General features: G+C 31.3%; 18 protein-coding genes across 24 annotated transcripts; 13 read left to right on the top strand and 5 right to left on the bottom strand.

Moving 5' to 3' along the window:
* Positions 1-16764: 16764 nt before the first annotated feature.
* LOC109808138 (pro-cathepsin H) lies at positions 16765-20059 on the top strand. Its single transcript, XM_020371000.3, has 7 exons — positions 16765-17096; positions 17189-17304; positions 18002-18075; positions 18162-18426; positions 18578-18709; positions 19010-19145; positions 19699-20059. The coding sequence occupies exons 1-7, from the start codon at positions 16802-16804 to the stop codon at positions 19734-19736; spliced, it is 1056 nt and encodes a 351-aa protein (XP_020226589.2). The 5' UTR covers positions 16765-16801; the 3' UTR covers positions 19737-20059.
* Positions 20060-22277: 2218 nt separating this feature from the next.
* On the bottom strand, positions 22278-24989 carry LOC109808650 (Pentatricopeptide repeat (PPR) superfamily protein). Of its 2 annotated transcripts, none has more exons than XM_083075786.1 (2): positions 22915-24989; positions 22278-22817 (listed from the first exon to the last, which is right to left on the bottom strand). In XM_083075786.1, the coding sequence occupies exon 1, from the start codon at positions 24689-24691 to the stop codon at positions 23084-23086; it is 1608 nt and encodes a 535-aa protein (XP_082931912.1). In that variant the 5' UTR covers positions 24692-24989; the 3' UTR covers positions 22278-22817; positions 22915-23083. The 2 variants fall into 2 exon arrangements, with proteins under 2 accessions (XP_082931912.1, XP_029128896.1); XM_029273063.2 differs by having other exon boundaries at positions 22278-22814.
* Positions 24990-30173: 5184 nt separating this feature from the next.
* On the top strand, positions 30174-32649 carry LOC109809925 (uncharacterized). The gene is made up of 2 exons (XM_020373353.2): positions 30174-30568; positions 32012-32649. The coding sequence occupies exons 1-2, from the start codon at positions 30321-30323 to the stop codon at positions 32454-32456; spliced, it is 693 nt and encodes a 230-aa protein (XP_020228942.1). The 5' UTR covers positions 30174-30320; the 3' UTR covers positions 32457-32649.
* A 3365-nt stretch (positions 32650-36014) lies between these two features.
* LOC109809782 (uncharacterized) lies at positions 36015-37639 on the top strand. The gene has a single exon (XM_083074186.1). It carries the CDS (start codon positions 36602-36604, stop codon positions 37469-37471), a length of 870 nt encoding a protein of 289 aa, XP_082930312.1. The 5' UTR covers positions 36015-36601; the 3' UTR covers positions 37472-37639.
* Positions 37640-39876: 2237 nt separating this feature from the next.
* ORG4 (OBP3-responsive protein 4 (ORG4)) lies at positions 39877-42970 on the top strand. Of its 2 annotated transcripts, none has more exons than XM_020373057.3 (6): positions 39877-40032; positions 40132-40275; positions 41138-41290; positions 41502-41677; positions 41893-42009; positions 42657-42970. In XM_020373057.3, the coding sequence occupies exons 2-5, from the start codon at positions 40144-40146 to the stop codon at positions 41993-41995; spliced, it is 564 nt and encodes a 187-aa protein (XP_020228646.1). In that variant the 5' UTR covers positions 39877-40032; positions 40132-40143; the 3' UTR covers positions 41996-42009; positions 42657-42970. The 2 variants fall into 2 exon arrangements, with proteins under 2 accessions (XP_020228646.1, XP_020228645.1); XM_020373056.3 differs by having other exon boundaries at positions 41893-42023.
* A 506-nt stretch (positions 42971-43476) lies between these two features.
* Positions 43477-44557, top strand: LOC109809681 (Putative membrane lipoprotein). Its single transcript, XM_020373055.3, has one exon. It carries the CDS (start codon positions 43692-43694, stop codon positions 44316-44318), a length of 627 nt encoding a protein of 208 aa, XP_020228644.1. The 5' UTR covers positions 43477-43691; the 3' UTR covers positions 44319-44557.
* A 1734-nt stretch (positions 44558-46291) lies between these two features.
* Positions 46292-48021, top strand: LOC109807506 (GCN5-related N-acetyltransferase 6, chloroplastic). 2 transcript variants are annotated; one of them, XM_029273171.2, is made up of 8 exons: positions 46292-46457; positions 46552-46750; positions 46840-46904; positions 46976-47012; positions 47082-47147; positions 47224-47313; positions 47392-47622; positions 47738-48021. In XM_029273171.2, exons 1-8 carry the CDS (start codon positions 46381-46383, stop codon positions 47801-47803), a joined length of 831 nt encoding a protein of 276 aa, XP_029129004.2. In that variant the 5' UTR covers positions 46292-46380; the 3' UTR covers positions 47804-48021. The 2 variants fall into 2 exon arrangements, with proteins under 2 accessions (XP_029129004.2, XP_082931911.1); XM_083075785.1 differs by having other exon boundaries at positions 47224-47328.
* A 1191-nt stretch (positions 48022-49212) lies between these two features.
* On the bottom strand, positions 49213-53740 carry LOC109808768 (DNA repair protein RAD7). Its single transcript, XM_020371902.3, has 6 exons — positions 52572-53740; positions 51677-52110; positions 51149-51310; positions 50475-50550; positions 49750-49905; positions 49213-49642 (listed from the first exon to the last, which is right to left on the bottom strand). Exons 1-6 carry the CDS (start codon positions 53538-53540, stop codon positions 49499-49501), a joined length of 1941 nt encoding a protein of 646 aa, XP_020227491.1. The 5' UTR covers positions 53541-53740; the 3' UTR covers positions 49213-49498.
* A 9298-nt stretch (positions 53741-63038) lies between these two features.
* LOC109808538 (O-fucosyltransferase family protein) lies at positions 63039-67839 on the top strand. The gene is made up of 9 exons (XM_020371575.3): positions 63039-63697; positions 64522-64665; positions 64780-64852; positions 64936-65006; positions 65092-65180; positions 65426-65558; positions 65860-66092; positions 66566-67042; positions 67169-67839. The coding sequence occupies exons 1-9, from the start codon at positions 63296-63298 to the stop codon at positions 67359-67361; spliced, it is 1815 nt and encodes a 604-aa protein (XP_020227164.1). The 5' UTR covers positions 63039-63295; the 3' UTR covers positions 67362-67839.
* Positions 67840-71796: 3957 nt separating this feature from the next.
* On the bottom strand, positions 71797-72649 carry LOC109808135 (auxin-binding protein ABP19a). Its single transcript, XM_020370996.3, has one exon. The coding sequence runs from the start codon at positions 72599-72601 to the stop codon at positions 71975-71977; it is 627 nt and encodes a 208-aa protein (XP_020226585.1). The 5' UTR covers positions 72602-72649; the 3' UTR covers positions 71797-71974.
* Positions 72650-74941: 2292 nt separating this feature from the next.
* Positions 74942-77554, bottom strand: LOC109808134 (12-oxophytodienoate reductase 3). Its single transcript, XM_020370995.3, has 5 exons — positions 77399-77554; positions 77106-77246; positions 76355-76485; positions 75929-76111; positions 74942-75715 (listed from the first exon to the last, which is right to left on the bottom strand). Exons 1-5 carry the CDS (start codon positions 77479-77481, stop codon positions 75078-75080), a joined length of 1176 nt encoding a protein of 391 aa, XP_020226584.1. The 5' UTR covers positions 77482-77554; the 3' UTR covers positions 74942-75077.
* A 1831-nt stretch (positions 77555-79385) lies between these two features.
* On the top strand, positions 79386-82676 carry LOC145958155 (uncharacterized). The gene has a single exon (XM_083074640.1). It carries the CDS (start codon positions 79386-79388, stop codon positions 82674-82676), a length of 3291 nt encoding a protein of 1096 aa, XP_082930766.1.
* Positions 82677-85046: 2370 nt separating this feature from the next.
* LOC109807922 (12-oxophytodienoate reductase 3) lies at positions 85047-91376 on the bottom strand. The gene is made up of 5 exons (XM_020370652.3): positions 91179-91376; positions 90967-91107; positions 89292-89422; positions 88565-88747; positions 85047-85959 (listed from the first exon to the last, which is right to left on the bottom strand). Exons 1-5 carry the CDS (start codon positions 91253-91255, stop codon positions 85298-85300), a joined length of 1194 nt encoding a protein of 397 aa, XP_020226241.1. The 5' UTR covers positions 91256-91376; the 3' UTR covers positions 85047-85297.
* Positions 91377-99243: 7867 nt separating this feature from the next.
* LOC109809941 (uncharacterized) lies at positions 99244-113084 on the top strand. 3 transcript variants are annotated; one of them, XM_020373373.3, is made up of 20 exons: positions 99244-99411; positions 99762-99924; positions 100191-100484; positions 100816-101004; positions 101213-101296; positions 102186-102245; positions 103215-103259; positions 104151-104350; positions 105097-105579; positions 106754-106880; positions 106969-107166; positions 107310-107396; positions 107873-107935; positions 108635-108709; positions 108813-108863; positions 109188-109265; positions 110483-110617; positions 110941-111048; positions 111686-111751; positions 112650-113084. In XM_020373373.3, exons 2-20 carry the CDS (start codon positions 99922-99924, stop codon positions 112716-112718), a joined length of 2415 nt encoding a protein of 804 aa, XP_020228962.1. In that variant the 5' UTR covers positions 99244-99411; positions 99762-99921; the 3' UTR covers positions 112719-113084. The 3 variants fall into 3 exon arrangements, with proteins under 3 accessions (XP_020228962.1, XP_020228961.1, XP_020228963.1); XM_020373372.3 differs by having other exon boundaries at positions 99750-99924; XM_020373374.3 differs by lacking the exon at positions 99762-99924.
* A 3841-nt stretch (positions 113085-116925) lies between these two features.
* On the top strand, positions 116926-119232 carry LOC109809035 (growth-regulating factor 1). 2 transcript variants are annotated; one of them, XM_020372254.3, is made up of 4 exons: positions 116926-117522; positions 117709-118126; positions 118323-118810; positions 118897-119232. In XM_020372254.3, the coding sequence occupies exons 1-4, from the start codon at positions 117333-117335 to the stop codon at positions 118902-118904; spliced, it is 1104 nt and encodes a 367-aa protein (XP_020227843.1). In that variant the 5' UTR covers positions 116926-117332; the 3' UTR covers positions 118905-119232. The 2 variants fall into 2 exon arrangements, with proteins under 2 accessions (XP_020227843.1, XP_020227844.1); XM_020372255.3 differs by having other exon boundaries at positions 116935-117522; positions 118329-118810.
* Positions 119233-127281: 8049 nt separating this feature from the next.
* LOC109809863 (mediator of RNA polymerase II transcription subunit 20a) lies at positions 127282-130067 on the top strand. The gene is made up of 4 exons (XM_020373278.3): positions 127282-127430; positions 127498-127640; positions 127711-127979; positions 129669-130067. The coding sequence occupies exons 1-4, from the start codon at positions 127417-127419 to the stop codon at positions 129897-129899; spliced, it is 657 nt and encodes a 218-aa protein (XP_020228867.1). The 5' UTR covers positions 127282-127416; the 3' UTR covers positions 129900-130067.
* A 3383-nt stretch (positions 130068-133450) lies between these two features.
* Positions 133451-135238, top strand: LOC109809829 (mediator of RNA polymerase II transcription subunit 20a). Its single transcript, XM_020373230.3, has 4 exons — positions 133451-133612; positions 133682-133824; positions 133891-134159; positions 134869-135238. Exons 1-4 carry the CDS (start codon positions 133599-133601, stop codon positions 135100-135102), a joined length of 660 nt encoding a protein of 219 aa, XP_020228819.1. The 5' UTR covers positions 133451-133598; the 3' UTR covers positions 135103-135238.
* A 3025-nt stretch (positions 135239-138263) lies between these two features.
* LOC109809688 (RNA polymerase III RPC4) lies at positions 138264-141442 on the top strand. The gene is made up of 10 exons (XM_020373063.3): positions 138264-138439; positions 138517-138572; positions 138661-138727; positions 138810-138849; positions 139703-139807; positions 139919-139950; positions 140071-140131; positions 140439-140530; positions 140619-140855; positions 141168-141442. The coding sequence occupies exons 1-10, from the start codon at positions 138395-138397 to the stop codon at positions 141315-141317; spliced, it is 885 nt and encodes a 294-aa protein (XP_020228652.1). The 5' UTR covers positions 138264-138394; the 3' UTR covers positions 141318-141442.
* The last annotated feature ends 1450 nt before the right edge of the window (positions 141443-142892 follow it).

The following is a 142892-nucleotide window of genomic DNA, read 5'->3' as shown; positions in this document are numbered from 1 at the left end:
ATTTTCTGATCTCAATTGATTTGGTTCGAGCATCCTAGAGAATGATTTAAGAGCATTGTGAGGGTTGTTCCTTATAAAAGCAAACTCCTGAATTACATCATTATTATATTAATTTTGATTTATTTTATGAGTTATTTAAATTTTAGTAAAATTATTTTTACGAGTAATTTTGTTAAAATTTAAATAATTCATAAAGTAGGTCAGAACTGATATAGCAGTAACGTGGTACAGAGATTTTTTATAAACAACTCTATTGTAGATATTTTTAGAAGGTGTAAATTTGATTTTTTTTCTTATAATTGAAGATATTTCAATAAAGAATAAATTAATATCTCAAGTATCAATTAGTTATCTCTATATTATATTCATTTTCAAATACATAAATAATTCGTAGAATAACTTAAAAAAAAGATATGTTAATGGGTTTTAAAATTAACACCTAATCACAATCTCATTAGGATAAGTTTATTAATTTTTACAATAATTAATTTAAAATTATACTAAATGTAATTTTTAATTAACTGATATTGTTTGTTTCTTTTTACGTTCACAGTACATTAATTTTATGTAAGGTCTCCAAATTTCTGAGCACAACCTTAAACCACATCAAGATGAACATATGCATTTTATGAATTATTTTTTTCCTTCTCATGAAGCTTCAAAATCAGCAAATTAAAAAAATTGGCACTAGTATTTGAACCGGAAAGACAAAAATCAATAGTTATACTCATATATTCATTTTTTATACTTTTTTTTCGCTGTTTTTTTTTATTACATCATTCTTCATTCATATATTTATCACTTTTTTTTTTCTCGTTCACTATATTTTCTATACCTACAAACACGTACACCCCAAAAACGACAGTACGTTAAGTCATTAACCACTAAGAAAAATTCGTAGCAAATTCAAACTCAGCTAATTAAAAGGTTACGATATCACCATGGTCAAGAATCATGATTGAACGTATGTCTCTCCACCTAAATCATTATTGTTAATTACTTTATCTTATCCAGAAAAATCAATTAATCAATTTTAATTGCAAAGTCGAAAGCACGTTATATAGGACATGATGATGATATAGCCAAAGCAAGTCATCATGAAAAAAGCTTAACATCTGACTTTTCGAACTTTCGAGTAACACTATACTTTTATAATGACGGAACTCCGCTACAGTGAAGATGAATAAAAGCTTTTTTTTTTATTTTAATTAAATTATTAATATATATTTAAAATATTATATTTTACATTCTCTGATTTTATATATTGAATTTATTAATAATTGTTTTTGATATTTATGTTTTATTCTTTCTTTATCTTTTTTAAAATAATTGTCGCCACTAACCTCAGATGTTGAATTCGCCACTGCTTTCTTATCTAACTGAATTAGGGTTTTAAGGTTGCCGGATGGGATCGGTTTCTGGGCAAAGATATTAGAACTGTGGGATAGGCATTTATGCTGCGTTGCATGCAAGATTCATGCATGGTTGGCCATGACTAGTGTTGTGCGCAAGGATGAGCTAGCAATGATAATAGTGCTCTCCATTATGCTCTTAATAGAGTTTCTTTACTACTGATGATCCAAGAACATTGGTTTCTGTCAACAATTTCGTCTGACCTTTTTCTTGGTTAATGACTTGAGCAGCAAAAATGGAAAACTTTAGAAAACCCATAAATGCGCAAATATAGATTTTATATATAAATCATTAAAATTTTACCCTTTAATTTTTTTTTTCAATTTAATTTTAAATTAGGACTATCTATACATGATTACATGACCTAAAATTACTTTTCTCTCATACAAAAATAAGTTTCTCAATGTCCATTTTAATATATATATAGAGAGAGATGATAAAATTTCTGTTGTGACAAATTAATTTTTTAGCACAACTACAAATTAGTTACATACATATTCTATCAAGTATTGATGAAAGACAAAATTTCACTCGGTTTCAATGTGTAAATGTTAGATGTAACTAATGAGTGTGTGAATTAATTGATATATAATTATTTCAGTTTAATCAATAATCTTAAATTCAAGTCTTTATTATTATATAAAAGACTATTTAATTGCTAAGGTTTTTTTAATTTTATTATTATTATTACATTAACATTATTTAATATAGATCATGAGTGTTTAATTTTTTATTAGAGATGATTTTTTTTATAGTTAGATAAGATTATTATAAATGATAAAGAGAAAACTTTTCTTTCAAATATTTAACACAATTATATACATCAAATTTGAAGAAAAAAAATAATAATCTACCACGTGCATGTCATTAAGATATTATATTTAAATTATCAAAATTTGGTTGTTACCACTATCATTTAATATATATCTATATATATATATATATATATATATATATATATATATATATATATATATATATATATATATTTTTTATTTATTTATTTATTTATTTATTTATTTATTTATTCAAGAAAATAATATATTTTAAAAAATAAAAATTATATTCTAAAAAAATAAATATATATATTTAAATTATCATATGTATAAAATATAAATTTGAAGGAGATGTTCATTTATTTGATATCTATATCAAACTTTCAAAGAAAATTAATTCTCATATGTGATAAATATTTCTTAATAACAAATTAATTTTTTTTAAAGTTTAATATATATATATAATATATATATATATATATATATATATGTATGTATGTATATATTAATGTTCATATATACAATGTAATATATTTTTTTTTAAAAATGATAAAATAAAATTTACAACATGCATGTTTACCTTTTATGTTTTCTATTTATTGTATACATTGATTAAAAAAATCAAAATAGGAAATAGTGAAAGATTTATGTTTTATTTAGATTTTTATTATAAAATATATTTTAGAATAAATTAGCATTTAAAATTTATATTAGATATTAAAAACATGTTTATATCATAAACAAATTAAATTTGATTTTTATAAAATTTAACATATTTATTTTTATATTTTTATTAGTGTTAAATTATTATAAAGTAAGTATTTAGAATTATATTTCTAATCAAACATTTAAAAAATATCTATAACAGATAAATAAATCATACTTAGAATATGTATTTTTAAAGAAAATTATGTTTAAACCTAATAAATTATAATATAATCTAGTTTGACTTAATTTATTTTTATTTTTAATTGTAATCGTAGATATAAAAGCTTGTAAAAAATAATTATGATATATATTTATACTTTTAAAAGTTATATGTAAAATTTTTAATACTTCAAATATATGAATAAGTATTGTCCACATTATCTATAAAAAAATTAATCCATCACTATATATATATATATGTACATATATATATATATATATATATATATATATATATATATATATATATATATATATAAAGTAGTTAAATTTTAGTACACAAGTGATCGAATCCACATGCATTTTATTTACTTTGCATAAAAATGTTAATTTGCTAAAATGTTAGCATAAAAAATTCGTTTAATTTGCTAATTAACCAATAATCATGAATCGATGTTTTCCATTCACAAAATTAGGAAATCAAACTTATGTTAACATATTTAACGAATTCATCTATCTACTAATTTTGCCAGATATAATTTGATCATATAATATGAGATTAAGTTTTCCATACACAAATACAATCTTTCTTCAAAATATTGAAGATTATATGTCTGGTCAAATTTCTTGCATTTTTGGTTGGTATGTGTAAGCTCTTATATAATTTTTAATATTTTATGAAAAATATTAAATGACAGGTATATATTTAATGTGTTGAAAAAAGAAATAATTATCTAGTAATATTAATAAAATAAATTATAAAGAAAAATTAAAATCATTCTTTATTAACTATTAAGCGATCACCTTATGCAACCATTAAAATTTTACTTTAGTGTGAATATATATCTATTCAAGAAGATTATTTAGAACAAAAGTAAAATTTTTCTAATAAGCCTTTGTGGATCTTCAATTCAGCAAATAAAGTTATAAATTAAATTATACACTACTTAATTTCCATTTTAACGACTAAGTGGACAAATGATAATATTTGTTCCGAAGATTTCAAACATATTATTGACTATTTGTCAAATAATTTTAGAATATCATTTCTTATTTATTATTTTTACTTATCAAAGAAAATTCATTATAATTTCCATGATGCGTCATTGTTCGTGACAACAGATGACGAATTGCACTAAGCAGTCTCTCCTGGTATACATCTTTAATGAGTTAAATTATGAACTAATAATTTAACATGGTTGTTAGAAAACAAATACAAATGCTTCTAATTCATATAAGCTAATTCAAGAGTATACATCTCGGGATTGTCGAGAAAAAGGAATGTGAGTAATTAAAGTCAAAAATTGCACTAGCTTTTAGCTAAATGGTTTGACAAAGGGTAAAGGATGCCATGCGTTAAGGCTGAATCTTATTCTGTTTTGTCATAATTACGCACAAGTCGGACTGATCATCAGTTACAAAGTTTGAAATTCAGAAAGAAATTATCTGAATAGTTAAATGATAAATATTTTAAAAAATATATTGTCGAGACTCTGTTCGTTAAGGATCCACGAATGCCACAGAGGTTTAAGTCGATTCAGTGCAATTTATGTTGAATACTCATCTAAGGTTTAATATCCTCGTCTATGCGTTCAAACTAGACATAATCTCTAATATCTTGTCTAACTTTTTATGTTAGAGATTTCAAATTATTAATTAGTTTAGGTAATCCAAGTTCAACAAAATTTACTTCATAATTGTATTTATATGTATACATGAATCCTATAAAATATAGCATGTGAAAAATAGTCAAGTAAATATATATATATATATATATATATATATATATATATATATATATATATATATATATATATATATTAGGGTAACTTCAATAGGTTGTTTATTTTTTAGTGAGTAATCCCTAAAAAAAAAAAAAAAGACTTTACATGATATTTTTAATGAAATCTCTTTTCTAATTACTTTTTTTATCCATTAAAATTCAAGTATATGAAATTTCTTAAAGAATTTAAACTCAATATCACTTGAACTAAAGATTTGTTAGTCCAATGAGTTACTTATAACTTATAAGTAACTTAAGAATAATATCTTAGCAAATTAATTTTTTTAAGTTTTATAGAATAGTTGCTTATGCAACTTCAAATAAGGTTGCTTATCTATTGAAATAGTTGTCTAAAAGAATTATTGAAAAAATATTTTTCATTTAAATTGATTTTTTTTATGAGTAATGAAATAAAATGAAATTTATTAAAAAAATATTTAGAAATTCAAATTATGTTCTATCATTAAATTAACTTGCATGGTGGTAGGACTTAGGGAAAAAAAATGGTGGAACTTGAAGTCCAATTGATTTACGAATCATCTTTTGAAAATTAGTGCTAGTTAGAGGGGTCTTCTTTATCTATAGGTAGGAGATGTATGTTTTAGTTGTGTTTATTAAATCGAATCAATCAAATGAATTTGACAATTCAAATAAATTAATTAGATTATTTTGGATTATTTTTTGTTTGGGTCCAACTTAAATCAAATCAATTAAATTTGATGTTAATTGCTTCAAATATCAGATTTACTCATTTAAAACTCAAATTAATTCGAATCAAACTAATTAATTTATATATTATTATTTTTATTTTTTATTTGGTTGACAATTAATATGTATATATCATTTTAATTATTTTAAGACATTTGCACCTTATAATATGTAGATTTTTTTAATTTATTTTTCAAATACTTAAAAAATTCAAGAATAACTATATTGCAATATATTAAATTTCATTTTCACACACTGTAATGCATTTAAAATCTTTATTTGATAATATATCAATTTGGTTCATGTTAAAAAAAATTATTTACTTTAAAAAAAATTAATTTAATTTTAAAAAAATTATTGGATATATTCAATAACTCAAATCGAACCAATATCAGATTGGTTCAATTTGGATTAAATAAAAATTATATTTAATTAGTTCAATTTAGATTTTCACTTAAATCCAAACTAATTTGACTTCTAAACACTTCTAATTCGTTTGATATTATCTCTTTTTCCCCTTTTTTATTTTGTTTTTGATCAAGTAACATAAGGAAAAGAAAAACTTACACATATTCTACACAGATAATTTTTTATCTGGTTAACTGTTATAAAACTAACCATCAAAATAATAAATTTTCAACTTTTTGCAACATCTTAGTTTATTAATATTAATAAGTATGGTATATGATACGCTTATACGAGGAGATATTCGTTTATTATAAAAGTAAGTTTATCTAGATTTATCTCATTTAATAAAATTCATGTTTTGCATCAAATTTTAACGATCAAACTGTTAAATTTAAAATTCTTAATGTATAGATTAAATATGTAATTTTTTTTTATAATTTCAAATATTATTTAATACTTTGTTTTATTAATTTAAATTAACGTATAACATATTTTTATAATTATTTGTCAATTTGAATAAATAAAATAAAATATTAAATAATTTTAAATTTTTTTTAAAAATTTATAATTTAGGTATTAAGAATTTTAAATTTAATAATTAAATAATTAAAATTTGATATAAAAATGAATTATCGAAAGAAATAAAAAAATAAATGAATCACTCTCTTTATATATATATTTGAATTCATTTAAATATATTATTATCCTAACAATTATGACTACAATTTTTAACTTTAACTTACATTATAAGAAAATGGATAACATTCAATGACGTTACTTTTTCATTATCAAACAGCAAATCATTAGTTTTGAAAGCAATGAATGATTGTAATTTCTTTATACGTTTATTTCTTTTTTACAGGCAGAAAAAATAATTTAGTTATCGTTTATAATTAATTTTGTTAGTACTGTATTTTAATGAAGGGTAGGGCAGCGACAATGAATAGTGTGACGTTAATGATTGGCGACGTAGTTAAAGATATCATCGAAGATGCCTATTTGTGCGAGTTAAGATCCAAATACGAAAAAAAAAAAAAAATAACATGGCATCACCGAAAGTGATAATGTTAGCAAAAAGAAAATATTTTAAATAGAATAAAAAACTTTTTTTTTTTTAAAGAAGAAGACATTTTAAGTAAATATAAAAAGAGAAAAAATCTATAAGCTAGTCGAATTAACTAATGAAAATAAGTTTTAAAAAATAATAAAATAAACCTATATAAACAAACTTATTTTGATGCCAAGCAAACACTAAAAATACTTCAATGTAAAATGAATCAAAGTTGAAGGAGAATATGTTTATTTCATCCAAATTATAGCCTTGGCAATTTTTTCTTCTTCTCAAAATTGAATGCATGAAATGAGATTGTTTTGATTAAAAATATTAAACAATTGAATGATATTTTTATCTTATTCTATTTCACTTTGTTATAAATATTACAGTAAGATAATACTTAAATCTAATAACACTATTCAAAAGTTAAGGAAATATTTTTAAACCAATAAATATGACTTATAATTTTAATTATCTAATAAATAAATTTATTTTCATGAAAAATAAGTAGATTGACTCATTAATAAATTCATAATAAATGAAGGTGATATATTTTTCAATTTATATTTTCAAAATGGATTATGTTTCGTATAATTAAGAATAAAATAAGACTTTTCTTTATTTCTTATATATATATATATATATATATATATATATATATATATATATATAGAAAATAAAGATAGTATTAAACAAGAGTTTTTTAGTTCAAAATTATATTTATTGAATATTTATTAATTTATGTACATTAAGTCATTAATCTTTAATGACTAAAGATCTGAGTATGACTATGAGTTTGATCGCTTAAGAACTAGGATTTATTTTTTGTCATATTTCTTATTATACTATTTTTTTTTCTCCTTTTTTTTAGTATGTTACTTAATTATATATCTCACTCTAGTTTTCCCTCTCTCTTCTACACCTATGTCACACTCAGTATTTTAAGTTATGTAATAGAAAACGAGGAGAATAAAGAGTATGATATAAAAAAAATAAGAAATTAAATATATCTATTTTAAAATAGAGAGACTAAGACTATAAACTAATTAAATGAATAAATTAAAAGTACAATTTATCGTAAAAATGTAATTATTCTTTCTTAATTACCTCCATTAGATCAGATGATTTGAGAGAAAAAACATTAAATATACATATTTGTTTTAAACTTTTTTTTATTAAAAAAACTGCTTTTTTAATGAGTAAAAGAATATTACAATTAGAATCGATAAGAAAAATATTATTTGTCTCACTATCTTGGGTGTATATTTGATAAACATTTGTTTGTGTTAATGGTAAACCCTTTATAGCTAATACTTGACTCTGATTGCTTCTGATCCACAGCAAAATCAATGTTGGATATTTGCGGAACTTTGAATTTGTTGTAATATCAATTATTGGTCAATCATTTCCAGAACGGTGTGGTTTGAAATCAAATTCTAATGCATTCCAACACTTTGAAAATAAGAGGTAAAGGACAAATTTTATTAATTATGATAAGAACGTATATATATAGAGATATTCAGGTTCGCTTTCTCTATTTCGTTTGTTTCTTCTCTCAAGTCTCATAGCTGCCATATTGACAACATTTTTTTTTTAATTGAAATCAAATATATTAGGTCTTTTAATTTGTCAAGAAGTATGGATATCTTGTGGTTTTTATAAAGAAAATGACTGGTGAATATATGTGCATTAATATTCCAGCTTCTAGATCATTGACTATTAAAAATACAATTTACTTTAATATATAATACTTACGTTGTGATACAAATGACAAGTATCCTCTACGAGAGATAATTAAAAGGTAAAGTTATCTTTTATATATATATATATATATATATATATATATATATATATATATATATATATATATATATATATATATAAAATGACAATCTGATTAAATCTTGGTCATTAATGCATTTGGATAATTGTTTAGTGAATTAACGAGGACGACATAACATGTTGACACTAGATTTAGTAGAATATGAGAAACATCAAGTAGAATTTCTTGTATTTTCTATTGAGAATTACGTGCATATTTTCTTTTTTTGTTATAGTCTATTTTATTTTTTAAATTATTTTTCAATTGTGTTATTTTAATTGATTATGCATAAATATGTGTTGCTTGCGTATCTATACGAGAATTACTCTTCCTGACTTATTTTTCAGTGTTCTTTTAATAAACTTTTTTAATGTTTTCTTTGGGACAATTGATCCCATTCCATCTTCACTTCTTTATATTAGAAGTGAAATAAAGTGAAAAAAAAAATGGAAAGCGAGAAAATAGAAGAGATAAAAATGGCATGAAAACTGAAATAAGTGCATTCAACTTGTGAAAGAGGGGAAAAAAAGTGAAAGACAGCACCACAATTTGTGTTTTTGTTTCGGAGGGGTTGATAAAATAAGGATAAGGTGTGGGTTGATGACATATATACTTCTATTTTTTTTATACATACACCCTTTTTTTTTAAAAAAATATTAAATTTCTAAATTATCTTTAATATTATTTGAAATATAAAAAAATTATTCTGGAAAGTGTTTTTTAAAGGTTAATGGTATATACACCTCTTTTTTCCTATAAGTACACCTCCTTTTCAAAAAAAATAATTAAAATTTTAAAATATTCTTAATTTTTTGCTTTTTTTTTTTTAATTTTACATTCATAACATTTAATTTAGTACTTTTTTTTTTTACAAATCTTTCTTTTTTCTTTTTTTTTTACAAATCTTTCTTTTTTTTTTTTTTCTTTTTTCAAATTTTATATGCACTCCGTTATCTTTCCTTTATCCCACCTATTTTGGTAGCATGTAAAAATTGAAAGAGAAAAAAAAAGTGTGTGAAAAAAAAGAAAAAAGTAGAAAATTGAAAGTTAAAGGTATAAAATTAAAAAATATATATAATATTTTATAATTTTTTAAAAAAAATAAAGAAGGTGTACTTATAAAAAAAAAACAGGAGGTGTATATATCATGAGCCTTCCGAAAAGAACTTTCCGTCAGAATAATTACGGAAAGTACTTTCCAGAATACTAAACTTACTATTCCGGAAATAACTTTCCGTCAAAATAATTATGGGAAATACTTTTCGTAACACTAGAATTACTATTGCGAAAAATTCTTTTCAGAATATTAACAGTGTGTGTATTTGTTACCATAATTCCGGAAAGAACTTTCCGCAATAGTAATTTTAGTGTTACGGAAAGTACTTTCTAGAATTATTCCGACGGAAAGTTATTTCCGGAATAGTAATTTTAGTATTCCGGAAAGAACTTTTCATAATTATGTACAAATACACCTCCAAAAAAAAATTTTCAGGATAATTTTTTTTATTTTAAATAATATTAAGGATAATTTAGAAATTTAATATTTTTTTTAAAAAAAGGAGTATATGTATAAAAAAATGGAAGTGTAGCCTAAGGTGTGATAATTGTAAGTTCTTATTTGGGCCCAAAGACACAAAGGTAAAAATAAATTTGGATCATACCAATCAGCTCATTAGACATAGGCCCACTAACCTTATTGAGTTACTCTCAAGGGAATTCCTCGGACGATGCCAACCATTACAGATGCAACAAGATGATTTTTATTACGCATATGGATTAACAATAAAAAAAAAAGATTGTACTTTTCAATATAAACATATTTAAACCTACTATTGAACATTAATTATTACAAATAAACGTTAAAATTTATAGGCCAACTATATATTAAAGTTGGATTAAAATCCACCCTATATATAACAAAAAATGGTGCATATAATTTTTTAACCTCCTTTGTTACCCTGCTCACCTGCTGCCATTTGATGTAGACCAATATATAACTGATGTATTTCCAGGAAAGTTATAGTTAAATTGAATTTATTTTGTAATATAAGTATTTCGTAAGTGTTTGAGAGAACTTACGAAAATAATTTATTATTTGTTTGTAAAAAAAATTATTCACTTCAATAGTGTATAAAAACAACTAACAAGTTATATGAAAATATTTTTAAAAAAATATATATATTTGAGCTTTTGTGATAAGTATTTATTCACTAAACACTTAATTAAGCTACTTGTTCAAATATGTTAGGTCCTATTTAAATGAATTTTTCAATAACATTTATAAGAAAATAAAAAAATTAATTATACATTTTTAATATTTATAAAAAGTATTCTCATGTATCAGCTAAAAGTCAAGAGAGTTAGTTAAACTTAACAAACTATGTTAATTTCTATTATAAAAGTAGCTATTTATGAAAGAATGATCCATCTAGTCATTTAAAAAAGTTATTATAATAACTTTTTTTAAGTAGGACCAAACTCATTTGAATAAATAACATATCCATGCACCTTAAAATTAGAGATTAAACATTTCACATGTAATCACTAGGGTTAGTCTAGTAGTTGAGTGGAGAAGGGTTGAGGTAGTTAGAAACATGAAGACTTAGGTTTAATCTTCATTGCGACCATCTTTGTAATTTTTTTTATTTTTATATAAAAAAAAACATTTCATATTGTTTATGCAGAGTATTTTACTTAGAATAGTATCATATTATGTCACTTATGATTTGATTTCGGTGTGTTTTCAATTTTTTTTCTTTCCATTTTTGTGAATCTTATCAATCTTTTATTTAGTATGTTCGTGTTTCAAGAATTTATTTGTTCATGTTTCAAGAGCTTGAGATGACTAATAAATGCAAGGAAAAATTAAAAGTGCATGTTGCATGAATTTACATTTTTGGATCATAAACACTATATCATGCACGGGATTGAACTGTTCTACTCTATTGAAGTCTACCAGCATTGATCAGAATTGTAAGAGATTGGTCACAACTATGATCATGAGCGCGAGCGGGTAACTACTGCAATTTTCTGGTTTGTTTTTGTGATTTTAATTGTATTTTGGGTTTTTGGGCCTTTTTAATCTATTGTTTTGAATGGTTTTTGAACTTGAGATGTACATCTTGAACCCAATAAAGGCTGACAACTCTAGGCAGATGATTGGATTTGGAGATGGTTTTTCCTTTTTTTTTTTTTTTTTTTTACCTTCTATGCTGATTTTGGATGTTTATTATTTCCTCTTTTGTTTTCTCCATGACTATGTTTGAGTATTTGCTATTGTTTTTAGGACCGGGTATAGTTCTTAACATTTTAAGGAAATTATTAGTTTTATTATGGCAAAATTGATTATCTTCTTATTATGCTTTTATTATTTATTTGCATAATTTTAAATGATTAGGAAAAAAATCTGAAAAGATAAATCTAAATATTTTTTGAGAATCAAATTAATTAACAAAAAGTATTAATAGTTTAATTAAATATAGTTGGGATACAAACAAGTCTCATATCGATAAAATAAGACAATAAATAACAATTTATATAACACAAACATACTTCAATGATTGAGAGGCCTTTTGGGTGATGACCAAAAGCAAAATTGTGAGGGTTTAGTCCTAAAGCGGATAATATCTCTTCATTGTGGAGTATGCTTGTGTAATAACCTTATAAAAATAACTCTCATAAAATATCCCCTCAAACAAACACCATATAATAACTCCATCAATCACAAAAATAAGGGTCATTCTACTTGAATACACTTTTGAGTCAATTTTAAATCAATTCAAAAATATAAATATAATAATGATAATAATAAATCTATTGGTTATTATTGTGCGAAAAACAACTGTCAAAGTAGTAGTTGTTTTCTTTTGATCTCTCTTATTCTTGATGTAATATTAGGCTTCATGAGAGAGGTACAGGTATGCTGGTGGAGAAAACAAAAGTCACTGGTTAAACTCTCCTCTTTTCTTCCTTCAAGTTTCTAAGTCAAGATAGAGAGGTCCTTGAGTGTGTGGAAGAACTATGTTTCGTGTGACCAAGAACCAAAGTGGGTTTAGTGCGAAGGTTCTTCAAAGCTCAAAGTTCTTCTCTTCCTTTTTCTCTCTTCTCTTTCTTTCTCTCCTCACTTTGAAAGTTAGGAATTATAACACCCCGGAATTTCTACTAGTACAATATCAATTATTATTTGTTTTTATATTTATGAAGAATATTTTTCTTAGTTATTTTAGTTAATTAAAAGGGGTTTTTATTGAATTTTTTATAAGTTTGTAATAATTTAATTATTTACGAAAATTTTTATATAAAATTCTGTTTCTTTACACTGGAACGGGCTGTTCCGAAAGTGGAACGGGCCGTTCCAGACAATGAAAATAAACTGTTTTTGAGGAAGTAGAACGACCCGTTCCAAAAGTGGAACAGGCCGTTCCAAATGTGTAAAATGGCCTATTTGGGTTTTTCCGGAACGGGCTGTTCCCAAAGTGAAACGGGCCGTTCCGAATTTCTAAAAATGCTTAAAAAGTTGAGTTAGAAACTGGGCGTTCCGATTAAGGTCAATCTGTGTAAAAATGTACTTTAGAACGGGTCGTTCTGCTTTTTGAAAACGGGCCGTTTTGATTTTGGAACGGGCCGTTCCAGTTGAAAAATTTGCCCATGTTTGAAGAATTCGGAACGGGCCGTTCCGAAATCAGTACGGGCCGTTCTGGGTGCGCCAGGATGCCTATAAATAGGGGCAGGGGGGTGAAAATTTTATAACTGAGTGAGAAGTGAAAATCTTAGAGAGAGAGAGAGAGAGAGAGAGAGAGAGAGAAAGAGAGAGAGAGAGAGAGAGAGAAAGAGAGAGAAAGAGAGGGAAAGAAAGAGGAAATCCAGAGGAGGAGGTCCTGCCCAAGTTTCAGCTCCGCTGATCCAAGTAAGGGGGAGTGAGAAACCTCGCTCGGGAGTATGGGGATAATTGTTGGATAGTTTGATTATCGGATTGGCCCCCAATCCCTTGTCGTTGTTCTATTTTATTTCTGTTTTCTCTGCTCTGTTCCTTGTTGAAAATAATAAATGATTATGTAACCCCAATCCCTTGCCGTTGTTTTGTCTTATTTTCTGGTTGCTCTACTTTATTCTTTGTTGGAAATAATAAATGATTACGTCATTAACAATGAATAAGTTTTAATATGAATAAGAATGTCCTTTGTGAATTCCTATGCGGACCTTATGAGGAGTATTTATGACATGACTATGTGAAATACGGACAAAAGACATGAGACCTAAAAAATGGACTATTGAGACAAGCTGTGATTATAAAAATATAAAAAATGATGACATGATGTACTAAATGAAATTCTGTAATAAGTCAAATGTTGAGTTAATGAAATAATGAATGTATGACATGCATCATATGCATATATTATTCCAAGTGTGCCGCTGAGGCCGCATACCAGTGATGTAACTTGCTAACAAGGTGTACCTTAGGGTCACCAGTGATGTAACTTGCTAACAAGGTGTACCTTAGGGTCACCAGTGATGTAACCAGGTGTACCTTAGGGTCACTATTGATGATACGTGAAACTTCCATATGGCGCCACATGCATGCATTTGTGAGTCGAGTCCATGATATCATTGCATGATAAATGAGTGTATATGTGATATTAATGATGTATGTGTATTGTTTACATGTGACTTATATTTGTTGTGTGTGTGTGGGTGCTATCTAACCTTTATTTCTACACCTGAAACTGAGTGAGATGTTTCTCACTCCCTTGTTGTTCTTGTATATGTTTAAATTATGTTGCAGGTGATCATCATCATGAGGATGTTGGTGATGAGGCTAAAGGGTTCAGTTGGGCATGCTCTGATAGGATGTGACATCGGGCATAGCTAGGCTTAGTTTGAGATATTATTGTTTTAAAATCCTTTTCTCTTCTTTTGTAATTTTGAACGTTCTTGAGAAAAGACCAAAATGTATATCTTTGTCATACTATTTTATTACATGATTTAAAAGTTATAAATTAATTCCTAACTAGGAGGCACTACCACCTTTGCTGGAATTAATCTATATTTTCTTTTATATGATTTCTTGAGTTTTGATACTTATGTGTTGACCTTTTTATGATTTATGAGTTACGAATGTGAATCTTCTACTTGATGATAATTGAGACAATTATTTTATCCATGAAAGAGGTTGTCAACTATGAAAGACTTTATTTACTAAAGAGAAAAAAAAATTATTGTTTACATTTATTGTGCATTAATGTTGGGGTAGAGGGTGTCACAGGAATCGAGGGAAGGAGAGCTGAATTTAGTTATCATATGAGTTGTTTGATTGTTTATAATTTTGGAAAGCTTAATCTTGTTTAAGAATCTTTGACATTTGTGGTTGAGTTTAATTTTTTGGCACGTTTAAATAAGGAGGATTGAATGTTGATGCATGTTCCTTTTTCCTTTAATTCTGAATTGCATGCTGTAACAAAATGGAAAGTTTTGTGGTTGCATGTTTAGGTTATTGTCTAAGTTAAAAAAATTTGGAGATTTGGGGTGTTCTTCATTAATGCTTAAAAATCTATTTTTTAAGGATGACACTGGATTTTCACGCTCAACATGAGAATTGGGAAGTGTATTTAAAAGGTTGAGCCTGAATGTGAGTTTCACATTTAGTGTCAAAACTAAGTGGGTCTCTAGGGGGCTAGCATTAAGCATGAAATTCCATCCTGAACGTGGAAACTTAAAATTTTTCTTATATAACTCTCTAGAAACTTGAAGTTGAGCATGAGATTTTACACTTAGCGTGAGGACTTGGTCAATTTTTTTTAGTTTATTAAATTTAAGGTAAATTTATTTTTAGTCTTTCAAATTTAAAAATTGATCATTTTAATCCTTGTAATTTAAAAAAAAAAATTTGTTGTAGTCCTTATATTCAAATTTTGTTAAAAAAATATGTCACATAAAATTTAACTAGTGGTATCCCTGTTAGTGAGAATAACACATTAAATCTAATTGATAATGCATAATTGTTTCAATTTATTACTTTCAGATATATTATTACTAATATAAGAGATTAAAATAAAATTTTTAAAAATTATAGGAATTAAAAATAATAATTTTAAATTTGAAGGACCAAAAATAAATTTATCCTAAATTTAAAAGATTAAAAATATATCTAAATCATAAAAATAAACAAATAAATAAATAATATTATCATTTCATTTTTGAATCACAATAATTTAATAACTACAAATACAATTACTTTAAATTTGATATTTATTAAATACTTGTTGTTTTCCTCGTTATAAATTCAACCTCGTTATATAATATCACAAAAGCATTTAATTATAGTGAACTTTAAAAGAAATTATCTTTCAGCTAATAAAATATTTTATTAGAATTATAATAATAATTCTATTTTAAATTTGTCTTTTGAATATTTTGGGATGCAAAAATAACTCATACATTGAGTTATTATATATATATTTTATTCTAATTTATACGGATAGAATTATTAAATACAAATAAATAATATTTTATTAGACAAAAATTATTATACTACATTTACTATTAAAGATTAGAAAATCCGTTAATTATATGCAATTTTGAATAAAAAAGTTGCATATTTTTTTATCAAAATTCTTTTACTAATCCATAAAGAAGTTTTTAAATAAAAAAATAAATTTAATATTTCCCATATAAAACTTGCAAGGAAGATAGTGTTATAAAAAAATTAAAATAAATACATTTGGACACATGACATATTAAGTTAATATTCTTTATCCTTTTTAATGATAACACATTTAACTCGAGGGCAATAAATTAATATTATTCCATTTTTCCACAATATCAAATAATGTGAGAGAAAGAACGATGGAAGGAAGAGCAAAAATAAGTGGAGGACAATTTGGTCATTTTGCATAGCAGCAGTGACCAATTCCCATCTTCATAAAACCAACCAATAGCAAACAGCAAAAGAAATATCTCACTGAAGAAGAAAGATGGCACGGTTGTCGCTGCTGATATTTCTGTTCTGCGCCGCCGCCTTCGCCGCCGCAGGCTCCACCTTCGACGAATCCAACCCTATCCGTCTTGTATCGGACTTGGAATCGCAGGTCCTCGACGCCATAGGACAGAGCCGCCACGCTCTCTCCTTCGCGCGTTTCGCTCGCCGGCACGGCAAGCGCTACCACTCCGTCGATGAGATTAGGCACCGCTTCCGGATCTTCTCCGATAACCTCAGACTCATCAGATCCACCAACAAGAGGCCTCTCTCGTACACGCTCGGCATTAATCGTTTGTGCTCAGTGCTCACTCTCTCACTCTTTCTCTCTGTTTCGCACTTTGATTTTGATTCGATATGAAAATTGTGAACTCTGGTCTCGCAGATTTTGCTGACTGGACTTGGGAGGAGTTCGCGAGACACAGACTCGGCGCCGCTCAGAATTGCTCCGCCACGCACAGAGGCAACCACAGGCTCACCGATGCCGCTCTTCCAGACGAGGTACTTTCATTCAATGTAACTCTTACTGTTACTGCTTCATTTCGTGTAATAAATGAACGAGGCGATCGTGTGAACTTTCGTTTTAAACCAAGTAATGCGCATTTTGGCTTGTAGTACGCTACCGTCTGGTGTTAATGTTTGATAATGTAAGTTATGTAACTGAATAGACGGAGTCTATCTCTGCATAGAAGGAGAATGTCGCGTAGTTGTTGTGACTGTTTGATAATTTTACTTAAATTTCACTCTACACCTGACTTTGGATAAAGTTATTCATGTCAGTCACGGTGAATGGTTGTAAAGAAGAAAGAAAAGAAAAAGAGAGAAACTAAAATGTGTGATAACTGATAAGTGACGTGATGAGAAGTGGAAAAGGAAACGGAAAGAAAAATGAGATGGAAAAGAAATGGAGGAGAAAGTAGATGTAAACCCTATTGTAAAAGAACTAACGTGAATAATGTTTTTTAAAGCTAGGAAGATGAATTTTTTAGTTAAGTTAGGGATTGAAATAAACGACTGATTCAATATCAGATATTAAAGTGAGACTTTACTCTTCCATATCCATATCCATTTCCCTAATACCTATTGGCTATTAGACTGCAACTGGGCCCTTATGCTTGCTTTTTTTTTTTTTTTTTTTTTTTAAATTCTTGCATTTGAGGAGCCTTGTTTGTGTATGAATTTGTTTTCTTGTGTGCAGAAAGACTGGAGAAAAGAAGGTATAGTCAGCGAAGTTAAAGATCAAGGCCACTGCGGATCGTGCTGGACATTCAGGTTTCTTATAAAGCCAAAGAAAATGATTAGAATGGGAAAATATTCGAATTTATCACGCTTCTAACCGTAACACTTGTCATCTGCAGCACAACTGGAGCCTTGGAGGCAGCTTACGCGCAGGCTTTTAAGAAAAATATCTCTCTTTCTGAACAGCAGCTAGTGGATTGTGCCGGTGCTTTCAATAACTTCGGCTGCAACGGTGGTTTGCCGTCCCAAGCCTTTGAATACATTAAATTCAACGGTGGCATTGACACAGAGGAAGCATATCCCTACACCGGACAAGATGGTGTCTGCAAATTTACAGCTGAAAACGTTGCTGTTCGAGTCGTTGACTCTGTTAATATCACCTTGGTAATTAAACGGATAGATAGTTTTCTGCTTGATGTGTCATTTATTGTAACATTGCTGTCGACTCTGAAATACATGACAGAATCAGATAATTCATATCTCGACTTCTTCTATATGTGATTTTCAAATGTTTTTAGTTTTGTCTCGGGTGTAGGGTGCTGAGGATGAATTGAAACACGCAGTTGCTTTTGTTCGGCCAGTTAGTGTGGCATTTGAGGTGGTGAACGGCTTCCGATTCTACAAGAAAGGAGTTTACACTAGTGATACTTGTGGCAGCAAGCCCACGGTGAGTATTCTACAGAGAATACCCGATCCTTCTCAATCTAGTGTTTAATGCAATTTTCAGAACCAAATGTTTAGCAACAAGGCCAATGCATCTATTGTTTATGTCCTATTTATGGCATCTCGAAACACAGTTGCTGTTCTCGATGCGTGTTTATAACTGTTAGCATCATGAATCTTAATTATATGCCCATTGACGAGATCTATGGTACATGTATTTTGCGTGTCTATAATTCTAAACTAAGATGTAGAGGCTTTAGAAGTCATTCGTTGGACGCTAATAAAATATGAACTTGCGTGGCAGGATGTAAATCATGCTGTTCTTGCTGTTGGGTATGGTGTTGAAGATGGTGTTCCATATTGGATCATTAAAAACTCATGGGGAGGTGACTGGGGTGACAACGGCTACTTCAAGATGGAATTTGGGAAGAATATGTGCGGTAAGCATCCACACGACCTAAATTCTTAAAGAATAGTTAAAGTTTTAAAGGGAACTAGTCTCGCACTAATTAAAAAAGGAGTAATAAAGCAATTCTTTTTTTCAACTTAGAAAATTTATCTGGAACATTATCTGGAGCATTTTTTCCCCTTTTCTAACAAACATAATTTTTCTTAATTAGTCTTCTGTATACCTGGGATTGTTATTCGTAGAAGAACGTATTAAATCCCGAGAGTCATTAAATTCATTGGCGTAGCAAAAAAAGAACACTGTCCTTGACACATCCCAGACTAACTACCAATTTTTTCCGAAGTTTTTCACCCAACGTGACCTCACCCAATTGTACTGCTCTGTCTGAATGATTGGCATAGTGTAGCGAAGTTAGATTGTGAAACCGAGGAGCAATTATAAAAAATCTAAGTTCCCTTTATTTTCTGGTTAAAATTAGGCCTCTCTAGAGTTGTTGATATTAATGTTATAATTCTACATTTATAAAGACGAGATTAGTTATTTTGCACTGCTGGCTTTTGCTAACCCCGTTGATTTAATTTCAGGTGTTGCAACTTGTGCATCGTATCCTGTGGTGGCTTAAATTGTATGAGATAACTGCACCTTGCACGTCATGCTTTGTATTGTCCATCTTAAAAGGCGAAATGTCATTGTGTACTGCGATGATAATTTCTAGTATATGTTGATGTTTATGTTTAAAATAAGTTTGGGGTTAGGTATGCCCATTCTCGTTGATGCCGAACTCGCTGCAAAATCACACTGTAAATTATGCGTCAGAGAGTATCATAGAAATTATAAACTCGTGTTCCACAATCTATAGCAATTTAACGATAGCATGCTGTTTGAAACCTGGGCACAAGAAGTTATCATTTGTCCCGATGCAATAAACTTTGCTTGGTTACTCCATCTCGTTATTACTATTTGTGCTATATAATCCTTCAGTGATACTCTTCGCTTGTTTCAATCCAAAACATAGTATTTACGATCCTGGCTACATCGATTAAAGTTCAGTACTACCATTTTGCATAAAAATCGAATTATCGGAAAATTAAAGAATGGTCATGCCCTAAAACGTTAAACCTCTTGCAAAGGGATTTGGTGCCATTTTAAACGCCACTGCTGAGAATGGCCGTGTACTGAGCGCCATGATCGATTATGACAAGCCATTCCACGTTTCTTATTTTTTTTTCAAAAAACTTTTATCTAAGGCTAACTGTAGCGTGGGTTGTTTTACATCACCTCTTTTCATTATTTAGATGTTAAAATGGGTTGTTTAAATTTTAGTAAAATTATTTATAAAAACTCCGTTGCTTAAGAAAAAGAGAGAAAAAATGTTGATGTGATAAGTGAATTGCTTATACGCTATAAATGTCATAAGTGCAAGTTCTTCGGCTTTGCTAACACTACAGATGCTTTTTTTAAGACACGAAATTCTAGGCCTTCTCGACTTCTTGAAGAAAATATTCACTACAAATCCGCTTAAAATCCAATAACTTTATTTTTCTTATATAAAGTGCATATTTGATTTATTTCATTTTTAAAATAGCTTATTTATGTAACATTTTTTTTCTTATACATCAGTGTTATAAGATTTTGTTTTAGAGATTTTTTTTTTTTTTTTTACTTTCACATCAGTATTCTAAGATTTTGTTTAAGACTAATTTAATTCAATCGGAAAATAAGTAAAGTTTGACTACTAATTTTTATAATGTCTTATAAGAAATAGAAACAATTATTTTAAATAAAAAAAACTATAGCCAAACATATAATAATACTTGTGATTTTCTGTTAGGAATCACATACATTTTATTTGTATACCAAATACATACAGCTAAAAGAACCAAAATGCGTTTATAAACATTTTGTGGTAATAAAACACACGACCCTATTTTTAATTAAATTTACCACTAGATGTATAGGGCTCGTATCACTAAATCTAATTTATTCACCAAAAAGTAATCACTGAATCTAATTTTAAATCATTGGACATTTGTTAGGAACTAGATTTAATAGAAACACACAATATTATTGATTTCAAATAAGGAAAACTATCACAAAAGATAACCCATGTAATCCCAAAGCTAATGCTCCTCATAGAAGAGATGACTTTCTCCATGTCAACCTCTCAAGGTTCTAACAGAAAAGATTCCTCATGCCTTCATCATTGCAGTCCCCATTCCCTATAACTAGGGTGCCTCTCCTAACCAACTAGCCGCGTCAACAATTGTAACTAACTTTGTGTTGAGCTCAGCTTATTGGGCTTTAGGCCCAAACCAGTATCCTAACAACATTAATTGTGAATTTCTTTTAGCATAGTTTATCGATGGATCATGAATATTTAGCATTTTAGCTATTGGAGGTCATATTTGCAACTAACAGCCCAATATAAAACTCTTTTCCATGAAAACGTGCCTGGTGAACTAATATGCTAGTGCTTTATAGTTTACTGGTGTAGGAGTCATTTATCGTCCTTTAAAAGTTCCGATCTGAATTAGTTTCAAACATAGAAGAGCATTTCAATTGAGATAAGTATTTGATTCCTAACTTTCCAAAATGCTTTATAAATTTATAGATGTTTATAGAAAAGTTAGATACGAGAAATTAAAACAAAAGTGTATCATGCAAAAAAGAAAAAAAAAAAAACATTATACGTTAATTCATTTTATAAATCATTTCAATGAACCTTAAAATAAAAGGCCATCGAATCAATTCATCAGTGATTTACAGCTTTTCCCCCCGTGAAGTTGACAGTTCACAGTTGCAACTCAAGCTAGCAATGCCAGGCTTACCAGCGGAAAAAGAAACAGCTAATTCTTACAAATACTTAAACCATCAAATTTTGATTCCCTTCTAATACAGGTCAATCCAGATTGTATTATAAAGTCCTGAACGTGATTAACTTTCAATCAGAGGATTTAAAACCATTTTCCTAGTGCAACAGAACTAACCAATATCAGGAGTGCTATGATACAATGTAATACAGGGTAAAAAAATTGGTGAATTTCTTCCAAATGTTGATAATTTTTTTCCCATTTCACTCACACCACGTGTAATTTAAGGACAAAAAAAACATGCACACTCGATATCATATGCACGAAACATGAGAAATTGTTAATACTGGACCTAGAAAAATAATCTGAATTACATTTCTTTATTAACAAAAAATTTATTGAGAAAGGAGGGATACAAATGCAAGAGGATATAAAATCCTCAAAATCTACACGAAGAAATAAAGGTAAAATAGACAAATAAAGAACATGAAACATGTAATACAGCACGCCAATGGCCAACCTCTACCCCCAAAAAAATCCATTAGCAGAACAACACAAAGAAGCTTCCATTTATAGATGCATGATAAAGAAATTCAAGACAATAGAACCAACAAATTTATCTTCTTGGGTAAAGTCAGCTACATAAATTACATGAAGCTATTGGGCTAGGTTAACAACCAAATTCTAGGGATATTATTTATCATGAGATCCCCTTAAATAATTTCTTCTAATGTCCTTCTTGATTTCCTTTCTAGCCCTCTTTCACAAGGCTAAAAGCCATGTGATCTACTCTCCTTACTGGTGCCTCTATTGGCATTTTTCGTATGAGTTCAAATCACCTTAACCAATTTTCTGTCATCTTCTCCTTGAAAAAGGTGTCACACCAATAGCTTCTTGTATAAGTGTATAACCAAGTTAGCATAAACAAAAATTCAATTTTAGTTGAAAAACTAACTTAGAAAAAAGATAACAAGAGGAAACCATACCTACCTGCAAGTTCCAAAATTATCTGCAAAATCTTGGAGGGACTGGCAAATTCAAATTCCCTTGATTTGATAATCTCCACTAAAGAGACACACTGCCTGGTGAATGTATTATGCCCCAAAGCAAAACAGTGGAAGGCAGTTTCTAAGTCTAACCACTGATTTGAAGTAGTACTTTAATGAACAGGAATTGACTTATCAGCATTTATACTATCATGATAAGATTTTTTCAGTAAGGTGCCCTGGTTCTCAAATAAAGTTTCCTTAACCCGGGCAGCCTCACCAGGCATCCCAGCCTTCAAAAGACATGAACTTAAGGTTCTAAGTGTGATGTCATCTGGGGAACAACCAGCTGCCAACATCTTGTAAAAGATACCAATTGCTTCATCCATTCTTCCTTTCATACAATGCCCAATAATAAGAATGGTAAATGTCAACTTATCAGGCTTGCACTTCTCTTCCATTTCTGCTACAATTGCATTAGCTTCATCAATGTTACCAGATTTGCAATATCCGTCAATGACAGGGTTGTAGACAAAAGACTGTGGAACAATTTCACTCTGTTTCAACAGTCTCAAAAGGTCACGAGCTTCATGCAGTCTATTGCTCTTGCACAGAGCACTGATAAGAACAGAGAAAGTATACAAATTTGAAGGAATGTTTCTTGCATTCATTTCATGCCACAGGTGCAAGCCATGGTTCACCCATCCCACTCGGCAATAGCCATCAATTAGAGAAGTTAATGTAACAACATTGGCAGTACAACCGTGAAATATCATCTTCTTGTGCATGCCTAGTGCAGAAGCCATGTCACCTGCCTTAACAAAGCCATCAACAAGGGCACTATACGTAAATGCATTAGGCTTGATTCCAGATCTAACCATCTCATCAAGAAGAGAGGAGGCCTCCTTCATCTTACTCAATCTGCAATAACCTGATATCACCGTTGTATAGCTCACAACATTAGGAGCAAACTCACATTTCAAACAAACTTCTCTTAGTAAACCCCTTGCTCTATCAACCTGGTCAATTCTACATAAACCATGTAACAAAGTGTTATACGTAACTATGTCAGGGGAACAACCAAAACTTCTCATGTCACTGAGAAGCTCAAAAGCTTCATCAACTTCTCCGGCTGTGCACAAACCTTGGATTAAAATGTTGAAGGTGACGGTTTCTAGATGAGAATGTGATCTCGTAAGCTCCCTAAACAGACAAATGGCATCATCTAATTTACTGTGTTTTATCAATATGTTTAAGAAGTTATTATAAACAATGAAATTTACTTGAACCCCATTGCACTGAGCTTCAGCAAGTAATTCCTTTGAAACGTCAAACCTATCAGCCAATGCAAAAGAAGAAACCAAAAATCCCAAAAGCCTGGAATCAGGCAATTGGCCAACAGACCTCATAGAATCATACAACATTTTTGCTGTATTGTGGAGACCTGATTGACAAAGGGACCTCAAAAGCATGTTATAAGTCCAGAATGAGTGAGACATATTCAACCTCTCCATAGTGAACTGAAAGAACTTGAAACCTAAGTTGGGATTGTTAAGCCTTCTAACAACCTCCAACACATGAGAAGGAGTTAAGTGTTGACGAAAATAAGCCACAAAGCTATCATCCAAAGAGTCAGAGCGAAGAAAGAGAGTAGAAACAATCTTTACAAACCAAGAATCAGAATTAGGTGTTGTTGTGACTAACCCTTTGTCAGAAGCTCTTACCTGAGTAAGAGTGCGGTAATGCGAAGCTCGAAAAGCGGTGAAGGATGAGAAAGTCATCAGCTCGTATACGCCATAGGGAAAATCCACGCAGTGACACTCTTCGGAAATTAATGGAAATGTTGTTTGAAGAAGAAATTCATGGTATGAAGGAAATTTGGAGGGTTGATCAAAATCAGGAATACTATAAATTCCTCAAAATCAAAGCACCCCTTCACCCAAAATTGAAGAAAGATTATATCTTGAATGATGTCGAACGAAGTTCCCTTCGCAAGTTGTGTCTATAGTTGCTACGTTTCATGGCGATACTCTGAGGAGGGTTTAGGGGTTTGATTCGGTATCCCAGCTATCGACACAAATATTTATTTTTTTAATCTCTAAAAAAATTATAAAAACGATCGAAAAGTATTTTCATATATTAAGCACAAATATATATTTTGTAAGAGAATATTTTTAAAGTTTTTTTGAATCTTTTAATTATTTATTTGTTTTTATCTTATTTAATTTTTATTTATTATAATTATTTATGAACTAAATTTTAATATTTTTAAAATAAATTATTAATAAATAAAAATATTATTATATAATATAAATTATTACAATAATTTAAAATATAATTTATATATAAAATTTTAAATATAATTTATATATTTAAATATAATATTTATTTATATAATTTATTAAAAATATTAATTATATATAATAAATATTTAGTCAGTGTAATATATGAACTAAAATATTAATGAATTTATTTTATTTTAAATCAAAACAAATATTTCTAAAAATATTTAAAATATTTTAATGGAGTACGGATGTATTTGATTGTAAGAAAATGTAAAAATTTAGTCATATTTAATTAGATTTTTTTTCTTCAAAATACTAGTATTTAAAACATACAAGTTTTGATAATTTATATCGTAAGATTTTGTATGATTTTTCAATTTATCAGTAAAACGAAATGGGTAAACCAATGAGAGTTTTTTCTTAACTTTTCTATTTTTTTTCTTCCATCACACCTAGTTTTTTTTATTTATTTATTGAAGTGACACACATTATTAATTTTCTTTTATTTTCAATCTTATACACAATTTTTTTTTGCGTAACTTTTATTTTAATTTATTATAAAAAGTATGCCTCGTCAAATACAAAGACATTCTTTACATAATTTAAGTAAATATTATAATATTTATTTTATACTTGCACTCAATAAAAATAATATATATATATATATATAATAAAACACCATAAAACACATATTACTCCAATAAACATTATAGAAAATATTTTTTTGCAAATTTTTATTATTTAATTAAAACAATCATAATTATTAAAAGTTTCTAAAATATTTTACAAAAACTCCTTTAACTAATCAAAATATCATTTTAATAATTTTATAAAACTTGAGATGTTACACAAGTTGTATGACTTGAGGTGTAGACGAGATAGAGGACTCCTTGTCCCAATGTCACCAAGCACAATGTGGATAATGTCGAGTATGAGTTTTCTTGTTTTAACTTGTTGTTTATGATAAATATGGTGAATGTGATGTATGTTGTTGAATCTTTATACATTGATCTAGGATCGTGTATGATTGATTTTGTTGAGCTGAGTTACATGTTATTTAGTTAAATGGTTAAAAGTTAAGTTGTATTGTATGATGTTGTTGAGTAATTGTATTGCGTTAATTGACTTAGGATTAGAGGAAAAGTTGTTTTGAAGTTGCATATTCCATTATGAGTATATTGTTTTGTGATGCTCTAAGGTTCTAATTTGTTGAAAAATCCTTCTTAGGAAGTTAACCCTTGAAAATGATAGTTGAGTCTTCTCTAAAATATTAGTTGATGCGATATGTGGGTTAGATCGAAACATATTGACTATAAACGATCAATTGTTGATTCGTATGTGGATAAAATTGAGACATACATATATAAAATGAACATTTTAGAGTACGGTACAAGGTCAGAGACAAAAATTCCTAACTAAGTACTAGAAGGGCATAGTATTTGGAGGGTAATTGGTGGACTAATCTCATAGGTGGTTGGTTATGTTAGCTAATGTCGTGGTAAGCTCATACCCAAACTGTTTTACTATGACAAGAATGTTAGACTTCATAATTTAAGTAGGAGAAATCATGTTATTAAAGATTAATATTCCATGTGGTTGTTGATCTAGTTGGATTGAAAATATCGGATTGTTTGTTCAGATAAAGTCACTTAAACTATTCACTTGTGTTATAGGAGATCTCTTAATTGAAATGTGTGATGATACATATAATTGTTGTGTTGTGCATATGATGTGTTGATTGAGTTGTGTTATTCATATGTGATTTTGACTTATTACAAGATGTGTTGTTATGTTACAAATTGAGGAGTGATATTGTGTTGTTCAAGTTGAAAACATGTTATGTTATGTTGTGTTAAAAGTTGTAAGTTGGTATTGTGTGCTAGTAAGTTGGGTTGTTATGTTGATAGTATAGTTGTTTTTACTTTTATACTATTTATGTTGATTCTTTAAGCTCTAATTTGTCCTTGCATATTTTCATGCAGTTAAACTATGATGATTATACTTGGCATGTGAGTAGAATGGTGATAAGTTATTGATAAAGCTTATTTTGAGGTCATGTTGATAGATGGCAACATAATTGGAGGGCTACTTTTATATTACCTTTTATTGTAGTTGTTTGACCGACAACTTATATTACATTAAAGTCATTTCTTTTGGATTATTGTATATGCACACACACATATATATACACACGTGTGTGTTTAGTGTTTCAAATGTTGGTGTAAATTTTTTGTATATGTATATATTATGATTAGTACATCTAGGATATGATAGTACGATAACCTTAGATAATACCTGTTTTCGCTACTAGTTATAAATTTCATAAGGTATAAAGAGTATGACATGTTAGTACAAAATAATATGATTTAAAAAAAAAATTTAACTTTTTACTTACTTTTATGTTATTTTTACCTTTTTACAATACTTTTTTAATTGAACTTCAATTACATTTGATAGTTTCATATAATTGATTTTGATGTGACAACTTTTAAGTCTTCGATAAGTCAAAAATGGATTCAAAAGGGTTCTTATCTAAATCTGCAAGTTTACCGATGGCTGAAATAATGTCTTTGTTGCTCTGTATCAACAAAGACGAAGACACTTATAAAGACACTTCGAAACTTAAATTAAAGGAAAGTTTAAGTTAAAAATGATATTAGGTGCCCCATATATAGGTGATACATCATATCTCTAAGTTTAAGAATAATGCTATATGATGTCTTCAAGATATATCTTTCAATGATTCCGTAAAGATATTTTTCTTGACGAGTTAGATGAATATAATCTACTTAATTACGACATCCTGGAAGATACTTATACCAAGATATCATGTTAATTATTAGGAGCTAACCATATATAATTTTGCTTTATGGTGATTGACTTGAGAACTAGTGTGGGTGAGTAAGAGAAGGTCGATCTCATCGAGTTAGATGGTATAAAAATGACATCTCAAAATTATATTTCTACAATACATTAATTTTATTTTTCTTTTGTTCTCATTAAAAATTGTTGATATGTATTTCTTATTGTTGGATGATGAGATTTTTTTTTAAAAAAAATAAATGTTCTCTGTCACTTTTTAAATTTTTTTATTGTTATTTATTACACTTATTGATATTTTTGCACAAACTTTAACATAGAGTAATATGTTTACTTCTTCTATAAAAGTTTAATAATAAATAAAAAGATAAATAGACATATCATAATTTTATTTTATAAATTTAATAAAATCAACTAACATAACTATTTATATTAATATTATAATTTGATTAAAAAGACTTAATAATAAGGGTAAATTTTTTTAAAAAGAAAAATTGCATAATTTATTTATAAAATTAATTTGTAATTCTTATAAAATGATTAAATTTTATAGGATTAAAAATAATTATATTTCAGTTAATTTGAATGATTTAAAATTAGTTTTGCGAAATTAGTTGTATTTATTTAAAATTGATTAAGAGCTAAGAACCCTAAAATCATAGGGTTGAAATGTGAGATTCCGCAAATGATGCCGCCATAGGAAGAGAACAATAGTGTTTGTCAAACCATCATCATCATAGCGTTGAGTCCACAGAAGAAGTTGTTGCAGGCCTTATCTACATTCAGTTTGCCAGACACGTGGCACAATCCTTGTTTATGGGAGACACGTGGCATCATCCTTATGTTTCTAGATCAGGGACAACTTCCCGCCGGCCACTCCTCTGCAGCAACGTGCCACCCTCCTCGTTCTTCATCTTTTCACATTAGAATTAAAATTATTATTATTATTATTGTTATTATTATTATACAATGAAAATCAACCACAATAAATAAATTAGTCCATGTCTCTGATTTATCTATTCAGAATTTACCAACCCAAAAGATGCAACCATGCACACATAATACAGTTTAATAAATGGAATTTTATAAATCAACTACTAATATTCTATATCGTTAAAATTACCTATAAATATTACTATTAATGACTCTAAAATTTAATATGCCTTTTGAATCTGAAAGACAAAAATTAAAACCTTTTCTTATAAGCTCTTTTGTAGAAGGATGTGTTTCATCTAAATATACAAAATAAAGTCTTACGTTAAGAGAAACAGTAATAAAGTGCATTGCTGATAAAAAAAAAAAAAACAGTTTATATTGTTAATATCTGCATAAAAAATATGAAATTATTAAATTTCATTCTCATTTTCGCTAACGATTAGATTTTCAATGAGTAATTTAATTCGTCGGATAAATATTAGTTAAAGGATCCTTAGGTGTCAAAAGAAATACAGCTTTGATTTGAATATAAGTGGCATAAAGTTTTTTCAATATTTAATGGTTGAATAGTTTACGGAGATTCTCAATCTCTCAACCTTTAAATAAGGTGGAATACGTTGATTATTTTATTTTATTTTTAATTTCTGGGAAGCCAATTATAAATTATAATGAGTGGAAAAGGCGCAATTGGCTTAAGAGAATATATTCTATAATTAAATATTATTATTTATTAAATATCAGACCTTATACTTTTAAGACTCGGCGTAAATGATGTTTATGAAAAAAAAAGCAAAAAGAAAGGAACAAACAGGAAATGGTGGGATCCACTTGATCCATTCGGAAGATTATATCCAATCCCTGATCAAACGGTCCACAGTCAACCATTTCTCGGTCCTCACCAGAAACATCCAATGTAAAAAGAATAACAATACTTATTATTTTTCCAAAGGATAATCTTGATAGAAGAATTAAAATACGTTAGTTTAGGAATATTTTATTATATTTAAAACAAAATATCAAAAACAATTTTTTTTTTATTTTTTATTTTATATATATTGCAGCACATGGTCTGAAGAGACTTGTTATGTTGGGTGGGTTGTTATTATTGAATTGAATGAGGATAAGATGTCACCGTCCTTGACGCTTTATTCTTTATTTATTTTCTACGACAATTGTTATAAGTTTAATTGAACCAACACTTAAGATTAAAAAATTGATTTATCTATCCCTGTGTGGGAAAAAAATCTGATACCCATGTGCATGTGCTATCCACCCCATATTTATACCCTCACAAACTCATCCCATTCCTCTTTGCTGTTGTCTGTTGCGTTGCCTCTTTCATTTCATTCCTCTCTTCTCTGCCAAAACGATGCCGTTTGCTCTGGAAAATAACGGAGTTACCATCGGACGCTCCTCCTTCGTCCACTGCGTCTCCATCTGCGATCGCGGTTTTCCGCCCGAAGATTCCGACTCCAGCTCCGACTCCTCCATCGGAAGGAACACCACCTCGTCGGAAGATTCCTCTGACCGGGAAGACGCCGCCGAAGTGGAGGTTCAGAGCTCCTTCAAAGGCCCTTTGGATACCATCAACGATCTAGAGGACGATTTGCCTGTCAAGTTAGTTTTTTTCTCTCTTTTTCTTCACTGGGTCTTCCTCAAGCTTCAAACTTTTCCTTTACCATCGTTGATTTGTTACTCAGTTTGTATTTGGAGTAAAGAGCACAAAATATGTTTTTTAGCGCGTAATTTACCGTTTTACCCCTGAGGGTTTCTCAGTCTATTATTACCAGTGTTGTCAACGAGGATGATTCTGTTCCCTTATTTATCTTGAGTGACTACTGCGGGAAGAAGCATCTAGGTGGTGGGTTTGTGGCTTTATGGCTATTATTTATCTTGAGAAAATTAAATTCCATACAGCAGTTGTATAGCATTTTCTTTTTTACTTAAGATAATCTATTAATTAATTTAGTGATCTGCTTTTGTGGTTGGGGTAAGGGGTAAGTGGTTTACAGAATATATCTAGTTCCAGAAGTTTCCTTAAAGAAGTGCTGAAATTGATAGGCACAATGGATCTCCACCACCAAAAGATTGGTGAGTTGAGATTGAGCAGCTTTCTATGATATTCGTGGGGGCGTGTTTAAATATTGTAGGGCCTTGTTATCTTTAATATAGCTGTAGGGTGAGCTTCTTCATTTAAGAAGCAAATTAAACAACTTAATGATGCATTTGTGGATAGAATTCATTTTAAAACTTATTAAACCATTTAACCCATCTGTGACCCATTGCAACAAATAGGATGGATGGATGATACCCAGCGTATCTATTAAAAATCATGTTTTGGTCTCTAGTAAATAACCTTATCCAAAGTAATTCATTCTTCTGACATACATTTCTTCAAATACCGTCCATTCTGAACCTTAGTATCTCTCTAATAAATGCAACAAGGCTCCTGCGTCCAAAGATATTTCACTTTTTGTACCTTGGGGATGTCCAATATATATTTTGGTTGGTTCATTAACTACGTATTGACCAAGTCTAAAACTAATCCAATCCATTAATCTATTAATATAACTGGATTTATGTATGATGTATTGGGAATAGATAATGGATGACAAATCCAACAAAAATGTTAATAATAATACACTTTTTGAACACATTTTTTTTATTATTGACTAAAATATATTAGAAATCATATAATTATGTAGTTTCTAGTAATTTTTAACCAATAATACGTGTTAAAAAGGAGTATGTTAGAAAATATGTTAAAAACAAACTCTTATCTTACCATTACTACTGAGATGACAAAAAGTTGTACGTAATAGGTTAAAAAGAAAGTGTCATGTTCCGGGTATTAGCTACTATGATTGAATGACACTATATAAGCTCCTGTTTTGCGTGCCACTGTATATCCCGAAACTTTAGCCATTGCCTTCTGTTCAAAGAGAGAAATTACTGATTCAGTGATTGATGACCAAATTACTGATGTGAAATTTTTAACTTTTGATTTTAGACTTGAATACATTTTTATGAACTCATGTCATTTTGTTTTGTGCAATTCAGGAAAGGCATATCCAAGTTTTACAGTGGCAAATCCAAGTCCTTCACAAGCCTAGCAGATGCTGCAGGTGCAACCTCCATGCAAGAGATAGTGAAGCCAGAGGATCCTTATGCCAAGAAACGCAAGAACTTAATAGCGCGCCACGTGTCGATTGAGAGGAGCCGCAGTTGTGCAGATAACATTGGTGGAATATCAAAGCGACCCGCCAACATAGGTCGAGGAGCATCTTGTCTGAATTTGAGCAGCAGTGAAGAGGGCAATAGTAGCTCCACATCAATATCTCCTCCCTGCCCTCTTCCTCCTCTTCATCCACGAGCCAATAGGTCATCACTGCCTCAACCTTCTGCCGCACGAAATTCTCCTTGGAGGTCATATTCTTGGACTGATCTGCACTCTGTTGCTGAGGCGCATGATATATCTGGTTTGGCCATTTGTAGTGGAAACTAAGTGCATTCAATTTTTGACACAAATATAACCCTTTTAGTTGGTAGCTGCCTGCCAGTGAGTTTAGTTCACGTTCGAGTTTGTTTGTGATTGTAATGGCACGGTACTTTGTGAACTCCTCAATGTCCTGTCCTATGTGTACCCAACTGACTAGTCTCTTCTGTTCAGTTGTATATTATATCTCAGCTTTTGCTTATCTTTCCCTCCTGCTGCAATGCAAGCCTACTTATTAAGTTGAGAATAGTCACTATTGTGGAGATAATCACAATTTGAATGCAACTGTTAGCACTCAACAATTAAAAGAAAGAAAAAAGGATCCGAAAGATGATAAAAGCCCTGTTGAAATCGATTTGTACAGTTAATGGCAGAGGCTTACTCAATTCTTCAATCCTCTGTGCGGTTGGATTTGTTTCTTTCGTTGCACGTTGTGTTCTATGAAATTTTCTAGGGGTGAGTGGGTCATGATCAACTCACAAACTCGAGAAGACAAGTTTTCTTTTTAAAAAATCATACATGTCAACTAATAAAAAATTAAGAAATACTAAATAGTGACTTTTAATACATGATCAAGTAAAAAATTTACGCTGATAATGTATCATAATTAAATTTTAACAATATTAGTATTAAATTTTAACAATATTATCTTAACAATTTTAAGATGATTATTGTATATGATTGGCTTAACATATTATCTTTACAATTTTAAGTTAAAAAAGTTACCAATCAATTATATACAATTATTGTAAAAGCTAAAAAAGTTATCGTCAGCCAGTTGTATATGAGATGCAAGTATAAACTTTACGCTGAGTGAGTTCTAGCCTTCCTTTTCATCTAATATTTAACATAAGTCGATTCCGTCCCATAAAAAATATGTATTCTTATAATTTATTGGTATTTTTTTAATTAATAAAAATTATAATGAAAATAAAAAGATTCGAATTTCATGTTATATATACTATTCTTTTATTTTTATTTTTTATTATTAGGTGGATCTCATTGTTCATGATTAATAGGTATAATTATCTTGGTTAAAACTTGCTTTTTTCTCCCTTTGCATACCTATTTTTAAAATTTGTCTCCTAGTATCAATTAAAACTCACATAATTTGATCACGAAACTGAACAATCAATTTTTACAATGTGCCTAAGCCTATGACGAGCCTTTCACACTTTTACCATATAATCAAGTTTTGGGCATAATTGATCCACCACTAATGGATTTTTTTTTTTTTTTTATCAATGAGAATTGAAATTGGTATTAAACAGTTTATAATACTTGCATATACCTTTCAATCAGCTAAGTTAAATCCCATTGGTCAAAGTGCTAATGAATTAAAACCAAAATCAATACAGCCAATTATCTTTAACTTTATTTTACCAATAATAATATAAGATTGATAATTCAACCCTATGTGTTACATTAATTGGCATTGAATGAGAAGAGAAGTTAATGATGTTTTTAATTGGGCGGTTTTAAGGGAGGAAGGGAAATTGAGAGGAGAAAGATAAAACAAAGTAAAACTCAAGTTTTCATGGTTTCATTTGATACCGTAGGTTTCATGTATATTTATTTTAAAAAATAACATTAAAAATAAAATAATATTATGATAATACAATAATAATATAGTAAAAAAAATTAAACTTTTTTGAGTTACATTTAAATTTTTACTTAGTATAAAAAAAAATTTATTAATTTTTTTCGTTCACTGTTTCACTCATTTAAATAAGCAAAGAAGAACTTTCATTCTTTTTCCTTTTCTATATTTATATCTAAACAATACATTTTATCTGCCTATAATTATCTTTATTCTTTATATTTTTTTTCTTTCGCATTTCTTTGCAATGAATTTCATCTCTAATGCAATTCATCTCTCTCTTTTTCTTTTTTTTTTCTTTTTCTATTTCTATGCAAAAGCTCAACAATCAAATATTCCTTTATCTTTTCACGTTAAAAACGAAAGTGTGAAAATTTTTTTTAAGTGAAATACCCTTATTTTACCTTATTTTCCTTCATTTGTCACTTATCATGATTAATTTTTTTTATCGAAAATTAGTTAACTAATTATAGTAAACAAAATTAATAATTTTTTCAAATTTATAAAACTTTAGCTGAAATTGTATTTAATAAATTTGAATTTTGATGCACTTCGACTAATGTATGTAGGTTTCTCCACTATAATTCCTCTCATCTTATATATATTTTTATCAAAACAAAGAAAGTGCACTTTATAGCTTTATAAAATTTAGAAAGAAGAAAATACTTTTTTATTTATTTATTGATAAATATTTATTTAAATTTTATTATAAATTAATATATATTTGGTTTTTTACTTTTTAAAATATGTTTTATAAACTATTTCCCTGAAATCTTAATTAAAGAACAAATTGTGTCATACTATATATGAAAAATTATTCATTTATATATTACATTGATAGTATTGAATTTTATATTATAATTTGTTTTTCAAGTATATTTACTTACATATATATTATGTTAATATACATTCGATTTTTTTCATCAAATGTTTTATATATTTTTTAAAAAGCTTCAATTAAATAACAAAATTGTGTCATACTTTAGGAAAATATTTATTTACATATTTATATAAATATTACAATAATAGCATTGAAACCATATTTATAATTTTTTCAAGTAGTTTACTAAATAATAAAAAATATTTATTTGTATATTTGTAAAAGTATTACCTCAATAGCATTAAATAATGCACTAATATGTTTTTTTAAGTCTAATTACTTAAATGTAGATATACTCATATACATATACTCCAAATCAATATGTATAAATTACAAAATTTAAAATTTAAATTGTGGTCGTGCGCAATTATTATAACAAGAAAAAAACCTTTTACATTATTCATATCATTAAACCCTTCACCACTAGACTTACTAAATACTTAGTAGGTTGTGAGGTTATATATATATATATATTATTAAGGTTGTGAGTTATTTGAAATTAAGCGAGAAAAAAAAGATATAAATAAAATAAAAACAGGTACATGAATGATATAATGTGATAAAAAATTGAAAAACCATAGATATTAAAAATTGTACATGCATATATCATTATTGTATGTAAATACTATCACTAGTATTAAAAAAGTCTGGTTGATATAGTTGATATAAAGTTTATTTAGATAAGTTTCTTCAAAAGTATTTCTAAAAGAGAAAAATATGAAGAACAATTGAAATAAAAATTTTCATAAATTAAAACTAAATTATATATGAATCAAAAATAAAATTTTGGAGAAATTAATATTAAAATTTTTCTATAAATTAACTTATGCATAAACTAATTTTAATTTATGAAAAAAATTATTTCATTTTTTCTTCTTATTTTTTCTCTTAAAAGTGCTTCTAAATAAATTTACCACCGATTAATCTTTGTATCCGTTAAAACATGTGATTTTTTTTTTTAAATCTAAAACTCCCTATATTTTCCTCTTAACTATTTTTGTATTTATTATTTAATATTTCTTTATAAACTTAAGGAAATTAATTGAAAGATATCTCAGGATTTGGTAGGAGTGACTAAAGAAGTTTTTTGCTTTGCTGGATAACGAAGGGAGGATACCGTGACTGAACCTGCGACATGCATGATTACTATCAGATAAAATTAACAGGTTCCTTTGACCAATCCATTGATCTAATCAACTGGTTTTGTGTTTCTTAAGAAACGGTCGAAGACGGTTAATTTGTAACTCATTAATCTGAGCTTGCACATCTCGATTTCTGACAATAATAACCATTTCAATTTGTTGTTTATCACTAAAAGACACATTGCCACCCTGTATAGCCTCTTAACACTATCAGTTTCTTTTCTTCTGCCATGCCTCACACTCTTCCGGATATCCATTGCAGAGCATCTGAGTTGGCCAACCCTCACACGCTCTTCTTGAAACTGTTGAGTGTAAATAGCCACAAGTTCAAGGGTCGTACGTAAGTCGTAACGCACACCAAACATGCATGGTTCACCATCATGACACGCCTCATGTCCAATGGTCGTAGCTTTTCACAAGGGACCTAAGACTCTTAATTTCACTATTTATAAGTGCCATGAAGTATAAGCCTAGGATCATTCATCAAATATTCACATTATAATTATTATTATATGATAGTGTGTTGCATGTGATGGATTTCGGGTCTTCTTTCTACGTGAGCCAAGAGGAGTTCAACCTGTTCCACAGAACAGACAGGGAACTGTACAAGATCCTTGTGATGAGCCTTTCCCGAGAACCAACCGAGTCGATGCAGGTATACGCAATGTGGCTGTGGCTGGAGAGGGTGGGGTTTCGCAACGTGGTGAAGAGGGTGTTGTCCTTGCCCAACATATTGATTAACGAAGTGGCGGAGGAAACAGTTATGTGTCTGAACTGCATTAGAAGCAACAACTTAATAATAGCTTCGGAAAGCACAGAGATTCCACTTCTCCAAAGCATGGTGGACAAGGAGATATCGGTTCAGTTCATGCAGGAAAACCGAGTGAACGCGGTTGAGGGGGTGGCGAAGGTGGTGCAAGAGGTGTGCGTGAGGGCCTTCACGGACATCATGCAGCAAGCGATGGTGAGGAACTCGAACGAGGGCCAAAACCAAGGGAGCAGCCATGGGAATGGGGCCAATGGGCCGTTCTGGTTCGGGTCGATTGGGCCGGCGAATGTGGCGGCGGATGAGAGGACGCTGTTTGTGACGTTCTCGAAGGGGTACCGCGTTGAAGAGTGGGAAGTGAGAGAGTTCTTTGTGATGGCGTATGGGGATTGCATTGAGGCGCTGTACATGCAGGAAGTGCAACCGAATGAACAAGCGCTCTTCGCTCGCATTGTTTTCCGCATGGTTTCAACCATTGACATGATACTCAGAGGGGCTTCCAAAGCCAAGTTCAGCATCAATGGGAAGCATGTTTGGGCCAGAAAGTTTGTGCCTAAACGAACCGCTACAAGGACTAATTTGCTTCCAAACTTCCCCGGGGAATCCTCTGCTTCTGGATCCCCATCCGGATCCTAGTACTCCTACTCGATCATTTGCATTCCTGCCTTTTTTGTTTTTCCCTGTATATCGTGTTGTTTCTGAAGTCTAGATTTCTATATATGTCATTCTCATATGTTTTCATCAGACAAGCCTTAGTCCATCTTCTTCAAATCTATGTATCATCTCCTCCAAAGATTTTTCGATGGTGACAAATGTATGTTTTGCATTCAAATGTTGTTCAGTTTTTTTTTTTTTTTTCTTTCATATCCCATTGATTGGATCTTATTCGTTTCAAAAAATAATTTTTGGAAAGCCATCACAAAACTATTAAAAACTTATCTGCAAGATGTATAAAATTGTGGGTGAACCAAATATCAAAATTCTTTTTGGTATATAATAATATTATTTTTATTTCTTTATCACATAAATTATTTTATAACTCATTTTTTCCCTCTTTGTATCTTTTATTTTAATCGTCACAAATGATACGAAATTGTTGTACAACTACATTCCTCATTCCTTCTAAAGATCTCTTCGAAAGTGAGAAAGTTATAATTCAAAGAATAAAATACGCTATCGTTAAGGTGGTAGCTATAAGAACCATGGTCATGGACCTTTTTGATTCGGGTTTATTGGGCTGGCGATTTTTGGTGGTTGGAAAGTTGAAGTGGCAACAGACGTGAGGACGTTGTTTGTGATTTTAGTTTAATTTTTTTTTTTTAGTTTTAAAATAAACTTTATTAAGAAATTTTTTTATCCTATTAAAATTGGTTTAAGAATATTATTATGTGATGATAACAATGTCATCAGTGATAAATAGTAATAATAGTGATATTGGTGATAACAATGCAAGTAACAATGTTAACAATGATAATAAAAAAAATACACATTATACAAGTTAAAATACTAGATAAATTAAAAGTTAGTATATTAATAGAGTAAAAATACATATAAGATTTAATTTAAGACAAGTTGATGATAAATGATCAGCATAGAAGTAAACTAAATAAAAAAAAAAGTGAGATGTGCTTTTGAGATTTGTTAAAATTATGTTATTGATTTATGTAATAAAAAAATAATTTTGATTAAATTATGGCTGTATTTTCTTAATATCATATTTTTACTATTTTACTTGGGATCCACTAAATGGCAAGACTAAGAATGGTAGAGGTGGGTACCAAATAAATATTGCTCTCGTGTTTGACCCGTACATGTTCATATGTGCAAGTATTCACTAACTAGATACTTACAAAACAATTATACTAATTAATATCCTTCAATTTAGAAACATTTAAATGTTTAAATACTTCAATTTATAAGTGAAAATAAAAGTTAATAAACTAAAATAATTCATTTTTATAAGTCTAAACAAAAATATAGAAGTTACAAAAGTCGATGAATTAAAATATTTAAATTTTCATTTATGTTCAAATAAAAATACAAAATACAAAATAATATATATATATATATATATATATATATATATATATATATATATATATATATATAAACAAGAACATTTAATAATTTTTATTATAACTTTTCTTATATTACCCCTTGTTAATTAGGATCGTCTTAGATTCGATAATAATTTATTATACATGATAATTTTATTAGTTTTTATAATAATTTATTTAAAAAGTTATATTTATCGTGATTCTTTATTGATTAATTATATAAAAAATTATTCTAACAATACATAGAATTTAAATTCAAATCTTTATACTTACGATATATAAAATTAATTAAACTCATATTAAATATTATTAAAGTGTATTAAATATTATCATCATCAAACGTGTGTAGATGAACTGGGACAAAGTTAATATTCCAACTTAACCTATGATTTATTAAAAAAAATTATTAAATATTATTTTTGCCGTAACAATTTAGGCGGTTTAGAGAAAAAGAATGAAATGAATAAACAAAAAGGAGAGAAAATGAATGTGATTAACACACACACAAAAAAAAAAACGTTTTATGATTCTTAAAAACAATAGAAATTCTATTTTTTTTTGGAGAAAAATGTAAAGCCTTTACTAATTACAGTACTATGTAGCATTTGGAAAGTTATGTCTTCATTTTTTTTTCACAAACAACTTTCGTAAAAGGCATTCTATTTAATATAAGATTAAAAATAAATACATATTTTTTTAATTGGACCTGACACCATTCCCTCGTATAAGTTTTAAGTATAAAAAAATTAACATAAAAATGAACAACAATTTATTATTTTGTGAAAAATAACTTTTGTATACTGAACCGTTTACCTAAATATAAAAAAACAAATAATTCTGTATAAATTATTTAAAGAGTATAGATCTAAAAATAAAAAATCTATTTTAATGTCATTGAACATGTAAATCAGTAATTATGAAATGTTAGTTTAACCAAGTAATTTTGACTTCATTTCTACTATTAAATGAAACTAATTAGAAAGGGCACAAATTGAGTATTGGTTAACAAAGTTTAAGGATGGAGATGAGCGACAGAAGGGGTTTTAGGAGCAATTAGGGTGACTGTAACTCGTATAAGCAAATCCAATTACGAAGAAAGAGGTGCTTGATTCTTGAAGAACATAGCATAGCAATTTTGGGGTAAACCGCTTTTGGATAATCAAATCAAAGTTACAACATTATTGGTGATATTGTTTATTGTTTATTGTTTATACGTATACATGCAAGCGATTTTTGCAGGTTTGTCCAAAAATGGATTCGGTTCCGAACGGGGAGGAACCCACTTCGTGGGATGAGCTCTACAACATCAATTTGATGCCATCCGAGTTATTTCTCAAGTTCCGGAAAGAAGTTCAGGGTATTCGAGTTGGTCTCAATATGGAGGTTCTTTTCTCTTCCATTTCATCGCTTCTCACTCTTTTCATATCCATTCACGTATAACCTTTGCATTTAAGTTAAGGCTTCCCTATTTATATAACATGCTTGAAATTGGTAAGCAATTAGAGAGACACATGCCGTGATGTTATTTTATTAGTCATAAAGGATAATTTGGACTGAAAAACCTACCGGTGGTTGGTTATATGCAAAGGGCTAATAAAGCAAAGATTAGGGAGATATGTCTCTCTCACTTTTAAACCACTGGGAGGCAGACTGAATTTTATCCTTAAATTTTGTGGGAGTCCATCATTCTGATTTGTTGGAGTAGCAGTTAGTTCAAGATATCTGGTAGGAGATCCAAATTTGTTACTCATGTTTGTTTCCACTTAATTAATGTTCTAAGAATCACCTTTAGCCTATTTGAATACAAATTATAAGTACTTTCAAGAAAACTTCTCAAAAACGTTTTTAAACATATATTCAAATAGGATCCTTGTTAGATTAGATTTGGGAATGGGGGCTATAAGAGTACCACACCAATTTATGCTCTTAAGATTTTTTAAATTTGTAAAATGGTTTGAGAGCAAGCTAATTTTTAAGTTCTCGGTGCTGGAATTAGATTATTTTCTGTTCCTTAACTCCTTGGCTGTTGGATATTTGTTTTTCATCCTGACCAGGTGGTTAAACCCATCCGTTACTTGCATTGCATGCAAGAAGTGTAAAAAAGAACACTAAATTTTGTAGAAGCGATGCTCTTTGAATTTAACTTTTTATATACTTGATTAAAAGGTTACTGCTTTGAAGATTTTGTTTACTAGTCAATTATTTACTTATGATGACTACTTAGAGATCTTTTTTTTTTATGCAGTTCTATAATGCCCCAATCAACGAGTATCAAGCAAAGCTTGTATTGAAGCCTTTAACACCTGAATGGAAGTGGAAGATAATCTATGAGCCCCTTCATCATGATGTTCGCGTTCTCTCAAAAAAGATCCCCATCACAAAATTTCTTAATCTTCAGGTTTGGTGGTTTCTATTTTTCTTTTTCATGATTTTGTTACATTTATTTTGGTCATTGCTGAAAATGTAGGAAATAGTGCTAAATGTGGAGTTTTTATGTGCTTGTATGCATTGATTTTCCACATTGTTATTATTGATGCCATGGTAAGTTGATTTCCCACTTTCTGTAAAGTTTCATTTGAAATGGTTCACACTGACATAAAACAGTGCAGGTAGGTGTAGGACACAATTTTCAAATGCATGCTACTGGTTGGAAATGGAAGCTCACCACATGTTTGGGCGGAGACGGTGTATCCCGGATCCGAAATAAGACATCAGTTGGCTTGTTTCCCGGTTTTGATTTACGGTTTGGATGGAGGGCAGACTATGTACTTCCTGAAATTACTGGGCAAGTTTTATAGTTTTGTCATTTGGTGAATATGTAATCAGAATAATAGCTTTAAAACTAAAATACATTTATCAACATTTAGAAAGTTTACTCTGAATCTGATCAATTATTTTTGGATGAGCTATTCTATTACATTTCTGATTCCTTTTTCATTATTTGTTATTTTTGTCCTATTTCATTAATGACTGATTAATTTAAATTTTAAACCTTAATAGGGCTCTGGGTACTGATGAGCCGATGTTCAACATGCACTCAGGACGACTACAAGCGTCTCTGGATAGAGTTGAGGCCATCTTAACCCACAGTGATGCTGCTTGATTTGGGTAAAGAAGGTATTGTTAACTAGGTATGACCCCATATCAGCATACAGGACACTGGAATAAATGTATGCTGAAAGATGAAAATAGCACTCCTTATTTTAATTCAATTACTCTTTTAATTTATTGAGAAAATATATCTATAATATTAATAAAGGCAACACGATTTCTTGGTGTACACATTTGTTTACGATTTTTTTACCCTTGATTTATTATGGTAATTGTACCCAAAACTGTTCCGATGTTTCAATAATATACACTGAGACATGAATCGTCTCTTTTACACTAGTTAAGATATATATATATATATATATATACTCCATGATGATTTTTGTGCACTGGTTTTTATGTGCATTATTTTATGCTGTGACTCTGAATCTATAACTATAATTGAGGGGGAAAAAAGGCATACATATTGTTATTAAGAATTAAATCTCTTTTCCAAGTTTATGCAGATTATGCCGTCGCTGTACTCTTTTTTCTTTTTCTTTTTTTAACAAAACAATGTTTTTGCAATTAAAAATTGCTCAAAACACTATTTTTGCAATGAAAAAGTGCACTGGTTGTTTTGATGACAACCAAATTAAATAGCTTCATGATAAGATCACTTCCAGTTATACTTGAAATTGACGACTTTCCTAATCCAAATATAATTTCTGCAGGTTGTAATTCAAATTTTGAAGTATGTCACTACTTGTTCGAAACGCATACAAACCTTAAAGTGGAGTCAAGATGGTACTGCAAAGTTTTTCGAAATTTGTGACATGGCCCCCAATTTAAAACTACGGAGCGTCTGATAGCGAGTAAAACTATCCATGTAGTCAAATGGATATTTGCTTTGTGCATACACTCATTCAACAGAATCAAGTTTTTTACTCGCTTTGCCAGTGCGATAATTTGTACATGTGACTGTAATTAGTATTTGTTTCAGATCCAGATTTTAAGATGTTGCCAATTGCATGATTACTCCACAAAATATCCGGGCTTTGCCGAGAGAAGGGAGGGTTAAGTGTGTGTGTGGGCATTTGAGTGCATAATATACAAATCGTAGTTTGCTTTCTAATCTAATTTGCAAAAGAACCACGCCAAACCTAACATTGAAGACTGCCACGTGACGAGTGTCGTATAGTATAAACCAATTGTACGTATTCGATCTCAATTTTTCACATCAAATCAAAGAAAAACGAGTTATTCTATGTAGGGTGTGTTTGAAAAAGTTATGTTGAACGTTACTGTCATTTACTCTAATGAGGAAATACTTCAACGTTTCTTGTATTGAAAAGGGTAGATATCCGTTTAGATACTTTCAAACACAAACCAAACAGTTGTTTTGTAAATACCAAATTCCTGTTGTGACTAGCTATGCGTAATATATACGCTGTTATCACATTCTTATCGTACTAGACTATCAGTTACCACTGTTATAATTATAACATGGCTCCTAGTATGATTCCTAATGATCAGATGGCAGTCGTAGACGTTTGTGCAGTGTACAGTTCTCCTTATTCGAGACACTTTGAATGCTTTCAGAGGGAATATTGCAGCATTTAAGAATGAGTAAAGAAAGTGGGGCCTGCCTTATGCTAGCCGTTGTATCCATCTTTAACGGCACCATTCACCTCCTTATAAATTCAAATCCTCCACCACCCTCTTCCAAAATCAAAGCAGAGAATCAAACACGAGACTGAAAAAAACAAATGGCCTCTTCAAAGTTTAGAAGGACATGTTCCTTCACTAACCTCCTCCTTTCCTGTTTGAATTTGGCCCTATTCATCCTTTCTGCTTCCTCATTTGCACCCACCATTCTCCTCAAGATGCCACCAACTTCATTTGGCATGGCTCTCCTCATGGTCTCTGGCATCTCACTTCTCTCATCTTTTGTGGGCTTCTACTCCCAACTGACACACTTGTGCTTCCTCACCCACACTTCACTTGTAGTGGCCTCGTTGATTGGACAAGTGCTGAGCATATTAGCCTTGTTTACAAAAGAGAAAGCAAGCATGTCCCTGCTGAAGTCACCAAGGGACATCAAAGAAGCCAAACTTTTGGTGAGGCTGGAGTGTGGGGCTCTGATGGCAATGTGCATGCTGCAGATGGTGGTGCTGATGCTGAGTTGTGCAGTGCATAGTTGTTGGGTGAAGGATTATGAGAATCTGGAGGCAGAGAAAGAGGCCTCAGCAAGGAAGAGGAGTAGAAGGGTTGCGGAAGTGCAAGAGGAGTCCATGGCTAATGCCACCAAGATGGCAGAAATCAAAGCTAAGGAGTTGGATGAGAAAATGAAAAGCAAGTACGGGAAGTGGGTCAAGACTGATTTTGAACCATGAGATTCAACACATTTTGCTTTATCTTCCGTTTACCTCGTGCAATTGCAGATGTTTGCATCGTTGTTTTTTAACTTGTTACTTCTTCAGTTTCCTGTTGTTGCTTGTTTGGGGTCACTATGAGTGTGGCCGGTGAATTTGAATGTTGTGAGCATTCAAGGTAGAATTTTTCTGTTGCTTAATTAGGGAGGATTCATTATGTATATGTTATTGAATAACAATATGCACCTCCATTTCTCCTCCATGCAATTTGCAATCACTATCCCATTAATTATCAATCTTTAACTTGAGAATAATGCTCTTGTTAAGGAAGGATTACACCTTCTTTCAAGCCTATGGTCAATGAAGAACGAATGAAATTAAGGATTTGAGTTTTCTATAATAAGCAGATTTTACTTTAAAGAATAAAGGGCAATCAATCATAAATATTATAGTTAATTAATTTTAAATTTAATTATATATCTAATTAATTTTATCATTATTTTTTTTTATCATTTTTAATAAATGATTTATTATTTTATTCTTTAAAATACATCCTTTAACAATATTTAGTAAATCTTACCAAAGTTCCTGTTCTAGTATGTGGGACTACCATCGAATGATCCTTAGCGATACAAGTACTAAGAGAACTCAATAACTATTCAGCAAAAACATTTAATCAAAACGTGCTCTACTAGATCTAGTTATCCTTATATATAATGGTGTGTCATTACAAACCTAAACTTCCTATCATGATTTTGCAAATTATGCCCTATTTTCATTTAAAGTCATTATCTTGCTTGTTTCAAGGATTGCAAAATTTACTATCAACTATTCATTATGGGGTCCCACCATCTAACATTCAAGTATCCTCATGAACTTGAGAATTCTCTTGGCTTAAAGGAGATCACCTCCACACGTCTCTCCTCCACATTTGATTAGGTAGTTTCTTAGTTGGCGGGAGATTACAACAGTATAGAGTTGGTGCAAAGATTCTTTTATCTCCCTTGAGTTGATCTTTTGATGATGAAATGACTCAATAGGTATAAAATCACCATAAATTCAAGCACTAAGGTGTAAAGAGTCTTTATTCTCATTGGATCACGAAGTAATCTAATTGATAAAAGATCATCGGTGTACAAATATATATTTAACTAATACAAATTTAATTGTAAATAAATAATTATTTTAAGAGATATATGTTTAGTTTAAGAACACTGCTACAGCCTCCGAAAATGGAAGCCGAATCATCATCCGAATAATATTTTATTAATATTTTTTTATAAATTTATTATAAAATAATTATTTATTTTTATATTTTATAATTTAAATTAATATTTTAATTTTCAGAATACTTTTCAGAGGGTACTTTCGGAGGATGTATCATTTTTGTTAGTTTAATCTCTCTTGAATAAAATTTTGAATCTGAGTGGCATTCACAAATATATTTGAATTTAATCTTTGTGTAAAAGAAATTATATAATTATCAAAATTTATAGTATATAACTCTCAAGTAGTTATTTTAAAAATTAATAAATTTATAATTTATATATATATAACATAAATAGATAAATATGTATAAAAAATAACATTTAAAATCGTCATATAAGCATTTCAGTCCAACTCCACTGTGTCGTTCCAATCCAACCATGAAATAAAAACAATAGGCACGCTATAAATTATTCCGTTAAATAATAAAAAAAGGAAATATTTTAAGATAAATATTTACACAATTATTTTAATAAAAACTTTTAAATATTACACGTAAGATTATTTAAATTTATTCAATTTTCATTTAATTATTGACTTTACAAAAGCAAAACATGTAGTAGTTAACAGCTTGCCACATTAAAATATAAATGCAAAATTTAATATTTAAAAAAAAAAAGTTTAAAACATAATATTGAATAAATAAATATATTTATCTCTAATTCCAACAGTAATGATTAAGCAGTCTCAATTATCATATCAAAATACTATAAATAAAACAAGAATACGTTCACTGTTCTTCTATTAACGCGTGCACTCTATTTCTTCTGTCAAATTCTCCATTTTTGTTCTGCACAAGAAACAAAAAGAATTAAGCATGTCTTCCATTTCCACGCCACAATGCCAGAGTTTGTTCTTTCGTTACAAATGTCCAAGAATCGCCGCTTCTTGGATGTAACCTTCTATTCTTTTTCTTGATTGCTTCTCCAAACTGTTTGAATGTATTATCTTACTTGGTTGTTTGTGTGATTGTGTACGTACGTAAAAGGACCATGGATTCTGGTTTCTTAAACAAGAAGAAGAAACTAGTTTCGTTGCAACTTCCAAGTACAAGAGTAGAAACTATGAGGTTCTGCAATCTCCGTTTTGACCGCATGCAACCTTCGGATCAAGAACTCGAACCACACCTCAGATTTGAGTTTGATGATTTTGTTGCACGAGAAGCCCTTCTTGACGAAGAGTATTGGGCAAGTTTCTTTTCTTTTAATGTTTTGTATTATGTATACTAACATGTATTTCTACGTTCATGTATTTGTTTTTGTTGTTATTGTGACAGACCGCAGCGTCGCTAAGGGCAGAAAGTGAGTGGGAAAATGGAACTTTTAAAGAGTGTGGCCTTAGGTTAGTGCCTTTTTCCTTAATATTCATCAAGTGCATTCATTCGAGACTAATTATCATTATGTTTTTTTCAGATATAACGAAAATTACAGGAAGAAATTTGTTGATAAGGTAGGAGTTGATGCTAATTAATTACTTTGTGAACTGTAATGCTTGATGAAAATCTTGAAATTTGCATAGGAATTTAATGACATAAAAACGCGGTGCAAGGAACAAGACGGCGAGAGTAGCACATGCATTATCACGGTAAAACCATGAATTCTTCTTATTTGGTTCCTTAATTTCCCCTTATGGTGTCTGATATCAAGTTCATCATTATTAGGTGTGGAAGGAGGAGAAGAATGTAAAACGCACAGTAATACAAAGTGTCGTAGGAACCCTTGATTTGAATATCCGAAATTTGATGCTAGAAGTGAGTTATCCTGGGGTATGTATATCACATTTATGTAATAAAAAGTTTTGATGCTTTTTAAACTAATAATTTCTGCAGGAAGTGGTGGAGGCTCATGATTGTTCCATCATCAACCGAACACCATTAAGCAAATATGGTTATATTGCAAACTTGTGTGTGGCCAAATCAGCTCGTCGCATGGGTATTGCAACCAAGATGCTGTATTTTGCTGTCCAACGTGCAAAATCTAATGGTGTGGCACGTGTGTATGCGCATGTGGACAGAAACAATACACCTGCACAGATACTTTTCCATAACTTGGGCTTCGAGGTGAAACAACTATTTGTTTATTCATCTTTATTTTCCGTGCTCTATAATGGATTATAGTTTATCATGAAATGCTATTATAATTCAGACAATTTTCTCCTCCTTTTCACATTTTCAGGTAGTTGGCTTGGTAAACCCCCTGTTGGTAAAGAATCGAATGTGCTTGCTTCGCTTTGAAATGTAAAGCACCAAGGATATTGTTGTGCTCCGATTGAATAGTTTCCGAAAAGTCTTGAATTACAAATTCTTTTTACAATCAATAATTGATATTTTTACAATTTTATATTTTGTTACAGTTGCATGCATATCCAATCATAATTGCAGCAATTGATTTTTCAATCCAGGATCATAATCTGTACGTACTTTACCATGTGCAATAAATCTCTTTAGAAGATTCCATAATAGTTGATGTAAATGTTCCTTATTTCTGTTTTCTACCCATTTCCTTTAATTTTTCAAAAAGATAGTACTTCTTTTCTGCAATCTGTCCCTCCTCTTTGCTTGATATTTGACGTTTAAGTAGTCAAAAACATCGTTTTAAAAAGTGTTGGAAATGTAGTATTATCTCAACTCTTCCTTAGCCATAAACCACAAACATTAGAGAAAAAGAGACTGCTACTTCTACAAAGCAGGCATTAAAAATAGATTTATAGTACAGTTTGTCCCTTATTAAAGGCGATGATAAGAAATGCGAGACTCAGAATCATTGTGTTTAGTTCATTACGATCCCTCGTTAGTTTTTGGCTTTGGGTTCCAGCCAAGGGCTCTCGTAAATTGACCAATGTGGCAAACCAATCGGAACTCTTACCGGCTTTCATGTTCAATTGCAGACTATACGATGTTTTGCCCTTTATTTTACAAAATCAATTTGAATTAAAACAAATTTATGTATATTTAAAATTTTGAATCTTAAAAGAAATATACAATGAAATTCAATACAAAAAATTTAAATCTAGAAAAGAAAACATGTTTATTTTAACTTAATTCAAAATTTATTTATGTAAAACATAATGAAATTCAATATACAAGTTATAAATCCACACAAAAAGTTCTTTATTGTAACTTAATTAATTACATGTTTTCAAGAACAAAAACAAGTTTTTTACTATACGATAATTACATTGAAGTTAAAACTTAATAACTCATATATATTGCCCAACTCACCACTAAATCAACCCTATAAATTTAGAGCAAAAACAAGTTTGATTTCAAATTCAATGTACAATACATCCCAATTTTCGTATTCTTTTCGATATTTGATTAAAAAGCTCCAAACACTAACTTCTTCGTAAACAAAATTTACTAAAAAATTTGGAAATTCGTCAAATGACGGTGCAATTTGGAACTCGTCCAGAAAGCTATAATTTTCATTTTAATATCTATTTCATAAAAAGTTTTATAGTAGGCAAAGGCAAACCTCGGTTGAAGTTTTCCTTTTGGTTAAATTGTATTTTTATCTCTTGAAGTATTTGATTTATAATTTTAATTTCCTAGTTCTAAAATCTGCTATTTTAGTTCTCAATTTTGTAAAATTCGTGATTTTGGTCCAACTGTCCTAACGAAGCAGAGAACTAACTTATTGAAACAGAGCACTAACAAATTCAGACTATAATATTCAGTCAGGTTAAGAATTTGCTATACATATCCACTGTACATAATGAATATGAATAGTCTGATAAAATGTAATAGTATGTATGTTTGACTTTGAATGCTTGCAACAATGGTATCACTAAAACAAAAGGGTAAAATGGGCAACACGGTGGTTTCTTTGTCTAAACAGTTAGCACCATGTTAGCAGAATGTTTTGTCTAGTTTTACCAGAATAACCATCAGTAATGCCATCCATATGTTTCATTTCTAATTCTAATTTCTATCATATCTAGTTATCTACCGAAACTGATGAATAACGCAAAGGCCCTTGATGGGGATCAGGCACTTTGACATTTTGCAATAAAGGAGACATCTTCAATCCAAGGATCTGAATCTCTGGGTTTGAGTGCCCATTCAGAAAAGCATCTGTTACCTACAAAATCATATCATATAATCAGAATATATATTTTTCCATGACCACAAGAAATTCATCACAGAAATGCCTTTTGAGGTCAGTTTAATATGATGATGGATATTTACCAGTGAGCAACCAAAAAGCTTAAGCAACCTCAGTGACAAGCAGCTATCTACGATAAAACCCAACTCATTGTCCGTCAAATTCCGGCACCAAGATAGATCTAGAATCTGCAAATTTTTTGCATGCCTCGCAAGTGATAAGGTTGTTTGGTGGTCAACCTGGATTAAACCAAATGTGTCATACAGTCAGAAAAATAAACAAGATTTCGTTAGTCATCACAGCCACAAGGCTAATTGAAAAGCAAATAGAATAAAAATTAACAACGACCTCAATTATATAAGTAAAATTAAAGGGTCAGCTGAATGGTCGACGTTCCTCGGATTGGAGGCAGAGTTTTGTTTCATATTATTCTATCAAGGAATCAGACAAATACTATACAAGCATCATTTCACGTAAAGAACCTTCCATATTTTGTTTATAATTATCATATAAATGTTGCTCTGTTGGTTATGAATTTAATTTCCGAATAAAACAAATTGCAGCATACAGTGCATGTTGAAGTGTTTGCTTGAGTAAAATTATGATCGAAGAATAGATAATAGAGGAGCAGTTGCACTTTGAACACATAATCTACTATTTTTTAGGCTAAATTGATAATAATTTAATTAATCCTTTTATGAGCACAGAGAAGCCTTTCCAGCACATACATGTTACGGTGTGTAGCACATACATCCACAAACCCATGGGCCAATGGAGACAAAGTCAGCAAGGAAGTATAGCAATGTACCTTCTTAATATTATTCAGTGAAAGTTCTTTCAAGGACTCTCCAGTAATCTCCAAAAATGCAGCAATTGCTTCATCACTGTAGTGAAGAAATAGTGTTAAATTTATTCATCAATGAAAACGTACAAGAGATCAAGATACATGCACAGCAAGTACTCTTAAACACCATCCTAGGACACACGAATTGTATCATGCATAAATGGTAATAATAAGAGATAGATGGAAGGATGTTATAGAATACAAATGACAAGACTACGAGAAATTAATTTTAAATCAGACCCATATCAAGAAATACTCCTGATGGTCCAAATACTAGAAAATCAATACCAATTCATGGAAGAAATAACAAAACCCTACAAATAGGTTATGGCGAGGTGTTATCCCCTATACCTAGGGCCACAGAATCTGATGCATCCTAAGGAAGATGGACAACAGAAATTAAACTCCAGCCTTGGAAGCCATCAGATTCAGAGCAATGTTCAAAAGGATTGGAAATTAATCATTAACCACTCCAACAGAGAATTCATATTATCACAGAAACAAAGATACATCTTATTAAAAAGCTATAAGCTTCTATAAGCGAGTCATTTCTTGCAAAAGATCAGACAGATTTTGGACAAGTGTCTCGCAAAAGCGATATGCAAATGTATGAGATAGAGGAAATAGCAGAAAAACACCTGAATGGATTGCGGCAGAGCTTCAATGTATGAAGTGTTCGACAACTATTTGCAAGATATCCTATGGATAAATCTGTTAATTTGTCCAAGTACATAAGATCAAGTGCACACAACCCAGGACAGTGTTCAGCAATGACTTTTATTGATGCATCGGTTAATTTTCTGCACGATAAGAATCATAAATCAACAAGCTAAAGAGAAAAATAATATTTAGCAATAAAAAATAATAAGCAAAATCAGAGTTTCAGATTTCCTAGCAAAGATAATTCCAAGTTAGGAAGAATTAACAAAGTTAGAAATAATGGTTATGCTATGCTCAAAGAGTGGTTACCAGTTAACAAAAGTCAGAAATAATGATTAATTCATTCTCCAAGAGTGGTCAATGGTTAACCAAACTTTAATTGGATCAACCATAAATCTGAGATTTGGTAAAAATGTTCCCTTCATAAGAAGGAATTCTCCCAAGAAAATACTTTGATAAAAGCATCAGTTCTTTGGAAAATTTCAGGCAGTTCATACAGTACTTACTCACAGTCCTTTAAAACAAGCTCCTTCATGTTGTGACCACGTGCAACAATGTATTCCTTGATAAACTCATCAGAGACAGTTTGAATGCCGGCCAATGACAACACTTCTAAATGTTCAAGTTTCTTGAGTGCTGGCAAAATTTGTGCAGCATCAATGATTAAGCAATCATCGAGATACAACTCTTTCAAAAGTGATCCCAATGAATTGGCCAAAATATGAATACTGGCAGATGAGAGAAGGGAGCACTGGCTTAGATTAATCGATCTCAGTTGTGGGGCAGAAGAAACAAGCACCTGCAACCCCTTATCTGAAAGACGGCAAGCACCACTGAGGGACAGACTAGTTAATCTCGGCAACCAATTTGGTGATTGTCTCAAAGTACCGAGCAATGCATAATCAGGTATACACCGTCCACACTGGTCAAGTTGCAGCACCTACTCCACAAGTAAATATATAACCTGAATTCAGATACTCAAGCTTTTTAAAACTAAAGCCTCAAAGAATTCCCTAGTCAAATCTTCAAAAAAAAAAAAAAAAAAAAAAAACAAGTAGAGCATACAAAAGAATATTAAACAACAGAGAAACCTTAAAAGAAAAACTAATTGCACACACATAAAAACTAAGACAAATAAAACATTTAACAAAAACTATCATGCATAACCATGCTTAGCCCAGTAATTGTAATGTCAACCCTATGTCACAGGGAATCATACTCAGAATTGATTCCGCTAGTATTAAAATAATATTTGCTCAACGAAACTTACGCTCTTGCTGGTGTAGATTGATCCTTAGTTATTAGTGTTATCAAGGTTGGGACACTAAGTAGACCATGTACATGGACCCCAAAGATAAAAAAACTATCATGCATGAAATGCTGAAGAACACACACACGCACCTCCAATCTTCCAGTGTCACACATTTGAAAAGACTTGGCAAACTGTTCCTCCGTCAACCACGAGCAATCTTTGAGGCGAATCTCCGAGGGAGACCCACTGAGAAGAAGCTCGAGAAAACGAGAATTCATCTTTCTGGAGTCACAGAGCAGCTTGCAAAGCTTGTGTCTGAGCTCATCCGGAACCCCCTCGAGCGAAACCATGGCGTCAGCATTATCCGCGAGAATTCCAAGGCACAGTTCTTGCAAAGAGGGAACCAAAACCCTCTTCTTCTCCCCTGGTCGATTCTCACTATTGAAAACCCACGCATCCCACCCCTTCTTCGTCGCTCGCTCTCTGATCGCCTTCAGAGCGATCGAAAACGGAGTGACGGAATCGTCAATTTCCCGCGGCGCAACCGCGAGAGACGATTCGCCTTCGGTCGCAGCGTTAAATCGAGCATAGTGAGTGGCGTTTTCCTTGGCTATCCTTCGGAAGCGTTCCATGGTCCGATTCCTCCTGTAACCATACAACGGAAGGTAAGGTTCATCATCAGCTTCCGACTCCGCGTTATCGTCTGAACTGTGCATCAAGACCAATTCAGGTTCGCGGAGAGCGTTGGAGAGAAAATCGATTTCAAACAAGGGGGGCTCCTGTTCCCCTTCTCCGTGAGCGTGAGCGTGATCGTGATGGTGAAGTTGAGGGACAGGGATAGGGATAGGGTTTTGAATCTGAAAGTTGGCGTCGGAGTCGGAGGCATTGTCATTAATCCTACCGCGCTTGAATGAAAGGGCGTCGTAGGAATGATCATCGTTTGGTCTCTTGTTAGTGGTGGTGGCGTCGGGAGCGGGCAATTGGGGGCTGGAGTGGTCGAAGAAGTCACCGATGAGGGCCTGAATGTCGGAGTCGAAGGATCCGAAGGCGATTTCGATGTTAGGATTGGGAAGTGGAGGCGGTGGTGTTAGGGCGGCTTTATCGTGGTGCGGAAGCATTGCGCAGTTTGGTTTAGTTTGGTGAATGGGAAGAAGAGGAAGAGGAAGAGGAAGAGGAAGAGAGAGTGGGAATATATAGGGTTGGTTGGTGGGGCTTGCCTTTGCGATTGCATTTGCATCCCAACAGAAAAGAAAATGATAGCGGAAAAGAATGAACGAGGGAACTGACTCGTGACTCGTGACTCGTGACTCGTGAACGTGTGTGTGTGTGTTAATATTTTATTATGACGGACGGAGAAGGGATCATGGAAACTTCTCCCTTACACTTTCCCCTTCCTCTCTCCTTCTTTTCTTTTTTCTTTATTCATAAATGTTTGGTTTAACTATCTATTCACTATTGGTGCTATAATTTAATAAAAAAATATAATTTTTCTTATCTATTATTATATGGATTAAATGATATATGTAGAGGCTAAAATAATATGTACAAGTTTTAGGTTTGAATTATGTTGTCATTAATATAAATTTTACATATAAAAAAATATGACTTAGGTATGTTTTTACTTTTTAGTTCTTTAAATTTAAGATAATTTTATTTTTAGTCTTTTAATTTAAAAATTATTATTTTTATTAGTATTACACCGCTTAATAATTTTATATTAATTGTGAATTTTGTAAATTCAATCGTTAGATTGAAAGTTCATATCACTTTATATGTGTATATCAAATTTTGTTAAAATTAAACAACTTGAAGGTAATCAAAGTGTTCATATTTTAGTATATTTTGAAATGAATATATTACGTCAATTTTGTTTTATAAGAATGAAGTATCAAATCATCTTGGATTAATATAAAATTTTGTATATATGATCTAAGAGATATAAACTTTCAATCTAACGGTTGTATTTTCAAAATTCACATTTAATATAAAGTTATTGAGCGGTGTAATACTTAGTAAAAGTTACATCCGTGTTATTATATCCCTCCTCGTATATATATATATATATATATATATATATATATATATATATATATATAGAGAGAGAGAGAGAGAGAGAGAGAGAGAGAGGAGAGATCTTTTTACTTCATGAGTAAGTCTAGACTTACTCTATTCAATAACTCATATTCTACATCAAATTTTAACGATCCAACCGTTCAATTTAAGGTTATTAATGTATAGATCAAATTTGCAAATTTTTAGAAAATTTAAAAATCATTTGATACTTCATTTCATTAATTCGAATCAATGTATAAAATAATTTTATAATTATCCGTCAATTTGAACAATGAACCAAATTGGTTGCAAAAACCCAAATGCAATGCACATCTAAAAACAAAAACTTATACCATAATCCAAAGAAGCATCTACCAAATCAAAGGGTGTTCTTAGCTAAAAGATGCTGTCAAAATGTGTGTTATACAATTAAACTAAAAATTGTTTTGAATCAATGAAGTAAGCAACTGAAAGGCTACTAGAGTGGAGTAGTAAACAAATGATACTTTATTATATTGACTTGATTTCACATGAACTTCAATAATATCCTTGAATGATATTTCAAGTCACACTTTATTTCTCTACATATGTTTTTGACAATCCTTTTGATCAAATTTGTCATCCATGTACATATGAATCTGCTTTGTTTCATCATTGTCTTTAATAGAAATGACAATTATTGCCCTTTCAGAATGCTCTAAACTATGATCCTTCGCACCATCCATAGAACACTGTAATGAAATATTAATTTCAACTTTTGAAGACTTTTCAACATCTTTTAACATTTTTTTTTGCTGATTCAGCAAATAAAGCAAGTTATTGCTTCTTTACTCTTAATTTTTTCAAAGTTGAATCATCATTAATGTTCCTCTCTGCATTACATGAGATCTTTGGTGGAGGAGGTAATCAAGCAACCGTTTTAATTCTTCGGTTTCATCCCTCATCATCGACCTCTCGACATCTGTTGCTCTTATATATATACACACACCACACACACACACACACACACACACACACATATATATATATATATATATATATATATAATATTCTCAATGTCAACATCTCAACAACATATAACATAATGCATCAAGTATATTCAACACAACAATTCAACTAATCAACATATAACTCAACTCAACTTTCAATCAAATATTATTTATAAACATTATCTAGATCAATATATATAGAATAAACATTTATCAACCTACAACATGCAACAAGTTAATTTACTATATTCGTGATTACCAGCTCCATCATAAAACAACAATTAAAATTAAGGTAACCCACACCCAACACTATCCAATCAACGCTCAACGTCATTGAGACAAGGAGACCTTTGCCTTGTTTATGCCCAACGTCATACAACCCATGCTTGACATGGATGGGGTAGAGGCCTTAAGGCTGTCATGCTTTACACGACAAAGTCTTACACCTTGCATCATTTTTGGTAGAAAGTCTCTATTTGACTCACGATTGATGTCACCATACTAATGCTCAACATTGTATAGGCAAAGAGTTCTAACTTGGCCACGTTGGACACTACTCAACTAGGGGTCTATTATCACCAAGTCATAGACATTTCTCTCTTCTCACGTTTGATGTCATTCAAATCATGTCTGACGTGATTAAGTTAGAAACTTCTCCTTAACCCTCGCGTAGTGCCACCAATCTTGGGCCCAACGTGAGTGAGATAGAGAGCTTCCAACATGAGTCACACTCAATGCCATGAAGGTGCATTTAACACGATAGTGAAATCTATACTTGACAAAATCACAATTTTGCTCATTCCAACTAAAACTCAAAAGATTTCCAACATGCATTGCAACAATTTATACACAAACATTCTCAACAACTCATTTTGTAACGTTGTTCAAAAAAAAATGACAGATTTAGTAGCCCAGAACGGGCCGTTCCCAATCTGGAACGGGCCGTTCCAAGCTATTAAATTGAACTAAAAATCGTAGTTGAGAACGGGCCATTCTGGTTGGAGAACGGGCCGTTCTGGATGAAGAACGGGCCGTTCTGGAGGGGAGAACGGGTCGTTCCGGATGAGTCCCGGAACGGGCCGTTTTGATTTCAGAACAGGTCGTTTTGGGCGTGGATTTTGTGCGTGATTTGGGAGTTCGGAACGGGCCGTTCCGAACTCGGTACGGGCCGTTCCGAACTCGGTACGGGCCGTTCTGGCTAATCCGAAAGTCTATAAATAGGGGTTGGGGGCCTTCAGGAAAATGTGAGTTTTTTTTAGAGAAGTTTTAGAGAGAAGGTCTTTGGGTCAGTGAGCTCCTTTCTCTCCCAAATTTCTCTGTTTGACTCCTTTTCTCCTCTAGATCACTAACTCCTTCTGACTTTTCTTGAAATTCAGATTAGAAAGCTTGCTTTGGGAGGATTGAAGTTCCGGGTTGAGCTTTGGAAGGGAATTATATTTCGTCACAGTTGTTGGCTATTCTAAGCCAACCTTCAGGTAAGGAAAGCTAGAATGTTTGTTATTTAAGTTGCATGTGAGTTTAGAAACTCAATTGATGCATGAAAGTTGAGGATCCATGGCTGGATCGGAGAATTCACTCATTTTTCGGGGTTTTGGGAAAAATGGGGTTTTTGGGTGGAATTGATGCATCAGATGGGTGCATGTAGATTTTGAGTTTGTTTTTGTGTTGTATGGAGCCTATGCATTATTTTGTTGTGTTTGCATGTGGCTGGATTTGTCAGTTTGGATGAGAGTTTTGAACTCTCTGACTGGGATTTAGGTCGGGCGCAGGTTGAGCGCACCGGGCATGGAAGAGCTTAGGGCTCTCGGGTTGGATGTTGGGCCAGGCGTGTTTTGGATGCGTCAGGCGTGGAGACTCTTAGGAGTCTCTATCTCAAGGACACCGAGCGTGAATTGAACGCGCCGGGTGTGGATGAGTTTTAGGACTCTTAGGTTGGGATTAGGCTGGGCGAGCTCAGGATGCGCCGAGCGTGAATATGTTTATAAATAATTGATGCTTATACATGTTTAAAGTTGAAGATTTGGATTATGTATGTATGATATATGATGTATGGTGAGGTGTGATTCATATGTATGCATAGTGATGATATATATGAATGTTTGAATATGATATGACATGTATATATGTTCATATGGTATGTTTATTGATCATAATGGTGGTAGACCATGTATGATGTGTGATGCATTATTGTATGTGATGCTTTATGGCATGAGTATGTTTATTGATCATGATGGTTGGTAGACCATGTATGATGTATGATGCATTATTGCATGTGATGTCTTATGACATGTGTATGATTTTTGATCATTATGGTGGGTAGACCATATATGATGTATGATGCATGATTGCATGTGATTCCTTATGGCATGAGTCTAGCCTAGGACTTGAGGAGGGGAAAAATATTTTCGAACTGGAAGAGCTCACATAGAGTCTCTTGAGAGTGGTGCTTGGATAGGCCACTGATATATGAGGGTGGTGCTCTGGGAGGCCACTGGATTTGGGAGAGTGGTGGTCAGATAGGCCACTGGGTTGGGTGAGTCTCCTCTAAGTCCTTAGCTAGTGTTGGAGCGGGGTATGAGGTCGAGGGTTATTCCCTTAACCAAGTACTCGGGAAGGTGCGTGGATCCTTGCGGATAGTCGGTGGGCGAACTCCATAATTGACTTGGTTAATGCATGCCAAGGTCGTGGTAAGCCCGTACCCAACTGTGCTATACCTGACGGTGGATCTGGACTTCCAATTGTGTAAGTGACATCATCCGAGTAAACCCGAGTGAGAATTATATCCTGTTTAGCTATGACCGAGCGGGCGCATTGGGCGTGAAAACGGTTGGGGTGGTTTCGGTAGGATGGAATGTCACTTATACAGCTCTATTGTTACGGAGATCTCCTAGGTGTATGCGTGACGACGAATTAGATGATTGATATGCATTGATATCTGTCATGAGATGCATTTATTGCATGATTATTAATATGATGAAGTATGGTGTTTGACTTCATGATTGGTGCATTGTATTTTATGCATGAGTAGTATTGGATAGAGTGTATGGTGTGACTCTATGAATATGATTGATGGTTGGATGATTGTGTAGTATAGATTACTGTTCTATACTTGTATGATTGATTTGTGAATTCTAGCTTACCCTTCTGTTTCCATGTGGTGGAACTGCGATGATCATACTTGGTATGGGAGCAGGTCAGGGCTAGCTTGGAGTTGAGGTGACCGCTGCGAGACGGGGAGTTTGATCCTTGTGTTAGGGTTACCATTTTAGGTAACGGTTTTGTCCGTGCTTGACCGGCACTAGGGAATAATATTTTTGGGATGACTGTACATATATATATGGCATTTTATTTTGTATTTAAGAAATTTAGTTATTTTTATTCTTATCTATATTTGTATGTATGAGTTATCCAACTTAATATTTTCTTAGTTCACTAGTAGTAATGCGATTCCACTAAATGTAGAGACCATGGCGGGTCGTTACACATTTTGCACTAGAATAACATGCAACAAAGGAGATCAAATCACCCAAAATTCCATACTCACATCACATGCTTAAACACCCAAAAACTCTCAACACCCACATTTCATCATTCCATCATCAACTTAGCCATGTTTGAATGAAATTCAACAATCATACAACAACAAAATCAACCAAAAGTTAAGTTCTAACTTCCCTTATTTCGAAATCGAAGTGAACTAGGGAAGGGAAGAGGAAAACTCTAAACAATTAAAAGTGACAAAATGGGTCATGGCCCACGACTCTAAACAAAACCAACCAAGAATTAAGTTCTAACTTTCCTTATCTTGATTAAAGGTTTTATTGACTTAAATCAACAAACAACAAACCTAAGATGAGATTTTAGGGAAAAAATCACCTTTGCAAGAAAAGATTTAGAGAAGAAGAAGACTCCCAAACTATTTCTCTTTATATTATCTCTTTAAGTTTCTAAGAAATTAAACTAATGAAACTCAATTCTAAACAAAAACCTTATATACTCATTTCCTAAGGGTCAAACTTGATTTTCAACTACCTAAAAATTCATAAAAAATTCCTTAATTTTAGAATTTCTCAAAATAAAATCACAACTAAACCTATCAACATATATTAAAATAAGATCAACAATAAATTCTAAAACTTGGAATGTTACACTTCTAGGAAAAAAAACCATATATTTTCACTTAAATAACTCTATTTAATGTATGCACAATTCCTTTTCGAATCTGGATCATCACATTTTTTGTGGTGCATTCATCTTCAAAGGAAAGAAAAAAAACTAACAGAATCTAATAAATAAAAAAGTAAAAGAAACACAAAATAAGTATAAAATTCAAAATCCCTTTGAACTCGATGGCTTAAGTCAACATATGTGTTTTGTTTTGTAGTAAAAGAAACATGTCCTAACCTAATCCTGTTTGTGTGCGTGAAAGCTTTATCCAGCTAACAGCGCGATTAACAATGGTTGTCAATTACAGGCTGCAATTATAGGTTAGTAGCATTCCGGTTCCAAAATCTCATTTTCTTATGATTTTTTTATATTATTCAGCATTCATTCATTCACCGACAATATCAACACTTGTTTTACTTCTAACAAAAAGTAGTATGTGATTAATCTTGGATTAAATAGTGTATGCATTTACACTATCATTCACTTTCACCTTTGTATTCTTTATTCTCATTTTATTTAATGTTCAAGGTTTTTAACATAGAAATTAAAATGCGCACTTAATATTTTAAATTTTATAAAAATTATTAATTTTCTAATACGTCTCTTTTTTCATTTCAATTAGATTCTTTCTCTTTTACAATTATGTTTTAATTTTATCACTCCATAATAACTGATTATTGATATTTCTTTTGATTGTTACATATTTGACCAACGAAAATCATATTTTACAAACACAAAATAATTTTAATTATTAGTTTTAGGATATTAGATAGATCATGTCTAAAAAAATATGAAAATAAATAAGTGTAAAGAAATCATACTTTTAAAATTATATTAATAATAATTCTTAATTAACTTTTAGACCATTTTTTATATTGAAAATGATAAATTAATCTTTAATGTTACCATTGTATAATGAATTTATATATCATCAGAGTAAAAATATACTATTAACTAATTAAAACTACAGGTATGATTTTTAATATAAAAATTAACAAATTTGTCTTATATAATAAATTAAATTTATAATAAATGAGAAAGTAGTGAAAAAAGAGGCAGTCCTCCCGTTTCTGAACATAAGTATAAAAAAAAACACGTTAGCTAAAAATATTAGTTTCTATCATTTAATTTTATTAATTTCATTAAAAATATAATTCTTCTTCTAAATTGTCCTGTTTTGAAACTTGATATAAAAAAATAAAAAGGAATATTAAAACTACAATCTCAATTAAAAGAATGAGTATTTTAGAAATAGTAATATTAAATATAATAAAATTAATTAAAATTTGCTTATATTTCAAATCAATAATCATGATTTTTTTTTTTACTTATATTCGGAAATGGAATGAGTATTTTGAATCTCTATATATATTTTGTTTAAAAATAAAGTAATAAAACGGAGAAATATTGATCCAATTCAGAAAAGAGATACACCGGTAGTAACTTTTTTATTTTATTTTAATTACAAGTCAGAGTGTGTGAGAGATAATATGGAGTTAGTAAAAGGTATAAATGGAGATCAAATATAGTTAAATTTTTTTATATATATAATAGTATAGATCAGTGGTATGTATAAATTAAAAATAAAATAAATAAAATATAACTGAGTAGGTGGTAATGGAAAATTATTTAGAATGTTAGAGAGGTTGTAGTATGAAGAATTAAAAAATCTTGAGTTTTCATTTTTTTTCCCTTCTTAGCATGTTTAAGTGTAATGATCCAATAAAAGGTGAAAACTGAAATGGTTATTAATTCTTGGTTTGGAATAGAAGAAGGATTTGAAGGGAAAGAAAAGAAATATATGATAAATGATTTGATAAAAATAGGTAAGAATTGGAGCCAAAACTATAATTATTTAATTGGATGGAATTATGTAAGAAATATAGAGAAATTAAAAATTTTAAATTATATTTTATATAGTTAAAATTTTATCTAAAAATAAATTATTTAAACAATTATCATTCTATCCTTTGCTTTTTCTTTTATGTATAAATTAGTAGTGTAATTAATTATGTCACTCAGCATAATTAATTATGATACCTTGTTTCTTATATTGCAATGTAATATTTTTATAATTACCTCATAATTATGTCATTACATAATCGAATATATAACTTTGGTATACATTTCAACATGTTACCATAATTGACTATGATCTTACCATAATCGATTATGGTGATCTTTAATACATTTGTTAAAATGAGAAGAAAAGAAAAGTAAGTCTAGACAATTTTGGCATCATAACTTTAGGCAAGGAATTTCTCCCTAATTCCTACACTTATAGAGGTATAAATTCCAATATGAACCACACATAAATCTTGCATAATTCCTTCTATTCTTCTCCCCCCAAAATGTCATTTTTTCCCCAAATTGTTTTGTTTTCCTCCCCTTCTCTATTGTACGTTATTTTGTGTTATCCAAATATATTATTATAAGAGAAATATTTCTTTTATATAATAATATAAAATAAATTATATATTTACACCATCTTTTAATTATAAATTACTATATAAATGTGTTTGTTAACTTTTATAATAATTAATTTAAAATTTTTAATAATAACAATAACAATTTTTTATTAGTTTTCATCGGTGTATTATAGTGGCTGAAATTAAAATCTATAATATCATGCATACTTACAACCCTCACTGTAACAATCTCATGCATACTTTCAACTTAATTTATAATTAGTTGATAATATTTTTTTTAAGAATATATAATCATTAAACTCATAAATTATAATGAAACTCAAATTATCATTTATTTTTTTCATATATTTAATTTATATATAATAATATTTAAAGGTGATATAATATTTAATAATATTTAATCTTTTATTTATAATGATAATTACACGTCTTTATTTTTTATTGTAAGATAATTCAGTAACTCTATTTTATTTATTCAAACAAAAAATATTATTTACCATAACCGGTTTTTCCCCTTAATCAACTGCACAATCTAACCTTTTTTATAGCTTTCATACATTTCTCACAATATTAAAAATTTAAAAGACACAAAGTGTTTTTTTTATTTTTTACATATTAATAATAATATCAATTGATTAAAAAATATTTAAAAAACATAAATTTTAACTAAAATTATCTTATTAAATATCCAATTATTTAAACTCGGTTATCTTGTTTTTAATATAATTAATAAAAGCATCTATTAAATAAGAATATAATTAAAAATAATAATTGTGGATTTTAAAATTGTAAAAGGGGAGCTGTTTTAGAAAAAGGGAATCTAAAATGACTAAAGATTCTTAAACACCAATTAATTACATATAAAATGAGATACACTGAGAGCTATTGCGTAAAAAAAGAAAAAAGAAGTTACAGTCACTCACAGGCACAGCTACCTTTCCTTAATCATCCTTAATTACAATTTACAAGCAGCAGCCATAATTATGACGAACATCAATCATTACGCCATCCTCAAATTTGAGACACATGTTATTCCAATTTTTATTTTCCGAGGAATAAAAAAGAAAACAGAAAGAAAGGACGAGGAACAATCTTTCTAGCAGTGCAGTGCACATACATCGAATTCGCGACGCGTAATAAAGAAGAGAGAGAGAAAAAAAAAAAAAAAAGAAGAATGCAATACAATACAAGTAGAAATACATACATACAAGTGCAGAAAGCTCGCGCATAGCTTCAATGGCGATATTCTCCGAACCGAATCACACTTCCGATGGGGTCTCGCAGCGAGTCAACAGTCCTCGTTTTTCGGGTCCCATGACTCGCCGCGCCCACTCCTTCAAACGCGGCGGCGGCGGCGAGGTGGAGCTCCAAATCAGCTCGCCCAGATCGGAGGAGGCGTCGGAGGGTGTTCCGGCGAAGCACAGTCACCATCACGTGACCCAGAGAGTGCACGTGAAGGGGTTGTTGCTGAAGAAGCCCCTTGCTTCCATCGTTGAGGATTTGGGGCTGAGGGAAAGGAAGAAAATTGGGCATTGGATGTTCTTGGTTTTCTGTGGGGTGTGCTTCTTCATGGGTGTTCTCAAAATATGTGCCACTGGATGGCTTCGATCTGCTGTTGAAAGAACTCAATCCAATAAGGTTTGCGTCATTTCTTAGTATTTTATTCCCGATGTTATGATTCTTCATCAAGTTATAGGAAGACTGGTGTTAAAAATTTAACTTTGGGAGGAGCTGAGGTTTTTAGCATGTATAGGCTTTATCAATTCCCTTATGCTTATTGTGGATCTACTTTTGTTGTTGCAGAAAGTTTAGTTTTCTCCTTAAATTGGATTTTCTTTCATCTGATCTTGACATCTCCTGGCTTTTTTCTTGTCGTGGTTTTGGTGTTATTTATATGAAGCCTTCATTTTTCAGGCGTAAGAAAATGTAATTTCGCAAAATGTGAGATTTCTTATTCAGCTTTTAGTTTGTGAGTGAACATGCTAGTATTAATGCTTTGTTCTAGAACTGGGCAATTGGGCCTTTTATTTGTGTCCTTTTGTGAGTATCGATAATTTATTTGTGTTTGGAATTATCTGGTTTTATATAAACTACTGGGTTGTTTGGAATAACAGTGGGAATGCCCCACTTTCTAAGTTGTTGCAGAATATTATATCATTTATGTCACGCATTTTAACACAACTTAAGTGAAGCGGAGAAATCAGTTGAGTTTTTAATTTTTGTTTTTTATGTACTGATGTTTGTTCACTTGGGGGGAGCCTCGAGGGTCGTGTGTTTATTGCTGTTTACTGAAGACAGTTAGTCTGTTTGTCATGTTGCACCGAATTGTGAAATAACCTATGTAGGGATCTAGGGTGGATTAAGTAGATTTATCATTGTCTAATTTGAAAACCACGTGCATGTATCCTCTGGATTAAGTAGATATAATCTTATCTTAGTAAATTATCTTGCCATTTTATCAGGAACTATCCGACTCCATTGCTAGTCTAAATCTAATGGACCAACGCTCCCTTGGTTATGCATATAGGGAGGGAGCAAGTGATGTTGAACGAACATTAAAAACAGTAGCAACAGGAGTAGATGGCAGCCATGCTGCCAAGACTGAAGTAAGTGTCAAATCTGTATCTCAAGTTTACATGGAATGAAAAGAAAATGGTTGTTTATGGGCCTATAAAGATATCTTTTCCTTTTTGTTTACAAAGGTTTTCTTTTTTATTCAGGATTCAGTGGTCTGGTCAAAACCCAACAGTGACAATTTCACCCAGTGTATAGATCTGCCAAGTAATCATAAAAGTATGAAGTATACTCATATCTCTTGTCATGTAATGGGTTACTCCAAGATCTCTCTTCTCACTTTCAACATTGTTTTTTGGCAGAGCTAGATGCAAAGACTAATGGCTACATTCTTGTAAATGCAAATGGTGGCCTGAATCAGATGAGATTTGGGGTCTGGCTTTGTAATTTCTGATGCTATATCGTAGAAAGTTAGGAAGCAAGCATAACCTAATGTCTCAATATACATTGGATTGCAGATATGTGATATGGTTGCTGTTGCTAAGATTATGAAGGCAACGCTAGTTCTTCCTTCTCTTGATCATTCCTCCTACTGGGCTGATGACAGGTTTTTCCCCCTTTCCTACTATGTAATTAGATAATTGGATCTCTTAACAAATGTTTAGTGTTCTTGTTTCTTGCAAAGAGTACTGTTGGCAGAAAGATCTAAGTGGTTTCCCTAATCTCTCATTTATATGTTCTCCCTTTTGCTATCATTTTCTCAAATTTCACTGTTATCAAGTGATGTGTTTCCATTCTCTCGTTTAATACTTATTGTGGTCTAAAACTTAATTTGTTTTAATATATTTGCAGTGGCTTCAAGGATTTGTTTGATTGGAAGCATTTTATTGATATGCTGAAGGATGATGTCCACATAGTTGAGAAATTACCTCCTGCCTATGCTGGAATTGAGCCTTTCTCAAAAACTCCAATTTCTTGGTCCAAGGTCAACATAACTTGTCTACTCAGATTACTTTTTTCAAATCTAGAAAGATGTCTGATTAATTGATTTTTGCATTCATATTGAAGTCAGCCATCTATCCATCTATTTGGCCTTTTATGTAGCCAGTTGATTTTAAGAACATGAAAGTATCACTATCAAATGATAGCCTTGTATGTGCCATCATATTCATTTTGAATTTCTGTGTCATAATGCCTGAATTATTTTATGCACACATATCATTGTGTCCCTTTTCATAATGTTTCTAATAACCATAGCTGAATATGTACATAATGCATATTTACAGGTTACTTATTATAAGACTGAGGTTCTTCCCCTCCTAAATCAGCACAAAGTGATCTATTTCACTCATACCGATTCCAGGCTTGCTAACAACGGCATTCCAAGTTCCATACAGAAACTAAGATGCCGTGTAAATTACAGGGCATTGAAATATTCTGCTCCAATTGAAGAATTTGGAAATACATTGGTATCTAGAATGCAACAGAATGGAAATCCTTATCTTGCCCTTCATCTGAGGCAAGTTACAATTTAATATTTTAATACAAATATTAAGGCTGGATCTTCTTTCTTCCTCTCTTTTACTTTCTGTTGTTTTGCATACATATGAATTTGTCGGAGATAATCTGAAATGGAAAAGAAAGGGTTTGAGTGGGTGAGTGTTAGAATCTGATTGCATGGCATGGGATTTGAGTTCTACACTGAAGATTTGGACCCTTCAGTTCTTTTGCTGCTTTTTGGCTGTTTGATTAAATCATCATCAACTTCGTTTTCAGATAACATTTTCTGCATATCATCTGCACTTATAGTTTAGGTAACTGTCAGATTGAATCAGATTCCATAAGATGTCTCACGGAATAAGAGTCCCAAGTATTACCCTAGTTTTGGACTCAGTTGATGATCTCAACTCATAAAAAGATATTTGTATTCCAGTCAAGAAGTTTAAATAAATATTATGCGTCTAACCTTACGCTATCTCCTCTTTGTCATAGATATGAGAAGGATATGCTTGCATTTACAGGCTGCAGTCACAATTTGACTGCAGAAGAAGATGAAGAACTGAGACAGATGCGATATGAAGTCAGTCACTGGAAGGAGAAGGAGATTAACGGGACTGAGAGGAGATTGCTTGGAGGTTGTCCCTTAACTCCCAGGGAAACTTCCTTATTACTTAGAGCATTGGGTTTTCCCTCACACACAAGAATTTATCTAGTAGCTGGAGAAGCATACGGAAAAGGAAGTATGAAATATCTTGAGGACGATTTCCCAAATATTTTCTCTCATTCATCTCTGTCCTCTGAAGAAGAATTGAGTCCTTTCAAGAATCATCAGAACATGTTGGCTGGAATAGACTATGTTGTTGCCCTTAAGAGTGATGTATTTCTTTACACTTATGATGGAAATATGGCAAAAGCCGTACAAGGTCATAGGCGCTTTGAAAACTTTCAGAAAACCATCAATCCAGACAAGTAATAATTCGTAACATATTTCTTCTTTATTACTTCTAGCATGATGATTTGGTGATATGCACTCTATATCTGTGTTAACTGATTCTTGTTCATTCTCACTATAGCTGATTTCAATGGTTGATGCAGGATGAATTTTGTTAAACTTGTTGATCAGTTGGATGAAGGAAAAATTTCATGGAAAAAGTTCAGCTCCAAGGTAAAAAAGCTGCATGGAGACCGAATTGGTGCTCCATATCCAAGGGAGCCTGGAGAATTTCCAAAGCTGGAGGAAAGTTTTTATGCAAATCCTCTTCCAGGATGTATTTGTGAAACAAGATAGCAGTAGAGACTTCCCTGAAGGTTGTCTGTCTTATGATGGCATGGCAGAGCTGCAATCAAGAGACATTGTGGCTGTGCTGTTATATTTTTTAATACTTCTGTCTTGTGGAGATAGCATTGTACTGGGATATCTGGAAAGGTGCTATTGATTCCCTGGCTATTGGAATAAGATTACAATTGGCCAAGGTGGAGGTATGAAACTGAGATTCTTTGCTGCACTATTAAATTATGGATCAAGCACGGACAGGTCAGAGTATACCACTGTCAATACACGCAATAGATATTAAACACCATACCTTTTTATGCAAACCTCATTTCTAACCACACTTTTGTATGATTTTTTTCCCTCTCGATTATATTTTATTCAATGTTTGTATTAATAGCAAGGAAAGGAGATGGACTGAATAAGTTGTATTCTTATTGTACAATAAGATTGAAAAAAATAAATTTAGCTATTATTGATCTGAAGTTATTTTAAATTGGTGTCTGTAGAAGCATAATGTCAACAATGTATTTATTTTTATTCTTTATCATTGTGTGAAATTCATGTAACGACTCGCGTGGTCACAACATTTACTACCATCCAACAACAACTAAGCGAAAGCACAAACGTCAAATATCTACCTAGGATATCATGTAACAAGTAGGTAAATCTTATGCAAGTAGTCATATATGTAGGAAATAAAAACCACAACTCTTCCTGTTCCTGAACATATATACATACTTCATGCAAAAGTCATGCAAAAGAAATAACTATTGTATGCAAAATAAATATAGTTGTCGGTCAAACGTCTGAACAAGACTTAACTATCTTAAGATAACAACATCTAAAAGAAAGCTACCTCCAGTGTGACTCACCATCGAACAACATAACTTAGTCCACTAATCTTGTCCTACTCTCATATCAAATATGATCATAATAGTCCCAAATCACAAGGAAAGGAAAAACACAGAGCTTGCAATAAAAAGTAATGTCATGCAACAACATGCAACATAAACAATTTAAAAAGGAACATTATTCATTACAACATATCTTGTCTTGTCATATAACTTAAAGTACCCAAACACCTGTACAACTTAAATAATTTTATCATAGTTATCAAATAATATATCGTCTTTATATAATATTATGTTCACATCATTCATCGTATAGCAACTCATACATCTTTACACCTTTAACATACACAACTTAAACATCATTTAATACACCTTATAATAATTTTACAACACGACTTAACACACTCAAACAACTTGTACAACTTAAGCAACTTCATTATGGATGCTATATAACACATAGTCATCAAATAACATCAGACTCACAACTTTCACCATATAGTAGCCTATACATTTTTACACCTTCAACTTAACCACTTTCAATATATACATATACATGTCACTAGACAGAATGAATGTCTATGTCATCAACATATCACCAACAATATAGAACAACACAAACACTCATTCGACTATCATCCACTCCAACACCTTCAACAGAACAACATAGATTAAACACACCCATACATATATACACACACACAACTGATGTGTCGTCATGTATATCAACTTATAGAGATCTCCCATAGCGGCTAGAATGGAACTAGAAACAACAGCTAGCATAAAGTTAAAAATAGCAACTAACACTAAGGCTAAGAACAACAACTAACACAAGACTAGAAACATTAGCTAGCATAAAGCTAGAAACAATGACTAACATTAAGGCTAACGAACACAAGGCTAGAAACAGTGGCTACCATAAAGTTAGAGACAGTGGCCGACACTAAGATTAGAAACAATGGCTAGCACAAGACTAGAAATAACGGTTAGCATAAAGCTAGAAACAATGTACAGTTTCACATCTTAATTATCTTTCAACTTACAACTTAACAACTTTACATCTTTACAACTTAAACATCTTTCATCTTACAACTTAACATCACAACTCATCTTAAAATAAATCAACTTACATCACACAACTTAATACACCTTTCAGAATTTATCAACTTAAAACTATAACATTCTATCAACATACTAATTTACATCATATACTTCATCACATACAACATCAACTTACAAACTTCATGGGTGTCAACATATCATCTTATTGTACAACTTAAACTTAACAACATGTTCAACTTCAGCATCTTACAAGTCATACAACTCAAACATCAATTGACTTGCACCTTTCAACTTGTTCAACTTTAGCATCTTACAATTCATACAACTCAAACATCAATTGACTTACACCTTTCAACATGGACACCATCATATATAGCATCAACTTACAAACATGGTAATTATCAACATATCATTTTTATCGCATATCTCCAACAACTTAGTATCATACAATTCTTATAACTTACACCATTTAGTTTATAACACCTCATAGCATATGCAACATATCCATAAACCATCTTTCATCTTAACAACATAATTATTATCATACACATCATCCATCATATAGTTCATATATCCTTATTCAACTATAAGACAACTTAAAACATCATACAACATATATCAATATACAATTTATATCTTAACATCATCAATTCATCTATCAACTTTCAACATAGGCATTCATCATCATATATCAGCATACATATACATCAAGATTTTCCAATCAAAGCAACATGCAACCATATATTAAGAATTCACCGTGAGCCAAAGATTTACAATTTTAAAAAACCCCTTTAGTTGTCAATTTCATTAAGAGGAATAGGGGGGAGCAACAGAGAATTTGTCGCTCAGCACTAGGAACAATGCTCAACTCTTAATGTTTTTTGAGCCTAATGCTCAGCATTGGGAGCGATGCTCAACACCTAAATATTTGTGAGCCCAATGCTCAGCATTGAGAGCAATGCTTAGCTCCTAAATTTTTGTGAGCCTGATGCTCAATATCGAGAGTAATGCTCAGCTCGAACAAGAAAAATCACTATTATTCAACTGCAAAACTTCAAATTCACTCATGGAACTTAGAAATCAACCACATGCAACTTCAAATTTCATATATATGCAACATTCTCAACTCATTGTCAACCAAAAACAACACATGCAACCATCAAGGCATCAAGATTATCCACTTTTGCTCAACTCACTCAAGAGAACATTCAAAACCCTAAATCTCCTTTGTGACCCACAACTCAGCCACCAATAAATCCAATAATACAACACAAAATTAGGGATTTAGATAGGTATCAATCAATATGCATACCGCACGAAAACAATGCAATTGCCCTTACCTCGTTGACAATTTGGAACCGACAAGAGGAACGAAGAACACAACGAGTTTCATACAACTACTGGAAGAGATCCTCAGCTTCACCAACTCAGAATCCTCACTACCACACCTTTGATCAGCTATATGTAAGGAAGAAAAGGGTTTCTCAACCAAAAAGGAAGAAGCATAAGGGGAAGGTCCACTCAGAGAAACCTCTCTCTAGTTCCTCTTTCTAGAGTTCAAAAACTTGAGTTATAAACTCAAAACTTAAGAAGAACCCTTTTATACTTTCCTTTAGTTGATCCAACCTAACACACAATACAACTCTTATAAAACAGACACATCAAAACATGAGTGTTACAATTCACGTGGTGTTCATTAAATAAAGTTTCAAGTAAATTTTATCAAATAAGCAAATTTTAGAGACATTTAGTAGGTCCTATATACTCCTATAGGAGTATGGAGTCGTGAGAGGAGCTATTACTTTACTTCTATAGAGATTGACCTAATAGGAAGGAGTTATACTTCCTTATCAAACTAAAAAAATAATTTGTATATAGAAATTTACTAAATAATAAAAGGTGTGAAATTTTTTTTAGAAATTGTCTTGCTAGCAATGTTGTGGTTAATTGTGATTAATCCATATGTTTTATTGTGAGTTGAAGATTGAGCATAAGTTTAATCTAAAATAGTATTAAGATCTTGGTCAAATTCAAACATTTGCTCCATTTCGTTACAAATTTATAAAAAATAAAAAAATGTTAACAAAACATTCTTTATTATTGCATAACGTTCTTTATTAATATTGTAAGGCCTATGTAATTAGAAACGAGTTTTCTAAAAGTATAAGATTAATAAATTGTTGGATTACAACTGCAAGTGAGTATTAGAAAAGATGTTTTACAATCATTTCTCATAAATTGCGCATAATTATCCCACTTTTTTAATATTTACAGCAGCATCCCTTATAGGGGATATGTTGCAATGTTTTTTAAACATTTAAAGTGATAAATATAATGTGTAAAGTGTCGTGTATTTCAAACAATTATGGAGAGTTAGTACAGAGAATTTATTTATAATTTCGCGAAACCTTAATGATATCAGTGTTATTTCCTCAAATATATATACTCGAGAAAAGGCCATATATTAAATTCATCTTATAGCGCAATTTTCTCAAGTACAGAATCATCTGCCATAAAATGAAACTCGATAACAATAAACATTACTCCAAAAGCCAGATCGGACAAGGTTTTATTACTGAACTACTAATCCTGCTAAAAGAAGAGTCCTACCTACACATGCATGGTAAATCCAAAATGTAGACCAAGGCAATAAATAAACTTAAACATAAGATACAACATGCTTGAGTTCAGTCTGTTTCACGGATAACTTCCTATGGTTTAGCCTGTGCCTCCAAGAACAGCCTTAAGCTTCTTCACCTGAGCAGCATCAAGGAAAGTGGTTTCTACTATCAATGGTGTGGGGAAATTACTTTTGAACAAAGCAAAGTCCAGAATTTGTAAACCAGGATTGGAGCTACTGAAGTTTACAATTGCCAGGGCTGGAGAACCACCTGCGTTGATTTGGAAGTGCAGTAAGCCTTGAGGGAACACCATAACATCCCCCTTCTTAAGAGTTTTGAGGTAGACAGTGTTGTCAGAAGAAATGAATCCAGCCAAGATGCTCCCTTGTACTACAACAAGTAATTCTGAAGCACCAGGATGAGTGTGGAGTGGAATAACTCCACCTGGTGCCAAGTCCAAACGTGCCGCAGAAATGCCAAGGCCATTGAGACCAGCAAACTGAGCATCAAATGCAGGGGTCACTGCAGCTTTGATGATGTTTGAGGTATTGCCAGCAACGCCAAGGCCACTGAAGGCAAAATCATCAGCTGTGACCTTTGCAGGCTTCTTGCAGGAGTATCCTGCAGGGCCAATAGGAGCTGCATAATCTGCAACACAGAAATCTAGGACAGAAGCATGGGAGAAGGAGAGAAGAGAGAAAATGAGGGAGATAATGAGAATCATCGCTTATTGTAGATTGGTTTCTTACTCAACTTGAAGCAGTATTGATAAGGGGTTTGGTTATATTATATATTATTAGAGGGGAGGGTATGGACCTCTTTTTTACCATGGCCATTGAGTTGTTTCAATATGGTTTAACGTGGATAGATTTTTCTCACCTATGGCTGTAAACGACAGAAGTTGAGCTAGGATTGATGCATGTGAATGTCAACTTTTTCCCTGAATAACAACAAGAACCTACTTTTTGTTTGAATGTAAAAGAACACAGGCATCTTCCAAGTATCTGCTTATACTGTAGAAGATATTATTTCTTCAAGCAATATAGTGCTCTAATTTGTATGCGTGATTATTTGTACTGACCCAAATCTCTTTTTGGTTAATGTAGTTCTTTTCAATCCTGGTTCAATCTGTCTTTAAGTAGACATTGAACAACCATCCGCGTGGCAATATTCATATTGATATTTGTGCAGAACTTAGTAATGAACAGAGATAACAGTAAAAGCATCGGGGGTTTAAGGGTTTAAGTGAAAATGTAATATTTAGACACAATAAAATTTAAATGCATTGTCAAATTTTCATCTAGTTACTGTATTTTGTATCCAAGTATATTTTCGTTTTCGTTTTCCTAAACCTTTACATTATCAACTACTCAACCAATAGATTGCTTTTATGCATTATCTACAATCAATTTTCATCAACTACAGTTCCATTGAGGACATACAGTGTTATGTTTCCTCATCTCAAGTTGTGTCTAGATGAAGTAACCAAACAGATGAAATCACAAAATCAATGTGAGTGATAATTTGTGTTACTATTTATGTTATTCAAATGAGCTAGCTCGAGAAGATAAATGGACTCACACTTATTCTACTTTTCTACTCTATACTTATTAAACCGAACAAAGTCATAATTACTATGACTCACGTATACTGTTCAACTAATACATTAAAAGGTTGTGTCGTATATTCCAAAAACTTTAAGGAAATCTGAAAATGAAGAACATGTGGTCCACAACCAGATTCCAAAAGGAGAAAATTGAGGGCATAAAAAGACATTTTGACAGCTAGAAGGACCCATAACCCGTCTGCAAGTCTTGGTGTTTGCGTGTATATAAGCTAGGACATATATATGCGGTTACCTTAAACTCCCTATCTTCTACGGAACCTGTTAAAAAGTCTACTTGTGTCCCCTGTCATGCAACTCAAGAATGAAAATCTGAATATAATTTTAATCATATTATTAGCAATCCTTAGAATTTAATTTTCTGGTTTACTCTTGGTCCTTTCCACCGTTACTCATAATACTAAGGATAAGGTTCTCATTGACGAATCAACAGTGGCCATTCACTCCCTTCCATATTCAAGAAAAGGGTGGCATTCACATCACTTGCATTGCCATAACGTGAATGTTCTTGTCGATTGTGTCTCTGCCAAGAGAACCGTTGCATGACTGGTAAATTTTCAGAGATATTTGGACCCAAAATAGACGTCTGAAGAAAAAGTTGTACGTCTCTCATATGTGTACAAATTACTGATGAGCTGCCATGCACGTTCCTTACCTACGTCTTCCATTTTTCCAAATGAATTACCAAAAACTATGAATGAATTCTACAGTCTAGCAGAAAGAAAATGAATTACCATGTGGTAACTGACGTTAGGAATTGATTGAATTGACAATTGAAATATCAGGACGTGTAGGATGATTAAATTTTGTCTGATATGTACTAGAAGAGCATATGCACCGTAGAACTGTGTAAGTAAATTTATTGGAAAACACTTCTAAAAGAGAAAAATAAAAATAAAATAAAATAAATTTTTTTATAAGTTAAAATTAGTTTATACATAAATTAATTTATAAAAATTTTATTCTATAGGTTTATCCAAAATTTTGTTTGTAATTTTTGTATAAACTAATTTTAGTTTATAGAGAAATTTATTTCAATTTTTCTTTTAAAGTGTTAATGTAAAAGTCATCTGTGTAAATTTTCACATTAAGACCCTATAACTCTAATGTCTTAAGACAAGTCATCTGTGTAAATTTTCACATTGAGTTAAGAGAGGTACAGTCACCATTGGCAGACAAGAGTGTGGGTCACATGATATTCTATCTCTAGGTGGTTGCAATGGAATCACGAAATTTTCTATCTTCCAAGTTTAGGGAAACACAAAGCACTCATATACTAACAATATTAAAATGCTAATTTGTTAAACTTTGTCTAAGAAGCAATATTTGTACAATGTGTATTTGTGTAAATATTAATGTGAATTCATAATAAAGTTGAATTCAATTAATCATTAAACTTTAACGTAACATAATATTTAGAGAGAGAAAATACAAATGAAGTTTAATAATAAAATAAATATAAATTATTCATTAAAAATATACAAATAAAAATCTTTCATATGCCTTTATTATAGATTACAACATCCATATTAAAAAAGCCAACAAACATTAAAATTAAAGACATGCCCTTAGCTACTTAATCTGTCTCATTTGCTTTGGCAAGGAAAGGATAATCTGTGTAGCCAACAACTGGATCGTTGGTGTAAAATGTGTCCCTGTTATACTTGGCTAGAGGTGCATTAAGCTTGAGCCTTAAAACCAAGTCTGGATTGGAGATAAAAAGACGACCATAGGATACCAAATCAGCATTGCCTTGAGCCACAGCTTCCATACCCAAGTCCCTAGTAAAACCACCACTGCACATGAATGTTCCCTCATAAGCCTTTCTCCACTTCTGCATCAAATAATCTCTCTCCTCTTCACTCACTGTTGACACGGCTTTGTCGAGAAGTGTGAACCGAGGTTGAGTAACATGAAGATAAGTGAGTTTTGTCCCCACTTCTCGTTGGAAACTGTTGAGTCTCTCAATCACTGCTAAGCCTAGCCCAAGTGGGTCAGAGTCAAAGGCGTCCAGGAAATCAATTGCTGGTGAAATTCTGAGAGCAACTCTTTCTGCTCCAATGGAAGAAACAACAGCCTTTAGCACCTCCATTAAGAACCTGCATCGGTTTTCTAGTGATCCACCATATTCATCGGTTCGATCGTTGATTCCATCCTTTAGGAATTGATCAATGAGATACCCATGTGCCCCATGAATCTCAATTCCATCAAAACCTGTGTATATGTCACATTAATTTCTTCATATATGCTTTGATAATTTATCAAATACTCCATGCAGTACCTTTTATTAGCCTATTTAACTACTAGTATACATTTTACATTAGTTCTAATAAAAAGGTTTGATTTGTGTCACATAAAAATTAAAAAGGAGAGGAGAGATCGACAAGAATTGAATAAAGTTGATGTTAGTGAAAGAAAGTAATGAACCTGCTCGAATTGCATTAATTGCTGCTTGGCGATAATGTTCCACTACTTGAGATATCTCAGAAGTGTTCAGTGCACGAGGCTCAGAGAACGCACCAAAAGACCCATGAGGCATCAGAACCTTCCACTTCTCTGATATAGCTTTGCTCGTCGACGAAATTGGAAGATCCCCATTAGGCTGATACACTGCATAACAAGTAAAGCAATCAATCAAAGTACCAAAATGAATGTCATATAATCAAAACTTAACTGCAAAACTGACCAACACGTTTGGATTATATTAAGAATCAATTTTTCATACACAAACATGTATGCTTCAATGCAAAATCTATGAAATTATCATTGTATTTTATAACCGATTAAAATCAATTACGCTAAAATGTAAAAAATATAAAATGAAGACTAATAGTAATATATATATATGTATACCTTGATGGGATGCACGACCAACATGCCAAAGTTGACAAAAGATAATGCTGCCTTTGGCATGCACGGCATCAACTACATTTCTCCATGCCTCCACTTGTTCCTCTGTGTATATTCCAGGCACATGAGGAAACCTGTATTTGTATATCACCAAAACCACCACTTACATATTAGTAACATATTTTAAGGATTAGAACAAATTTTATTTTTATTAGAATATTTTTATTTATCAAAATAAATATATTTTTTCCTCTAATAATGTTTGAACTTTATTCTTCAAAGAAAAAAAAATCTAATTATTATACCAATTCAACTGATAATGAAAATCATTTAAATATTAGTGATGCTATTTTTTTTTTTCTAGAAGCTTAAAATAAGGGTTTGATTAATCGATTTTATACTTTTATTGATCACTATTTGGTGAATAACCATTAAAATAATAAATAAAAAATATTTAATTATCAAATAACAAAAGGGAAAATGGTGGTCGGTACGAATTGTTAATTTGTAGGAAAATGTTTCGTTGCATGTACACGAACGGTTTATTCCGTCCAAACACATTTTATAATTAAAAAATGAGCTTTGACTTTTGGTCGTGTTTCGTGCGTGTCATTTTCAAATTGTATTAGAAAATGGATCTAATACAATCTTTGAATACTCTAAATATGATTACAAAGACAAATGGAGTAGCCCATAAAAGAAAAATGTATTAATTAGTGAAAATAAAAATTGTGGGAAGAGATTAGAAGAGTACCCAGAAGAAGTAGGAGAGATCAAGGTGCCTTCAGTGATGAGAAGTCCAGCTGGTGTTGATCTTTGAGCATAGTACTCGACATGTGCTGCCTGTGGAATCCCGTTCAACCCTCTGCATCTCGTCATCGGAGCCAATACAACCCTACACAAAATCCATCTAACATAATTAATACACACGTTATGCAGTGATTAACTTCTATTAGGAACTAATAAAAATTCATATGGAATCACAAACCATATGCATATTACAAGAAAATTGTATTCAGGAAGTAATGAATTAAAAGAGTGTGTGACCTGTGAGAGAGGTTGAATTTTCCCATCTTGTAAGGAGAAAATAAGGGTGAGCTCGAGGGTGCTTGAGTTGAGAAATCTGCCATTGTTGAGAAAATAAGGTGGCGATGGCAATGATCTTATTATCTTAAGAAGAGAAAGGATGAAGTTTCTTATATAGTATAGTGGCTGCATGCGAATGGGAATGGGGAGGGGACTCACACGGTTTCACCTCCACGTAATTAATGACGTAGTCATACGTTGATTTGTGGTTGACTTGGCTTCTTTTCTGTTTTTGACTTTAAAATAAGAAGTTGAGTGAAACACGTTCAGAGAAAATCTCTTAAAATACCAATTATCAATTTATTAAATTTTAAAAACATACTTATATATGTTTATGCTTTCAAATAAATATACATTACCGTTCAAACAAAATAACTCTTTTAACATCAATTTTTTTTATCAAATTTTGAATTTGTATTTTACTTAGTTTTCTTCTTTAAAAAAAAAAAAAAAAGTTGAGTCAAACATATTTTTAAAAAATTAATGGTCTTATTAATTATATACAATAAAAATTAATAACCTTATGATATTATATTATGTCATATTTTTATATCATATCATACAGACATCTATATTTATGTTTTAAAATTATTATACAATACCATTCAAGCAAAATAATTCTTTTATGGTCAATATTTTTTCAAGATTCTGAAAGGAATATATATATATATATATATATATATATATATATATATATATATATATATATATATATATATATATATATATATATATATATAAACTAGTTTCAGACTTAGTTTTTTTTTTTTTTTTCCTTTTTCAAAAGGTTTTTGATCAAACACATTTAGAGAAAAGAGTTTAATGAATATGAGCTCACAATGTAAAATTATTAGCAATAATCCATGCGGATGCACATGTGTTGATTTTATTTTTTTTAATTTTATTTTACTTACTATATTACATGCAGCAAGAAATTGTGTTAGAGAAGCAAACATGTGACAACAATGGAAGTATTGATGCATTTTTGTTGTAACTAGAAAATGTTTAGTTTATATCTATAAAACATACAAACTACTAATCTAAACACGAAACCTTTAAAATGAACATGTTTTATTTTATGTATCATTAACTTTTAAGAATTAATTTAGAAGAAAAATTGCAGTAACTTTTCAAGACATATAGTTATGTATCGTTAACCAGTTACACATTATGGTAAGCATGAATTTTAAGTAATATTTTTTAAACAATAAATTTATTATATATGAATTTTTTTGACAATGATTGTGTAAAATGGTGCATCGAGTATTTTTTTCTAAAGGAGTTTTCTTAAAAATAATGAATGTATTAATTATATATATTAATACGTTTATTAATTTTGTTTTGAAAGACATTCACTCTCTGTCATTATATGTGTAAGTTTGATACGCATGCCATTGTGGAGGATGAAAGAAGGCCTAAAAGGGTGTCAAAGAAGCCAGCTGGATGGGATGATTTCATTCACCATTATGGCTCTAGTTCAGTGGCATGGACTATCTCCGGATGATACTTCTTGGGAGAAGTGGAACGAACTCAAGTTGATTTATGACCTTGAGGACAAGGTCTTTGTCGATGGGGAAAGTATTGATACGCATGCCATTGTGGAGGATGAAAGAAGGCCTAAAAGGGTGTCAAAGAAGCCAGCTGGATGGGATGATTTCATTCACCATTAGTGTTTTGACCGTTTGGTCCCTTTTATTTAATATTGTTGCTTTTGAATCATTCTAGAAGGAGTTGGTTAGGATTTTATTATTATGCTATTTGGGCCTGTGTGCCACCTGTCCTAGTGAATCTTTAGGATCAGCACTTTATATTCATGTACGGAGCTATTGGTGAAGGTAGAAAGAAAGTATTTCATTCCTCATCTTTCCCTTTCTGAGGAGGCAGCCTGACCTCAAATTCAGTGCACTTGTTTTTTTTAGTATCATTTGGTGCTTTCATTGCATTTTCCATGGCTGAGGGTACACGTTCCAAAAGTCTCTCAGATAAAGTTGATGAAATGCTTTCTCAAATGGCCATTTTCTCTACTCAAATGGCTGATTTCCACACTAGGCTTTCCACTATGGAATCTCACCACACCTCTACTCCTTCTTCCCCTCGTCTCATCCACTCCTCAGATAACACTTCCTCCCAGCGCCACTTTCTGAAGTTGGATGTTCCCCGTTTTGATGGTACTGATCCAGTGGGGTGGATCTTCAAGATCTCTCAGTTCTTCGACTACCACAACACACCGGAAGAAGAACGTATTACTGTGGCTTCCTTTTATCTTGATGGTGCTGCTTTGGCTTGGTTTCAATGGATGTACCGGAATGGCCAGATCCTTTCTTGGACTCACCTTCTTCAAGCTTTGGAAGCTCGGTTTGCCCCCACTGCATTCGAAGATCCTAGAGGTAAACTTTTTAAGCTAACCCAAACTTCCTCTGTTTCTTCTTACCTCACAGATTTTGAGGCTACGGCTAACCGGGTCACGGGGTTGTCACCGCCATTCCTCCTGAGTTGCTTCCTTTCCGGTTTGAAGCCGGAGATTCGCCGGGAAGTGATAGCACAGCAACCTCAATCTCTGGCCACGGCGGTGGGTTTGGCTCGTTTGCAAGAGGAAAGGCTTTCTGATCTCTCTCGCTTCCAGCGCCCTAGACCAGCCTCATCTTGGCCAGCTCCACTTCTAACCCGCACCATCACATCCGCACCACCACCGCAACAACCAACAGCCGCACCGCCACGAGCTCCCCCTTTGTTGCCCACTCCTGCTCCAAAAACTCGTTTCCGCCAGTTGACCGAGGCTGAGATGGCAGATCGTCGTGAGAAGGGGTTGTGCTTTAATTGTGATCAGAAGCATTCACGCTCTCACCGTTGCCCCGCTCGTTTCTTTCTTCTCATCTCTGAGGATGATGACACACCCACTGGCACTACCTCAGATCCATTACTTCCGGATCCGGATCCGGGTTTGGACACCCCGATTGAGGAATTATTGGGTTCCCTGGCCCAAATCAGCTTGCATGCTCTTTCCGGTACTGGCGCCCCGGAAACACTTCGTCTATTGGGTAGCATTGCAAACCACCCAGTCCGTGTATTGGTGGATGGAGGCAGTACACACAATTTCATTCAAAGAGGAGTAGCACTTCGTTTGGGCCTGGCCCAATCCCCTACACCACCACTTAAAGTCCTAGTAGGGAGTGGAGAGGAACTGTCTTGCGCATGGGTTTGTTCATCAGTGGACCTTCATATTCAGGGCCACTCCTTCAACCTTGCTCTCTATGTGTTGGATATGGGCGGATCTGATGTGGTCCTTAGGGCTCAGTGGTTGAAGCAGTTAGGGCCAATCCTAATGGACTACCAAGCACTCACTATGAAATTTGAATTCAATAATTCCATTGTGGAGTTGAAGGGGGATTCTGGATTGCAGCCCACCTCTCTTTCCTTGCACCAATTAAAACGGGTTGTGCGTGCTGAACCTACGGCTCAGTTCTTTTCGTTGGTAGTAAGGCCAGCATCATCACCAAGTTCATTCCCTGTTCACCCTCATCCACAGGTACAAGAGTTACTCTCCAATTTCTCACGTCTTTTCTCTGAACCCACCTCCTTGCCTCCATCAAGGCGCACTGATCATGCGATTCCTCTGGTCCCGAATTCGCATCCAGTCAATGTTCGCCCTTACAAATATCCACAGATTGTGTTCTTGAATGAGTTAAAGAAAGCTCAATTGTTCGATCCTGATTTTATTCTTATGTGGGATAAGGTAATTTCGGATCCTTCCACTTACCCTCAATTTCGTTGGCGTGATGGCTTGCTTCTGTTTAAGGGGAAAATTTGGATTAGCAGTAAGTCCAAATTCATCCCATTGTTGCTGCGTGAGTTTCATGAAACTCCAGTAGGGGGGCATGCTGGGGTTAGCAAAACTCTAGGAAGGATCAGTGCAAATTTTTTCTGGGGATCTATGGCCAAGGACACCAAGGAATTTGTTTCTCAGTGTGTTGTGTGTCAACAGACCAAGTACAGTACTGCTAGACCGGGAGGACTCCTACATCCATTGCCCATTCCTTCTGCTGTTTGGGAGGATATTTCACTGGATTTCATAACAGGACTTCCTCCATCACACGGTTACACAGTGTTATTTGTAGTGGTGGACCGATTTTCAAAGGCAGTACATTTGGGGGCTTTGCATTCGGGTTTCACGGCTTATAAAGTAGCAGAGCTGTTTGTCTCAATGGTGTGTAAACATCATGGAATACCCAAGAGCATAGTCTCCGATAGAGACCCAATTTTCATTAGCAAGTTTTGGTCCGATCTGTTCAAGTTCAGTGGCACGCTCCTTCGCATGAGTTCTTCCTATCATCCTCAAACGGATGGGCAAACCGAAGTAATGAATCGAACCATTGAGCAATACTTGCGCGCATTTGTTCACCACAAGCCTAATCATTGGTTCAAGTACCTTCCTTGGGCAGAATACCATTATAATACTTCTCTGCATTCAGGTTCCGGATTGACTCCCTTTGAAGTAGTTTATGGGAGACCCCCGCCAACATTACCCACATATATCGAAGGTACTTCAGTGAATGCTGGTTGTGATGCTGTCCTTTCCTCCAGGGAGGAAATATTGGCTATTCTACGCCGTAATTTGCTTAAGGCGCAGAGTCGCATGAAGAAGGTTGCTGATTCAAGGCGAAGGGACTTGAGTTTTGACGTAGGGACATGGGTTTATCTGAAATTACAGCCTTACAAACAGGTTTCCGTGTCTGGCCACAAGTATCACAAACTTGCCAAGCGTTTTTATGGTCCTTACAAAGTTCTAGAGCGCATCGGCCCCGTGGCTTACAGACTAGAGCTGCCTTCATCATCCAAAATCCATGACGTCTTCCATTGTTCCATGCTGAAACAACATGAAGGCCCAGTTCCCTCTCACATTGACCTTCTGCCGCCTGCTTCTTGGGAAAACAGCCCCCTAGTCTCACCTTTAGCTGTACTGGATTTGAAGACAGTGACCTTGGATGGCACTCCTACCCGCATGGCTCTAGTTCAGTGGCATGGACTATCTCCGGATGATACTTCTTGGGAGAAGTGGGACGAACTCAAGTTGATTTATGACCTTGAGGACAAGGTCTTTGTCGATGGGGAAAGTATTGATACGCATGCCATTGTGGAGGATGAAAGAAGGCCTAAAAGGGTGTCAAAGAAGCCAGCTGGATGGGATGATTTCATTCACCATTATGGCTCTAGTTCAGTGGCATGGACTATCTCCGGATGATACTTCTTGGGAGAAGTGGGACGAACTCAAGTTGATTTATGACCTTGAGGACAAGGTCTTTGTCGATGGGGAAAGTATTGATACGCATGCCATTGTGGAGGATGAAAGAAGGCCTAAAAGGGTGTCAAAGAAGCCAGCTGGATGGGATGATTTCATTCACCATTAGTGTTTTGACCGTTTGGTCCCTTTTATTTAATATTGTTGCTTTTGAATCATTCTAGAAGGAGTTGGTTAGGATTTTATTATTATGCTATTTGGGCCTGTGTGCCACCTGTCCTAGTGAATCTTTAGGATCAGCACTTTATATTCATGTACGGAGCTATTGGTGAAGGTAGAAAGAAAGTATTTCATTCCTCATCTTTCCCTTTCTGAGGAGGCAGCCTGACCTCAAATTCAGTGCACTTGTTTTTTTTAGTATCAAAGTTTGACTTTCTTTGAAGTAATGTTCCAAACTTAATTGAAAGAAAAATTCGAATTGGTTTAGATTTCATATTTTGAATCTCAAACTTTTGCTGAAGTAATGATCCAGACTTAATTAATTGAAAGAAAGATTCGAATTGGTTTAGATTTCATATTTTGAATCTCAAACTTTTGTTGACGTAATGATCCAGACTTAATTGAAAGAAATTATAATTGGTTTAGATTTCATATTTTGAATCTCTAACACCGAATTAAGTCGATTTATTTGACTAAATTAATATCTTATTATTTTTTTACTTTTATTATTAGGTTTTGACTATGAGATTTCAATTTTCAACTATTAAGTTTGAGCTTTAATGACAAGTAAATTCAATTTCGTATCATAGTCTTCATTGTCTCCGCTTATATCGAATAATGTCAAATATTTTAAATATGATATTTTATTCAGTAAAAAATATATGATATTTTATAATGTTGAAGCCATATTTATAATATATAGTGTTTTTACGAGTTGTCTAATATAATTTTTAAATTTACTACTATTTAAATAATAAATTCAATATTCGATCAAAATTCATTTAAATATAATGTTAAAATCTTTATTTGGTCTCTTATAATATTTTTTTTTTAATTTATTCCCACTTTAATTTTTTATTTCAATTTGGTTCCCAATAATTTAAATTATTGCAATTTGGTACTTCCGTCCAAATGATTTAAATGGGGTTAACTGTTGGTCATGGATGCTAGGTGGATGCCACGTAGATGGATGCTAAATTTCTTGAATACACCTGGAACCAGAACGGTCTGTTCTGAAACCAGAACGGCCCTTTCTGGTTGCACTCTTGGTGTGTAAATTTTGTACATGGAACGGGTCGTTCTAGATGCCAAATTTACACACCAGTAGTGTAACCAGAACGAGCCGTTCTAGTTCCAGAATGGTCAATGCCTACCGTTCACGTTGTGAATCGTGCAAGAAAAAAGACCCAAGGTACAAAGCATTTCAAACACTAGATTTGGTAATATTGTCAATGGGGATTGATAACTTCAATTGCTAAACATTTGGGCTATACAGTGTATTATTAAGGACGATGCAGTGTATCACTAAGGATAATGGTAGCAGGTTTTATTTAATTGTTAATCAAACTGGAGTGAACCACTTACTACCAAATTGACACTATACAGTCAAGGATGAAACGAAACGATATTTCCCCTTAAAGTCATTGACGATGTACCCCAACAATAACAATCTATTCTTGAGGAGGTACAACCTGAATTTTTGTGGTTTAGGATTTCCTTCCAGCGTTACCCAGATGATTTCCTTTCAGCGTTACCCAGATGATTTCCTTTCAGCGTTACCCTGATGATTTCCTTTCTCAGTAATTTCTTTGAACTTTTTTAGTATATGTTATGTTTTGAATTTTTGTTTTCAGTTTCTGAACCATGTTTCTGTCTTTGAATTTATGATATGTTATGAATTTTTATTTTCAATTTTTGAATAACAGTGCGACATTTTGGTCAATGCATGCATGAAGTTGACGTTCTGGAAAGGGCTGTTCTGAATCCAGAACAACCTGTTCTAAAACCAGAACGGTCCGTTCTGAACCAGAACGGGCCGTTTTGATGCACTCATGGTGTGTTAAATTTACATTTGGAACGGCCCGTTCCAATTGCAAAATTAACACATAACATGTGCATGCAGAACGGATCATTCTGGTTCCAGGTGTATTCATGAGATTTGGCGTCCACCTATGCATCTACGTGGCATCCACCTAGCCAACAGTTAACTCCATTTAAATCATTTGGATAGAAGTCCCAAATTACAATAATTTAAATTATTAAGGACCAAATTGAAACAAAAAATTAAAGTGAAACAAAATTGAAACAAAAAAATATTATAAAAGACCAAATAAGAATTTTAATCCAAAAAAAAAATAAATATAATTCACTATATTAAGAAGGGACAGGCAGATATTGTATTAAAATTAAAATTATTATACAAAGTAATTCAACCATAAGTACATAGATGCCGTGTGCAGGCAATATAGATAACTATGCAGGCCAAAGAAATTATGTCAGACGATATTGGGGGTATAAAGTATACAAGGCAATTTTTCATAACAAAGACATTCACTTTAGATTGGGAAGCTCCAATTATACATATGACTATCAAAATTCAGAAAACCAAAAGACATTACAGTTACTTAAAGGCGTGCCCTTGGGTCCTTTGTCTCACTTTCTTTGCTAAGGAAAGGATAATCTGTGTATCCTATAACAGGATCCTGGGTGTAGAATGTCTTCCTGTTATACTTGGTTAGAGGTTCATTATGCTTGAGCCTTAAAACCAAGTCTGGATTGGAGATGAAAAGACGACCATAGGATACCAAGTCAGCATGTCCTTCAGCCACAGCTTCCATTCCTAATTTCCTAGTAAAACCACCACTGCACATGAATGTTCCCTCATAAGTCCTTCTCAAGTTCTGCATCAAATGAGCTTCCTCCTCTTCACTGCCAGGTCTACCTGACTCGGTTTGGCCATAAGCTGTGTATCGAGGCTGAGTAACATGAAGATAAGTGAGTTTTCTGCCAAGCTCTTTCTGGAAATTGTTGAGTCTCTCAACCACTGCTAGGCCTAGCCCAAGTGGGTCAGAGTCAATGGCATCAAGGTGATCAATAGCTGGTGAAATTCTTATAGCAACTCTTTCAGCTCCAATTGCAGAAACAACAGCTTGAACCACCTGCATTAGGAACCTGCACCGGTTTGCTAGTGATCCTCCATATTCATCTGTTCGATCATTGATTCCATCCTTTAAGAATTGATCAATGAGATACCCATGTGCACCATGTATCTCGATTCCATCAAAACCTGGATGTCACATTTCATCTTATGCCTTAATACTAATAATAGCCAAATAATAACAAATAATGGTAAAGTTTTTCTGTCTTCATCATATGAAAACAAAACGTTAAACACCGGTTTAAATTGTATTCCATTTATAAATAAAAAAAAACAAAAAAACACAAGCACAAGCTGGTAAGCTAAATAAATCCACAGAAATAGATCTGGACTAACTAATCTCCATCCAGCTGCTCCGAAACTGGCTAGAAATTTAAAAGAAAGCATTAGCTTATTAGAAATAGTAGGTCACTATTTCACAGCTTCGAAACAAAACTTTTACTTGAGAGACAAACTCTGCAAAGCATCACAAAACTAACCCACACCATAAGTCTGTAATGTTGTAGTTATTTCTCTTGTATTGTGAAGTTCACTGAAGCATTGTGCGACATTTTGTGCCTAGAACATAACACTAAGATGCATCGATAGCTCAAATTCACTTATCTTTCACTTGGAATTGAAATGGGAATCTATTATGAATTCATTAAAAAATGAAAGGAGAAGAGAATTAAAAATTATTAGAAAAATAATTTAAATTTTCAAATTCAAATCTCTAAAATATTATTTAAATTTTAAAAAAATTTGATTTTTTTAAGATATTGTATAGAATTGAAATATATTTTATTTATTTTAGAGATTTGTTTTTTTTTTTAAGATTAGAATGTTATGTCAATTAATAAAAACTCTTGTGATGAGAAAAAATATTCGGCTTATAAAGGGGTCACCGCCTTAAATGTGAAAGAAGATTATACGAAGAAGGGTTTTTAAGTTTTGTCAAAAAAAATTTGATAGAGGATTTTCAAATTTCACCAGAAAACTTGTGAATAAAAGTTTTCAAGTTTCGCCAAAAAACTTGTTAGGAAGGATTTCCAAGTTTTACTCATAAGACTTGTGAAGAAGGAATTTTCAAGTTTCACCCACAAAATTTAAAAGTAAGATTTTCAAATATATTTGTAATACATTTTGATAGATAATGAACATCTTTGTAGACATATAAGCACGAGAAACCAAACCACCTTAAATAAGTTTGTGTGATCTTTTTTATTTATTTATTTTGTTGTTTTAATGTGTTTCTTGTCATTATTATGTATAAAATAAAAGAAGATTTGTTATTTCCACAATGGTATCAGAACTCGTGGTTCATAGAACCTGGTGACCTATTAATTGAATGTTGAAAATTGACGTGTGACGATTCCAATACCCATGACAACAAGAAGATCAAATTAAAAAAATTTAATTAAAAAAAATTATTGAGAAAACGATTTAAATTTTCAAATTCAAATCTCTAATATATTATTTATATTTTAAAAGATACTAATTTTTAAAAAATATTATTTAGAATAGAAATATACCGTAAAATTCAGAATTTCATCACATCATTGTCTCTTCCATTTATTTTCTTAGACATCATAAGAAAAATAGATCAGGTAAGGGAAGCAGATCATGTATATATATCAGTAAAAATCCAAGTCTCATATCGACTAAAGATTAGATAATTAAATAATATATAAGTGAAAAGCAACAATTCAAGTCTCACATCAACTAGAGATTAGACAATTAAATAATATATAAATAAAAAACAACTCTCACCTTACAGACCGATTTTTGTAGAATTAAGTTAGGCTTAAATCCACTATTCTTAGATGGTATTAGAACTATCATAGATTTTTAGTCTCACATTGATTAGAGATTAGACAATTAAATAATATATAAGTAAAAAATAATCCTCACCTTACAAGCTAATTTTGTTAGATTACTTTTTACTTATATATTATTTAATTATTTAATTTCTAATCTTATATATTATTTAATTATCTAATCGATATAAAAGTTTAATTTTCTCAATAATACATTTACATAATCTCGTAACGACGAACTAAAAAAAGACAGCACTTGCATTTCAACTAGAGCTGTCAAAACGGGCCAACCTGGCCCATGTGGGCCGGCCCACCTTGACCCACTTTAAAAACGAGTCAACCCAACCCAGCTCACTTTTGATTATTTAAAAAAATTTGGCCCGGCCCGGCCTACCACGGGTTGGTGGGTTATACGGGTCAGCTCACCAGCCCACCAAAAATTTAAAAAAAAATTATCAACAAATTTTAAAATTTTAAATTAATTATAAATTAACATAATAGTCATAAAATTAACATCATTAATAGTCACAAGTCATAATTCATCATACAAAATTAAATACAAATCATGATGAAAGTCTAAAATAAAAAATTTTCAATATCCATCATACAAAATTAACTACAAATCATGCTTAAATTTTTGTTGCAAAAAAAATGGTGGGTTGGTGGGCTACCCGGCCCACCACGGGTTTAGCTCGGATGGACCGGGTCAAAGTGGGCCTGGTTGAGATATACTCACCTACTATAAAACTTCAATTTTTTTGGCCCGGCCCGGCCCGTTTTCAAGGTGGGCCGGGTTGGCCCACGGGTCCCTGCCCACGGCTCTAATTTCAACCCATACATTAACATAATCTTAATTGAGACTACTTAGTATTAAAGTCATTGGTCATTGTGATTTTAAAAACCTAATAGTAAGAATTTAAGAAGTGAAACAAACTAACCAGCTCGAATTGCATTAATTGCTGCTTGGCGATAATGTTGCACTATTTCAGGTATCTCAGAAGTGGCAAGTGCACGAGGCTCAGGATACACGCCGTAGGACCCATCGGGCAGGAGAATCCTCCACCTCGCTGATATGGGTTTACTAGTGGACGAAATGGGTGGAGCCCCACCAGGCTGATACACTGTTTCACAAGTAATTGAATGTGCAAAATTACTGAACAAACAGAAAGAACTGATAAGTAAATGTAAATTCAACATATCATAATTTCCGGTGCAGTTCATTAAAATCAGCTATGCCAAAATGTAAAAACATTAACAATTTGCTCATGTGAATTTTTTTATCTATCAAAATTAAACTGATACTAAAAAGCTTATAACAATTAGCACACACTAAACCAACCGAGCTAAATCTTATTGATCATCTAAAGTGAATCAGTGTAATAAAAGTTTACATATAGTTAATAAACCAACTGAACTAAATCTTTTTGGTCATCTAAAGTGAATCAGTGTAATAAAAAGTTTGCATGTAGTTAAAAAAGATTATCGAAACAAAATTTCAGAATTATTTCAATTTAAATTATTAAAAAATCTAAGAAACTACACTTAAGTTTTTTTTTTTTTTTTGGGTAAGTTTTTGATAGTCAACACATACTAAAGGAGTAGGACCCAAAATGAACACTGAAATTGGTGGCACATGAGGAAAAAAGGGGAATGCACTTTATATACCTGGATGAGATGCACGGCCAACATGCCAAAGTTGACAGAAGATAATGCTGCCTTTATCATGCACGGCATCCACTACACTTCTCCACGCCTCCACTTGTTCATCTGAATATATTCCAGGCACATGGGGAAATCTGCATATCATCAAAACCACCACTTCCATATTACTACTTGCTAATCACCAAACAAATCACACCTTAAAAAAAAAACTAAATGAAGAAATTTAATTACAAAGAAATAAGTATTAGGTAAGTACAAAATTCATTCCTTCTTTACGGTTTTATTAATCATTATTCAATGCATGACGATTACAAATTTTAAAAAAAAATCTTTTTAAAAATATAATATTTAATATTTTCAATATTTTTATAATAAATCTTAATAAAAATATTTATTATTTTGAATTATTACCTTTCTAATCACTACTTAAATTACTCTACAAACTACATGCACTTTTTGATTAACTACCCACTAATATATAATTTTTATAATTTATTTCTTTTATATTTTTTTCCAAATAAAGACATAGAGTGTCTCTTTCTTCTATTATTATTATTATTATTATTATTATTATTATTATTATTATTATATTACTTATTATTATCTCTAATTGTATTTATAAAATTCAACTTAAAACACTAGTAAATCACTAGGGTTGGCCTTATGGTGGAATGTAAAGTAAAATATATAGGGTCTTTGGTTCAAATCTTGGTACAAACATTATAACTCTGATAGATAAAAAAGAATTAAAACACTTGCTTGTTTATAAAGACTCAATTCAAGTTACTTCATATATTAGTTATCTTTAAACTAAAATATCCCTATTTTAATTATAATTTTTTTATATAAAATTCATATTAATTAAAAGAGAAAAACTATTATTGAACATGCCCTATAAATATTAATTACGAAAAAGAAAAAAGTATAAAGATAATTTTTATATATATACAATAAATTTATTGTATATATATATATATATATATTATTAGGTAACTACCGGTGTAAAAAAAGTAATTATTTTTCTTAATTTCGATAAATTAGTCTCGATAAAATAATTAATTGGATTTTATGTATAAGAACAGCATAATATTTCTCAGTTTTTGCCTATTCGTTTCATACACGTAACACGTGATCCACCCTACTCTTTTTTTTTCGGGGAGGGGGAAGAGACTGTTATTATCACCCCAATTAAACCCCATTGAACGAAATAGAAATAAGTTTGTGGCGTGTATTTAGGATATTTATACGCTTCCTTCTTAAATAAAATCATATAAATATACAAGAGAAATTCATGCTTGTGGAGTGTTTGGCAATATATACATATTTATTAGAATATTTTTGTAAAATAAAAAAAAAAGAGTAAATGGGGGTTGTAGCCGTGTAGGTTAGGTTACGGAATACGCAAAAAACACGAGCAGCACGTGGAAGACCGTAGGACGCGTTGTTTGACCGTTCAATTTCAGTACAAAAAAGAAAGAGTGTCGCGTTGAGCGTTCATACACGGGGAATGAATGTTTTATCGATTGACTAGTGTCTAGTGTTACAGACTTGCAATGAATAATTAATCTCTTAATTTAATAATTACAAATCGTGAAAACAAAAAAATCGTATCAATTATCACGTGCGTAGCAGTTAAATTAAAAAAGAAAAAGGAATAGAGATTAGGAAGAGTACCGACCCAGGAGCAGAGGGAGAGATCAAGGTGCCTTCGCTGATGAGAAATCCACCTGGTGTTGATCTTTGAGCGTAGTATTCGCCCAGCGCTGCGCGTGGAATTCCGTTCAAGGCTCTGCATCGGGTCATGGGAGCCAATACCACTCTACACAAAACCATAATTAATTCAGATCGCTCATGTTTTGTGAGTAAAATCGAATAGATTTATCAAGTGACCTGTGAGAGAGGTTGAATTTTGCCATCTTGTAAGGAGAAAAGAGGGTGGTGCTTCCTTGCGTCGAATTATCTGCCATTGTTGGAACTCGGAAGCGAAGGAGGGAGTAGTAGTGCGTGTTACTGTTAGTGTTGAATTATTGAAGCCAAGGATCCACTTTCTTATATCATATGGTGCTTCGGGACTCACCCCCATTTCACTCTTCCACGTGATTCATATTATATGTGCTGGGATTAGCACGTGCTTTAATCTCTCATTTCCGCATATATGGACGGTCATACCCTAAATGCCAAATGCCTTCACACGGTGGAGAGTCGCATTCTTTTACCAAAATAATATTATTTTAAAAAAATTATCCAAATAATAATTGTGCGAATTTATTTATCAAACTAGCAATATTTACTGTTCACGTTTAGAACGGACCGTTCTGATATCAGAATGGGTCGTTTCAGATGTAAAAATAACACATGACAAATGGATCGGCCCGTTCCAGATTCAATATTAACACATGATCAGTGAAATTAAAACGGGACGTTTTGAATCCGAAACGAGCCGTTTTGGCCACTTCTGATGGGTCGATATATGGAACAGTAGACGTAAGCACACATTGATGGGTCATCCAATGCAAGGCCCATTGTTTTACACAAGAGAATACATGGAATGGTACATGACCAATTCCATCTATTTCCTATGTGTCATGACTACTACAATGCAAGCTTCGACATGAAGATTATTGACTAATAATGACAAACCTAAATAACTTGCACATCACACTAGGAAGATATGTCCAAATAATGTAATTATAATAGTTTATAAGCGACATAGTGCATTAAAAGTAAAAATGCATAACATTAAAATTCAAATTACATTGATAAAGAGACATAGTTTATTAAAAGTAAAAAAACGATAACATTAAGATATAGTGAATCATATAAGTTTTTTAATCTCCGTAATGGTGTTCAGTTCCACAACGAGGGCGACGTCTGTTACGGCCTAGATTACGCTGTGGAGGTTGTTGCTCAGAAGGATTTGGTTCATCATCAAGTACTCGTTGTTGAAGAACTACTAGGTTCATTAGCGAATTCCAGTTGGTAAAGAGATTGCATGTATGATTGTGCTGAAGATGGAGTTCTAAAATCTACTCCAAATAAATTTGTAAAAAATTCCTCTGAAGTTGTTGCAAACAAATGCCTTCTGTCAATTATTTTTCTTGTGGGATGATGTTGTGTAGAGGATTTGATACATACTGATGAGTCTCTTCATATGATCGCATGGAAGTTGCACCAGTTTCAAATGTTGTGGAAATCTTTCGTTGTTGATGGGTGGCATAGATAGGGGATAGATGGAATTGGTCATGTACCATTCCATGTATTCTCATGTTTGAAACAATGTGTCTTGGATTAGATGACCCATCAATGTGTGTTCACATCTATTGTTCCATATGTTGGTCCATCTGAAGTGGCCAGAACGGCCCGTTCCGGATTCAGAACGGTCTGTTCTGATTTCACTAATCATGTGTTAATTTTGAATCTGGAACGGCTCGTTCTAATATCAGAATGACCTATTCTAAATGTAAACAGTACTAGTTTGGTAAATAAATTCGCACAGTTACTATTTAAGTAAAAAATATATTAAATAATATTATTTCGAGAAAAAAAAAATCGTGGAGAGTCACATTTTATCACCTACCTCGTTTTCGTACAAATCATCCTATTACCTTATAAAGAGACTATTAAATAAAAAATAAATTATTTAATACTTTGAAAATCTAAAATACATTTAATACTTATTGTGAAATAAGTAACAAATTTGGAGGTCTGCTCGGAGATTAATCAATAATTGGCTGGATTTTTCTAGGTTTTGGCATCCTTCATACGAAATCATTTGTTATGGACAAGTTATTTGTGAATCAAATTGCATGTCAGTTCTGTATTTGATTATTAAATAAGTTTTATCATTTTATCTTTATGTTTTATATTTAACAAAATTCACCATTAATAACATAAAAACATACACACTTCAGATTAATATAATTATATCACTTAGATCTATGTACCAAATTAAATACGTATATATATATAAGCATAAACAACGAGGAAAATAAAATAATTATACAATATATATAAGTATAGTAATCTATAATTGTAAAATAAAAATTATAACTAGCAATTAAATAATATTTATACACGATTATATTAAAGTAATTCAATAAAATCAATTCCAAATCATTCATTTGCATGGCTTCAAAAAAGCTACAACCTACCTTCAACTATCCTTATATTACTCTCATATAAACATGACCATTGCAATCCAACCACTATGAATCATGTAAGGATAAGTTAGATTTCAAAATAATAAACATATAATAAATATAAAGTGAAAGCACCTATGCTACTCACCAACACTAACATGTAAGGTCATACCCATAACACCTCATAGTTTACAACATAACAACATACTAAACATCTCAACATGGCATTCCACACATAAGTAAGCAACTTATAACATGAGGTACATCATATTTCATCACATCAATATCATTCAACCATATAAAGAACAAGCATATGAACAATATCAAATCTCACCACATCATATGCATACATCTCAATTAATGCATCGTCACACATTCACCTACATAGATATTCTACAACAAGGTGAATAGTTTAAGTGGATTAATCCTACCCAACAAATGCGACCTTTTTACACTTGTTAGGTTCATAACCAAAATGAAATACCAATCCCTAACAACATGATTTCTCATATGTTGTCACTTAAATTAGGAAGTCTAGTATTTCTGGCAAGGTAGAACAATTTGGATATGAGTTTTCTTTAACATTAACTTGCAACACTAACCCTTATAAATTTAGCTCACTGACTACCTTCTAAATATTACGTCCCTTTGGTACTCAGTTAGGGACTAAGTTTTTAACCTTGTACTTCATTTAGCTGGTCACTTTATACACTTGTCTCGACCTTACCCATGTATAGATTAACATTAGTCACATTATAATCAGTCTAAGTTGACCTGACTCCTATATTGTAGTCACTTGTAGTCGATATGTCTTAACCTAACTCACGTATCACATTAATTAAGGTCATAAAGGAGACTCAATAATTCACTCTAAGAGATAACAACTACTAAAGGAAGGTTTTTCAACATTTGGCTCATAAAGTACCACACCAACATCCTCACAATGGAATATCCAACTTTCAAAAACACCATTCCTCTAGTCTTAAATCAATTAACATGTCTAAATGTATTTAGCATTCTTAGCATCAACACCTCAATCGGTCAACAATATTCAACAAATCATGCCTAATACACTCTTAGCATCACACCTTAGCAATATACATCTATATACATTATCTCATGTCAATGAATATAGATCTTAACTATATTTATCAATTTACAACCCAAATACACCTCAATAGTTCAACTATAGAACCATTTACATATATTATCCCATACAAATATACATAGACCCCACCCTTGATTAGTAACATACAATATGCAATCGATTCATCTAACTATCCATATTCACCAATTAATCATGTAAACAACAAGTTATTATAAGGCATCCCACACCCGACGCTATTCACCTTGCACCTAACGTCATTGAGGTAGCGAGTCCATTGCCTCACTTATGCTTGATATCATTCAACTCGTGCCTAGCATGAATGAGGTAGTGACCCCCGAATCCTTATGCCTATTGTAATAAAGTCCCATGCTTGACCCCATTCCAAACAGAGACGAGTCTTTCTCCTCACGCTCGATGTTATTCCTTTGGCACCCAACACAAATCCAAGTAGAGTAAATTATCTCACCATTCGACCCATTGTCGACAAGGATGAGGTAGTGACCCCTAGGACCTCACATTTGGCATGACAAAATCCCATGCTTGACCTCATTCCAAGCAGAGATGAGTCTTTCTCTTCACACCTAGTGTAAATCTTGGCAAAGTCAATTCTCTCACCTCACGTTTGACGCCATTCAAACCATGTTCAATGCCATTTAAACTCGAGATAATTCTTTTTCTTCACACTCGATGCCACCAATCTTATACTCATCATGAGTAAGATAGAGAACCTTTAATTGAAAGCATGTCGACACGACGGTGAGTTTTGCACTTCGTAGGCTACAAATTTGGCTTAAACCATTTGAAAACCAAAAAATCTCAAGCATGCAAAGCACCAAACAACATATATACACCACCAACAACTTATATTCAACAAGAAACACAACATGCAACTAAAGATCACCACAAACCATCCAAATTTTCTTTTTGAAAATGACTATACCAAGTTCAACAACTCAACTTCAAAATCATGCATTTCAACAACATAATTGCACTAATTCAATAATCAATTCATGCATAACAATCCAACGATCATCAAAAAATTAGGTTATAACTTCCCTTACCTTGAGTTTGTAGAGAATTGAGGAAGAAGAAGAAGAAGAAATGAAAGTCAAACTCTGAGCAACAAGAAGCTTTACACCACACCTCTACAATGATGATCTTTAGTTAAGGGTCTCCAATCACTATTCAAGCACCAAAAGAAAAACCTCTGCACCTTGAGTTTAGAAAGAAGAAAGGAAAACTCAGGATTCTAGAATCCTTTCTCTAGTTTATCTCTCTAAGTTGTCTCATAAATGAGTTTACGATACTCAATTATCAAAATAAATCTTATATACTTTTTCCCTTATAATCAAATTAGATTTTTATCCAAAGAAACCCCCTAAAAACTCTTAAAAAGATCCTTATCTCATAAAATCTCTCAATATCACATCTTAAAATGTCTCAACATATAATTATTATTAAAAAAAATAAGTGGCTTCTACATCAATTGTATTCTAACCAACATTGAAGTATATAAAGAATTAATGGCACAAACAACCTTTCCACACCGGCCATTTCAACACATATTTAAGCTAAAATTGTTTTATTAACTGTAGAGCAAAAGTATTGGTGGCACCGGAAGCTAACCTTCCTCAATAATTGTCTTAACTTAATATATTTAATCATGCTTCTACGGTATGTAATTGTAAGGATGCAAGGGACTACAATTATACAAAAATCAGAAGATAAACATGCCTTCTATTTTATACAGAACCGTTCAACTCCCAGGGCTTGATAGCTGATTTAAAGGTTATTTACAGTGGATGATCAAAGTAGTACGTAAATTTGATTTAACAGGTTTTTGTAATATTAAATTTTATATATGCCTGAATTTTTAGTTGATAAACATAGATTAATTGATAATATTTAATGTTTCAACTGCGTAATAATTAAGCTATATTAAATGTTGGATATGTTAAATCGTTATATCAACATTTAACAAAAGATATTTAATTCTAAAAATTAATTATGAGACAAAAAATTTAATAAAAAACAATTAAAAAACATTTTAAAAAATTAAAAATTAAAATCTTAAAAAATTGAGGGACTAAAATCTTATTTAATTTAAATATATTCGATCTCAAGTTTAAAATCTTCAATTTGACCACTAATTGATTGTTTTGTTTTAATTAAAAGCCACTATTATAATATTTGCATACATCTAACTTTTGTTTTTTTTTATATCATCTTTTAATTTTGAAATATATATGAATAAATTTCGGTAAAAAAAAAAAAAAAAAAACTTAAAAGTATACAATAAAGAGCATTAAAGTGAGAACAGTTAATCTTTTTTACTATTTCTAATGAGGTACATTAAATTTGAATACATTTGAGGATTAATATAATATTTAAGTTTTGATCAAACTGTAGACGTTTCTTTAAGTCTAGTTAATTATATAAATAAAAAATAAAAAATAAAATCCTTCTTTAATTCTTTTTTATGCAAACATTGGGACTTAATACATTGCTATATTACTTATTCATAGACTTGTTAATTTCATTAAATATATATTTATATTTTTTATGGTTAAAATTTAAGGTAGACTTTAACATCATTATATTAAAGTAAATAAAATTTTCTTCATATATAAATATAAATGTATATTTATTTATTTAATTTTCCCCTTTTATTGAGGCAAAGAGAGATGCACAGTACAAAGTACAAAGGAAAGCGATTGTGAGACGATGCAATTATGTTTGGCATGAGCCAAGCAAGAAGATAATCTCCATTGGATGGGGCCCACCACTGCAAAGAAAAGTCCTCATGGTTTTGTCACTTTCATAACATTCAAGCCATTCAATCAAATATTCATCGCTAATCCTAACTATATTGGACTTTGCTTTTCACCAATTACGATTATAATAACAGGGTATTGCTCCGGTACCCTCTTATTTGAAGGGGTTTTGGTGTCCCTCAGTACAAAAGTTGGGTTTTTAGGGGCAATAAGGTAAATTGTTTACCTTATTGCCCCTAAAAACCCAACTTTTGTACTGAGGGACACCAAAACCCCTTCAAATAAGAGGGCACCGGAGCAATAGCCATAATAACAACCATCTAAGCTTATAAGAAAGAAACACAAAAGAAATTAATAGCCCTTGTTAATTCATAGTCACATATTATGGAGACATTTATTTGCCAAATCCTCCACGTTTGACCACAACAATATTTGGTAGCATGGTGGGAGAGAACAAAGTCTTCACATTTAGCATTACCCATTGAATTGCAACTACCTTTAATTTCCTACTTTTTTTTTATATATATTTTACGGTGTCGCAATTATGATTAAACAAATACAATGAAGTTTTTTCAATTCTATGAAAACAGCATTATCATCACCATCCACCTTCCATGCTGTGCGTGCATTTTCACGCAATCGAAAAGACCATCCTCTTTGCCCTTTTCGTCACCATAATTTTACAATGACAAAATTATACCCAACTTTCTTCAGATTTAGGAGCCTACTAGTTATAAAAATTAAACAAATTGGCTTTAAATAATCTAATTCTAAAATATTAATTAAATGTGACGCATAAATTGCCTCCCATTTCTATATTTTTGTATTCAAGTTTTAACTTTCATTTTTCTATTTTCTCTCAGTCTCACATGAAACACCAAGTATGTAATTGCTTTATTTGTTTACTCTGCCACACAACTCTAGTGGTGGTACTTTTTATATGGAAAGATTGCTCAAGTTGTAAAGTGTTTTACGCAATTCTTAGATTCTTTTCTTACACGAATTACTATATTTTCTCTTAATTTTCACCATCATTGCTCCCAATAATTTGAGAATTCTTTCTTTCATAAAATTATTTGGATCATTTAGTTACAATTATTATTATTATTTTATGTTTAAATGAGTATTGAGTCTCACGTTAGTGTTTTGCATATTATTCATACGCGTATATGATTTAAGAACTAAAATAACAATTTTTTAATAAAACTTTTAAAACAAAATATAAATTATATTGACTAAAATAATTTTGTGGATTAAAATATTAAAATACCAAATTATAAAGATTAAAAAGATATTTAAGTTAAATTAAAATTAAAATTAAAAATATCTCTTATTTACCACTATTATTATAAGCTTTTTTTTTTCTATGGACAATGTGTTTTTTAATGTTATTATCATTACTTTTTGTTGTTGTTGTATAGTCAAACAATTGACTAGTCTTTATTAAAATCTTATTAAGATCAACATATATTTTATTTTGGATAGTCTTCACATTTAAATTTGTATTGAATTCCAAATTCATATGATATGTGTCTATAATAACATGTTATCGTGTCATATTGATTAGTAAAAATTACAATTTTTGTAAATGAATTCATGATTTTTTATTATAATTTGTCTCAAACAAGTTTAGGACATGAGGTAACTTAATTAGTAGTAACTCATATGAATGGGAAGATAGAAGAAGAAAATAAAATGTTTGTAATATTAATAATAAACAAGAACTTTTAATTTTTGTTTTGCTTCTAATTTGCCTTAAACAAAATTTTCCCTATAATTTGATATTTTATTTTCCTAGTCACCATAAAATTATTTTTTGACTATTATAGTCATTATAATTTGATATTTTACTTTTTGACTAGCAACCAATGAGAATATCTGAAGTGTAGAGAGAGTGGAGGCAGTAAATTGTAAATATAGAGTGGAAGCAGCAGAAAGAAAGGCGTGCAAAATAAGAAACTGACCCTTCTCCTCTTCCTCTTCTCAACCTGTGTGTCCTTTGGTTCCACCCTTCCACCACTTCCCGCATATTTTATTTTCTTTTTCCCCTTTCTGTTCCATCCATCACCGCCCCAACTCTTCTCTTCTTTTGCTATTTCCAGGTTAATTCTCTTTCTCCTTTTCCTTCTTCTATCTCAATTTTTCATTTCCAATCCTATTTCTTCTTTTTCTGTTTTCCTCTGCCTCATCAATTGCTTACTTTCTCTATGTTTATCAGACCCAGCATCACATGAAATTCGAAATACAAAACGCTTACTATCTCCATGTTCTGGCCCTTTTTCCTTGTTTTTAATTACTCAAGCTTTTGCTTCCATGGGATATGACATGATTAGTTGACGACCCAGTTTTTGCTTTCATTGTTTATTTGCTCTCGTATGTTCATTTTGTGTAATTACCAGCGAGAGAACACCTTGCTAACGTTGCTTTTGATTGGTTTAAGTAATTTTTCTAGGAGCTGTTGGCTTTATTTGGTCGGTGTCACCCCCCTTGTGTTTGATGGACTTAACATCCCAACCGATGATGCCTATAACGGGGGCAGCACTTTAAACTCGATGCAACTTTGAAAATTCTTTAGAAAATAAAGTTGCACTCTTGGCATAGCTTTTGCCCTAATGGTAAGCACTTGATCTAACAAGATTAATTGATCCGAATAGCTAATAAATTTGATGTTTTTACCATACAATGCCTTGTGAGTTAGCATACTACTAGGTGGCGTATTCGAATAATTGTTCATAGCCGTAATTACTCTCTTCCATTTTCAACATTCGGAATGAATTTGAGATTTAATGTAGCTCTAGTTCTGAAAGATACTTTGTTTGAATTCATGTTGTTTACATGACATTCATGTTTATTTGTGTCATTGAATGTCATTTTTATGAAGGCACAAATGGCTGGAATGGCAAAGGAAGAAGAGTCAGCTAGTCCTAGTTGGGGTGCTTCATTTTTTATGCAGACAAAAGAGGATGTCGCTAGAGCTGTTGCTGCTGCTGTTAACTCTCCAATGTCGTCAAAAGATGATAATAGTGGTAGCCAACTTCAAAGGCTGCAGTATCAAGTTGCAAAAATGTTAAAAGGCTTTTCACACACTCCTGATGTTGAAAACACAAATTACAATCCTGAAATCCTGACTAGTCTGAAGCGTCAATGGGCTGCAAACTTTCAGTTGCATTACATGGTAGGGTACAGTGTTGTGCTTCAATGTACCAGAATTACATGTTCCTTCTGGTCCTTTGAGTATGAACTATAAAGAAAGTTTAAGTTGCTAGTTATTGTAGTATCTCAAAAACACTTGGTTTTGAATGCTCCGCTTCCTGTCTGTTACTTATTTGAACTTTCAGCTCCTTCTCTTTCAGTGCAAATCATTGTATATGTGTTAGCGTTTCTCCACTCTGCATGCCATTATCAGCTTTTAGGATCTATATGTTTTCTTCTTGCTTAGGGCACATCACATGAACTATACTGTCTCTTGATTGTTCTCATACACTCCATCTTATTTGAGTTCACAGGACCATAGGTCTTGGAAGGAGCCCTCACGACTGTTTGAGAGCATGGTGGTTGTTGGACTTCATCCTAATTGTAATGTTCAGGCACTACAAAGACAATATGTTGATAGAAAGTTTGAAGGCTCTGGTAAATTGAGAAGTGCACTTGGTTATCAGAATCAATCTCGTGTAGAACCCAATATTGAACCTCAGGTTGTGATCTTTGGTAGCAGATGCTGAACTTTTATTATTATTATTATTGCCAAATCCCAAATGGTACAAGTACTAATGCTAATTGGATTACCATTCATGTTTTACTGCATCGACTACTAAAACTTCATTGATTACTAGTCTTTAGTATTAGTTTTGTCTTCAAATATATATATATGGATCAAGAACATTGTGTATTCAATTTTTTCAGGTCTTGTTTGTTTACCCTCCAGAAAAACAGCTGCCTCTTAAAAGCAAGGATCTTCTTTCTTTCTGCTTCCCTGGAGGCTTAGAGGTTAGGTGTATGCTCAATGAACTTCAATTTTTTCTGCCATAATTTTTTATATAAAAATTCAAAATATTATCACCATTATTAATATTATAAATGGCATAGTAGATGAAAACAGAAATGACCTCAAGCATCGAGTGTTTTTCTTTTTTATTCCTGAAATTGATTAAAAAAAAGATGTCAACAAGCTTGTAGATTCATTGGCACTGGGGTGTAGCATAAGACATTAAGTGGCAATGGGTAGAGAGGGGGTAGGGTAGGAGAACACCATTTGTGTTTGTGTAATATATTGGATGATGTCCATTTACCTAGAGTGGGTTCCACTGTTGATAAAGCATAGTAACTGAAAAATCTGTATGATGAATAGTGACAATATTGCTTGTGTTGGATATTCCATATCGTTTAGTAGTAGATCAAAATAGAGTATATAATTGAGGATAATCCTTATCTTAAAAGTCAGTTTTATAGGAATTAGTTAGGCTTAAATCAACTTTCTTAAGATGGTGCCATAGCCTATTCCAACGGTTGATTTTGGGCCTATTTAACCACCTGCTATTGGATTATTATTGGATCACTTGCAAATGTCTAATTCTTAATGTGAGGAGTGTTTGTCAGAGATCCCACACATACTAAGACCAAAAAAAGAGTATATTGTGAGGACAATCCTCACTTTAAAATCCAGTTTTATAGGGATGAGTTAGGTCCAAACCCACTTCCTTAAAAGCTTGTATTTAAATTATTTGCATTAATAGTAGTTTATGTATTTATACAGTGAGTAATCTATGGAGTCAGGCATCTATTTTTCTGTTGTATCATTCATTTATTTATTTTCATATGTGAATAAGTTATGTGGAGCTTTTAATTAGGTTTTAATTTTTGTTGGATGTAATTTTAGGTACGTGCTGTTGAGAGAACCCCTTCCATGAGTGAGTTGAATGAAATTCTATTTGGTCAGGTATTTTTTTCTGCAATGTTAAGCTTTGGTTAATATTAATTTAAACTAATTATTTTTTAATTTAATATTTGATTAATGTGTGATTATATTCTTCCCTCCCTTCATGAGTGGTTTAATTATTAATTGAGTTCTATATATCAAAGTATTTTTAGACACCTCTGCTAATAAGGTGTTGAAGCTGTATCCAAGAGAAAATTTGAAGCCTAAAAAAAGAAAGATTTACCGAGAAAAATTAAATGACCCTGAATAAAAAAAAGTTCAGACCAAAAAAAGGCCACCATAAAAATAGAAAAAAAAAAAGAAGAAAATAGACATGATGCCTCTCAAGAAAAGGAGCATAAACCTAGACAATAAATGAAAGCAAAACCTATGATCTTTCTGAGGCCCAAACTTGAAGTACAAGCCCAGGCTGAAAAGTGAAAAATATAGACAAATCACAGTTGGGCGAAGCCAATTGAACTTTTAGGGGGAGTGTTCTGTTGGGGAACAAGTCTACATTGATGGGTTAGAATCAACTTAAAGGGCATACAAATAAGAGGGGCATGAGTTTGAAGTGCTGAAGTAATTTCGGACATATAGGCCTCTCAAGATAATCCCACTAATTCACACTCTCCCTCACTTTTAGACAAGAGCCTGCACACTTATTTAAATTTCTAGTATTAACATTCCATCTGAATTGGTTTACCCATCTTTGTAAATCTGGCTACTCTGTATATACAACTTCAATTTTCATTTCTCTGATATATAAAGCACAAACACTATATAGAGGAATAGGGAAACATGGATCTGAAAGACAACTTAGGATCCTCTCTAACAGACTCCTCCACCTCAATTCCATCCTGCCCTTGTCATTTCTGCCTCTCTTTTTTAGTAAACCTGAACTGGGGTCCATCAGGACCAACTATGGGGTGCTCCTCAATTTCTTAGTTGTTAAAACTTGGTAACTAAAGGTCTGTTTGTGTATTGCAGGAACACCTTAAACAAAGGGATCTGTCATTTGTATTCAGGTTACAGGTATCTGATATAATCTTATTGTTCCTTTGTTGCCACTTTTTTACATTTTATTATTTTAGTCGTTATGTGAGATTTTGCTATTTTTCTTGATATCAAAATATTCTAGGGGATGGTATTTGGAATACATGTTACCTTTTCAAATTGTATTCTAAAATCATGTGTGAATGTATGCTTCACATATATTTCCATTTCTTCTTCTGGATGTATCTTTCCTTATTACTTTATTATCCTTTTTTAGAGCAGTTGAATACTATCTTATGTTAGCAAGCCATCCTAAGAAGTTTTTTGCAGGAGCAGTGTTAGCCTGGAATCTTTCATAGTAGTTTTGGACCTAATCCCCTTGATCTACATTTGAATGATGGTTTTATGATGCAAAAACCAGCCACACATTTGCTAGTGCTAATTGTGTTTTTATTATGCCATCCAAGATATAAAATGTCACATTCTCTTGCGCAAGAATACAATTTTCTTGCAACTAGTGTAACTTATTTGTTGGTTTTCTTTCATATGAGAATTGAGGCATCTTTATATTTACAATAATGCATGCACTATTTGGTGGAGTGGATTTAGAAAGAAAGGAAAGGATATGGTTGATGTGTTTGGACCATAGCCTTTTTTCTTGATGTGCATTGGAGGTCTAAGACCTAGTGCAGGGAGAGGTGTGTATGCTAAAGTGCAGCCAAAAATAGCCCAGGATAATTTCTTGGATCTAGTGGTTCTGGAAGGCACTTGTCAGTTGAGCTAGAGTCTTCTTTATATGCATTAATCACTTCCTTTATTTTTTTTTTCCCAATTCTTCCCAACCAAACAATGCCTTGTTTATTTTTTATGTCAAAATTGTACTGGTTACCTAACAATGTTACTTTGTTTCTTTGTATTTTAACTTCGAAGGGTGCTGACTACTCAACACTGTATGGGAGTTGTGTCTTAGTTGAAGAACTAGTGCAAAAGCCCTCTGGATTGCTTTCTCTGATTTCTGATAAGCAGCCTTCTTACTCTTCTTTGAGACGAAATATATTAACCACTCAGAGATGTTACTGCATTCTTTCAAGGCTTCCAGCTTTTGAATTGCACTTTGGTGTATTGAATAGGTAGGTATCTGTAATCAGGAGTCATCAGATTGAAAGTAGATGTACATGATATTTGCAGTTTCTTTGTGCACTTAATGTATTAAATTTTGAGTGGATGGTCGGTGAACAGTTGTTCTGTTTTGCACTCCTTGTATGCTTCAAAACAGTAAAAAAGTAAAGGACTATGTACTTACCTACTTGGGCCGAACATGCACATACTCGTGCACACTGTTGGGGAGTTTAGAACACTGGGGAGCATTCCACATAGTGAGTAGTGAGTAAGTCATACAAGTGAGCTTGACACCACAACATAACCTAAAACCTTAAGGCATTAGGTAGGTGGGTCTTTCTCACTTATATATTACTCAACATGCCCAACTCTAACCAATGTGAGACTTCACTTCACACTTGAACTCCAACACACACTGTTCATTTATCACATATAAAGAGAAATAAAACCAGAGAGAAAGAGAGAGAATCAAGAAAAAACTTTATTGATATTTCTGAAGCAGGTTTCTACATTGGAAGATTAAGTTCTATATATTATGGAAGTTGAATTGAATTTTTTTCCCCTTTTTTTATGTGATTGACATGGTGTTTATTAACTGTATATTTGGATGAAATATTTAGGTTATGGATAATATATGCTCATACATTGTATTTATTATGCATGGGAGCATGAGACATAAAATTGTTTACTTTCTATCATGATGGGATGTTATGGCTTCATGATTTTTGCTCATTTCATTGTGCTAATATCTCTGTAGCCTCTTCACACAAGAAAGGCTGGAGCGGTTGACAAAAAGTGTTGGAGATTTAAATTTAGAATTTGTTGAAGGTAACTATAAGGAAGAAAACCCAGAGGGGTACTCAGAGTGTGTTTTGGTGAGTGATCGACCAAGAGAAGACAGTCTTGGGGGAAGTCCAAATTGTCCAATAACTTCTGAATCAGGAGTAAGAAATTCTACACCTGAAAACATTGTGGATGATGGTCAACCAGAGCACCTAATGGTTGATGGGGAGCTGCAGACATTTAAGGAGAGAATCAAGTATGACGATGTTGTGCCTACTGATCCTGTAAGTGATAGGACAACATCCAAAGAAGATTCTGGCCCTACAAATTCTGAAGATAGTGATCAGTATGGAGATGCTTTTGCAACCAACAAACAATCAGAAGAAAAACATTTACCAAATGCTATTTTGCCCCTCCTGCGCTATTGCCAGTATGAAAGTTCTGAATCATCTTGCAGGTTCATTTCTCTGGAGCTTAGTTGATTTTATTAAGAAATATATTTTGTTTTAATTCTGCAGTATATACTCTCTTTCCCTAGTAGATATAGTGTGCTTGATCTTTTGTTGTAGTGAAGTGCTCTCTTTTCTTAAAAGGAAAATATTTCAATGTAAAGTTTGCTTTCTATTGGAACTTTGAGATTTTTATATCAACTAATGATAAAGTCAAAATGACATATATAAGTGAAAAATAACCTTCTCCTTACAAAACAATTTTGTGGAGTTGACTTAGGCCAAAATCCAAATTCTAAGATAGCATTTACCAAATGCTATTTTGCCCCTCCTGCGCTATTGCCAGTATGAAAGTTCTGAATCATCTTGCAGGTTCATTTCTCTGGAGCTTAGTTGATTTTATTAAGAAATATATTTTGTTTTAATTCTGCAGTATATACTCTCTTTCCCTAGTAGATATAGTGTGCTTGATCTTTTGTTGTAGTGAAGTGCTCTCTTTTCTTAAAAGGAAAATATTTCAATGTAAAGTTTGCTTTCTATTGGAACTTTGAGATTTTTATATCAACTAATGATAAAGTCAAAATGACATATATAAGTGAAAAATAACCTTCTCCTTACAAAACAATTTTGTGGAGTTGACTTAGGCCAAAATCCAAATTCTAAGATAGTATTAAAGTCTATCATAGTGATTGTTATTGAACCTATCGGACTACTCACTATTGGGCCTGAGAACTAACCTTAGATGTCTAATTCTATAAATTTCACACTTGAGATGTGTGTTGGAAATCTCACATTAACTAATATTAAAACCAAATTAGTATAAAGTGGGGGACGACCCTCACTTTACAAGTCAATTTTGTGAAATTGAGTTAGGCTTAAACTCAAATTGTAGAGGGATTGGAGTGCTCTTTTCTTACTAATGTCCTTACTTTGTAGGAATTGTTCTTGTGAAATTTTTTTTGTTCCTTTATCATTTGATTACTTTAGAGAATAATTTATTCTCCTTTTTACTTTTATTCCTTATTTATTTCCTTCCAATAATTTTTCTAAATTTATTCAAAAAGTTATAGTGAATTAGTGATGTTGCACAGTTATCTTTTATAGACAATTTTTGTCCTCAATGAAATAATTATCCCTTTCTTCTAGGTGATTTATTGTAAATGTATGTTTTGCTTTGTGCAGTTTTCAAAGTTCGCCTTGTGAAGACAGAAATTTTAGGAGTGATGTTGATGATAATGAAACAGAAGAAGCATCTTTCTCTGGCCAAGATGATTTAAGTGACTTAAATGATATTCTTGAATGGGCTAAGGTTTGTAGTTTGACTAGCACCTATAGCTGGTTTTGCCTTGTTATTCATGATGATATTTTGTAGCTGATGGTAATTTATCAATTCCCAGGAAAATAACCATGGACCACTACAAATCATCAGCAAGTATTATCGTTTAACTTTCCCTGCCAGGGGCTCATCACTTACGTTTCATCCTTTGGAGCACTTACATCCCTTGGAATATCACAGACCAGCTGAGACAATTCAATGTCTTGCAGGTTCAACAGTTGATTTGAAAATGTCCAGTACTGGTCTGAAATTAGCTGATGTATGTTTTCATAATAACTTTTTAATGGATGAGTTTGCTTTAATCACACTTTAGATATGATATTTGAGTATTCTGGGAAGCTTTGTTTCATAGTCACATTTTTATAGTAAATACAGTACTTCATTGTTGTTTGTTAATCTCAGGCACATAATGCTCTTATGGTGGAAGAGGCAAATGCATTATCTGTATGGGCTGTAGCTTGCTTATGCGGTACATTGAGACTTGAAAATGTATGTTTTATGATTTTGTTAATGCTTTATAAAATCTGTTTTGTTTCCACATGTTTTTTATATCACCTTGTTTGATCTTCCAAGTATATGGATTATTACTTTTTTCTGCAATAGATTTGGTGGCATTATTTCAAGGTTGAGCTTATATGTAGGTGGATTCATTATGGTTTTACTTGGAGAATGTTTTTTCATTATGTGCAGATAGATTCATTTCAGGGTTTTTCGTTGGGAAGGGGGGGTGGGGGTGCAAGTGGAGTGCAGGACTTCTGCTCTAGCTGTATCATGAGTGTTAAGTTTATCATGATTTCGATTTTTAACATTTATGGAATTTATGGATACATCTGTTATCTTTTATAATTTATGGATGCATTTCCTGAAGTTGAAATGAAGTGATCAAAGTATAATCGTTTCATATGCTTGTATATGAGTTTTACAATTATTAGTTGGTTTGATTGTGTCCCTTCTGCACTCTGCAGGTTTTAACATTTTTTGCAGGAGTTTTACTAGAGAAGCAGATAGTTGTTGTCTGTTCTAATTTGGTATGTCTTGTACCTAAAATTAAGTTTGTAACGATCTTGTGATAGTGACCAATCTTTCCTATTTCATAATCATAATCATCTGCAAGGTTATATGGGTCATTGGTTATATATGTTTTGCCCATTGCAAACATTATTGATCCCTTGTTGATATGTTATATATGGTTAAATTAATTAGTAGGTCTCTGAATTATTTGGGAATTTTTAATTAGGTCCCCAAACTAAAAAAAAAAGTTATAATTGGGCCTTGATCTTGTAATTTTTTTGTAAATGGGTTCCTAGGATTTTCAAAATCGCTACAAATTGTCATTTTCTGGCAGTTTCAAGCTGCCATAAACTAACTCAAATAGTACTGGGACCTACTGATTAATTCAACAGACTTTTTTATTTTGGTTTATTCTCAATGTTGTCTTTGCCTGGTACAAGTTCTTATGCATATGTTGTTACTCATTTTGCTGCTTATTTTTAAAGTTAACATCATGTTCATGATTTAATTATCTTGCAACAACATTCTTATTCTCTAGTTTTTAAGATTAGTCACTCTCACAATGACATATACATGCCTATAATTATCTGGATTAATATGGACATTTTGGCGTCACATTCAATCTTTAGGGGGACAATTTGGTAAATTTAACTGCAAAAACCCTTTATATTTTTAAGAATTGATTTATAATCTTTTAAATTTTCTTTCATGATCAGGGAATCCTATCTGCTTCAGTTTTATCAGTTATTCCACTAATCCAGCCTTACCGGTGGCAAAGTCTGCTAATGCCAGTTTGATTTCTTTCTCTTTTCACTATTAAAGTGAATGAGTTTTTACATGTTATTATTTTATATATTTCACGTTATGGTATTTGATGAGAACATGATCTTCCAGGTTTTACCAAATGACATGCTTGAGTTTTTAGATGCACCTGTCCCTTATGTAGTGAGTATTCAGTTTTTTGCTTTAACTGATAAAAATATTACCTGCTTGAAGCAAAAGCCATGAGGTTGCTTTTGCATTTAAATTATGTTCTTTTAAATATTTGCTCTTGCACGTGTCAATTTATTACTTGGATATTATTGCTTTGAACTTTGAAGCTGGTCAAACTTTTAGTATTACCTTTCATACATTGGGATAAAACATTAAATTTGCAACTGGAGTGTGCAGTTTCAAATTTGGTTTCAAGTTCAACTGTTTTTATTTTCAACCCTTCAATTGATAATTACATTTATGATATCTCTGACTGCCTACAAAATTAATTTCTAGGTTGGTATCAAGAACAAGCCCAGTGAAGTTCAGTCAAAGTTTACCAATGTTATTCTGGTTGATGCCAATAGAAACCAGGTAAAAATCAAATTCTTTTTATCTCAACAATTTATGAAACACTAGTATGCATAACCTTTTCTTTCTTATAATTGTAAATTCATTGCTTCAAATGAAGGGAAACATTATTCTGCACATCATTAATTTCGTTTTATGTATTGTAAGTTTTTTTTTTCCTGTTTGCTTGTGAAATACATTCAAGTTTTATGTTTTGGTTCCTTTTTCCCCCCTTTTTGATTTATATAAATCAGTTAGCAAATTGACATAATGGGTAATAATGTAGTAGGGAAAAACTGTATGTTAATTAGAGAATGGTATATTCTTGTAATTATCCTTTTATTTATGACACCTAATATAAATATATGTTCTGCTGTGTAATTCAATTTCAAATACATGGAATTCATCACACATCTCTCATTTTCTATCTCAACAAATGGTTTAGAGAGATGGCTGGGATAGCACTTACTGTAGAAAAGATGGAAGGAACTAGGAACTCGCCTTAGGTGGTTTGGGCATGTGTTGAGAAGAATTGTAGAAGCTCTAGTAAGGAGAGTAGATCAGGTGGAAGGTAGCTTAATTGCTAGAGCCTAGAGGCAGAGGGAGGTTGAGAAAAACTATGGGTGAAACCATTGAGAAGGATTTAGAGGTCAATAATTTGTCTATGGACATAATTTATGATAGGTCATTATCTCGTTTGATCCATCAAGCAACCCCACTTGGTGGAAGAAGGCTTCATTCCTCTTGTTGGTAAGAAAGGATTCATTATTCAAGTTTTGGGTTTATATCTTTGGAGTTAAGTGTGTGTTTGCTTTAGACCATGTAGTGTGGTGCCATTAGGTTGATGGGGTTTGGTTGAGGCAATATTCAATTTTAGTAATTTGGTAATTTAATTCGTAAGTTTGGTTAATTAGTAAAATGATATTTCACATGCTAACTGTGTAACTCATGGGAGCAAAAGAAACAATAATTTGGAGGCTATAGTTAAATCTTAGGATTGATTAGGTTAACTGGTTAGATGAGTTGAAGATTTTATATCCTTAGTTCCTAATGATTTGTTGCAGGTTTGAAGATCACAGAAAGTGCTGCCTTCTAGTTGCTGTTATTTGCTTCTTTGATTCTGAGAATACTAGTCATTTATTTTAGCATACAGCACAATTATTTGCTTTTCATGTGCTTATGTGCTAACATCAGTGTAGACACACATGGTTTCTTATCACCCTGCTATTATGTTGCAATAGGTGAAATCACCAACAATACCACAACTGCCAAGACAGAAAGAGCTAGTCTCTTCTTTACGTCCTTATCATGCAACTCTTGTTGGCGAAAGTTACTTGGGTAGGAGAAGGCCAGTATATGAATGCACGGAAGTGCAGGTGTGGCCATTTTAATGAAATCATCGTCATCCATTATTACTGTTCCTGATTTCCTCTTTATTTCTGTCTCTGTCATTCTCCATTTTTGGTCTCCTTTGGTCTCTGGATGAATGATTATTACAGACGTTAGTCATTCTTACATTTATTTTGTCAGTGATTTAATATCTCATTTTGTAATCAACATTTATCCAATTTCTTAATAGTTCATTATATTTTGCATCCTCAGATATTTCTGATTCTTCATAGTTGTTTCTATGTAACACTTGGCTATGCCAAACTGTCTCAACATTTTAGTCTGTTCTCATGTGTTAGTTTTCCTACAGATTGAAGCTGCAAAGGGGTTCCTTTCGGTGGTAAGATCTTACTTGGATTCTCTTTGCTGTAATATCCGTTCTCACACAATCACCAATGTACAATCCAATGACGATAAGGTCTGTATTTTAGTCTCACCCACAAATTTAGACATTTTGATAATTGTCTCAATTGTATTAGCCTCTCTGTAAATAAGGATTTGATTGAGAGTTATAACTTACAAACTTGTTCTTATTTTTACCCTGAAAAAGGATCAATAAACATAATATTTAAGTCAGTTCTAACTGATATTTCTTCCTTGGATAGTTGGATCAAAGAAAGCGTAGTCTGTTCAGAGTGAAACTGTTTCCAATGACCACTTTAATTTGCTGATAATAGTTCTTTGTTGGTGATAATTTCAAGTTTAGATATGAATGACCGGAATCCTATAATGTCTCAAGACAGATAGATAAGCTTTAGGTGTACTACACTATCTATATAATTCATCTGATGCCCAACTCTTTTAACTGTCACCTTTAGCCTCATTTATGAAAATGATGATGCCTGGCTTTGCCTCTGCTCAAGTGATAATTAATGAGAGACAGATGGTTATATAGATAGATAAAATAAAATAATTAAAACAAGATGTATAATTATAAAATTTGTAACTGAAAGGCATGCATTAAAGTTTACCATCATTTATAAACATTGGCTTGCTTTGAAAAGAGCATATTTTAGTAAATACGAGGAATCTGAGATGATGGTTTGTACCTTCAGGTTTCATTGCTTCTGAAGGAGAGTTTCATTGACTCATTCCCTTATCGTGATCGGCATTTTATGAAGGTTTGTTTCTTTTTGAGCTTACATCATACCTTATGCCAGCTATATATGAAAATTTTAATCAAATTTGCTTGTAAAAGTTCAAAATGATTAGAATTTCCTTGCAAATTATCTCTGATTTCTAGTTGAGTGCGACTCCAAAATCTGCCCTTAATCTACTCCAAACTTACAGATTATTATTTACTTGAATCACAACTATTACACTGTCTTAGCTGTATTTTGCTAAAATTTCTGGTTAAATTGAGCAAAACACTACCTTTCATGTAGAAAAGATGTAGAATTTGTTGAGTTAAACTGGAATAATCAATGTAGGGAGTACCTAGGTCTCCCTAATCAGCTGCAGTGTTGCAGATGCTTGGGAATGGTTGTATTGCACACAGGGTTTGACTTTATTTTCAACTATTGACCCTGTTTGTTGGTTGATATTTCTTTTCAATCAATCGTGTGCTTTATAATCATTGGGCATCTGCAAGCTTCATGTAGTGGCATCAAGTCAAGTTGGACACTAGGTTTCTTCAAAACCTTGAGTACAAATCTGAAGAGTGTGTTTTTTACACTGGGACCATTTGGCTAGCATCTCAAAAGCACTCAGTTTTTACTTAGGGGGTTGGTTTGTGGCTTTGTGCTAGTCTCGAGCAATGACAAACCTAATTTTATTGTTATTAGATGCATCAACTCATAAATGTGTGCGTACACAAGTGAATGTTTTTAATGAGAAGCAATTTTTATGTATAATCTCTTGCTCATGGTTGCATGCTCAAATCAACCAAGTTTGTCTAATTTGCGTTATTTAGATGATAAACTTTTCTATATTAATGGAGCTCTTTCTGTTTTTGGTTTATATTAAGACTACTAATGCAGTTTTGGTATTTTTTATCATTTGTTGCCTTGCGCCGAACAGCTTTTCGTGGATACACAGCTTTTTTCTGTACATACAGACCTTGTTCTCTCTTTCTTACAAAAGGAATAAAACCGCCATGCGAAACATCATGGGAATATTAATATTATTGTTTTGTTTCACGGTTGAACGCAAGTTCAGTGTTGTATAATTTTCCTATAGTGAGCTAAATTTTTCCCCTTTTTTATTTTCTGGCGAGCAGATTTTTCTCCCTATAACATATATTTACCCAGCAGTCAGCACGGTTCCCTGGGCCCTTTTTTCTTAGGCTCTGCGTCTGCGGTACCTGTAAATATTTATTTGAATGTTGTATTCGAGTCTAAAAGGGTTACAAGGGTTTCATTCTGTTTTTTTTTTTTTCTTTCACTAAGACTAAAAGATAGGATTAGTCTTATGCTAAATTTAAATCTATTGCGACCAATATTTTATGCCTTTTAAGACTGATCTTTTAGAAGATTTGGTTGCTATTTGCTTTTTGCGAGTTCATTCTAGATAATCCGTGTTTGTGCATGCAATGCAGAGATGACGACTTATTTTCCCCTCGCCCTTCCCCTAAAGATGCTTGAGATTCACGTTTGTTAGAAGTGTTTTCGCGATTTGAACATAAAATTAAGGCAAAGGGCTCTCTCAAGTTAATTATAACTTCTATTTTTAGTCTTATTCTTATATACAGGATTCCTAATCTCAACAAGAATTTTTTTTTAAAAATAGTTAACTTAGTTAATAATTTTAAATGTCAATAGGTTATTTAACTTTCAACATTTTTAAATTTTTATCTTTTTAATATCTTTACCTAATTAGTTAAGTTTTCATAGCCGGTGATCTCTTGTTCTAATGGAGCGGGAGTTTGAGAAATTGATTTATTACATTCATTTTTTTATCAGAAGAAATTGTTAAATAATTTAAGGATATAATTTTGTAAAAAGAAATTAAATACAACAACAAAAAAAGTATTATAAAATTAATCAAATTAAACTTCTGAAAATATATAAAATGGACCGAACTTAATATATTTCTTCGACATGAATGCTTAATAATAACATTTACGGTTTACCAACCTTTTTTTTTTGTACCAATACTTTACCAACGCCTTTAACTAATCATAGTAATTGGAGGGGAAAAAAGTAAGGTTTGAAAAGTAAAAGGGTAGCTGATGAAGCCTTTTTTAACTTGTTCCTTTCAATTATTTTTTACAAGAGATTATTTTCTAATTAAAATGCTTGTTCGCAAGATTACTTAAAATAAATATAACAGTAAAATTGAGTCGCTGACGATGTCAAACTCAAGAATGTTTACTCACTCTGGTTTATACAAAACATTAAATTGGCGGGGAAGAGGAGGCCATGTCATAAGTCTTGAATTTGAAAGATAATCTGTTTTGTATAAAGATCTTGAATCGGCATTACACAAAGATAGGGAGATGGGGACATGATCACTATTCAGTATTCACTAAGCGTGGGTTGTGTGGTCCAAGTCCAAGATGTGGCAGTTCTGCTTGATTCAAAACCAGAATGCTACAGCAAAGATGCCGGGATATGCCCTTCTGGCTGTTACATTAATGGAAACATTTTATGTGTCCCTGCTTCGGACCTTTTACTTCTTAAATGTGTCACCGTTTTAAGTAACTTATAGCTTTGATTAACCATTTGTACTTTTAATATAAAAGTACATGGCATGCTGTGTGTTTTCATAAAGTGAAACAAATATTGCAACCAGTACACATGCTGCTAACACTGTTTTCTTATTTACAGCAAATATGAACAAAATTTTAAATTGAAATATTTTCTAAATCTATTGCTTCCCTTTTGTTTGATGCAGATATGAAAATATAAATTAAAAAAAATTAAAAGAAAAAACACTCGGGTAATACTCATATTCATCATACTCGAATAATATATATAAAAAAATCATATAAGGGTCAAGTAATAAAATCATATAACACAAGGCTGAATTAGAACCTATCTCTTAATTCCATATTCTTTTTGATTAAACTCACACGTAAGTATCAGATTTGAACTTGTGTCAGGAAATAAGAATTAATCCAATGATTAAAGAATGTGAGAGAAAAACATCGTATGAGATAAAAAGAATATACATATATTTTTTTTTTTCGAATTTTGCACTGTATTTTCTTATCGAACAGTTCACTCTTCCTTTTAAATTAGTAATTCACTTGATTATCACGAATCACAAATAATTAACAAAACAAGAAAAATATACATGTAATATGAATTGAGTTAATCACCTATACATTGACAGTGTAATGTGTTTATAGTGACATGACACAATTAAATGATATAATTGGTTGCCAGTGTAAAAAATTTTTACACTGACAATATATAAGTGATTAACTCGTATGAATTTTGCATTTGTCAAGTTGGAAGATAGAGTCAAACCAAATAACTAATAAAATAACCTAATAAATTTATACTTATTTTTTTCTAATACATATATACTTAATCGTATTTTGATTAGTTGAAGTAGGTCAGAATTACTTTCTTTTTCTTGTTTATTTTGACAAAAGAAAAATCTTTCAAACGAAAAGGGTAGCAACTTACATTAATATTTGCTAATAGATGTTGTTATGGTTGAATCTTCTAGCTGAGATCATAAATTTCAAATTTCAGCATTAATACACTAAATAGAAGAAGAAAAAATTACATGACATGTAACAGTTTAGCAATGACCTCACAAAATCTTCACTCCGCAAGTTTCAAAATGCCCAGAGAATAGAATCTTTTTGCTTTGTTGTGCAATATCATCTTTTTATTTCAATTCTCTTATTTGATTCTCATTGTATGTGAAAATCAATGATAAAAATAAGATTAGTTTTGGACTCAGGAGCACAAGGTTACATGTTTCATGACAATAAAATAAAAAATTATTCCAACATGCCTTTTATATTAACAAAATTACACATGGCGCGCGTTCAATGCTGAGAGGGTGTGTGTGTTTATGTCACTTAATCAATGAAGTACTTAAAATTGTGAGCATTGACGTTGACAATAAGTTTGAGTATCAAAACGAAATAAAGGTACAAATAGGTAGATATTGATCATTAAGTATGGTGCATAATATTGAGTAATGGACATCCAGGAAAGAGAAGAGTAGATGCACACAAATGCAGATATTTGTATCTTTTGGCTGGTTGAAGTTGAGTGGTGTCCAAAGGTAGAGACGATGTGTTTAGGCAATTGTGTTAACTAGGTGGATGAAAATCTCGCTGAAGACCACACACTTGTACTACCAAAACTCAACAACACAAAAATAGCTCCAAAAGTTTTAATACAACCAAACAACATAAATGATCATGCCAATCTATGTCTCTCGTTTTATCTGTGTAGTTATGTGTCCCCCTTTTGGTTGAATTGGTTTTGCTCCATCAAATCTTCTGACTTGGACCCTATTTCTTTGGCTCCGCCAACACTATTGACATATATGCTTTTCGTTAAAACCTAAATTCATATTGTAGTGTTCTGATATTGTTAAGCAGTGACCATCATGGCACAGTGGTACTTAGCTTAGACTAGATGAGCCAAATAGTTAGCACGTGCTTTCCACTGATTAATTTATATTGGTTTGTGAAACTCAAACAAACTATATATCAAATATCTATATCCTCCTTTCTGCCATATTTTCTTCTTTTGTCTTAACATACAACAGAAAAAGGTGGCATATTTAAGCATGTGAGGGCTGTTACATTTTAAGTACGGAACTATATAAAGTTTGGTGTTTTGTTTTCTGTGTAAATTTCTATGGGAATGATCTTGAACTTCCAGGGTAAACGGAGGATCAAGTTGTAATACCAAGTCACTGAATAAAGTTCAACACAGTATCTGACCCCTAACCACTTTTTAAGAACAAATAAATATTTGAAACATGTATTGCCTAAGTAGCCTTGCTTTAACAGAACGTCCATCTTGTTTCAACGGAACCAGCAAAACGACAACACCAAATAATCCCAGTTAAATAGTATCCACACACCTGTAAACTTAGTAAGAAAAATGTTATATTTTATTTGAGAAAGAAAAAAATTACAGGAGGGGATTCTAGTGTTATCTGTGAAAAAGGTCAAAATGTAAGTGGGAGGGGGTCTGAGTCTGAGGTAAAGGAACAGAAAAAGTAAATGAGTTAGTAGCAGTAAAAGCTCCAACCGTACAATCTTCTGAGACAGGCATTGGCTTCAGACACCAACTCTTAAATAGTTTCATATACAATAATACCAATAATAACTATTTCCTCTTTTGTCTTTAGGACCTTTTCTTTCTCTCTCCTCTAGTTTATGGATTTCCGTAAAGATGTCAGAGACAGGGGCTGCCAGAGAGGCAGCTTAGTTGCAGAAGCAGTAGCATCAGAGAGGTGCAGTCATTATACGAGCAGAGAGAAAGAGAAAAAAGAGTGTGTGTGTGCATTGGCATGCAGCTATGTAATCAGAACCATTAGTTTATTACTGTAACACAATGGTCCCTGAAATAAATATACCTACTCTACTCCAAGGTCCAAAGTAACAAGCAATAACAATAAGCCTCAACACAAACACTACTCTCCCTTCCTCATGTTTCTCCCTGAGCCTGTCCTCTCTGAATAAGTTCTGTTTCATTTGTTACTATCAGCCATCAGCTTTGTGCCCTTTGATTCCTTTTTACTCTTTTCGTTTTTGCTGTTCTTTCCCTTTCCCTCTGCTCGATGATGAATGGAAGGAACAGGTTCCCCTTCACTCCTTCACAGTGGCAAGAGCTTGAACACCAAGCTCTCATCTACAAATACATGGCTTCAGGCATCTCCATCCCCCCTGACCTTCTCTTCACCATCAAAAGAACATCCCATTTGGACTCCCCTCTCTCCTCAAGGCTCTTGCCTCCCCACCCCCAACACTGTAAGTCCATCATCTGCATGCTTCTTTTCTCTTCTATAAGATATCCTGCATACTATTCTATTCAAACCTTTTATCGCATCTGTCGTAGAAAAATATTACTAGTTAGTAGATACACATGATTATTGTATTGAAGATGGCACCAGATTTGAGAACAGAAATAGTTATTCGTGTTTGGTGTGCATGCAGTTGGGTGGAACTATTTGCCAATGGGGCTAGGGAGGAAAATAGACCCCGAGCCAGGGAGGTGTAGAAGAACAGATGGGAAGAAGTGGAGGTGCTCAAAGGAGGCGTATCCAGATTCAAAGTACTGTGAGAGGCACATGCACAGAGGGAAAAACCGTTCAAGAAAGCCTGTGGAAGTTTTGAAAACAACAACAACAACGACAAACATAAACACAGATGCCTTATCAATCACCAAAAACAGTCCTCTTCCTGCACTCTCCCCAACCACTCATGACACTTACCATCATCATCATCACCACTCCTTCCTCTATCACCCCTCAAGACCCTCCAACGCTGTTGCTTTGTCATTCCAAGACAACAGTGCCCCCTTGTTTCTCGACACTGCTTCTTGCTCTCAGAATAACAACAACAATGACTGCAGGTTCTTTTTTCTGTAAACAAAAAGCTGTACTCTTACACATTCAAACATAGCTCTTATCACATAAGTACAAAATGAATCAAGTTTCTTTTAAATTAAAATCAACTTTAAAATTGAATTTTTAACAAGTTTATAGAAGTTGTTTTGCCAATGATTTCTCTTTTTTGTTTCTTCTTTTATTTTCTTGTTATCGGAAAAGGAGCAGGTATGTGTATGGACTGAAAGAGGAGGTGGATGAGCATGCTTTCTTCACTGAACCTTCTGGAACTATGAGAAGCTTCTCTGCTTCCTCAATGGAAGATTCTTGGCAACTCACACCACTCACTATAAGCTCCTCTTCCTCTTCAAAACAGAGGAGTTGCTCTGGCTTATCCAATGACAACAACAACGAGTACTCCTACTTGCAACTTCAGAGCCTCAGTGGCAACAACAACAAGCAGCCACAGCAAGATCATCAGGGTTGCTACATATCAGGCACTGGTGGCAGCGACATCAAGTGTGAAACGTTCATGAAACTTGGGAAAGAAGAGCCTCAGAAAACGGTTCATCGCTTCTTCGATGAATGGCCCCCCAAGAGCAGAGGATCGTGGCTTGATTTGGACGACAAATCATCCACCACCCAGCTTTCAATTTCCATTCCCACGGCTTCTCATGATTTTGCAACTTTCAGTTCAACAACACAACGAGGTAATGAACCTTGTCTATGACTCTTTGTAGCTTTCATTATGGGGTCATCATGGGAATTGTTTGTGAGTTGCATTTTGTTTTTGCAGATGGTTGAGTTTAGTGGGGTCGTTGTACTTGAATCAAAGGCCAATAATGTACTTACATGGTGGGGTTCACATTGTGTTTGTGAGGTCTCTCTTTAATTGCTCCCCCTTTTTCCATCTGTTTGTGTTTCCATGGAGGGATCCAATGTGTCTGTCTGTGTGCTATTTGCTTTGCTTTCAATGTTGTGTTCTTTCTGCTCTCTCCTACATTTTCTGTTTTTATGTTTGAGCTAAGCTAACACTCAAAGTCACGTCCTTCTTTCTTATTCATCATTCTATTATGAGTACAATATTTTGGATGCTTTATATGGCCCCGGATTTGGATTTGCTTCTTTCTCACTTCTCAACTCTTTCACATGATTGTGGTCCGATCAACTTAATAATAATTTTTAAGATAAACTCTGTTTAAGAACGTGTTTTGTCTGGTGGATCTTCGAATTTGAGGGAGATATTTTACGGATATACACTGTTATAATTATTTCACTACTTGACATGAGATTTTCTACTGTTAAACCAAAATTAGAGAATAACTAATGAGGGGAGACAGCCATATGATAAAGGAAAGGTTGGTTTGTACCAACAAAAATAAAAGGTTTGCCCAAACTTATTGCTGGCAAAGGGTTCACTCCTACTAGTCAGAATATTGCTTCTTGCAAATTTGTGTAAAGGAAGAGATAAATGATCTGAAAATCTTTAAGTCGGTAGTTGGCTCTAGCCTAACATAATTTTTGCATGAAGTGGTGTCTTAATCTAAAAAATATTTACCCAAAAAACTGATTTTCTTACGATTGTTTTATTGAATTTGTTGCTGTTTTGATGGTTCACCAGCAGAAGTGGGCTTCAATGATTAAAGGTCGGGTGCATGTGCCTCAGTTCTGTGGACAACATCCAAATGAAATAGTAAGATCAGAGATGATGTTCACACAAAGTATTTCAGATTTTCTGTTACATAAAAAACTACATTTGGGAGAAATTGTGTCCCCTAATGCTTATCATAAATTTTCGGTCTACTTTTGTACCAACAAATAATCACCTATATGTTTTGGTTCCCTCAAATAATAATATATGCACCAGCACCTAGTGTGTCATCCAATTACGAATTTTGTGTATGCTAAATTAGTTTATTTTTATAAAAATCATCTCAAAGATACTTTTTAATTCATGAATGTAGATCGGATTTTGGTTGTTAAATTTGAGATATTACGTAAATAATATTCATTGATAAAGAAAAATAATAATTTCTAATTGAAAAATGGTATAAAAATCATTACACGGGATTACATGTATATTGTACTAGTAAGGCCATTCGGCCACCTGGTTCGGCCACTCGGCTACCTGATAGCCGACACCCAATCGGCCCCTGAATGACCGAACCAGGTGGCCGAATGCCGTTCGGCTACCAGATGGCCGAGTGAACTCAGATTCCTACTAATAGAGGTAAGAATGTACCCATAATTAAGGATTAAGGGTTAAGCATACCCGTAAGCCGATTAGGAGCGTATTACCTAATCTGGTAATCTTGTTACAGGGCCCATGGAAGTCCGGGCCCATAAATGTCAGTATAAATAGCTCTTGTCACGAGGTAAGGTCACTGTTCATTAATTGCCATCGATATCTGCGCTTTGTCCTGACTTGAGCGTCGGAGTGCCTTTTGCAGGTACCTCCCCCACACCGGAATATTGGTTCGGAGCACTCGTTCGGCCCTCAGAATACGAAAGGATTATTGGTGTATCCTTTAGACAGGTACATATATTAAATATAATTAAATCATCTTGAGTTTGTACAAATTATTCAGAATCTAATTTGAATTTGTATTTTTTATGATGCAAGTTTGACACTCTATAATTATTAAAATCATATTTAGGTGAAAAAACCTATTCAAGAATATCCTTTTCCTTGATACCAAAGGTAAAAATTTTTGTGAATCTTTCCTAACCCTCGACGATAAGTAATGTCATGAGTTTAAATGAAAGCTATTTTATTTTAACTAATCACTAAATGAATTTTTTTTTTGTCTATTTAAAGGCATGGATTTGTTAACTTACGTAAATTTAGATGTATTAAAGTATTTTGAGGTTTGTCATTTTATAAAATAAATTTTAAATTAATTTTTAACTTCGTGAATAATTAACCTCGCTGTTTTTCTTTGTTTTGTGTATATATCAATGAAAACATAAAATAAAATAACAATTTTGTAATTATAAAAATAAAAACACAAAAAAATGGACCTCTAGTCTAGACTTTTTTTGTGAAACCTCTAGTCTAGACTTATTTACACAGTCCAACACACATGTTAGATAATTGAATTATACAATTAGTAATAAATAAAATTTTAAATATGCTATGAGATATGTTTTCTAATTATCAATCGGATATATTCTTGCTTAAAAAAAATAGGCTCATTCAAGTTAAGGCTTAAGCCTTAACGAGTTAGGGTAGTATCTATCCTTAACTGTAAAAATAATTTTAAACAAATTATTAAAAAAGTTTCTGTAGAATAATTTATACATAAATTAATTGTATCTTATGAAAAAAATTATCTAATAATTATATTACCTTAAAACAACTCTGGAGCCAATCCATTCAAAACAATGTTGGAGTTTTTTTGGAAACGCTGCTCATGGAGAAGGGCATAATCATATTGCATTTTGTATACAAAGGTATTATTAGCCTATCAATGTGTTTGAATTTGAGTGTCAAGATATATAAAATAAAAATAAAATAGAATATGAGATGAGATGAGCATAATCCAGTTATTTGGATCAGTGCTGTTTGTTCTTCTCTGTTTTATTAAAAGCAGAAATACAACATAACATATCTTACCTTACCTTTTTATATTAAGAGAAGATGCCCTAGCTAGTGTACTCTCAAAATTTCAACAAAGCACGAAGAATAAATGCTACTCTCCTTTGTTTTTTTTTTCTTCTGTTGTTTAATAATAAGAGTGTAATTCTTTTTTTATGGGGTCGATTCATATAAGAATAAAGTAATATTTTTGTGTTTAAAGTTTTTTTTTTATTTTAAGAATTAATTTTAAATTTTTTATATTTATTATTATTATTTCATAAAAATATTTTTTGGTTGCCAGTCTTTTTTCCATGCCATTTAATAGGTAGGTAGGATATATTAATGGTTTTTATGTATAAAAAAGGTAAGAGATATTAATGTTTTCAGCTTTTGCGGAGTCTAGAAAAAAAAAATTGAAAAGGTTATTGTCTCTTTATATTCATAGTCGATAAAAATAAACCAATAAATATATCGATAATGAAAATTTTAAAAGAACAAAACATTTTGCAAAAAGAATAAATATATGTCTTGTTAATATTAAGACCTATTTAAAAAAAATACATTTAAGACAAATCTAATGTTATTAGTTAAATTAAATACTTTTTTAAAATTTATATAAATTAGTAATACTGTAATAGCTTTAAAATATTTTTTTAATCTAAAATCACTAGGATTATTATAGTTTTTGCGAGAAAGAAATTGGGATAGGTGTGTAAGGACTAGGTTCATATTTATTATTGTTTTTGTAATTTTTTTATAGATAAAAAATAATTTTTTATTTTAACCATAAATCTGGGCTTAAAATTACGTGAATAATTACTCCTTAAAAATATATGAGAAAATTTGTATTGCGAAAAGTGTAATGTAAATATTCTTATTCTATTTTGTATTTCTCGTAGGCGTTAAAAAAAAAAAAAAAAAAAAGAGAGAGAGAAGGAGAATATTCTACTTACCCTTTTCACGTGGGTAGGGTCAGGGACTCAGGGGAAGGGAGGAGGAAGAAGTGGACACTGCATGCTCTATATATATATATATATATTATTTTTATTATTATTTTTTCAGTTGCCTAATTTCATTACACATATCTCATCCTTTTTCTTTTCTTTTCCTGTAATTACTGATTAGATAAAAAAAAAAAAAAAACAAGTTTTTCCGTAGAGAATTTTCTCTTCTATAATCTTATCTCACTCAAATGTGACTATTATAGTAAAATAAATAAATTATTGTGATATATAAAAATAAATAATAAAGTTGTTAATATTAATTGTAAAACTCAAATTCACTTCCTAAACCAGAATCCAAGTATGAAATTTCCTTCCACGTCGTTCTGAAGACTAAATTCCGAGCAAGTACACAATAATGTCGTGGTCCATGGAAAAGGTGGGGAAAGGATACCGTTCTCTTCACTCTGAAGAAAAATGAAAGGGTACTCCATTTCACGACAAAATATTACATAGTATTCATCATTTGCTGCGATCTTAATATACTCCATATCAAATTTTTCATATAGTACATTTGAATTGATGAGTCACATAAATATTAATTGAAACTAACATTTTAGTTTCAATTTCATGTTGGTTGATATCGTTAACATTATCTTATTTTAAATATCATTCATTTTGAATTTTATAGATCGTTCATATTTTATTTTATACAATAATCAATATAGAATATAGAATGTTGGTAACCAAATCATTATTCAATACATCTAAAATTTGTTATGATCAACCTCCCATACTTAATTTATTAGTATTAAAATAATATTTAATCAATAAAATTTACATTTCACGAATATAAATTAATCTTTAATAATTAATTGTATGATATTATTTAAATTACAAAAAAAATAATGTAGAATGTTTGTATACCGTACATCAAGTACAATAAGAGTTGATGTATAAAAGTAGAATCGTCTATTTTACATCATTCTTTGCTGATATGAAAATGTCCACACTTAATATTATTGAAATTTATATCAATTTAATAATTCATGTAAAAAAATCATTTTAATCCATATAAATTAACCTTGTCCCATTGGTGTATGAAAACACAATATTTATAAATATTTTTTATCTCAACTTTTAAGTAACATGAGCTCTTTTAAAAATATTTATATTAAAAATATTATATTGACTAATGATACGAGCCATAATAATAAGACAATTTTCATCTTACACATTAATTTTATAAACTTTAATTATATTTTAAACCATTTCCTTGAAATAATACTATAAAGTCTACATCGTAATTCATAACGATTATTGATTGTTGGTTAATCTATAATGTTATTCACTATCATATCATTTATAGACTTTACGCTTGATATGTATTTAGTAAGTATACTAACTGACGTAGTAATAAGAAAGACAAAAATTCAAGTTATCAATCCACAAGAGACTTGCATTTATAATTATTTAAAATGATTATGATACTAGATAGGTAAATAAAAAAGTGATTGAATTAGATTAAGTAAAAAAAAAATTAATAGCAGAATTTTAAAGAAAACTATAATCTGAATGAAATTAATATATAATAAAAATAGTATGAGATTGATTCACTAACTTTTTCTATATAAAATTTTCATTCAATTTATAATTAAACAATTAATTCAATAGTTCATGCATGTATTTAAACCCTAATTCCTTATATGAAAAATTGTAGATTGTTTAAGAAAAATATTAATTTCTTGATAATTTTTGTTAAACAATCATGCATGAAATTCAAGGACTAAAAGTTGATAAATGAGATTTATCTCAATTTTATGGTTATAAATGTCATTGGTGTTTTCTCCAAATTGTAGTTTCAAAAGAGTTTCTCAATCTCAATTAATTATAATAAACCATGCATTAGATGATCAAACCAGATTAAGCATTAAGAGTAGAAGAAGAATAATTAACCTGAGTAATGCTTTTATTAGATGAAAAATAGGAAAAAATTTACATAGTTTTAATATCTATTTCAATCCCTAACAATAGGGAACTTAGTCATGCATGACTAAGGATTATAACACTAGATGAATCTTTGAGCCCTTCATGATTCTCAATTTGATTTCACAGAGACCTCTCTAATTTCTCTAAAATTGTACTAAAGAAAAATGTATTATAGTATGAACTTATTCATAGATCTATAGAAAATTCTAATTTTATAATAATTTCTTATGAACTTTTTTGTTGAGTCCAGTCACTCTTAGCGCATATGTTATTCACTCTGAGCAATCAAGTGAATATGTCAAGGGATGTCCTTTGTCTTTACACACTCAAGGAAATTTTGTGGAAGCTCTGAGTGAATTCTATTCACTTTAAGAACCTATTTGATGTAATCTTTGAATGTTACTCTCTGACTTTTCTTGTTCATAGCCAATTTGCAGTAGTTTAGAGTGAATTGTGGTCACTTAGAGTGTCCATGTTACTTACTTTAAGCGAATTAATATAATTTTTCATTGTTGTTATCCATCTTTACTTGCTCAAAATGAATTTGTGATAATTTTAAGCGAATTTCAATAACTTGGAGCGACAATTATGTGCGACATGGATCAATGTTTTTCCTTTAAAACTTGTAACTTTTTCAATTATTTTTTCTTGTGCTCCACTTCAACAAAAACATAAAAATACTTAATATTTACAAAATTAAATCAAAATTAAAATTATCTTTTAATTAATTATTTTGTAACCTAAAACAAGATTTAAAAATAATATATATATATATATATATATATATATTAATAATTACTTTAATTAAATAAAATATAAATACAAATTTCACAATTATCAATGTTCAAAATAGTTAGACTTGAGCATGAGTATGTTTAATGAGTGAGGAGTTACTTACTAGTGGGTCATTAAAATGTGAGGTAGCAGGAAGCCATATCTCTGGACTGGCCCAAGAGCAGCTTTAGTAAAAAAGAACTGTAATTGTGAAAGTGGCGAGTAAGTGTTGTATCGGTCCAAAACAAATAAAGGGGTAAGTAGTGGTTGCAGGTTCAGAATCTCTCAGGTCTGGCAAGAACTTCAGCACTAAGCAGTAGCAGTAGGGTCAGACCCAAACGTACACTCATTATCCTTTCCATTGCATTCAACCATCTCATCTGACTCCATCAGTTACCACTCACTACCCGACATTCAAACTATTTCTATCTCTCTCCAAATTATAATTTCATTCAACATTGAATCATCATGCTTACGGTTAACATATTTACTTCTCATTTTCTTAACCATTCTAGGTCCACTCCAGTACTCAAGCTCAATAAGTAAATTTCTCTTCTTAAGAATTACAATAGTTTTAAATGCTTTTGATCCGACAATAATACTATAAACATAATGATTAATAAAAAGTGTTTTTACTATAAATTGATTTTAATCATTTGTTAACAGTTTGTTTTCTGATTTAATAATGACATACCATCTAGAATTTATATGAAAGTTTAATTATTTCAATTAAAGATGAAAATAATTGGGATTTTAAATAAAAGTTATGACTTTACTTATCTAAAGTCAAGTCTAACTTATTTAATGAAAAGGTTAGAGTTGATTTAGTGTTCTTAAGTTTATTATTTTTTATATTAAAATAGTATTTTATTAATGAAAGTCATGTCCTTTTAATATAAATTAATTATTGATTAACAATTTTAAAACATTAATCAATCATGTCTAAAAATAATATTTGTTTTAAGTCAGAATTTAGATTTACAAAAAAAAAAGTTTTTTTGACTTAACAGATTGAATATGATATAATAAAAAAAAATACATATTTTCTTATTAATAATATAATAAATTTTTATATATTATACACAAATTTTTATCTTGTAGAGTATTTTTATGAGCTTTTCTTCAACAAAAGTGTTTTTAACTTCCTATTTAATTCATTTTTTATTTAACATAATTATTAGTGAATTAAATATTAATATTTAAAAATAAATTATCAATAACTATAATAATTTTTTGTTACAATACAAATTATTTATCATAAATCTAAAATATAATTTACATAATAAAAATATTTATGTATACTAATTTTAAATATAATATATATATATATATAAATATAATATTTATTTAATAAATAATTTATTATAAAAATTAATTATATTATATAATAAATATATTTGTGTATTATGCATACTAAAGTACTAGTAAAAAAAAATCAAATTATCAATATTTTTGACATTTCAATTGCACTTAAATATTTTACATTCTCTATTCATAAGAAATAAAAAAATAAAAAATTTAATTGTCGCATTTACACCTGTTTTTTTTCTCTCGTTTTCATATATAGTTGATTATTTAGATATAGTATTTACAATGTTAAATATTTATCTATATAACTAAAATTTATAATAAATTATATATACAAGTAAATACTATGTTTAAATACATAAATCATATTAAAAGTTTGTATAAATAAATATTTTTAATTATATAAATTATATTTTAAATTTATAATAAATAATTTATATTATAATATGATATTAATTTTATTTATTGATAATTAACTTTAAAATATTAAATTTAATTTATAAATAATTATGATAAATAAAAATTAAATTAGATAAAAAGAAAAAAACCTAAAAATTCTCTCTTGTTAAAAAAGAATATGACGCAAGATAAATTTTCGTGTTTAATTAAATTAGATAAATTTTCTTGTACAATAAGTGTGCAAGGGTTTGTAAGCGAAAGGGTCTCGCAACTCACCGATCAGTGTCAGTAGTCTCTCTCAACCATCTTGGAACGAGAAGCGAAGATGCCTATCAGATGGTATGTGCAAAATCGAACCCATAATTCTATGAATTTGAAAATTGATTTTTGGCTTTCTGTTTGTTAGTATTCTGCATTGGCAACCCAACCAAGGAACTGTCGTGAACAGCCAAGTCCTGAACGAAATCTCGCAGTGCGTGGAAACCCTAAACGGCGTCAAAGAAGGAAGATGCAAAGCCTCTCTCACATTCTACAGACCTAATTTACGAGGTTACATCTTTTCTCTGCTTTGTGTCTCCCTTTTCTCTCGAAACCCTTTCTCACATTCTGATTTTTGCAGACCAGTCCGTAACAATCGATTTTCCGCGTGATTTTTTGGGGATTTCGATGCTGGAGCTGCCCAACAAATACTTCTTCATCATTCGCGGCCAGAAGATTGTTTTGGAGGCCGATTCTTCTATCTTGCTTATCATGGAGAAACTCCAGTCCTACAAGTCCAAAGTTGCCCTTAATTTTGAGGGGGTGCTCTATAAATTGGGTGACTTTCAGATTAGAGTCATTAAAGTTGTTCCCAATCAAGCGGAAAGTCTCAGGGGAATTATGGTTGAGGTGAATTATTTTTAATCATATATGTTTGTTTCTTGTTATTGATGTGCTTATGATTTGGTGAACCTATGTTATCATGCAAAATATGACAAGAAAGCCAAAAATATGCTATATCATATGGTGGACAGAGTCGTAGGCAAATAGCAGAATCAATTATATGTGAAATTGTGAATGCATATATTAATAAGTTGAATAAAAAATGACATTATATTAACTTAAAACTTCAGTTGTTGAATATTAAATAATGAAGAAAACATTAAAACGAGTGAGGGAGTGGGACACAGTCACACAACTGAGGGGGAAAATTCACTCATCCCTCATGCTGGTCTCACAAAACTGCGACACACGCAATGCCCTGTTGAAACTGCAACAACCATGGAAGCTGTAATAGCAGTTTTTGCTGGAACCACCCTGCAATGGATTCACAACAGCAAATTGGAAAATGCTATAGTGCTGCTATAGCAGCTAGTGAAACTGATACATGAAGTCTAAATAAATGTTATCTGAGTTAGTTTGAGTATTCCTACTTCAAACTTTGGAAGGGAAATGTGCAGAATCTTAAAAACAGTTACTTATCATGATTGTTGTCTCATGTCTATTTAGCCTCTTTTGAGTATCTCCTAAATATTGATATAGCTTATCATGTTCTTTATGTTAAGAGACGCATTGTCTCATGTCTATTTAGCCTCTTTTGAGTATCTCTTACATATTGATATAGCTTATCATGTTCTTTATTATATATTGATATAGCTTATAGTGTTCTTTATGTTAAGATACTGATTACATACTATAGTATATTGACTATGTGAATAGTTCGTATTTATATATGTAACCAAGACTATGTTTCTATTGATGAAATATAATGTAATGAAATAAACCTCCTTATCATTCTTTAGATATGTTATGATGAATGGAATAATTCACATTCCATCTCATTCCTCCCAAATTGGTTGGAAAAAATAATGAATATAAACAATGAAATAATAGGATGTAAGGTTCGATTACTTGTCATTATATTTCATTCTTATTTTACCAATCTTGACAATGGAACACAATCACACTATTATATTTCATTTCCTTCCGGTTCTTCCTCTTCCACTAATTGAAACAAAATGTCTTTTACACCTTAATGCAAAATCAAAGAAGTTGGATAATAAACTTTTGGCCTGTATGCTCTCTATGAAAGTTTTACCTTTGATATTAAATTCAACATTTTTCATCTGTTTCTTTGCTTTCATTCCCCTCATTTATCATGAGAATAACTCTGGTTTTGATGATTCTTTCTTCATCATTTTTACTGTAAGATATATCTCCGATTGGAATGAAATTCATTTCTGGGATTCAATGGAGCACACATCTTGGCATTTTCCTTTAGAGGTGATGTTAGTGGTGTTACATATGGTGAATGACTAATGCGCTCCTTATATGGTTTGTGTGCATGATGCTCTACTTGGATTGCTACAATAGTAAGTTATATTTTTAGCCAAAAAAGAAGAGACCCAAGTAAAGTAAGAGTTTCTCAATAAAGATTTAATTATAATTAATATGTACGAATTAAAAGTTAAAAAATTTATTTAATTATATAAATACTAAATTTTTATTCAAAACAATTTTAACGCGTATGTAATGACTTCTCTACTTGTAGATTAGCGGAGCTTACAAATTTAAATATTGAATGTTCATTTTTTGCAGATTGAGTACCTCCCTATTTCTTCAATTGAAAAATCTAAGCAAATCATGGAAGAGTTCATTGATATATGGAAAGAAATCGTAGCAAAAAAATCATTAGCTGGTCAGTTCATGCATGCCGAACCAAATTATGCAGAATATGGGCTTGGTGACAATTATACTTCTCAACATACAGCTGTTCAGTATGCTGCTGCATTGGCCCAATTAATTCAGTCTGCACAAGTACGGAACTAGGACCGATGAGAAGACCTTCATTATCTGTTGTTGTTTGAAAGATGAAAGACTACTTTCTGTTTTACTGAACAACCAATTGTCTAAGTTCAATAATTTGTTGTGTCTACCTCACTTATATTCAGTTGATTATAACTAAATTATCAATCTTTAAGGTTGGTTTATCCGTCATTCATTAGTTTGATTTTGTTTGAGTTTAATAGGAAAAAATATATAAATTTGAGTTAATCCAAATTGAATTGTTTTTATTAAGTTGGGTAATGAATTTCATTAAATCTAACCCCTATTGGATGGTGCCTACAATTGTTAGCAATATTTCCTAAAATATTGGGTCCTATTCACATTTTACTTGGATAAAAGATGAAATTGGTTTACAGTACGATGTTAGAATTGATTTCAATATCATTCTTGATGTGTCTCCCTCTCCCTAAAATATGCACTTTCTATTTAGATCTTTTGCTTAGAGTTATCCTGAAACATTAGATGGAACACACATCTAGGTTAATGTATCAACCTTGCAAGACTTGATGGTAATTTTAAGTTTTTTTTTTAAGGTACGATTTTAAATGTTCCCACATCGCTTAGATTGCAATAAGCAAATATTTGGTAGCTTTCAAATATTGAAAAAAAGAGAGAGAACAACTAAATAAAAGAAAAATAAAAAAGGTAGTGCGTTTGGTTTGGTAATGAAGAAATTGGCTGATGAAGAAATAAAGTGATGTGAGATTTACATTTTTCTTTTTACAAATCAGTGTAAAAGTATTATTAACCGATAAAATTTTAATGATGCACATGCACGAAAAGAATTATTAACCGATAAATTTTTTAAAAAAATTATTAACCAATAAAATTTTAATAATATACACATAAAAATATTAACCGATTGTAAATAATTGACAATACTTATTGACAAACAAAATCAATTGAGTATATAAATTTAACCGGTTAAATGTTTAATTTAATCAATTAAATCATAACTCAATAGCGGCAATCGATTAAATCATTGTTTTAGGAAGAGTAATTTTTTTTAATAAAGAAAAATCAAACTCATTAATCTATTGACTCCATATGTGTTCTTCATTTATGTAAGTGACATTTTTAACAAAAATAATTAAATATTACTATTATTCGATTTTCTTCAAAGAAAAAGGACTTTTTTTATTACTTAACTAATTATTATAAAAATCAATCATTTTATTTAATTAAAAATCTGGATTTAAAATTTTGTTTTTATTTTTAATTCATCTTTCTTTTATTTCTTACCTAGTTTTTTTTATCCTACTAAATATATATAAAATTATTATTTTTTATTTCTTTTAAATCAAACAATCAATTTTTACTCTATTTTTTATATATATTTTTATTCACTTATTTCTCTCTTCTTTATTTCTCACATATTTATTTTCTCTCCACTAAACACATCCTACATTAAAATTTACCGCTATAAAATTTATCGTTATATATATTAAATACAATTGATTATTTTATTTGATAATATTTTTAAAAGTTTTTCTTTAAAAAGATTGTTTTTAGGTTGTTTTATTCAATGAGAGAATTTTTAAGAATTTTTTTAACTTTTTTTAATCTAATTTACTTTTTATTTATCATATTTATTGATAGGTTAAAATTTTAATATTTTAAAATAAATAATAAATAATTAAAAATAATTTTGCATCATGATATATTATTTATCATAAATATTAAATATGATTTACATATTTAAAATATTTATTTATATAAATTTTAAATTAATTTGATTTATATAAATTGTAAAATAGAGATATCTAAAGATACAAATCTCTTATTATTTGTCTCTATTCTATTATTAAATAGATATTTATTTAATTATATTTAAAATTCATAGTAATTTTTATCCTCAAATATTTTTGGATAAATATTTTTTTAGAGAGAGGAATTGTATTGAAGTGTGTGCCATATTTCATTGTTTACAAATCATGGTAGAAAGAGGTTCACGCAATTAGTTGTGGTCAAAACGGAATCAGCTCTTGCTTGGGTCAACAAGTGAGTCTCAATAAGATTATTCATAACTTTAAATAGCTTCGAATTCAGAGCTCTTATATACGTGGATTAGTTTGCACGTGTATAAGAAAGAGTGTGTACAACAAAAACAAACACAATTGTCATATCATATGTATTCCTTCATAACTTTTGATAGTTAAGAGGTTAACCAATGATTTATTCTTCGTGAAATATTGATTGCTTTTTGATCATGTGAATTGCGTGAAAATAAAATAATCTAGATTAATGGGTTTAAGAACTTTTTAAAAACTGATTTTGATAGAAAAATTATGAATAAAAAATTTCACTAAATTGATGTGAATTTATAAATTTTAAAAATAGAGAATTCTTGATTTTTAAGCCATGTATGCCTCAATTCAAAAAAATCTATTTGAATTGACGTCAATTCATCGAATTTTTCTAAATTGTATTAATTTATTTGAAATATTTTACTTCAATTAAAATTTAATTATTTATTATGCATGAGAAATCACACTGAATATTCATGATTAAATGGATAAAGCAAACAATTAATAGTTGACAAATTCCTAAATTCAATTCTTATAAAATGCAAATACTGAGATTAGAAAATATCATTAAAATAATAAATGAGACTACTATTTATAATAAATGTAACTAGAAAGTATTAGGAAATGTAATATAAATTAAGTCTATGCATATTAAACATGAACTTCTTAAACAAGACTATTTTAATAAAAAATTTATAAAAAATTTTTAATTTAATTTTTTATTCAATTTAATTTTTATTTATGATTATTATTTAAAATTAAATATTAATATTTCAAAATAAATTATCAATAAATAAAAATAATTTTTTTACTATAATATAAATTATTTATTATAAATTTGAAACATAATTTATATTTCAAACATATTATTCATTTATATATAAATCAAATATAATAAACATGTATTTGCATTTCAGATGTAAAAATATTAGTTTTATATGAAATAGTAAAAATTGAATACATTTAATTAATTTTCATATTCTGAATAAAATTATTATCTTTTACTTATACATAAATTTATTAAAGTTATTTATGTCATAAAAATTTTAAGTATACTATTTCTGCTTGAATTCACACAATTTGAGAGGTGAGAAATTCTACCTGGAATTCACATAATTCTTTGTACTTTTTTACTAGACGGTTGAGATATTTCGTGGTTCTGATAATTAGACATAAATAAATATTAGAAATTGTGAATAGTTATTCAAAAAGAATATATTTTTTTTTACATCTAAGAAGTATAATGGTCCACTAAAAAGTAAAAATTAAAAAGATAGTTACCAAAATATATTCCTTTTATAGGTATAATGAAATCAAGACACTTCATATCTCTATTAAAGATAAAATAAAATAAAAATAAATTAATAAAAGTATATTGGTGGTGTTATAATTTTTTCTAATTTTTTAAAATAAATGTGTATAATAATTAATAAAATGTGAAGAGAAAAGTAGTTACTAAAAAAATATATATTTTTGTTATATTAATATATTAATAGATTAATTCCATTTTACCGTAGGAATTACAGATTTTAGTTTTAAAGTTACAGGTTCCCTCCCTTCATCTCCATTTCACACTGATTCCGCTATCAAACACACACTGCCAGTGCCACCCTAAGCCACGCAACACAGTCATTCACCATCGCAGTGGACAACAATGACTATCAAATGGTATGAGCGATAACAATCTCACAATTCTTTCTTATAATTCTTTATTTCTAAATGATTTTTGTTTGTTAGTATTCTGCATTGGCAACCAAATCAAGGAAGCGAGATGAACAGCCAAGTCCTGGAAGAAATCTCGCAGTGCGTGGAAACCCTAAACGGCGTCAAAGAAGGAAGTTGCAAAACCTCTCTCACATTCTACAAGCCTAATCTACAAGGTTACATATTTTCTCTGCTTTGTGCATTTTGTCTTTCTTTTCTCTAAAACCTTCTCATTTTCCCAGACCAGTCCGCGGTAATGGATTTTCCGCGCGATTTTATGGGGATTTCGATGCCGGAGCTTCCCAACAAATACTTCTTAATCATTCGCGGCCAGAGGATTGTTCTTGAGGCCGATTCTTCTATCTTGGTTATCATGGAGAAACTCCAGTCCTACAAGCCCAAAGCTATCCTTAATTTCGAAGGAGAGCTCTATAAATTGGGTGATTTTCAGATAAGAGTCATTAAAGTTGTTCCCCATCAAACAGAAACTCTTAAGGGAATTATGGTTGAGGTGACGAACACTCGATTCTTGATCATGCATGTTTGTTTCTTGTTCTTTGATCATGCATGTTGGTTTCTTGTTCTTGTTTGGATATGTTATGGTGAAAGGAATCATCCTCGTATCGCAAAATATCTCTCTGATCAGAATGAAATTCATTTCTGGGATTCATATGTAGTGACAAATCTTACATTTTCTTTTAGAGGTGTTGTTAGTGGAGTATCTTATTCTAAACATATCTTGACTAATTTGCTCGTTGTATGGTGTGTCACGTGTGTGCATGTGTTCTACTCGGATTGCTACAGTAGTAAGTTAGTAACATTTTGTTATCAAAGAAAAAAGAAGGACCCAAGTTAAGTAAGAGTTTCTCAATGTGATCGGATTATTTTTACTTTGAATCTTTTAATTAAAAATATTTTGATAAATGTAACGTGCACTTTGAACTCAAGATTTAATTACTATATATGAATTAAAAAGTTAAAAAGATTATTTAAATTTATAGTTACTAAATTTTTATTGGAAATAATTTTAACTCTCGTATGTAATGATTTCTTTGCTTAGAGACTAGAGGACCTTACAAATTTGATCATCTTTACTATCTTTTTCCCTTTGAAACATAGGTTTTCTTTGTTTCAGGGGAGATTGGAATAATCTTTCTTAGTTTTGGTTAAGTTTTTTTTCCCCTTCTGAATTTAATTATTCAATGTTCATTTTTTTTCAGATCGATTATCTCCCAATTTCTTCAGTTGAAAATTCCAAACAAATTATGAAGGAGTTCATTGATATATGGAAAGAAGTTGTATCTAAAAAATCATTAGCAGGTGAATTCACGCATGCTGAAACAAATTATGCAGAATATGGACTTGGTGACAATTATACTTCTCAACATACAGCTGTTCAGTATGCTGCTGCTGCATTGACCCAATTGATTCAGTCTTCCCAACTCCGGAGTTAGGAGCTAGGATCATTGTAGGCTTTCCATTACCTTTTGTTACTTGAAAATTGAAAGATATTACTCCTTTGTATTGAGGTATTGCCGTGAACAACCAATTATCCAAGTTTTCAATAAATTGACGTGTCTACCTCAATTATATTTAGTTTTCTATAACCAATTATCAACCTTTAAGAAGAATTTTAAGTTCATATAATATGTGGAATGGGAATGTGTCGATGCTGTATTCTAAACATCTAAGGCAACATGTGTATTTTGCATTTCTAGTTATTAAATACAAGAAAGTAAAATGCACTTGTATAGTATTTTTTTGTCTGTTAGATGAACTGTAGATATGATTGGTAAATATTGTAATTTAGTGATAAATGGTGATAGTGTTAGCAGATTTAGGTCACTTGGGAACCAAAACACTAGTTCAGGTTTTCATGATGTTTGGATTGAACTAACCCTAACTTTTGGTATAAGGAATGCGTTGTTTATTTTTAAATTTGTAGAATTTGATGACCCGACATGTTATTTTATTTTTTAATTATTTATGTTTTATTGATCTGATTTTGTCCTTCATATATTGGTTTGATGTGAGTTTAAAAGAAAATAATAATAATTTGACTTAAGCCAAACTGAAGTATTTTTCATTGAGTTGGGTAATGCATCGCACACCCCTGTTGAATGCTGTCCTACAAGTGTAAGAAGTATTTCTTACAATATTGGGTTCTATCCCATTTTTCTTAGATAAAAGATGAAATTGGTTGAACTTACGAATTAGTATATATTTTGAGGTTAGTATTTTAGTTTGTATATACAAGTTATATATATATATATATATATATATGGAGTAAAAGAAAAAGAAAATAGGAACAGAAAAAAAAATTAAAAAAATAAATATTATATTTGAATATATAAATTATATTTAAAATTTGTATAAATAAATTATAATAAATTATATATATATATAAATAGATATTTTTAAATATAAATTATATTTTAAATTTATGATAATAATTTATGTTCTAATATAAAATTATTTATATTTATTAATTTTTTAAATATTAATATTTGATTTATAAATAATTATATAAATAAGACCAAATTAGATAAGTTAAAAAATCCAAAACAACCTTCTCATTCAAAGAACTTTTTTTTTTAAAATCATTCTGGTGCAAGATAGTAATTTGTATTTAATATATATAAATTAATTTTTAATTAATGATAATTTTTTTTAAAATATATAAAATAATTTATAAATAAATATGAGACATTAAAAAGAAGTACCTAAAATACTCTTGTTAAAGAGAGATATCTAGAAATACTTTTGCTCTTATAATGATCATTTAAATAAAGGTGTAATCAAGTACGAATAACGTACGAATTTGAACTAACCTAAATTAATTTAGTGAGTTTGGATTAATTTTTTTAAAGATTAAAGTTACACTTAAATCAATCTAATTAAAATCTGACATTATATGAGTCAAGTAATATATTTTTTTACCTATAATTCAATCTGATCCAGTCATATATAATAATAAGTTAATGTTTGAATGATTACTTATTCAAAATAATATTTTTGTTTTGAGTAACAAATTTTGTATTTTTAGATTAACAGTAATGTAATAATGCGAACGTATTTATTTTAAGATTTAATTAATATTAATGTTTATTGTTTAAGTTGACAATAATATAGTAAATTAATATAAAAAAATTAAAATTAAGTTTGTGTAATTATTTGTTTTTATAAGTTAATAACATTATATTTATAATAAAATATCAAATAATTTATATTTATTATAAAATATTTAAACTTTTTAAAAAAATATATAATTATATTAATTCAATTAATCATATTCAATCAAACTCATTTGTAATCATGTTAGGTTAAATTTTTTTATAAAAATATAAATTCAATCTAACTCAACTTATTAAATTTTAATAAGATTAAATAATAGATTTATCTACATTTAACTCAACCCAACTTATTTACTCTCTAATTTTTGAATAAATTTGATCTTTTAATAGATAAACTTATTTCTAAAGTCAGTGGTGCAAAAATTAGTTTCTGAATACAAAGGAGTGAACATTAGTCGGTATTGCTAAAAAAAGGAAAAACATAACACGACTAATAGTGTACTTTGATCTTTATTCATCTGGGGTGTCAGATAAGTTGGCTTCAGGCGTATCCAAATGCGTGCGTTGACGAAATCCTTATGAATGGAAGGGCGACACCATCTTAGGGGTTCAGGGCGGTTTCATTATTTTAGTCTGATATTTTATTTTTAAAGTCTTCATATAATTATTTAGTCATTTTACTCTATATAATTAGATATTTTATTTAAAGATATCTTTATTTAATGAAATTTCTTTAATAGCATGAACTAAAAAAACACATAATTCCCCTCACAAAAAAAACACATAATTTTTTTTTCAAGATCAGAATAGTTAAAATAATTTTATAAATATAAAAAAATGTCAAAATAATAAGATTATAAAATATTTAAAACTAAATATCATTCTACAAATAAAATATTGGATACATTTTCTATATTTATATTTATACTATTAATAAAGAATTTTTTTTTTGGTATATATATTTTGATAACTATTTTCTCTCTTAGTTTTCAAAACTCATTCTCTCTTATACATTATTTTAATATATTTTTTATTCTCTTTTTTCTTTAATTTTTCTGTATTTTTTTTTCTCAAAATTTTCATACTTTTTAAATAATTACTCAAAATCACTCACATTTCAGTGATATCACACATATTGAATTTCAATCATTTTATGAGATTTTATTTTAAAAAAAATATACAAAAAAAATGAAATGTCTTTTTTATGCTAATTAATTTTAAAGTAAATACTTATTATAATAAAACAAATTTTTTAATAAATTATACATGTAAATAAATAATATATATTTCAATATATAGATTATATTAATTTAAAATTTATATAAATTAATATTTTTAAACATATAAATTATGTAAAATATAATTTATATTGAAATATAAGATTATTTTTAATTATTGATAACGTATTTAAAAATTTAAATTAAAATTAAAAATGTGTGATCAATACAAATTTAAATTATGTTTTTTTTTTTTTTTTTGGATTGATGAGGGAAACAAAATTTGAAAAAGAAAATAGGTAGGTTTAAGTATTTGAAGAAGTGGAGGCGATCCCTAACTGCCCAGTCGCTTTGAAACGAACACAACACAATACACAACAGACTATATTATACTCTCATCTCATTCATCCTTCTCTCTTTGGTTGGGATCAGCATTTCACTCATTCTCATATTATATGGATTCAGAGTCTTCAAAGGACGCTCTAGGCGTCCGAAGAAAGGTTTGCGTTGCGTCGCTTTCAATCTGTTTAACAATACCACATCGCATACTCAAATTATTCAATCTGAACCATTGCAGGTAAAGTTTGCGCCAAGAGCTCCACCTCGACGAGTGCCAAAGCCACAAGTTAAAACGTATGGATCATTTGGTTTTACAATGCTTCCTGTATTGTAGATTAATTTATTGCTTCTACTTGTTAGTTTTGCTTTTCTGTTATTACAGTGAAGCGGTTGAGGATGCTGATGCTGCTGCAGCAAACCAGGCTAAGGATCTGTTGCGTCGTTTCAATGTATATGTCATTTTAATTTCATTTTTTTTATCACTATATTTCCTTCTTGTAATGTTCTTTTTTATTTATTTGTTTTGTGCAGGAGAGTGCAATGAAGGCAAAGAACAAGGTTGAGAAAAAAGGTTTGATATGTTACTGCAATTATTTGATTCAATTTTGTGTCGCTTTTATATCTTTAGCATTGGTTTTCTGTTTTCATCATCTTATGTCGTATTTGATATTTTTGTTCTTGGTAACTTAATAGTGAAAACAGATCTTACTTCTCTAATAAATCTTCAAAACAACTAAATGTTTGTGTGACTGTTAAACAGTGAAGCACAATGAGGAAATTGTGAAGAATATGCATCAGAATCTGTCATCGTGTTTTTCAATTATGAATTGACCCTAGTTTTTTAAAGTTTGTTTATATTATAAAAACAATAAAGTAGGAGCTGACTAATTCAGCTTATCAAATTTATGATTTTTAGGAGATTTATTAGCTTCTCTAGTTATCTATTTTATATAGATCATGGTGTCAATAAAGTTTTGCGTGCCAGTTTTTCCACACTCTGTTTTTACCCTATAATTTATTGGTGTCAATTGTTTTTTGGTTCATTTGCTCTCCTTTTGCCATACACTCTCCATTGGTCACTCCCATATTTAAAATTGTTTCGTTTTGTTCAACTCCTTAAATATGTCCATCACCGTAGGTCATATGATACCTACATCCATTGTTAATCAACCAGCTTTCATTATTATTGCTGGTGGCAAAGCAAGTCAATTCAAATAACTACGTTGATACCACTAGGAATATTTATTGGGAATATGATTCATATCTGCCAAACTATAGCATAATTTGTATACTTAGTATCTAGTCTATTTATGTTAAGATCTTATGTAGCATGACATGAAGTCCTTTTTACTAAATCAGCAGTAGCATAATTCTTTGTATTTTCTAAAATTGCATATTTTATATTTATGGTTCGCACTTTGCAGTGTCAGCTTCACAAATTGCTTTTGGTTATGGTGGTGAGGCAACTTCTATGAAATCATATGGTATTCCCAGGGGTGCCAACATCAACCAGAATTCAACATTCAGTGGTATGGCGCCATCAATGCATTTTCACTTAATAGACTGTTGTAAGATGTTGTGCTCTTTGCCACACGATCTGTCCTCCTATTAACAATATTTTGGTGATGCTTTAATTGCAGAGGCGAGACAGAAAGAATACAAAGAACCATGGGTGAGTATACTCAATGAAATGAATATGTTGTGTAATTGATATACTGTTTTTTATCTTTAACTGCGGATGTAATTGTTCATGCTTATTTTATTCTAAAGTATTGGTTGTATTTTGTTACAGGACTATTACACTAATTATCCAGTAACTCTTCCCTTGAGGAGGCCTTATTCCGGAAACCCAGGTAAATTCCAAGAACTATCTTGGAGAAAAGAAAAAGAAAAATAACAAAGTACAATGGATGGAATTTTAATATCAAGCTAATTGTGTGATGCCAACCAGTTTATTTAGTAACAAAACTTGTTCTGCTTATAACAAAATTGTAAGGTTAGACTTATAGTAACATTGATGGAGTATAAGCTATTCACTTTTGTTTTTCTTCCACTCGAGTTAAGAATTTAGTTCATTGTTAGGTTGAAAGTAATATACTCTTCACATTCTGCAACTATCTAGTTGGCTAGTGACTTAACTTTACATGTTTGTTCTGATAGCACTTCTTGATGAGGAGGAATTTGGGGAGGCTGAAGAGTCCAGAACTTATGATGAAAATGCATCAAACCAAGCGATGGATCTTGGTCTTTTGGTATGTAAACAGAAATTTAAGAATTAAATTTTTTTAAGTTCAAATTTTTTTAATTATTATAACAGCGTTTTGAACAAATTGATGGCAGGAGGAAAACCTAAAGGAAAGTATGTTCTTGGTTAATTTGCCTCCGATGTTGCCTATGATTAAACAATCAGCTACTGCTGGAGGCCAAGATGTTAATGTGAAATCTAAACCTCCTGGATCTTCAAAAGATGTGGAGAAGCCCTGTAAGTTGAGCGAGTTACCTACCGGCTTCATGGGTAAAATGCTTGTATACAGAAGTGGTGCAGTCAAGCTGAAGCTTAGCGATACCCTTTATGATGTAAGTTCTGCATTCACAAGATAAATTACATGATGTAGATCCGAGCGTTATTTTATCACTTTTTAAATACTCAATACCAATGTTTTAACAAGAAAATAAAGTTTAAACATTGTCAAAAGTCATACTGCAAGTCGCAAGAGTGATATGATAGTATGAGAGACGCACAAAATCAAAAACATTACTGGATCATCACTTTTTAGAAATTTCACCAACTCACCCTTTTGTCAAATGTGTTAATACAAGGTTGATTGTTGTGATGTTGTTTCTCTATAAGCTAAACTTGCACGTTTCTGTTTGGAAAAAATGTTGCAGGTTTCCGCAGGTATGAATTGTGTATTTGCCCAAGATGTGGTTGCTATCAATAGTGCACAAAAACATTGTTGCACAATTGGGGAGATCAGCAAGCATGTTACTGTAACCCCGGATATAGATGCCATAATTGACGATTTGCCTGATTTGTGATAAATATCAAATCATTCTGTTTTCAAATAGTTTTCTTTTTATTTACGGATTTGTTAAAATTATGTCATAAACAATGAAAAGAGAAGAAATAAAACAGTATGAAGTTTTTTTTTTCTTGATTGAAACGTGAATTGCAGAAGTTATCATCTGCTTGCTCGAGGAAAGAAAAATAGACACAAGTCTATGTAATGTGTTTTCTTATTTCTTATTATTAATGCTTTTTGTTTCTCCGGATTACGTCAGAAAAAAAATCTCAGGTCAAGTAGATATTGCAATTATTGACTTAAAATAACTTCATGAAATCAAGTTAATCTAGTGTGGCTACTGTCTAATTTCATATTCTTGAATTTATTCCCAAAATAATGAAACATAACTGTTGTTATCTACTTTATAATAGCTTAAAATGCCGAGCTTCGTTATTGCAAATAAATCTATAAAATTAGGATTTCTACCTAGGCATTTTTATGGTAATTAATTGTTCTTTGGTGCTGAAATTATGAATTTGATTCGAAAAAAGATTGATGTGTTGTTGTCTTTCAACATTTTCACCACCTTTGACGGTTACTGTGACCAAATTAACAGTAATTCACTTATTGAACCCACAACAACCCATTAAAGGCCAAGAGAAACAAAACACCTCCTACATACCTTACACTTTGCACCTCCAATTACTTCCTTAAACGCTGAAGCTACATACCCAAAGAGCCATAAATCAGGACTAACAAGTAAATCAAATCTGTAGTCATGTTTATTTCATTAGTCTATATTAAATTTGAATCTCAAAATTACTTCATGTTTGTTGAAAAGATTAAAACAAAAAAGTTTGGTATGCTAAAGACACAATCAATTAAAATATCACGAGGGTACAAAATACGAATAATATTAATTTTTACAAATATTGTCAAATATGTAAATATTATCTTTTAGGGACAAATCATAATTAGTCATTTTATCAACTACTTTCATTTCATGTTACACGATATTAAATTAACCCTCCACTTGTCAAGTTGAAAGAAATAATGTTTTATACCAATGGAAAGTTGATACCTTTTAAAAGCAATTATTTTAATTCATACTTGACCTCTTTTGTAAAAGTAATAAGTTAAAGCTTAGATTTGGCCTTATGATTATTTTAGACTTGTATTCAACCTTAAAACTTTTCATTTTAAATTATTTTAGATTTGAGTTTGGCCTTATGCTCCAATATAACCTTTTTAAGTTATTTTAGACTCAAACTTAGTCTTATGCTTAAACTTGATCTTTTAAAGTATTTTAGGCTCAAACTTGATCTTTTAGATCATTTTAAGCTTGAGGTTGGTCTTAGGTTCAAACTTGACATTTTAAATTATTTACATCTTTAGTGATCTTTGGTAGAAAGGACCCAAGCAATTAAATAGCGATGACATTCTCCAATTTTAATCATAGGCAACTATTTATATCCTTCCATTTTCTAATGGGTCATGGGTAATGTCTATCACCTTCCTTATCACAATGCTTGACATCAAATACTAATCTTTTGAATATGTACTATTCATTAATTTCTTTTAGATATTAAGGCCAAACAATGTAATCTTG

Source organism: Cajanus cajan, chromosome 5 (genome assembly GCF_000230855.2).
Source record: "Cajanus cajan strain Asha chromosome 5, NIPB_CcT2T_4, whole genome shotgun sequence".
In the NCBI taxonomy this organism is placed as follows: domain Eukaryota; kingdom Viridiplantae; phylum Streptophyta; class Magnoliopsida; order Fabales; family Fabaceae; genus Cajanus; species Cajanus cajan.
Note: the sequence above shows the minus strand (reverse complement) of the source record. Positions and strands in the feature narration are given on the sequence as shown.

Excerpts from the sequence above, each read along its gene's own strand:
- LOC109807922 (XM_020370652.3), bottom strand. The coding sequence starts at position 91,255 with ATGGCAGATAATTCGACGCAAGGAAGCACCACCCTCTTTTCTCCTTAC. Across the intron at positions 91,108-91,178 it reads AAATTCAACCTCTCTCACAG|AGTGGTATTGGCTCCCATGA; the intron begins GTCACTTGATAA and ends GGTTTTGTGTAG. Across the intron at positions 88,748-89,291 it reads TGGCCGTGCATCTCATCCAG|TGTATCAGCCTGGTGGGGCT; the intron begins GTATATAAAGTG and ends CTTGTGAAACAG.
- LOC109808134 (XM_020370995.3), bottom strand. The coding sequence starts at position 77,481 with ATGGCAGATTTCTCAACTCAAGCACCCTCGAGCTCACCCTTATTTTCT. Across the intron at positions 76,486-77,105 it reads ATCTCTCCTACTTCTTCTGG|GTTTCCTCATGTGCCTGGAA; the intron begins GTACTCTTCTAA and ends ATACAAATACAG. Across the intron at positions 75,716-75,928 it reads AATTAATGCAATTCGAGCAG|GTTTTGATGGAATTGAGATT; the intron begins GTTCATTACTTT and ends ACATATACACAG.
- LOC109808768 (XM_020371902.3), bottom strand. The coding sequence starts at position 53,540 with ATGCTTCCGCACCACGATAAAGCCGCCCTAACACCACCGCCTCCACTT. Across the intron at positions 50,551-51,148 it reads CTCTGCCGCAATCCATTCAG|TGATGAAGCAATTGCTGCAT; the intron begins GTGTTTTTCTGC and ends TCTTCACTACAG. Across the intron at positions 49,643-49,749 it reads AGCTTTTTGGTTGCTCACTG|GTAACAGATGCTTTTCTGAA; the intron begins GTAAATATCCAT and ends ATGATTTTGTAG.
- LOC109808138 (XM_020371000.3), top strand. The coding sequence starts at position 16,802 with ATGGCACGGTTGTCGCTGCTGATATTTCTGTTCTGCGCCGCCGCCTTC. Across the intron at positions 18,076-18,161 it reads GGATCGTGCTGGACATTCAG|CACAACTGGAGCCTTGGAGG; the intron begins GTTTCTTATAAA and ends TGTCATCTGCAG. Across the intron at positions 19,146-19,698 it reads ATTTGGGAAGAATATGTGCG|GTGTTGCAACTTGTGCATCG; the intron begins GTAAGCATCCAC and ends ATTTAATTTCAG.
- LOC109808135 (XM_020370996.3), bottom strand. The coding sequence starts at position 72,601 with ATGATTCTCATTATCTCCCTCATTTTCTCTCTTCTCTCCTTCTCCCAT.
- LOC109809782 (XM_083074186.1), top strand. The coding sequence starts at position 36,602 with ATGGATTTCGGGTCTTCTTTCTACGTGAGCCAAGAGGAGTTCAACCTG.
- LOC109809863 (XM_020373278.3), top strand. Across the intron at positions 127,641-127,710 it reads CTACAGACCTAATTTACGAG|ACCAGTCCGTAACAATCGAT; the intron begins GTTACATCTTTT and ends TGATTTTTGCAG. Across the intron at positions 127,980-129,668 it reads TCAGGGGAATTATGGTTGAG|ATTGAGTACCTCCCTATTTC; the intron begins GTGAATTATTTT and ends CATTTTTTGCAG.
- LOC109808650 (XM_083075786.1), bottom strand. The coding sequence starts at position 24,691 with ATGACTTTCTCATCCTTCACCGCTTTTCGAGCTTCGCATTACCGCACT.
- ORG4 (XM_020373057.3), top strand. The coding sequence starts at position 40,144 with ATGGATTCGGTTCCGAACGGGGAGGAACCCACTTCGTGGGATGAGCTC. Across the intron at positions 41,291-41,501 it reads CAAAATTTCTTAATCTTCAG|GTAGGTGTAGGACACAATTT; the intron begins GTTTGGTGGTTT and ends AAAACAGTGCAG. Across the intron at positions 41,678-41,892 it reads GTACTTCCTGAAATTACTGG|GGCTCTGGGTACTGATGAGC; the intron begins GCAAGTTTTATA and ends AAACCTTAATAG.
- LOC109809925 (XM_020373353.2), top strand. The coding sequence starts at position 30,321 with ATGCCGTTTGCTCTGGAAAATAACGGAGTTACCATCGGACGCTCCTCC. Across the intron at positions 30,569-32,011 it reads GAGGACGATTTGCCTGTCAA|GAAAGGCATATCCAAGTTTT; the intron begins GTTAGTTTTTTT and ends TGTGCAATTCAG.
- LOC109809688 (XM_020373063.3), top strand. The coding sequence starts at position 138,395 with ATGGATTCAGAGTCTTCAAAGGACGCTCTAGGCGTCCGAAGAAAG. Across the intron at positions 140,531-140,618 it reads CGATGGATCTTGGTCTTTTG|GAGGAAAACCTAAAGGAAAG; the intron begins GTATGTAAACAG and ends AATTGATGGCAG. Across the intron at positions 140,856-141,167 it reads TTAGCGATACCCTTTATGAT|GTTTCCGCAGGTATGAATTG; the intron begins GTAAGTTCTGCA and ends AAAATGTTGCAG.
- LOC145958155 (XM_083074640.1), top strand. The coding sequence starts at position 79,386 with ATGGCTGAGGGTACACGTTCCAAAAGTCTCTCAGATAAAGTTGATGAA.
- LOC109807506 (XM_083075785.1), top strand. The coding sequence starts at position 46,381 with ATGTCTTCCATTTCCACGCCACAATGCCAGAGTTTGTTCTTTCGTTAC. Across the intron at positions 47,013-47,081 it reads GGAAGAAATTTGTTGATAAG|GAATTTAATGACATAAAAAC; the intron begins GTAGGAGTTGAT and ends AAATTTGCATAG. Across the intron at positions 47,329-47,391 it reads TAGAAGTGAGTTATCCTGGG|GAAGTGGTGGAGGCTCATGA; the intron begins GTATGTATATCA and ends TAATTTCTGCAG.
- LOC109809829 (XM_020373230.3), top strand. Across the intron at positions 133,825-133,890 it reads CTACAAGCCTAATCTACAAG|ACCAGTCCGCGGTAATGGAT; the intron begins GTTACATATTTT and ends TCATTTTCCCAG. Across the intron at positions 134,160-134,868 it reads TTAAGGGAATTATGGTTGAG|ATCGATTATCTCCCAATTTC; the intron begins GTGACGAACACT and ends ATTTTTTTTCAG.
- LOC109809681 (XM_020373055.3), top strand. The coding sequence starts at position 43,692 with ATGGCCTCTTCAAAGTTTAGAAGGACATGTTCCTTCACTAACCTCCTC.
- LOC109809035 (XM_020372254.3), top strand. The coding sequence starts at position 117,333 with ATGATGAATGGAAGGAACAGGTTCCCCTTCACTCCTTCACAGTGGCAA. Across the intron at positions 117,523-117,708 it reads GCCTCCCCACCCCCAACACT|TTGGGTGGAACTATTTGCCA; the intron begins GTAAGTCCATCA and ends GTGTGCATGCAG. Across the intron at positions 118,127-118,322 it reads AACAACAACAATGACTGCAG|GAGCAGGTATGTGTATGGAC; the intron begins GTTCTTTTTTCT and ends TTATCGGAAAAG.
- LOC109809941 (XM_020373373.3), top strand. Across the intron at positions 101,005-101,212 it reads AACCCAATATTGAACCTCAG|GTCTTGTTTGTTTACCCTCC; the intron begins GTTGTGATCTTT and ends CAATTTTTTCAG. Across the intron at positions 101,297-102,185 it reads GCTTCCCTGGAGGCTTAGAG|GTACGTGCTGTTGAGAGAAC; the intron begins GTTAGGTGTATG and ends ATGTAATTTTAG.
- LOC109808538 (XM_020371575.3), top strand. The coding sequence starts at position 63,296 with ATGGCGATATTCTCCGAACCGAATCACACTTCCGATGGGGTCTCGCAG. Across the intron at positions 64,666-64,779 it reads GCCATGCTGCCAAGACTGAA|GATTCAGTGGTCTGGTCAAA; the intron begins GTAAGTGTCAAA and ends TTTTTTATTCAG. Across the intron at positions 65,559-65,859 it reads CTCCAATTTCTTGGTCCAAG|GTTACTTATTATAAGACTGA; the intron begins GTCAACATAACT and ends GCATATTTACAG.